At 37.7% G+C, this 144,179-nt stretch overlaps 8 protein-coding genes across 11 annotated transcripts in view; 5 read left to right on the forward strand and 3 right to left on the reverse strand.

The window, feature by feature from the left end:
* The first annotated feature begins 18,052 nt into the window (after positions 1-18,052).
* Positions 18,053-20,903, forward strand: LOC125266132 (protein FAM163B). The gene is made up of 3 exons (XM_048186591.1): positions 18,053-18,249; positions 19,914-20,029; positions 20,112-20,903. Exons 2-3 carry the CDS (start codon positions 19,937-19,939, stop codon positions 20,562-20,564), a joined length of 546 nt encoding a protein of 181 aa, XP_048042548.1. The 5' UTR covers positions 18,053-18,249; positions 19,914-19,936; the 3' UTR covers positions 20,565-20,903.
* Positions 20,904-23,561: 2,658 nt separating this feature from the next.
* adamtsl2 (ADAMTS-like 2) lies at positions 23,562-54,539 on the reverse strand. The gene is made up of 19 exons (XM_048189339.1): positions 54,419-54,539; positions 51,155-51,257; positions 50,677-50,819; positions 49,783-49,858; positions 49,452-49,554; positions 49,223-49,368; positions 49,003-49,126; positions 48,818-48,898; positions 46,590-46,765; positions 45,821-46,142; positions 35,956-36,310; positions 32,064-32,164; positions 31,829-31,955; positions 28,987-29,200; positions 28,611-28,766; positions 27,080-27,250; positions 26,823-26,999; positions 25,098-25,242; positions 23,562-24,460 (listed from the first exon to the last, which is right to left on the reverse strand). Exons 2-19 carry the CDS (start codon positions 51,254-51,256, stop codon positions 24,339-24,341), a joined length of 2,841 nt encoding a protein of 946 aa, XP_048045296.1. The 5' UTR covers position 51,257; positions 54,419-54,539; the 3' UTR covers positions 23,562-24,338.
* Positions 54,540-64,458: 9,919 nt separating this feature from the next.
* On the forward strand, positions 64,459-69,152 carry mymk (myomaker, myoblast fusion factor). Of its 3 annotated transcripts, none has more exons than XM_048189342.1 (6): positions 64,459-64,822; positions 65,780-65,894; positions 66,112-66,260; positions 66,764-66,880; positions 66,998-67,175; positions 68,528-68,640. In XM_048189342.1, exons 1-5 carry the CDS (start codon positions 64,688-64,690, stop codon positions 67,142-67,144), a joined length of 663 nt encoding a protein of 220 aa, XP_048045299.1. In that variant the 5' UTR covers positions 64,459-64,687; the 3' UTR covers positions 67,145-67,175; positions 68,528-68,640. The 3 variants fall into 3 exon arrangements, with proteins under 3 accessions (XP_048045299.1, XP_048045298.1, XP_048045297.1); XM_048189340.1 differs by having other exon boundaries at positions 64,461-64,822; positions 66,998-67,138; positions 68,528-69,152; XM_048189341.1 differs by having other exon boundaries at positions 66,998-68,644.
* A 17,055-nt stretch (positions 69,153-86,207) lies between these two features.
* Positions 86,208-97,729, reverse strand: LOC125267572 (tetratricopeptide repeat protein 16). Its single transcript, XM_048189343.1, has 13 exons — positions 97,448-97,729; positions 97,238-97,305; positions 97,059-97,149; positions 96,835-96,978; positions 95,301-95,401; positions 94,311-94,440; positions 94,010-94,224; positions 91,165-91,442; positions 90,835-90,976; positions 90,573-90,738; positions 87,978-88,114; positions 87,672-87,816; positions 86,208-87,174 (listed from the first exon to the last, which is right to left on the reverse strand). The coding sequence occupies exons 1-13, from the start codon at positions 97,472-97,474 to the stop codon at positions 87,019-87,021; spliced, it is 1,800 nt and encodes a 599-aa protein (XP_048045300.1). The 5' UTR covers positions 97,475-97,729; the 3' UTR covers positions 86,208-87,018.
* A 136-nt stretch (positions 97,730-97,865) lies between these two features.
* slc2a8 (solute carrier family 2 member 8) lies at positions 97,866-108,411 on the forward strand. The gene is made up of 10 exons (XM_048189344.1): positions 97,866-98,150; positions 98,558-98,720; positions 98,945-99,151; positions 99,735-99,834; positions 100,621-100,832; positions 103,615-103,764; positions 103,844-103,952; positions 104,052-104,228; positions 107,237-107,382; positions 107,468-108,411. Exons 1-10 carry the CDS (start codon positions 98,065-98,067, stop codon positions 107,612-107,614), a joined length of 1,497 nt encoding a protein of 498 aa, XP_048045301.1. The 5' UTR covers positions 97,866-98,064; the 3' UTR covers positions 107,615-108,411.
* Positions 108,412-111,185: 2,774 nt separating this feature from the next.
* Positions 111,186-115,828, forward strand: lcn15 (lipocalin 15). Of its 2 annotated transcripts, none has more exons than XM_048189345.1 (7): positions 111,186-111,360; positions 113,392-113,531; positions 113,678-113,754; positions 114,187-114,297; positions 114,392-114,493; positions 114,774-114,798; positions 115,656-115,828. In XM_048189345.1, the coding sequence occupies exons 1-7, from the start codon at positions 111,259-111,261 to the stop codon at positions 115,798-115,800; spliced, it is 702 nt and encodes a 233-aa protein (XP_048045302.1). In that variant the 5' UTR covers positions 111,186-111,258; the 3' UTR covers positions 115,801-115,828. The 2 variants fall into 2 exon arrangements, with proteins under 2 accessions (XP_048045302.1, XP_048045303.1); XM_048189346.1 differs by having other exon boundaries at positions 111,188-111,360; positions 115,496-115,828.
* Positions 115,829-123,841: 8,013 nt separating this feature from the next.
* Positions 123,842-126,394, reverse strand: nrarpb (NOTCH regulated ankyrin repeat protein b). The gene is made up of 2 exons (XM_048189348.1): positions 126,254-126,394; positions 123,842-126,167 (listed from the first exon to the last, which is right to left on the reverse strand). The coding sequence occupies exon 2, from the start codon at positions 125,900-125,902 to the stop codon at positions 125,567-125,569; it is 336 nt and encodes a 111-aa protein (XP_048045305.1). The 5' UTR covers positions 125,903-126,167; positions 126,254-126,394; the 3' UTR covers positions 123,842-125,566.
* Positions 126,395-138,294: 11,900 nt separating this feature from the next.
* Positions 138,295-144,179, forward strand: part of jak2b (Janus kinase 2b) — a 44,271-nt gene continuing 38,386 nt past the window's right edge. The window contains exon 1 of the mRNA XM_048189349.1: positions 138,295-138,936. The gene's annotated coding sequence lies outside the window, so the exon portion shown is untranslated. The remainder of the gene's footprint in view (positions 138,937-144,179) is intronic.

A 144,179-nucleotide genomic window follows, 5' to 3' on the forward strand; every position in this document is an offset into this window, starting at 1 on the left:
GATCTTGTTAATCTCGTAAACACTTGAAATCAACTGCAAATTAATTAATTAATCTGAATGAATCAGTTATGTCTTTATTGTTGTAGCTTTCTGTGAATTATTGAATAAACTACTGAGCTTTTATTATAGTTTCACCTTTCAGCCTGTTGTTCTTGCCCTTTTTTAAACGTGCTAGACACCAGACCTTGACTGAATAGCTAAAAGAGATTTATAATGCATAGTCAAACAAAAAAGAGCTAAAACACTTAGAGTGAGCCCATTTTTCACAAAATGCCTTTGAAATAAATATGGTTATAGTGAGTGTTCAACAGGTAAGAATTCTGGCCTACAGTCATTTGGGAGGGAGTTACTTTCCATTCTCTGTAAGTCCCACTAGATTTTAAGCAACAACACCTCTGAAATAAGATGAGGTCACTCCATGTTTCATTCTTCCTCAGACAAGCCATTTGAGAACAAAATTTGGGGCACATAGAAGTTGTGTGGTTTATCAAAGGGCATGTTACACACTGCAATCTGACTCTATTGTCTTTTGGCAAAGCAGGATCACCGGGCATAGATCGTGTAGACAAAGAGACTTCCACCGGACCTCCATCCTTTAGTAAACCAGTGAGATTGGGTTTCCCTGACTTCACTCCACCCTCTGATAATGTAGACAGAAGAGACAGAAGCTGATTTTTAGCTACAGCTACACAAGTCTCATTTATGGGTAATGTGTTCTCATGAGCAAAGATGTCAAATATCAAATCATGCACTTCATTTAGATGAATGCAAATGCTAATGGTCAGCTTCCTCTGTGTATTAGACCTCCTTGACTGCTCTTGAGGAGTCAGTAGCTGAATTTTCTCCTATTGTTAGTGGTTGAAGCACTGCACCCTACTGGAGAACAGCTTGTCCGTACACAAACAGCTAAACATTTTGGGTGAGGAAATGCACCTCCATGTGCTGTTAATACACTGGGATAGGCTTTCTGACTCAGTCAGCTACTTTCTAAAACCATACAACTTTTTACAGTAGATGCCATGTACCACATTCATCATGTTGTTTTGTCATTGGCCTATTTACACTTGGCCACTTCATGCATTTTTGCTGATCAAATAGCTATGCGATTGTGAAAAGACAGTGTTAATGCCCTCTGAAACCCATTTGAGACAGATTGCAGTCCCATCGCAAAAAACATTTCAAGAGGTGGTTTGAGGTGCATTTGCAGACGCAAATGGACAAGTGTCAATACTGCCATCAATTCATCGGCCTGTTTTATGAATACTATGTATTTGGACATGATACACTGTAAAAATTTATTTTCATGATTTGTTATCACAACATTTTTTCTTTTGTCAAATCAACTTCAATAATTAATGTGGTTCAGATAACAATATTTTGAGTTTCTATTGATTAAACCAATTGCCTTCACTGTATTAACTCAATTTTTTTTAATTTCAATGAACTTTTTTAAGTTAAATCAACAATTCTTGTTTACAGTGTACTCTTTTTACATACTATATGGATAAGGGGAGTATGAATATTTGAATGCAGCGGAATATTCGTATCATCTCAGTCTAATCTTTATGATTGGTCCAAAGGAGACTTCTTATTTACGTGCATCCAGTGCTTGTTCATGTTCATTACCAGTAATCTTGTGCTTTGTTCATGCATAGCTTTTAAAAGGTCATTTACAGGTAATGTTTCAACTTCTTACCCTGGAATATTGCTTGCAAATTACAATTATTATCTTTCTTTCTTTTTTTTCTTTTTTTTTTTAAAAAATCTTTAAGTTTTTCTTTTTGATGGTAAAGATCAGTAACACTGTTTTACAGTGACTTTGTTACACATTTTTTATTAACAATAAATTACACATAATTACATGCTATTACCCCCACACCAAACCTTAATTCTATCCAAGTAGTAATTACATGTTAATTAATATTACTCAGTACTTAAATGTATAATTAGACACCTTAAAATAAAGTTTAACCATTTCTTCTGTATGCGGAGATTAATTCTAGTTCTAAAATGATAACTGAGAATCACAAATCACAATCAGCAGAAACAACATTTTCTTGTAAGAGAATAAAAAAAGGATGAGATTACTTTGTAAAGTTATTTTGTTAAGCAACATTGTGAGCAAAGCTGCGTGCTGATGAACACGCTTGAATTATGCAATTGTGTTGGATGTTTTGGTCTGACTTGTTTTATCTATAATTGTCCCTATCTGAACATCTGAACCCTCTTCACATTAGATAAGTGCAAAATCAGGAACAAGATACTGCACAGTCAGTCATTCAGAGATATACTGGTCTATACGTGATTCCAAATCAAGTAGGCTACCTGAAGCTACTAAAAAAAAATACTGTTTTTGTACACCCTGTTTCCTTTATTCAGTTTAGAAGACAGAAAATGCAAGTCATGACTCAGTGAGATTTCTCCGCCACGCCTCATTACAAGAGCAGAGGGCAGCCTGATCAGAGCCTCAGGGTGTAACGTGCGCCTGGCGTCTGCTGCCAGCGCTATCATCTCTGATTAGACTACACAGAGTTCACTGCCACTTGCAGACGGTGATTGCGGTTAAGTCTTCACGTTTACAAACACAAATAGCCTAAAGGAGTCTGATCTGCACCTGCTCTTCTCTTTACACAAGGCAAACACTTGCAGGATGACTGAAGGTTGGAGAGTTCAGGAGATACGGATGAATAGAGAAAGTATCAAAAAGGAGGGGTGCTGTCCATTCATTAAATACACCTGGTTAAATGTGCAATGACTGAGTGACTATTGAGTTTTATTCTGCAGTTGTGGAATGTATTTGAAAAAGAACAGATGAAAAAAGAACAAAGATTTGGCTTTTATTAAGCTTTTTAATCATTATAAAATGTTACGCAATTAAGCTTTCATTATATTTTTAATTAAATATAAATACCTGTATTTATTCATTCATCCACTCCAAAAATCCAGCTACAGGGCTACACATGGGGTTAGGATACAATGAATAAGAAAAATTTAAGATTCTAAATCACTAATTAAATTAAAATATTATTATATTCACAAACACAATGATCCATTTAACAGTCTAATGTTCTGAACTCCAATAGCTGTGATTGTCACTTAGTTTGTTGCTTAAATTTAGTTTCTTATGACTGTGTTTGGTGTTTTTGCAGAGCCAACGATGCTTGAACAGATCTCACCACGCTGATGGTGGTTATGGGCCCCTGCTATCTGAAATCAATTCTCTAATCTTCTTTGAAGGCACAGTAACAATTACTTTAGCTCTGTTTTCACATGCCTCAGAAGCAACTGTCACTTTAGCTTTAACTGTTCAGTAAATGTCAAACGACATCTGTTAGATCTGCTGCACTGTAATCCTGAAGTTTTAAGGACTGAAGTTTTAAGATTTTTTAAAACTCAGACCAGACCATTTTATGATTAAATTGCAAAAAGGCCTAAATTTAAGCCATAAGTCGAAAGACTAATTTGACAAATTTGGTCAGAGAGGATTTTGAAAATATGACTATCATGCAGTTTTTACACTGACTTTTAGATTGGCTCTCAATGTTATGTCATAAAATGGAAAATACACTCAGGACATTCTGCAAAATATCCTGTTTTGAAGAAAATTATACGTTTGGAATGACATGAGGGTGATTATAGGTGAACTAATTCTTTTTTTGATTCATAACAGGCACAATCCAGTAAAACAGTATAACTGTTAATCTGGAAAAAATATCAAATAAAGAAGTTTCATCTCTGATTTTCTATATGAATTATTGCTGACAATGTCGAACAAAATAAAAGCATAATATTAGACACAAAACAACTGAGATTTCTCAAAGAACATTTTATATTTAAGGGGGTCTGAATCCAGGCAGCTCTTTTTTGATATTACACATGAATGCACCCTCATAAGGAGGAAGGAAGACAAAAACATAAGATACTTATTGACTACTCTTAATTAAACACATGGCTATAGGTTTGGGTTGGGTTGCTTTCCAATGGACTGGTTACTAACTGCTCCACTCCTTTTGTTTATTCAAGAAGACCTTTTTCAGCAACAATGCTCTTCTGATTTTCTTCATCACATTTCATTACAAGCATTCTTATATTCCTCTGTCTGGTCCAGCAGTAATCAATCTTCTTATATTGGTAACACTTTACAATAAGGTTCATTAGTTAACATTAGTTAAGTACATTCGTTAACATGAACAAATAATGAACAGCACTTATACAGCATTTATTAATCTTTGTTATTGTTAATTTCAACATTTACTTATACATTCTTAAAATCTTGTTAACATTAGTTAATGCACTGTGAACTAACATGAACAAACAATGAACAACTGTATTTTCATTAGCTAACATTAACAAAGATTAGTAAATACAGTAACAAATGTATTGCTCATGGTTAGTTCATGTTAGTTACATTAACTAATCTTTAACTAATGAACCTTATTGTAAAGTGTTACCCTTATATTTAACTTAGGTGTATGTATGTCTTGTTTTACTCAGATTTTATTTGTTATATTTAAAGTCCAGCAGACAAACCTCCAAGGATACTGAGGAATGTTAAATAGTTTATTTGTATTTTCTACATTACTGCATTTAAAGTGAAATTCAAAGATAATGCTAAGACCAGTGTAAACCAAGATAAAAATTGTATTATCATAAAAAAATATATATTTATGTATGTATGTTTATTTATGTTTTGTGCTCATTCAAAATGTAATTGTTTAATAATTTAATTATTTATGCTTTTTGTCATTTCATAAAATATAGAAAATTGTGTTACACTTAATAAATCAAAGGAACCCACATGCATTAAGCATCTCATGGCATGTGTAGTGATTTGAGACCAACCTTTTACTTTTCATGTATAATCTGCTGCACTGGGACAGGACAACAGCTAACTAACTAACTAACTAACTAATTGAGCACTTCCACTTTCAGAAGTAATTGTTTGGCCCTTTCATTAAGAGCTTAATCATTCTCACCCTGAAACCAAACCAAACCCATCAGTGTCTTTTAAAAATATCCCTAAAGGTTTGGAGTCATTAAACATATGTCTTATGTTTCATTTTAATCATCTTATACCCAACACCACACAAAAGCTCAATATTTCCTTCTAAAGCATATCTGGTCTCATAGAGCAATGAGCAGATGAAGTAAAACTAATGCAGAAGAAAGACAAAGAGCTCTGGACCTGTGGAGAGATGTGCTTAAGAATCAGAACAATAGCGAGAGAATGAAAGAAGCTGCTGTCATGATGGAGGCAGGAGTTGTGAATGGTGCTCCTGCTGTAATGAGGGATTAGGAAGGGATTATGATTCTTTATTACGATATTTCTTATCCTTGTTAGACGGCCTCTAATGTCAGTGGATCGATTTCCCTCTTACTCACTGCCAGAGAAAAGAGAGAACATTTTGATAACTGCAAAGAAAAAGTTTTATAAAAACATTTTTCTTTTCTGACAGTCTGTTTTGGATTTGCTAAATATGTCTTTAAGAATATGATAAATAATATTGCAGAATTATAGATATTTGTTAATAGTGAGAAGTGAAAAAAAAAATCTATTTGAAAAATACAAAAGTATTCAAGATGAACTCTCTGAAAACAATATTGTATGCAGTGCTTTTCAGATAAATTAATATTTTTTAAAGGAATAGTATACTAAAAAAGAACATTAAGTCATTCATCATTCATCAACAGAATAACACCCATACTCCCACCGCTGAGGCTGAGCTGTACCTGGCCTCTGTACTGTTTAATGAGGAAGTAGAAAAGGTTATTCCCCAAAGCCTCCCATCACAGCCAGTCCTGCCCGACTCTAAATCTTCTGCATCTCTGCTGGTCCCGCCCAGCTCAAAGTCTCCTGCATTGCCAATGGTCCCGCCAAGCTCCAAGTCTCCTTTGTTGCTGATTGTCCTACCAGCCTCCCTCTCCTTCCTCTTCTATCTACAACAGCCAGTTCTTCAGCCCCGCTTCTGCTGGCCCCCTTCAGTTCCTCCCTAATTTATATAACAGAGTCAAAGACATATCAAATGAAACATAGGGACTCAAAATGTACAAATCTTTTTGTAATCTGTTCATTTACAATAACTGTCTGAACAAAACAATTCACCATTGTGTGCTTATTGACTGCCCATGGATGGTCCTCAGGGAAATCAAACCACATATTTGGAGTGGGTACTGGTGAATTGTGGATCTTCATTCACTGTCTGCACAGCAGAAGACATCACCAGCCCCACTCCACATCCACAGCCCAGCCAGCCACCAACCAAGCTCCCTAAGGATAGGATGCCTGAGCCCACCGCAGACACAGAGCCAGAGCCCATCGTAATTAACCCTCTGGAGTCTGAGGCTGATTTGGGGCCTGGAGAAGTTTTGACATGCCCTGACATTTGTGCTTTTTTCATTTGTTCATAAACACATTAATGACACAAGTGTCATTACACTGTATTTAACACAAACTAGGCTACAATAATATGTAAGGAACATGTATGTACATGTTTTTGTTTTTGAAGGAATAATGTTTATGCGTGGTTATTGAAAAAACAAAAAACTTAAGTCACTGAAATAAGGCCAAAAAAAGTATATTAAATCTGTGTTCATAAGACTTCTGGGTATTGGAGGTATTGGACTAGAGTTTTTGCTTCAGAATTATGTAAAAATTATGCTGCCTACTCCTTCATATAAAACAATATATTGATTTATTTTTTGTAAGTCACTTTTTGTCAAGAAACACAGTATGCGTGGAGGCGTGAATGATCATGAATAATGGGCCATTTACACCTGAGAAGACAAAAGAATCAAATAATAATGACCTGAAATGACTTGCATATTAATGAGGCCTTTCAGTCAGATAGGGTGTGGAAAAAACCCTCTGTAATCATGTCTCAGTTCAATTTAAAATAATGGTATTCTATTATATTCTTTAAAATATAATGTATTTCTGTGATGCAAAGTGTCTGAACAATTATGTTACCTCTGTGGCATTTCATATAGGCTTTTAGCTTAAAGCATGCACATTTGGAGAAATATTGATGGATTCTTATATGTTTATGTCAAATTTCTATACAGAGGAGTAATATTTATTCTATATTTATTCTATATATCATCACTATGAGTGCTGGATACAATTCATACTTGCAGCCGGAGGGCGCTCTGTACACCTTTAGGCCACAAATCCATATAAAGAAGAAGAAGAACCAGGAACTAACTGCATGTCTTCTAGAGTTCGCTAACCATGGCTTTAACATCCAGATAAACACTTTTCAAGACAATAAATACACGATTGAGACGATGAATGCGTGTATTACTCTGAATTTGCGTCTGAATAGCGCTGGCTCCGTGGGCGTGGCCGCATTAGCAGATAATGAGCTGAATCACTGACTTCTGACATGGCTCTCTTTTCATACAGATTACATAAACACAAAATGTTTGTTTTCGATTTGACTTGCACGATTTAAAACCTGACATTTCAACGTTTCTTTAGACATAAGTTTAATTTTTTTGTCATTCGTATTCACTAAGTTACAGTTCATTTTCTGAGAACTATCAGATTGGACTTTGTTCAGAGGGAGACGAGAGATCACGCATCATGTTAGTTTTCTTTATTTTACAAACAAGCACATTTTGTTTTTACTCTGAGTGTACACAAATGAAAGAAGATATTCAACAGATTAAAATGGTGTATAACTCTTAATTGTATGTGCAACATTGACGGAGTATTTTGAGTCTCTTTCACACTGGTAAGAAAAAAAATGCAGTGGTATCGCCGGCGATACCCTCAGACCTCAGAGTGTTAATAGAAGTTATTCCCCAAAGCCTCCCGCCGCGGCTGGTCTTGCCCTGCTCCTGCGTCTCTGCTGGTCCTGCCCAGCTCCAAGTCTCTTGTTGCTGATTGTCCCACCAGCCTCCCTCTTCTGCCTCCTCTATCTATGACAGCCAGTTCTTCGTCCCACCTCCGCTGGCCCCTTTCAGTTCCTCGGCTTCTCCTCTGTTTGTTCCACTCTGCTGCATTGATCTGCCTTGGGTCTTCTGGTCTCCAGCTCCGCCTTGGCATTGGATCCCCTGACTCTGCCTCAGGCTGCCGAGCCCGTAACTCCACCTCAGTTCATCGACGAGTTGGCTCCACCTTGGCTCCTCGCCCTCTCAGCTTCACCTGAGACCATCATCCTTATGCCTCCACCGGGCTCCCTTGTCCCTCTGCCTTCACCTTGGTCAGTTGTCTGCCTACGCCACAGACTTCAAGGCCTTTGGCTGTGCCTCGTCTTCCCACCCCTTTGGCTATGTCAGGCTCCACCTTCCTACTGCATAGACAGTGTTTTTGAATGAATCTCTTGAATGAATGATTCAATGACAAATATTTTTTTAACAGTCACTTGTCGCCACCTACTGGTGAAACTAAGTGATTGATGCAGTTGCTTTTTGAAGCTCCATGTTACTTTCAAAAGGTGATTTGTTCTATTTGTATCTCTACCGTAGTTGCCATGATGACTTGTTTATATCTAAACTATACATTTTTATCCCAGTACTTAATAATTTGAATATTTGTAACAGAAATAACCATACTGTGATGTTGAAAAGACTGTTTGTGAAGCTTTGCATACCTATACATGATAACTGCTTTCTCTGGATCAGCGGCAGCATGAACACAGGTTTGAATCAAAGACTGTTTGAATGTTCTGGTGTGATTTCATCAAAGGTTTAATAGGTACAGGCAAATCATCATCATTTAGGAATAAGATTGTGTCGATGTTTGAATCAAGATTGCAGACTTTTAATGATTCGTTGTGAGTGCAACTCTATACAGATATGGATGTATACATTTTTATTTTTCATTTAGTTTCTTCTTTTATTTTTTTTATTATGATATACAATTGTAATTATTTGATATCTAAATCTAAATCTTGATTTGTGGGAAAGTTTTATGAGCTTTTTTTGCTTTAAGGCCTTTTTAAAGGTCAACAATTACACTTATTTTCTTTTGATTCCTTCTTTTATAACTTTTACTTTTTAGTATAACATGAATTGTAGGAAAGCACATTATATAAGCTCTTTTAAATTATTGCTTTAAGGTTTTTTGTTATTTTAAAGGTGCTCTAAGTGATCCTGGGTGGATGTAACTTCCTGTTGACGTTCGAAGTGTTGTCAAACAAAACAGAGGCTAGCTAGACCCTCCCTCCTCCTCCTCCTCCTCCTCCCCCTCCCCTCCGTGCTTCCTGAAACAGTCATGAACGCGCATTTAAAATCATTCTTGTCAGTTATTGGCTGGAGCATGTTTATTATGTTTTGTGGTCCAGGCTGCACCAGTTTGTTTTTATTGCCATTTTCGGAGCTTGTGGCGACTACAGAGACCGCGTTTTTTTACAGTGTGTTCAGGGGGCAGGCAGCTAGCGGATAGTGAGGAGATGTTTGCTGTATGTGACAAGAAATGTTTTGGCCTAAAAACGCGTGACATCACTTTTAATAAGGCAAGATACTGATTGAGAATAGAGGTTTTTGCAATACAATTTCCATATTTATGTTGATTTACAGATTGTGTGCTCAGTGTGTGTGATGGTAAAATGGGGGGTTTTACAGACATCTGGATGAGACCGCATGGTCTGCTGGTATATTTACTGATCTGTTCACTCTTATCTCAGCCAAAATGACACACACAGAGGAAGAGTGGTGCCTAGGAGCAGGACAAGCCATTCAGTCCTTTAAGTCAATATTTACCTCACACAACACAAGCAAATTCTAGAGGTGCTAACTTCACATCCAATCATTATCACTTATACTTGTTTTTGTCCTCCATCAGAGTCATAACAATTGTATTTGGGTTCATTTCTGCAGATAAAACTCTGATCATTCTCTGTACATTCTGATCAGCCAGGAAGGGTCCAAAACAGTCCAAAATCACTGAGGAAATAGATTTACCCTTCAGGGACAGTTATGATTTACTGCAGATGGAGTCTGCTGGTAGTTTGCATGTGTTTGCATAAGGGGACGGGTGAAAGGGATAGTGCGAATGATCAACTGTTAAGATAGTGTGAGCTGCCTGCCAGGACGCATAGTAATAACAGATACGGCGTATGGCAAGAGATGAGGGAGGAGTCCCTTGAGCACCCACTATTTCTCACCTCAGGCAGGCCTTGAGACCTGTTCTTACATGCTAGCTGAGTTAAGGCTGCGGGGGGCTTAGGGCAGGTTGGGACAGATCCTCACTAGTGCTCCATATTGCTCTTAATGGTAATGCACGTCTCTCTGGCTCAGAGAGTTTACATCATCTTCTCTGATGTATTGAGTTAGAAGTTGGTGTTTGACACTTTTCTTCCAACAGTGCAATGACATAAAGTGATATTTATACCCTATAGATATTTAGGGAATTTAGGGATATTTAGGGTATTTCAAACGTATGTAGGCCTACAGTGTTTGATTTGGTTAAATATTTAAGGAAAGGATATATAATACAATTGCATACTTTTCAAAATTTTAGGGTCAGTAAGGAATGAATACCTTTTTAAATGAATACTTTTATTCAGCAAATATGCATTAAATTAATAAAAAGTGACAGTAGACTTTTACATTGTTTCAAAAAACAAAAACAAAATTCTATTTCAAATAAATGCTGTTCTTTTGAACTTTCTGTTCATTAAAGGATCCTGATGTGGGGATAGGAGATATGGATTTATGGAGAGTGGCGCCATCATCTGGTGTGAAATCATGCGGCAATCACCAGTGAATAGCACTAACCTAAATGCAGGCTAAGTTCTTTGCAATTAAAGGTGATATTAACTCTATGACCGTAAATACACATCAGACTGGAACAAACTGGATCATGTATGATTGTGAGACTTTCATGTACTTTGCATGTGCCCAGGGTTTACATACAAGTCAGTATAAGCATTCTTTTGAAAGGACCAGCATTGGAAGCGGCTGCAAGTGGCTTCCTTCTTCATTTTAGTGATAAAGTTAGGAGTTTTGTTTTTAAGTGAAGTTCACAACGTAATTACGGGAGGAGTGAACCCATCTAATCTTTCAATTAGTGAAATTCAAACATAATTTTAAGAGGACGGAACCCTAATCTTTCAATTAACGACCAGAGCATATAAGCAGCTACTCACCCTGCTCTGGCATCAGTTGTTTCGATATTCCTCCACCTCCACCAACTCCACCACATAATTTAGGCATCTCATCTATCGTACTCCTCATCCAGGCACTAGTAGTTGCTGGGGGGTATATCCAAGCTCGAGTTGAAGCTGCTTCCTCTAGCCCCTCCACAGCAGACAGCAAGCCAAATATACTTAACCTTAACCTTGTCTACATAGCCTGTGCACAACACTTCATCTTAAGAGATTTTGGTCAAATGATAGAAAAACCTGAGTGCCCACATATCTACAATAAACTTTATAACCTGTAAGTTGATGAAAACTTAATACATTACTGCCTCAGATAAACACTACTGCCTCAAATGCGGCCATTCTAATGACAGACAAAACGTGCAAGTCTTCAACAGTCGCTAGTATTACTTTGTAACTCCATTTGAGCTTGATTTTGGTAAAATGTTAATAATATGATGACACATGCAAGTGACCATATATAAAGCCGAAAATCAGGAAAGAACATGGATTTACAGTGCCTGCCGTGTGCCTCCTTTTGCTGGAGCAAGGAGAGCGCTCCCTCAAGGACCACACAAAGGAAAAATGCCTGGCATGCCTCACCCACTATCCGGACCGGTCGCTCAGAGTATTTTTCTACACCAGCCTCGATCAGCGAGTCGTCCAAGGCACACCTGCCTGTGGACGGTCCTCGGAGAAATTTCTCCACAAATCTGGAGTGGGTGATGGTGAACTGTGGATCTTCATTCACTGTCTGCACTGCAGAAGAAGACATCACCAGCCCCACTCCAGATCCTGAGTTTTCATAATCATGCTGTCTAATCAGCATCTTGATATGCCACACCTGTGAGGTGGATAGAAAATATTTGAGAGGAATAGGCCTTTTGTGTACATAGAACAAGTCTTAGATCTTTGAGTTCAGCTCATGAAAAATGGGGGCAAAAACAAAAGTGTTGCGTTTATAATTTTGTTCAGTGTATGTGAACAGCAGGGTGCAATATCACAGAATAACATATTGAACTCAAATGTGAAGGGTTTTCTTCAAAACCCTTCTGACTTATTCTGTGAAACATAAAAGCTGGATAATGTAGTGGTCACTGTTTTCAATCAGACTAAACAATTCATTGAAAAGAGCCGACTCAAAAGAATGTTTTGTTCATGAATCAGACGTAAGTACTTCTGTCATGAACTCTCATAACTGTATCAAGAACTGAAGATTTTGAGTGAATAACTTAAATTGTGGTTCCTTACACAAAACTATCATGGCAGAAGAAGGGCAGGAGTCATATGGACTATTTTTATGGTGCTTTTGTGTCCTTTTGGGTGCTTCATAAAGCCTCATAAAAACCACTAGGAATAAAGAGTCCACGAATCAGAAGAGAGAAAGAGAAATACTGGAGCTTGTAACCCAGTTTCCCAAGAAGACAGAGCTCAGTCCTCTTTTATCCTTAACTTGACCATTTGATGTGACTAAACCACACTCAAACTGACCAAAGAGCGATGTCAATATTTAATCTGATATTAGATATAATAATAATAATATGATGTTATGGGTCTAGGCTAACAGTATCTGAATCAGGATGTCATTTACAGAAACTGCTCCTGACATACTGAGCGTTAACAGATCTTTGAAGTACTGTGGTTGATGGATGATCTAGTATGAGACAGAAAGCCATGAGTGCTTTTTCAGCAAATGATTCTATACCTGCTGCATTTCAGAAGCGATAAATAAAAGATTGCTCTTACGCTCCTTACAGATATGAAATGCTTCAGTAAATTGTCCCTCATGTGGAATAATGGTAAAGGTGTGCTCAGTATCACCCTCTTTCCTCTCTTCTCCTTTCTGAACAACTCAGTATCACTGCTATAGGGCTAATGCACCTGTTTTCAGTCTCCTAATGTTTAGAAGACTTACGAGTTACATTTATGGGCGGATAAAGCAAAGAACATTATGTATTTTTTTAAAATCTAAAATTATGTTAAATAATTTATATATTTTTTGTGCTTTTTGCCTTTTTTTGTACAGGACAATTTCGCAGAAATCACCACTTTGTTGCCTGGGTGTTCAGTGGTTTCCAGGGCATTATTATCTGGTTGTTAAGATATTTGAGTGTTACACTAAAAATATTAGAAACTTTTAACAGAAAAAAACTGATGCAAAAATGCTACAGTAAAATGTAAATTGATTAACTGTATTTTACTTTACCATATGGTAAAAAATGTTTTTAGACAAAACAATGTAATTTTATCTCTAAATAGTGGACATAATAATAATAATAATAATTAATTGCAAACACTTTAAAAAAATGACCGTGATTTTAACGGTAAAAGACTGTAAAAATGCTATGGTGAAAAATAGTTAATTGGATTACAGAAAGTTTCTGTACTATATCAGTGAACTGTAATAGATCTAATGGTACAATAATGTAATTTTACAGTAAAATGCCTTTAAATTTACAGTTTTTGGAAGTGAAAAATAAGTCATTGTATAATTTACAGTAAAAAAACATAAATTGACATTCCCACAATTCCCTGCGACACTTCACATTTGATGTATTTTTGTTGAAATAACTCTTTTTCTTCTTAGTTTTTCTTAGTTTTTTCTAATCAGTTACGTACATTAGGGTTTTATGTTACATCTAATGTTATTAAATTAATGTTTATTGCATTTTTAAAATTTCATGTGTTACCATGATGGTGTTTAGTGTTTGTGTGAATGGCACTGTGTGCACCTTCTATATATTAGTATCGTACTTCTCAGCTTGTGGAAAAGATGTTGTGATGAACTTGATTCATCATGTGACTCTCATCACCACTGTGTTTGGTGGTTGTCAGTGAATAACAAAGGTAAAAAACAGATACTAGAATTTCAATAGGTTGGTAAATTAACATTATATCAGTTAATGAAATACAGTTTTTTACCGTAAATTTAACAGATTTTTTTTACAGTGTGTAAAATAAACAGTTATGAACCATAATTATTACAATATGAACATTTTAATTATATGGTTTGAACTACTGTAAAATAGACAGTAACCTAAGTGCTGTACCATAAAACCTAAAATGTTGCTAGGGTATTTTTTACGGTAAAGTTCTGGTAACCACGGCTGCCGTTTTTTTACCGTAAAATTTTATGAGGATTTTTTTTTTATTTCTTTTTTTTACAGAGAACAATGCAAGATTATGAAAAACATAAAGTGTATAATATAGAGGGACCAAAATGACATGCTGTAATGAAACATAAGTGTATGTTTACAGTCAAATTTTTGCAACTACCACTGTCAGGTTTTTTTAACCATAAATTAAATTTCACTTCAGTTAAACTTTAACCCTCTTCAAATACATATGAAGTTAATTAAGGTCTTCAGGGTTACAGGCTGATTTAAGGATGATTCAGGATGAAAGTAAATTCTGCAGGACCGTGGCTGCCCAGGACGGAAGTTAAATGGCCTTTCTGTATGGGCTTTAATCAGTGCTAAATAATTCAACACCTTACCATTTATTACAGCCCCACAGTATTAACTGGGTTGCCCTAAGATTATGATTAGGCTCAAGATTTAAATCATAATCTAATAATTTTGCAATTCTAAACAGATTTAATCTCAACTCTAAAAAGTGTCTGTCTGCAGACATGGCATATTACTTTCAGTGTGGCCGGAGGTCGCTTCTTCTTCAGTGCACTTCAAGCTCTGTCTCTCACACAGAAAAGTGACAAGCCTGCCTTGTTCCTCATCAAATATACATGCACTTTGTCTTCTAACACATTTGCATAGTGAAGCTGCAAAAATACCTTTCTCTGTCCATTTGTGTTCTTGTGGGGCAGTCAAAATGAGTGGACCGCATAATCCCCATCCCACAGAATTTGCTCAGCTGCCAGAGCAAATGACATTGCTCAGTTTTTCCAAGAAAGCACATCATGTTTCAAAATTCTCTTGCTGTCTTTTTTTTCCTTAAGGATGTCCTGAAGCTCAGTAAGCATGAAATGATTTAATGAAATGTTTCAGTCATCAAACACAGATCCTTACAACGTTTTTTCTCCTTTTTCCATCTCAAAGATGATGTCAGCATTTTATTAATGACAATGAAAATAATGTCAAGAATTAGAAAAATGCCACATACTCACAATCACACAGCTGTTATGAACATGACAGAATCTAAATACAGAATATATTATCTTCACTGTCTTTGTTTACATGACTGAAATGTATTAACTACCACTGGTTTCCTATATGAAGCCCTTGACAAACCTATAGAGAAAATGCATTTTTCAACAGCATCATTATCTCACTGCATCTTTCCACATTTCATGTAAGTTGAGTCACATTCTGACTGTGTGTTCCTCTGAGCTGTTTGGTCAGTATGACAAGCTGATTTATTTAACTGTAGCCATATGAGCCTCCCTCTGGCTCATATGACTACAGTTAATTAAATCAACTTGTCATGTATTGAAGAACAAGCATTTGACAGCACTGAGACTGAGAAACTGACAAAATAAAATATTAAAAGTCCTTCTGAAGTGATGTGATGTGTTTATGTAAAAAAAATATACATATTTAACAAGTTATGAAGTAAAATATCTAGCTTCCCCCAGACCACCTTACGAAAAAAACGGAACTGGTGTCGCGTCGGTTAAGCTTTTTCCGTAAGTTGAATAGGGAAGGCGTAGGACGTAGCGTAAGCGTTTTGAACTGCAAGAGTTTTACACTTTCTTTGTAAGTTGAATACAGAAGGCGGTCTGGCGGAAGCTAGATATTTTACTTCATAACTTGTTAAATATGGATATTTTTGTACACAAACACATCGCTTCACTTCAGAAGGCCTTTATTAACCCCCCAGAGCCGTGTGGAGTATAGATGGAAGTGGATGGAGGCACTTTCTTCAGCTCAGACTTATGACCCCTGTTCACTGACATTATAAAGTTCGGATGCGTCAGGATATTTATTACATTAGGATATCTCCGAATGTGTTCATCAGAAAGAAGAAAGTCATATACACCTAGAATGGCTTGAGGGTGAGTAAAGCTTGGGCTAATTTTCATTTGAAAGTTAACTAATTCTTTAACCCTTAAATGCATAACTGCTTCACCAATCATTCTTACATATTCGGGTCTTTATCGACCCGGATCTGTATCTAATAAGGATGGATCTCTAACTGTCGTGATAATATAAAACTCCTCTGATATTAGAGTAACAATTACAGAAGAATAAAATAAATTATATTTTGTTACCTTTTGGAGCTTGAAAGGGTTCAGTTTGAGCAGATGTTTTATGCCATCATCACTGTCCTCGTCAGAGCGCATTTCCCAGTTAATTCAGCAAATAATAGGCTAGTTTTATGTTTGAGGTCGCGAATGGGCTCATATTCGCGACCTCAAACATATTCTCAAAACTATATAATTTTCAACATCTTCAAAATCAATATTTCGATTGCTAACAGCTTCACCAGATCCATCCAGTGACAGTTACAGTTATATTTAATTGCGTTCAGTACTTCGCTGTAGTAAATCGCTGAGCCATTTCATGTTTTGCTTATTCTTTTGTTTTTTTGTCTGAATGGATCGTCACTTCATCATTGTGTATCAGACATTGACACCTTGTGGAATAAAGGTGAATTGCACTTATTCCGTCATCTAAGATTCAATTATTGTTGTGCAGAAAAAAATATATGTACACTTATACACACCTCAGGTCCATAGCGACCCTATACAATTTTTACAAAAATGAATACAAAAATTGGCATTCTTTTATAATTTTATGATTTTTTTTTTTCTTGTTACATTCTTTATAATGAATTGATTGAGGAATACCAAAAAGGTTAATGTCTAACTTTAAAAAATGAACAAGGAGGAGGGTAGTGAATGATGTCCCGGGTCACTAAAGACCCGAGGTATGCATTTAAGGGTTAAGCCAAAGAATGGAGTTTCAGAGACAAAAAATGACAGCATCACCAATGTATTATGCTTCTGATCAATCTGTTAACTATTTTTGTCTCATTTGCAATATCATCAGATTTTGCCTTTACATAGACTGATTTGTCATCATGCAACAATATAATTTCCATGTCTTTAAATACATGTGTCTATACAAACTTATATTCATGCAATCAGTTTTGTCCAACCTTTCACTCCAAATATTCCAGTGCATGGAAAGGCGCGGATGCTCCAGTGGGAATTCTGAGAGCAGCTTTTGAAAGAGGAAAAAGAAGAGAGGGAAAAGAGAAAAATAACCTTGCCTTATACACTGCATCTTTACTTATGAATTTATCATGACCATGTCCGTACAATACACTGGAATCTCAGCCTCCTTTAATATTTGAAGGCTGAATAATTCATATACTAAAATATGGTTTTCTTCACTCTCCAACTATCTCCTCTTAGCAGCACTCAGTGGTCCAACAGGAGGAAAGTCAGCGGCAGGAAAGAGTTTAAAGTGGGACTAAAAGTCAGTGAATGTTTGAGAGTGTGTGTTTGACAGAAAGAAAGAGGAAGTACAAGTACATTTTAACAAATAATTAGGTCACTTGCAACTTAAAAATATTAATGAAAAATTAATAAACTGTCATCTACATGTTTCACACTTTGCATCTGGAAGACAACTTGAGGAGCTAGAATCACAAGAATATGAGAACATGAGATGCCATACTACACATTCTCTTTCAAAACTAGCAGAACATATCTTAAGCAGGCATCAGAATAAAATAATAGGCCTATACTATAAATCTCAAAAGTAGTACAGATCTTTAGACCACTAATAGCCTAATTATTCTCAATCCAGTCTGCCGCTGTAGTCCAAATTCATATTTGAAAGTAGCGATATTTACCTGATAGGCCTACAAAACACGTACTTTAAATATGGATTTAGTCAATATCAGTGAAAACGCGTACTAGGCTTCAACTATAGCCTATGAGTGAATGATCGTGTGATCAGTGGGGAGAGGTTGACACACACTGAGATGTGGGACGTGACTCCAGCGGACGCTCTTCTCCTCACAGCTCTCAGAAAGTCATCCACTATGTTCAGTGATCTTTTTGTCTGATCTATTTATTATAGAAAGTTAATTCCGTCTGGAGATGTGACCTCGTAAAAGCGATTTTGTAGGTAGTGTGTGGGTAAATTCGCCGGATGCGTTGGACGAGTGCCATATGTTCTGTAGATACCATAATGTGAGTATACAATACATCTTCTGAGTTAATGCAGTTTAAGTTCTATTTAAATGACATTTATATTTTTAAAATGTAATAATTAGCAGCCTATGTTAATAATATGCTCATTATGGGTCGCTTGTATGATTATTCTCACAGTATCGATCAGAAAATCAAAAGATTATTTATTTACAGGAAATGGAATTTAGTTCACATTTAATGGGCTACTTTGAATTGATAAATGAATTGAGTTCATAAATTATTGCACTTTGGATAAAGTTGTCACTATATTTCTTCTGTTAATTCTGAATATTGATATAGAGTATACAAAATTCATTCAGCTTTATTTGTTGTCAGACCTGAGGAACAGATCTTCGCGTTAATGTTACAGTAAAGTTAAATATTCCTAAATCACCTTAGACATCGTGTGTTGTTGGTTGTTAACTGATGATGACCTTTAGATTTGGTTATGTAAAGCTTTGCCAGTGATTTGTGCAAATGGGTGACTAGTTTATTTGGGCTTGAATGAGTCTCTGGCCTGAGGCGAGTCCAAATATGACATGAAATCTAAAAGTCTTATTGAGGGGCCCTTTCTGATTCACTTGTGTCTAGTTGCACCTTCATTTGCATTTCACATAGACAGAGACAGGATTATTTGTAACGCTAAACAAACAAACACTGACTAATCTGTGTTCTAATTATGACTAAATAACCTGAGCTTTGTAAATGTCTTTGGTCTGTTACATGCTGTCATTCCTTAGACATGCTGTTGAAATTGTGCAAATGTGCTATTTTTGGAAAAATCATTTAATGCATCTTCGATCAGTTTGTTATTACACTGCTGTAGCATGTGTTTGGATATTTTCCATATTTACTGAATTCATAATCAAAGAGCATGAAATAGGCATCAGATGTACATGTAATTTCAATAATAGCAATGATTTAATTGGGAGTATGCAATAGAATTGATTTAATTGAGAGTATGCAACAGACTCATGAGTAGTATAGACCAATATGTGCTGATATTTGACTACTGTGAGATTGTGAGATTTTTTTTTCTGTTTAAATAATGTTAGTTAATATATATATATATATATATATATATAGAGAGAGAGAGAGAGAGAGAGAGGTTGGTAAGATCTTTTTGAGTTCTCTTATGCTCACCAGGACTGCATTTATTTGATCAAAAATACAGTAAAAACAGCAATATTGTGAATTATTATTACAATTTCAAATAAATGTTTTCTATTTTAATATATTTTAAAATATAATGAATCCCTGTGATGGCAAAGCTGTATTTTCAGCAGACATTACTTGAGTCTTCAGTGACATGATCCTTCAGAAATCATTCTAATATAACTCAATAAGCATTTCTTACTATTCTCAATGATGAAATCAGTTGTGCTGCTTAATATTTTTGAGGAAACCGTGATACATTTTTCCAGATGAAAAGAATAGTATTTAAATTAGAAATCTTTTGCTAAATTAAAATTTTGAAAGGTAGTGTATTTTGGCCATAAAAAAAAAAAATCAGTTGACCACTAATCCTGTATAAACATGTCCAGTAGCTTACTTATGTACTGTATATATCTGTCAGTCTTTGCAATATGCAAGGCGGTATTTTTTTGCATCCAAAACATCAATTTTCTTTGTGTCTCTGTTTTTTGTCTTTATGGCATGCCCAGTTTGTTGATGGAGAGGATTTCGAATGACAGCCGGCACAGTGGTCATCACAGGTGGAATTTTAGCTGCAGTCATCTTGCTAACTATTGTCACAGTTTTGTGTTACTGTAGGCTGCAGGTAATCCTCCTCTACTGCTTGTCTCATAAGTACCGCCCTCTTCTCTTACATACTGAGTGTGACGTCTCACTCTGCCCATTAGTATTACTGCTGTAAAAGAGAAGAGTCGGAGGAGGGGGAGGAGGAGGCAGACGTTGCTAAGGCATCGCCAAGTCCACCACGCCAACCGAGTCCACCTGAGAGTCCACTGAGTCTTCAACATTTCCCTGAATACGCGTCCTCCAATCAGCTGCTAATGACTGCAGAGCCTTTTGAGCCCAATGGACCAGTCAGCTATCCTCAGTACACCCCGCGCATGCCCTACAGGCCGCCCCGCTCGTACACTTTCTGCCCCTCCTGCTCGGGCTATCTGCCGCTGTACATGAGCCCCCAGGAGGGGCTGCGCAATGGAGGTGGCAGGATCAGCTACAGGACTCTGCAGCAGGAGGAATTAGACCTGCCAATGGATACGCCCAGCTTCCACAAACTCAACCTCATCCGCTCCGTCACCATGCAGGAAGTGCTGACTCATCACAGCGTCAGCACGGATGTGTAGCACCTCGTATTCACCTGAAATATTGTGTGATTCACATTTGTAATGCTGCTTTCTGTACCCAGTGCTCCATTTTATTCATTTTATTTAATTAATTCCAAAATATCTACTTTTGATTGATTGATTGATTGATCAGGATAGTCATCTGCACTGTAAGAAAAAAAAATCCGTAGGTAAACGGAAAAGGCAATTATCTGCAAGGACATTATATAAGTTTACTGACATTTCCTTAAAAGGGATAGTTCACCCAAAAATGAAAATTTGATGTTTATCTGCTTACCTCCAGGGCATCTAAGATGTAGATGACTTTGTTTCTTCAGTAGAACACAAATTATGATTCTTAACTCCAACCGTTGCTGTCAGTCGTATAATGCATGTCAGTTTTTACAAAATCTATGAGAGTCAAAAAAACATGCACAGACAAATCCAAATTAAACCCTGCGGCTCGTGACGACACTTTGATGTCCTAAGACACGAAACGATCGGTTTGTGTAAGAAACTGAACAGTATTTATATATCCTTTTTTACCTCTAATACACCACTATGTCCAACTGCCTTGAGCGCGCGCGCATGGCATCCGGTGCGTGAGGTGTGTGCGCGCTCTGGCGTAGTTTACGCATGCGCCGGAAGTGATCTCTCTCGCGTATACATCACTCATTGTTTACACAGTGCACAAACATTGTAGGTACGATGGCTAATCAAAATGGTACTTACTTGCGCTTATCCGGATTGTTCAAACCGACTTAAAACTAAAAGATTACATTCGCTCGTGCAAACTCATTCGGGAGTGGTGACTTACCCAACTTCTGAGCCTGCTCGCCTGAAGTTATGGTTGATTGCTCTTCAGCTGGATATCAACACATCCCATTAACATACAAAAGTTGTTGAGGGTCTGCAGCGATCATTTTTCCCCTGATGATTTTACATACCCAGGAGAGGATCACGTACGACTTAAACCATCAGCTGTGCTTATGGTTTTTCCACATCCAACTGAGGTATGTGAACAAGATCTTTGTATGTGCCTTTTTTATTTGTAAACTGCCTTTACGAAAAGTAACAAAATAAAATGAAGTTTTGTAATAAAACCATGTTTTTTTGTGGTTTACTTCCAACTGTTGTACTACAGGCACCATGTTTAAACTACGCCAGAGCGCGCACACACCTCACGCACCGGATGCCGTGCAAGGCAGTTGGACATAGTGGTGTATTAGAGGTAAAAAATGATATAAATACTGTTTGGTTTCTCACTCAAACCGATAGTTTCATGTCTTAGGACATCAATGTGTCGTCACGAGCCGCAGGGTTTAATTTGGATTTGTCTGTGCATGTTTTTTTTACTCTCATAGATTTTGTTACCATTGACATGCGTTATATGACTGACAGACTGCAATGGTTGGAGTTAAAAATCATCATTTGTGTTCTACTGAAGAAACAAAGTTACCTACATCTTGGATTCTCTGGGGGTAAGCAGATAAACATCAAATTTTCATTTTTGGGTGAACTATCCCTTTAACCCCTATAAGAAAAGGTTCTATATAGAACCTTAAAGGGTTCTGTTTGGCGAGAACCTTTTTGGTATAAAGGATTCTTTAACATTGAGTCAAGAACCCTAGGGTTCTATATAGAACCCCACTGAACCTTTTTTTCTAAGAGTGTAAAACACAATACAATGCGATGCATTATTCAAAATGTGGGTAAAACACCTGTGAAAAATAAATACCGATTTATTAATAAATGTATTATTTATTAACTCCTATTAACACAGTACATTGTGTCCTATTTTTACAGACTTTTCTTAGACTGTGTAATAAAAGCATTTGCTTTATTATTCATACGTTCACTCTTCATATGTAACTAATAGGGCTTTTTATTGGCATGAGAACTGGAGAGTAAAATTTTGATATCTTTGATATTGTTTCACATTATTTGTCTCTCACAGATATTTACTGCTGTAATGAAATAGACGATTAAAAGATATATTAGGTTGGTGTGATTTGGTATGATAAAACTAAAAATGGTGAGGATGTACAGTATATTTAAGTTGTGAAATGATGATATCACCTGCTGTCATAGTTTTACATGTAGGATTGTGAATATGTGTGTCTGTTTGTGTAATCCATTTAATTGACTGACTTTATAATTGTCTGCATTCTTATCTTTAGTGCCACTCACTTTGCATTGATTTTGATCCAAAAGAACTCTGAAGTCACCAGAAAAATGATCTGTTATTGTCTTTTAACTTTTCATTTGTTAATAAATGCAAGATTTGTTAATATTAACAGTAGTTGTGTGAGGTTTTGATGAGCAGGTTTTGAGCTCTCATAATGTGATGAACATATTTAACTACACATTGCTGGCCAGCAGGTGGCATCAGTTCTTGTGCAGAAAAAAGGTTCTATCCATACTTTGGTCAATTAAAAACATTAAATGAGACAAAGTGTGTGTGTGTTTGTGTTATGTATGTTGGGATTTTTGCAGATGAATGTTACTGAATTACTACTGTTTTTCACTCCCAAAAACTGCTGAAATGTTTTGTATTCTTAATGAACTTAGTTTTTACACCAAGGTTATTTTGATAATTAAAACTAAAACCACAAAAAAATAATTACTTGAAATAAAAATAAAGTAATGATTTTAAAAATAAACATTAACTGAAATAATATATTATATTATAATATATATATACTGTATATATATATATATATATATATATAGTTTAAGTTGAAGTACTAAAATAACCAAAACTAAATAAACTAAAACTTAATACAACTAAAGATGTATTTTAAAAGTAAAAATGACAAAAACACAACAAAATTACAAAACAGAAACAGAAAATATAAAAATAAAATATAATTCAAAGTATAAACAAAAACTATAATGGTATATCAATAATACTAAAATAGCACTCATTTACATCTTATTAATGTAAATTATTCTATAAATAATTTGATTATTTTAAAACCTATATTAAAAATAACAAAAAACACAGCATTTCCTTGGAGTATAATATTTATTATTTAATATTCGGAGAGGTACACAACTGTTTTTCTATAAGAAAGTCAAATTTGATTGTCTTTTGTACTTGAGGTAAGGTAGTATACAATATATGAGGTTTATTGTGTCTTAATGAAACAATATATGAATCAGATACATTTTCAACTATAGCACGTTCAAGTGTCAGGACTCACTCAATGACAAGGATAAAATGACTTGGCTATGTCAAGTTCTGTTAAATCCATTGTCAATTCAAATCAAATGATACAAAAATGAATTAATCGGATACATACATATGAGAGAACCCAATAAAACTACTGCTGTAACCAATAAATTAACATAAGCCTAGGTCTAGCAATAGTTAAACTGGATAAAAGTAGACAGTAGAGCGTAGGAGCCAGCAGTGGCTTGAGGGTCAGCCTGTGTTTGGATGTACAGTACTAAATCAGCCATCTTCAGCCAGAGGTAACATTCAGTATCGACCTCTGCCACTGCCAGAAAATAAATGTCCAATAAAACCTGACGAATAATAAATACTTTTATGACATGCAATATAATCCTCTGAGCATTAATCAAATAATTTAATATTTCCTTACTGTATCCCACAAACACAGGACATTGTCATAAAGTAGGTATCATTTTGTAATACTGGCAGTAATGAAGTTTTTATGGAGCTAGTTTAAGCTATAACCAAATACTGATTCTAAGTTCCCTTGCTGCAATCCTAAAACAAGTACAATGCAGATGGCATGAAGAGATGAAAACCTGAGCGCTGGAGAGTAGCTAGGAAGCTTGAAGATTACGGCAAGAATGGCAACAGGCCTTGCTGTAATACCAGTGACTGCACAAATTCACCTTCAGAGCCAGCGAGCAGTTGGTGGTGGGACGATCCTGGCAGTTTTCATCTGGAGAAGCAATAAAGTAGTTACAATGCATGTTATTTATGATTTCTTTGGACCTATAGCACATTTTTGGCTATTAAAATGGTTTGGCTATTTTTTAAGTGCATATTTAAGGATTAGTTCACCCCCAAATTAAAAATCTGTCATCATTTATCACTTTCATGTCATTCCAAACCTGCATAACATTATAAATATAATGAATTGCAATAACGAGGAACAAAAAAATGGCACACTAGTGACATATGACACCAATTGAACATTTTATATATATTTAATTATATATTGTATTTTAATATATTTTAAAATATAATTTATGCCTGTGATGGCAAAGCTGAATTTTCAGCATCATTACTCCAGTCTTCAGTGTCACATGATCCTTCAGAAATCATTCTATTTCTTCTTATTAGCAAAGTTGAAAACAGTTGTGCTGCTTAATATTTTGTGGAAACTGTGATGCATTTTTTCAGGATTCTTTGATAAATAGAAAGAATTTATTTGAAATACAAATCTTTTGTAACATTTTAATTGTCTTTACAGTCAACTTTGACCCCATATTCAATATACATTCATATTTAACTGGAAAAATAACAGCATCAAGTTTTAGAACAATGTGAAATTTAGCATGAACTGTTTAGCATACCTGGAGGTTCGGTGGGACAGGGCTGGAGTGCACATGTCTGTTTGTTAACAGGTTTGGTCAAAGGGTCACATCCACGAACAAGCTCTCTTCCCTGGTAACACTTCACATCTCTCATTCTCACACCAACACCACAAGTCTTGGTGCACTGAGAAACAGTTGAGTACAAGCAAGAGAAAAGAACAGTGAATAAGACTCGAACTTGGGAGCCTTCATTGGAGAAGAAAGACTTGATAAGAAAATTGCTGTTTTTTAAAACCTAGTTAACATCTTGGTTAGTACTGTAACCCTGGTTCCCTAAAGCCGGGGACACACCTAACGATTCGCTGAAACATTCTAAGACTGAACTGAACACACATACCGATTGTTTCCTTGGACTGGAGCCAATTTATATACTCACACATGGAATTTGAACACCGACTGTAATCGCAGACTGAACGCAACTGGCTCTGACTGGACGCGTTTGAGCGCGATCAATCATAAGTATCAATTTACATTCATAATCGGCCTTACAATCGTTAAGTGTGTGCGCGGCTTAAGAAAGATGGCACGTTAGAATGTTTGGGAACTCTTCTGCGTGATTGCATCTGAAGCCATTGTGGAATCACTTCAATCTAATTGGCAAAACATCATCCCATGATGCATGACGGCGTACCACGGAAGCTATAAATGATACCCTGAGCAAACATCGCCAGCTTCTGTTTAGCTGAAAAAAGTAGTCACAGGCATGCCCAAAGTATGGAAGGCGATGCAGTGTCTCATTCTTTTCTCAGGGAACCAGACTTACAGTCGTAACCAAGACATTCCCTTTCAAGGGAAATCAACGCTGCGTCAGAATGTTGATGCTATGGAAACGTTCATACCCAATACGTCATAGTGACAAATGCCTGTCCCAGTGTAAATCATGGCGAGCACAAGCTTAGAACATAAACACCTGAGATCCTGGCATGGAATCCAAATCCAGACTGTAGAATCTGATAAATGCTGAGAGGACCAGCCTGCCGCATCACACACTTCCTGGAGGAAAACACCTGACAACAAAGCCTTACTTCTTATTGAATGGGCTCTCAGATGACGGCTCTCAGATTCGCTCTCAGTCTCGCTGAGGGTGGGCGTGAGAAATTACACTCTGCTTCTGTTGTTGCCTGGGAGAGGAGCTCGTACTGGGCTCCTTAGCAGCAGCCCCAGGACCTGGGTCCGGCGAGGGATAACTTTTGAAACACCGCCACCTGTTTCTTTGCCTCTTGAAATCTCTTGATCCTTAAGCAGGTTTAGCCTAGTATGCAGTATCGCCATTGTGTGCAGACATGCTCCAGCCTGACCCGCCATCACGTAATCTTTGCCCACTAAGGAGGATGTCTTTCTACAGGACTTGGTGGGGATTGTCAGGGCCTAAAGGGACGATACAGACTCCTGGGAGAGATAGCTTGCAAGTGTCTTTTCAGTTAGAAGGAGACAGAATGACGCAGAGAGCTTACTGAAGGCACAGAAGCTGATGATGTTTCGCCAATGAGATTGGAGTGATTTCACAATTCACACGTACCTCAGACGCAATCACGCAGAAGCGTTCCCTTACCGTCAGCATTGTGACGCAGAGTTGAGTAACTCACTTAGTTTACTGTAAATGCCTACATGGCCAGCTGTACTTTCTGCTACTAGTTATACTAGTTATATTTGATAGTTTTTCAATCTGCCATCATAAATTGAATACACTTTTAAATGTTTCACCTCAGACCATGGTGTTGTGTACCACTTGAAGCAAGGCCTTTCAAAGCAGGTGTCCTCATCTACTGGTTGCTTACTGCTGTCACATTCCTCATCATCATGGATCTGGACCTTTCCACCTGTGATTCCGACACACAGCACTGTCCTTCTCTTCACACCGCGCCCGCAAGTTGTGTTGCACTGGGAGCCAGAAGACAATGATTACTGGAGAAATATTAAAAACATTGTTTTTTTTTCCACAGCAAAAGCATAATCCTCACCCTCTCCCAGTCTTGAGCCAGCCAATGTGGAGGGCATTCATTGTCTCCACAGGGGTGAATGGCCAAAGGTTTGTTTTCAGGTGGGCATTGAGACTCAGGTACCACTCGTCCCTCTGGTGTTTTGCAGTACACATGCCGAACCGTTTTTCCATGCCCACAGATGCCTGAACACTGAGTAAAAATGAAATATGAACATTTTTAAAATATAGTTAGATAGTTCACACAAAAATAACATTTCTGTCATCATTTACTCACACTCATGTCATTCTAATCATTTTATTATTTGGAGAAAATATCTTAGTGTTTTTTTGTTTGTTTTTGCCCATACAATGGAAGTACAATTGGCTTCAGTGTTGTTTGTTTTCCAAAATTCTTCAAATTATCTTCCTTTGGAGTTCCGCAGAAGAAATAAAAATGGGTTTGAAATGACATGAAGCTTTGTAAATGATGACAGAATTTGAACAATCCCTTTAAGTTATGTGGAGCAGGATTTTGGACCAATGAGATTCATGATTTGGATGGTGTAAGCTCCACTCACATTACTGTTAATGAGCATAAAGTTAAACTCTTAAAGGTGCTCTAAGCGATCATGGGTGGAGTAACTTCCTGTTGACGTTCGAAGTGTTGTCAAACAAAACAGAGGCTAGCTAGACCCTCCCTCCTCCTCCTCCTCCCCCTCCCCTCCGTGCTTCCTGAAACAGTCATGAACGTGCATTTAAAATCATTCTTGTCGGTTATTGGCTGGAGCATGTTTATTATGTTTTCTGGTCCAGGCTGCACCAGTTTGTTTTTATTGCCGTTTCGGAGCTTGTGGCGACTACAGAGACCGCGTTTTTTACAGTGTGTTAAGGGGACAGGCAGCTAGCGGATAGTGAGGAGATGTTTGCTGTATGTGACAAAAAATTTTTTGGCCTAAAAACGCATGACATCTCTTAGAGCACCTTTAAGTTAAGTTAAGCTCAAATTTCTCAGCAGTTGCTGTCGCTCATCACCTCCAATCGCCAACTCTCTAGAAAATGAATGACTTTCTGTCACTGTACTGCTTCAAATCAATGTCAGTTTGAATGCCCCTTGTTACTCTATGGACCCTTTTCATATTTCACATTTCATCATAGTTGGGTAAAATTCTATAGCAGGGGACAGAAACTACAACAAATCTAATTTTGCATTCCCATTTGTCTCAATTGCAAAAGAAAAAATCCACAATAGCATTTCTATGAGCTTCCAAAATAGGAAAAAAATATTGAGAGATGGTCAGAAGAGGGAAAGATGTTAAATTTGTTGTCACTGTATTAAACACTACAGTAGTTTGATGCCAAGGTAATAAAACACAAAGTATAGTGTTATAAGTGTACATCATTTTTTAAAATGAAAATATAAAAAAACTTCGCTAGATTTACAATGTTAATAACGGCGGAAATGTGACATCACAATCTGATTCATCAATGTACTTGATTAAAACACAGTGTTAAATATTTTTTAAACTGTCAAACATAATGAGTGTGCATTTCAATTCTTGAGAGTGTCTCACCGGTCCCCACTCAGACACTGTCCACTGGCGCTCGCATGGAGGGCCGGTGCAGTTTTTGGTAGACACTGGGCGAGTTGTCTCATCACATGCATGATTCTCATCTGAGCATCTGACCTCTCGAGTAACCAGACTCTTGCGACCGCATTTAGCTGGGCACTGCAAAACAAACAGGTATTCTAGTTTGATAACACTGACATTGTCCACTCCAAACATTTCAGTTTTCAGTTTGCTACTCATATAAATTGATCTTGTTTAAATGATTTTTAGGAATTTTTACTGGCCAAGACAAAAATACTGATTAATAATTTATTTATTCACTTATTTACAGTGTATGGAGGCAATAATGGAGGATTAAGTAAAAGAGCTCTTAACCTACCTCAGACCACTCAGCTACTTCCCACTGAGGGCCACAAGTAGGGCTTTTACATGCCCGACGCTCTGGGGGGCGCTCTAGCTGTGCCTCTGTACAGAGGTCACTGTACACTGAGCTGTCTAGGCCGGGAGCCAGCATCTTCCAGCACCGCACAAGGCGAAACTGGAAACCTTCTCCACAGGTCCGAGAACACTCACTCCAGCTGCTTGCCTCCCATCTAGACATAAAGAGCACAGTAAGAGTTTTGGGTCAAGTAACACTTTTTAGGAGACATAATAAAATTGCAATTAGTATGACATAAGAGTGAGTAAACGATGACAGAATTTTTTTTTTTTTTTGGGTGGGGGGGGTTGTGTTGTTTTCTTTCCTTTTCTTGTCTTTGCTACAGAGCCGCGCACTTGACATGAGGAAAAAAGACAAGATATTGTGAACACAAATTACAGGATTAGTTCACTTTGAAATGAAAATTACTCCAGGACTCAAGCCATCCTAGGCGTATACAGTACAGTCCAAAAGTTTGGAACCACTAAGATTTTTAATGTTTTTAAAAGAAGTTTCGTCTGCTCACCAAGGCTACATTTATTTAATTAAAAATACAGTAAAAAACAGTAATATTGTGAAATATTATTACAATTTAAAATAACTGTGTACTATTTAAATATATTTGACAAAGTAATTTATTCCTGTGATGGCAAAGCTGAATTTTCAGCATCGTTACTCCAGTCTTCAGTGTCACATGATCCTTCAGAAATCATTCTAATATGCTGATCTGCTGCTCAAGAAACATTTAATGTGTACAATTGTACAAAATATTTGTGTACAATATTTTTTTTCAGGATTATTTGATGAATAGAAAGTTCAAAAGAACAGTGTTTATCTGAAATCTAATCTTTTGTAACATTATAAATGTCTTTACTGCCACTTTTGATTGATTTAATGCATCCTTGCTGAATAAAAGTATTCATTTCTTTAATTTCTTTTCAAAAAAATAAAAATAAAAAATCTTACTGACCCCAAACTTTTGAACGGTAGTGTATAATGCTACAGAAGCTTTGTATTTCAGATAAATGCTGTTCTTTTGAACTTTCTATTCATCAAGGAATCCTGAAAAAAAAAGTACACAACTGTTTTCAACATTGAAAATAATCATAAATGTTTCTTGAGCAGCAAATCAGCATATTAGAATGATTTCTGAAGGATCATGTGACACTGAAGACTGGAGTAACGATGCTGAAAATTCAGCTTTGCATCACAGGAATAAATTTGTCAAAAAAAAAATATTTCACAATATTACTGTTTTTTACTGTATTTTTAATTAAATAAATGTAGCCTTGGTGAGCAGACGAAACTTCTTTTAAAAACATTAAAAATCTTAGTGGTTCCAAACTTTTGGACTGTACTGTATGACTCTCTTCTTTCTGATGAACATAATCGAAGTTATATTAATAAATATCCTGACACATCCAAGTTTTATAATGCAGTGAACGGGACCAACGAGTATGAAGATCAAGAAAGTGCATCCATCCAAAGCAAAACGTACTCCACACGGCTCCGGGGGGTTAATAAAGGCCTTCTGAAGCGAAGCGATGCATTTTTTTAAGAAAAATATCCATATTTAACAAGTTATAAAGTAAAATATATAGCTTCCGCCAGACCACCTTCCGTATTCAACTTACAAAGTGTAATGCCTCTTGCAGTTCAAAACGCTTACGCTATGTCCTACACCTTCTGAATTCAACTTCTGAAAAAAGCTTTCTTCCTAAGTTGTCTGGCAGAAGCTAAATATTTTACTTTATAAATATGGTTTTTCTTACACAAATAAATAACTCCTATTGTGTTCATCAGAAAGAAGAAAGTCATAGTCACCTAGGATGGTTTGAGGGTGAGTAAATCTTGGGGTAATTTTCATTTTAAAGTGAACTAATCCTTTAAGATTTTGTTCCCATGACTTATTCATTTGTTCCCTCTTTTTAGGTAAAAGGTGGCCACTTTGTACCAATTTGCTTCCTCATTTTAGTTAAATTATGGCCACGATTTACTAAATTAAATACTAAATTAAGAACAAATTAATACAATGTAGCAAAGATTTGCCTAAAAATAAATTAATCAAATATGGTCACAATTAAACTAAAACGAGGGAACAAATGAATAAAACGTGGCCATTGATTAACAAATACTTAAAGGGGTTCTACACCCAAAAATGTCAATTCTGTCATACTTCACACACATTCATGTTGTTCCAGACTTTGGTTAGTCTTTCAAACACAAAGATATTTTTAATGAAACCTGAGAGGTTTCTGTCCCTTCTTTGAAAGTCTGGGTAACCAAAACTTACAAGATCCATAAGCTCATAAAGGAATCATAAAATGAATCCATACATATAATCCATTACATGTAAAAACACATACATAGAGCACATCACATATGGCAAACGTGCGTGCATCACATGTGTGCGTCACTCTGGAACAAATCTCATTGATTCTTGTGCATGACACAAGATGTATGTGTCGATCATTGCTTAGATGTAAATTAAAGGCTAAATTAAATCTGTTCATCATATACAGTGATTGAATCTCTTGACAAAACTTGAATTAAACAGCTTGATTCATATGGATTCATTTTACAACAGCTTTATGACCTTTTTTTTACCTGGACAGAAACCTCTCAGGTTTCATTAAATCTTCATTTGCGTTTTGTAGATTTACCAACGTCTTATGGGTTTGGAATGACATAAGGGTGAATGAATGATGACAGAATTTTCATTTTTGGTTGATCTATCCCTCACGTCATGTGCGGCGCTCCGTACTTTCCCCCTGCATTTCTGTGACAACTGCAGCATGCGCACCTGGGCTGGCATTCTCTGCCAATGCAGAAATCATGAACTGGCTCTGGTCGAGTCAAAGCATCACAATAAACATCATCCACCTCAATGCCATCATACCGCACACACATGGCAAGTGATTTCGACACACCTGTTTGAGAAAGAGCATTGTATAAAACAAACTTCCCAACATAAAAATGGTTATCAGGAATAGTTATGTGTGGATGTTTGTGGCCACCGAGTATAATGCCTTGATTACCTATTGAGCATGTCATACTGCAAGGCTCCTGTGAGGACAACTTCCAACGGTACATGTCAGCCGCGCTCAGTTTGTTCTTCTGAAGGAGCCTTTGGTTATTTCTGCGATAAATAAAACAGCATCTCAGGCTAGGCCACGGTTCAGCCACCTGCACTGTATATTAGGCAGAGCATTCACTTTTGTTGATGCCGAGACACCAACTGACACTCCAGTCATAAAACCACTAACATTTTTACCATTCCTGGTCACACTCATTACCTTAATGTCAAGGCTGGAAAACAGTGCATTCCCTCAACTAGACAGGAGCCAATAAAATTTGTTCCTCATGATAAATTCCTGGGATTTATCTGATGCGACAAGCGTAGTCTGTACCCGAGTGATCTATGTCACTTTTTTCCACAAATAACAAAATATCTTGAATTATGTTTCTCAGAAAGTCCATCATCCTTACATTCAGCCTTCTTTTCTTCTCCCCACCTGGAATCTTTCTTTTCTTCTTCAGATACGAGTAAGGGCATTTCATGAGATGTTCTTTATGATCTCTGGCAGAGGGGCTGGTAAAGCAGTGTTTGGACACGGCGGAGGGAACCCAGCATGAATTATAAATATGATGGAATGCAATCCCGCCAGCCTCTGCTTGGCCGTCTCCTCTCGGCACTCTTTGAATGTCTCCAAGAACGTTAACAAAAAACCAAGCCAGAGCTTGAGTCTGCAGCACATTCCATTCACCCATGAGCAGGGCTGTCCCACACAAGCCTAGGACCTTACATTCGAAATTGCCAAAAGAGCCAACTGACAAAGATGCCCGCTGCTTCATTGTATGGAAGACCTTGGAATTGTCTTGAGATTTCTAGCATCATGCTCGACCAGCTACTGAGCTGATTAAAGATTGAGATTTAGCTGTTGTTAGCTTTGCACAATGTAGAGTTTGAACAGTACATTCAAGTTGTGCCATCCCTTGACAATCGTGAAGTCAGAATTGGAGCTTTGATGATTCATCCTGCACTACACAGAATTTTGTCAAATGCCAATCAAATGCCTTCTAAATTGATAATTCCCCTCCCGTTAACACAACTGACTAGCAAGTAGCAAATCATCCTTCATGTCTGTTATGTAACTAAAGACTATTGGCTATTAAAATAAATAAATAAATATTATAATAATTATTAGAATTATTAAAATATTATAGAAAATAATTATTATAAAATTATAAAACACTGATCAAACTGTACTGTACTGTTCAAACGTTTGGGGTCCGTAAGATTTTTTAGTATTATTTGAAAGAAATACCAAATAATTAACATCAAAGTAAAGACATTTATAAAGATTCTATTTAAAAAGAAAATCTGTTTCTAAACTTTATAATATGAAAAATATACCACGGTTTCCAGAAAAATATTAAGCAACACACCGTTTTCAGTTTTGATAATAATAAGAAATATTTCTTGAGTATTTCAAATCAACATATTCGAATGATTACAGGAGGATCATGTGACGCTGAAAACTGGAATAATGGCTGCTGGAAATTCAGCTTTGCCATCACAGGAACAAATTACATTTTAAAATACATTGTGTGCTGAATTAGTAGGCAAGTTGATTTTCTGATAATATTTTTTTTTTCCCAATAACATATTACCAATTCCAAACCACATCAATCTTGATAACTGCTATTAAATTTGTATTTAATCATTTATAAGTGATATATAATTGTTCGTGAAGGCTGGAAGTTAAAAACGCCTTATATTCCAGTGTGCATAATTATTAGACAGGTTTTCTTTTACAGATAAAATGAGCAAAAAAAGAGATTTAACTCAGACTGAAAAGTCAAAAATTATTAAATGCCTATGAGAAGGATGCAATACTAATGCAATACTAGAAATTGCAAAGTTAAGGCATGACCATTGGACAGCAAAACGCTCCTTGGGTCAGAAGGGTCAGACAAAAACAGGTGGAGAAAAAAAGACACGTTAGCCAAAACAGAATTAAGAATTAAGGTGAAGAATTAAGTGTGAAACCATCAGGAACCCTTTAGTCTCCAGCGCCTCTAGGTTAGGTAAAGAATCCTAAAAAATGACCCACACTTAATATGAATCACATACTGAAGTATAGTAAAATACATGAATACTGTTTTTTTATAGGCTTTATAGACAGACAGATTGAGAGTGACTCTTGAAGGACCAACACCACATCCTCTTGTACCACTGTTTGAAGAATTTATCTTACAGAATCTGGCAGTAAGGTGTTGGAGTTAATTTTTAGTTCATCTTGGTTTCACACTTAATTCTTCACCTTAATTCTTAATTCTTCTGCAGTTAACATGTGTCTTTTCTTCTCCACCAGTTTTTGTCTGTCCCTGCTGACCCAATGAGTGTTTTGCTGTCCAATGATCATGCCTTAAAGGTGCAATATGTAAGATTTCTGTCCGCTAGAGGTCGCTAGAGGCCTATTCAAAACAAAGGCGTAGCTTGATGACGCCAAGTTTGAGCACGGAATCTTCTGGTCTTCACTTCACAGCTGGTGCAAAAGAATAGGGATAGGACTCGGGAAGAAATCATGTTCATAGATGCAATTATTAACCTTATTGTAGTATGAAGCAGAGCAGGACCGAGTGTTGTGGGAGCTGAACGAGGCCGCTGGAGCGATTGCGCAAGACACGCCTCACGAGCAGTGGAACTTTTATTATGCCTCAGTTGCCGGTGCCGCTTCCGCTTTTCCGGTCATGAGTATGAGGTAACGCAGCTCTGTTTATCATATTAGATACATTTGAGAGTGTTGAAAATTATAACGTTACTCTGAGCGTTCGCTCGGCAGCTGCTGTGAGACACTTGTTTGAGACACACTGCAGTAAGAAAGATCGATTTTAGAATATCATATTAAATACTGGATGGCTTGTGTTGATAAATGGCATGCAATTAATTTTAAAACGTATTGTATGATGGAGAAAATTCTATATTACGGTTACTAACAATAAAGCTGCATCTGATTATGCTATGTTAGCTACTTGTCAAAAATGGTGCTTTTCTATGAGGCATGGTAAAGCATGGTACTCGCAAAAAAAATCAAGAAAATTAGATTTAAACAATATAACTAAACGTGTTGAGCTATGTAACCAAACAGTTGTTCCCTTGCCTATTAAAACATGTAATATATTAAAGCGTCTTTGGTGTTTCCATGGTTTCTACAAAATAAAACCGGAAACCGAGGGTAACGCGGGTAACGCGGGTATGACACAATTGACAGGCGACTCCTCACACGTCCCGGAGCCTTGGTTAAAATTGCAATTTTCTCACAATTTACAAATAGTTGGAAACATTTGGGATATTATAAGTACTCAAGTGAAAAAAATATAAAACACTGGCCTAGTGGTTTTTGGATATTTTAGTGCAAAAATTTTACATATTGCACCTTTAACTTTGCAATTTCTTTTGCATTAGTATTGCATTCTTCTCATAGGAATTTAATAATTTTTGACTTTTCAGTCTGAGTAAAATCTCTTTTTTAGCTCATTTTATTTGTAAAAGAAAACCTGCCTAATAATTATGTACACCTGAATATAAGGCGTTTTTCACTTCCAGCCTTTATGAACAATTATATATCACTTATAAATGATTAAATACAAAATTAAAAGTAGTTATTAAAATTGATGTGGTTTGGAATTGGTAATATGTGCTTGAAAAAAAATATGATTAGAAAATCAACTTATACCTAATAATTCTGCTCGCGGTGTAAAATAAAAATAGAAAACAGTTATTTTAAATGGCAAAATATTTCACAAAAATACTGTGTTTACTGTATTATTGACAAAATAAATGCAATCTGTCTTATGCAAGTGTCTTATGCTCATTAGCCCTAAAGCTTTGAACCATAGTATACAGTACATAACCATATTTACCTGGTGCGATTGCTGCGATTGCGTAAAATGGTAGTAAGAGTTCTGTTTGGGAGCAGGAAGTCCCCTGTGTCATTTCGTCGGTGCCCGAGGGTGAACTCAAGCAGTGAGCCATTAAGACCCGCACGCTCAAGACTGCTGTAGTCTAACTCCAGTGGGCCTGCTTCCGAGGACAGGCCATCTCTATGAGTAAGAAGCTGATTGGTTGAGATGTTTGCAAGAACACCATCTGAGCCAACTCGTTCTCCCAGCAGCACTCTCCAGATGAGATTTTCAGAGTTTGTCATGTCCTCTGCAGGTCTGCTGACTGGTACAACACCAGGGGCTCCTACTTCACTGGGCCAGCTGCAATTCCACTCTTTTAAAACAAGAAGAAGGATGGATTCATTTTAATTAAAGGCTAAATTAATTTAGCTTGAAGGCTCAACCTGTTACACCTGGTACAACTAAACAATAGATCCAAAAAAACGTGGTCAGTGCCAACCCAAAATACAAGTCTGGGTTTTAAACGGATCACTGCATATATTACTGTATTCAATAACAACTAATTTAAGAGGATCATTGCCAATTTCAAAAGATTTAGTTTAAGTTTTATTTGTGAATGCTCTATATAGAAAGGAAATTCAAAGAGTAGAGTGGTATCAAAGACTATAATGCAAGACAGGGGCACAACCTACATCAGGACACCCAACCTCATTTATAATTATCAATGTCAAACCAACAGCAAACACAAATGTCCATCATTCTCATTTTAGCAAAGGGAAATGTCAGGTCTCTCTGAATTTTTCACCCTCTCCAACTAATCTTTGTTGCGGGTTATGCATTATAAAGGACACCATAGGGCCGGCAGAAAGAGGCCTTTTAACTCACTGATGATTGTGCAGTGAACCATGCACCCTTTCTGTCTAGTCTATCCTCCAGATATAGTGAAAACATCACTCCTGTGCACGAATCTTAAGAGGTGAGGCTGATGGGTCATTTTAAAGATTTTTTTTACTAAAAACATCACAATAATCTTTATTTGGGGTTAATTTGTGCAACAGGTAGGGTATGACGGGGGAAGATGCCTCCTCCTGCATTTACTGTTAAATTGTACTTATTAGATGTTTTTCGCATTTCGTAAAGAGAGAGAATGATTGAGTACAGAAAGGCCTTAAAAACTGCTAGATCTGCCTATTTTTCAAATCTTTTAGAAGAAAATAAACACAACCCTAGGTATTTATTTGATACAGTGGCAAAATTAACAAGAAATAAAGCTTCAACTTCTGATGTTTCCAAACAGCACAGCAGTAATGACTTTATGAACTTCTTTACTTGCAAGATTGACAATATTAGAGAGAAAATTATAACCACGCAACTGTCTACTACAGTACCACGTCAGAGATTGCATTGTAGTATCCCTGAGGAAATTCAATTAATTCACTGCTTTAGGAGAGGAAGAATTGTCTAAACTTGTTAACTCATCAAAATCAACAACATGTATGTTAGACCCTTTTTGTATGTTAGAGTTTTAAGCTGGCTATTATTAAACCTCTTATTAAAAAAACACAACTTGATCCTAGAGAATTAGTCAATTACAGGCCAATCTCAAATCTCACTTTTCTGTCAAAAATACTAGAAAAGGCAGTATCACCACAACTATGTTCCTTTTTAGAAAGAAATCCTGAGACTGCTCTCATTAGATGATTTGCTCTTATCATTAGATTGTGGTTGTATCTCTCTATTAGTGTTACTGGATCTTAGTGCTGCATTTGACACTATCGATCACAACATTCTTTAAAACAGACTCGAAAATTATGTTGGCATTAGTGGAATTGCATTGTCATAGTTCAAATCATACTTATCTGACCGTTATCAGTTTGTAGTAGTAAAAGAAGAGATGTCATATCGATCACAAGTTCAATATGGAGTACCGCAAGGCTCAGTACTAGGACCGTTGCTTTTCACTCAGTACATGCTACCCTTGGGAGATACCATTAGGAAGCGCGGTGTTAGTTTTCACTGTTACGCTGATGATACTAAGCTCTATATTTCTTCAAAACTTACCGAAACGTACCAATTCACAAACTTAACAGAATGCATAGCTGATTTAAAAAATTGGATGACCAGTAATTTCCTACTTCTAAATTCAGAAAAAACAGAGATTCTAATTTTTGAACCAAAAACTACTTCACGCAATAACCTAGAATACTGTCTAACACTTGATGGCTGCTCTGTTAAGTCTTCGTCGTCAGTTAGGAACCTGGGTGTGCTCTTTGATACCAATCTTTCATTTGAAGGCCATGTTTCTAGCATCTGTAAAACTGCATTCTTCCATCTTAAAAATATATCTAAACTACGACATATGCTATCAATGACAAATGCAGACAGTTAGTTCATGCATTCATGACCTCAAGGCTAGATTACTGTAACACTCTACTGGGTTGTTGTTCTGCTCACTGGATAAATAAACTACAGCTTGTACAAAATGCAGCAGTTAGAGTTCTTACTAGAACTAGGAAGTATGACCATATTAGCCCAGTTCTGTCAACACTGTATTGGCTCACTATTAAACATCATATAGATTTTAAAATCCTGCTAATTACTTACAAAGCACTAAATGGTTTAGCTCCCCAGTACATGAGTGAGCTCTTAATGCAATATAGTCCTTCACGTCTATTGCGATCTCAGAATTCAGGCCAGCTGATAATACCTAGAATATCAAAATCAACCGCAGGCGGTAGGTCCTTCTCCTATTTGGCACCTAAACTCTGGAACAATCTTCCTAGCATTGTTTGGGAAGCAGACACACTCTGTCAGTTTAAATCTAGACTAAAAACGCATCTCTTTAACCTGGCATACACATAACACATTATCAATTTATATTTTCATATCCGTTAAAGGATTGTTAGGCTGCATAAATTAGGTCAGCCGGAACCGGGAACACTTCCTATAACACCAGATGTACTCATTACATCAGAAAAAGAATGGCATCTACGCTAATATTAGTCTCTCTGTTTATCCTGAGGTTTACCATAGTCAACCGGATCCGGGCCGTATCCAGGTGAGATCGAGGACCTGCGCCTTGACATGACCACAACGTAGCTCTGAAGTATCAGCAGAGATTGAGTCAACTAGATCATCCACTGTGAAGGCCTAATTGACATGACAGCCAGTGGCACAGTTCCTCAACAAACCGTCCATACCGGTGTGATGAATACGATCCTCAACTGGATGGAACTGGAATAAATACTTTGAATGTTGCGATCCCATCGAACTTATGATAGCTACCTGAATCGTAACAAAGCACTGTTTGACAGAGGAGAACTGGCCCCCTGACTAAGCCGGGTTTCTCCCAAGGTTTTTTCTCCATTTTAACACCTGTTTGCGACCTGATGTCACCTGTTGGAGTTTGGGTTCCTTGCCGCTGTCGCCTTTGGCTTGCTTAGTTGGGGACACTTGACATTTGATATTCAACAGTGTTTTGATCTGCCTGCATTGACACCATTTTCTTTAAGAGCTGCTGTGCAGCCAAAATTATATACCAGTTATCACTGTAAAGCTGCTTTGACACAATCTGCATTGTAAAAAGCGCTATATAAATAAAGGTGACTTGATTGATTTAGAGTATTTAATGTATTTAGAGATGAGCTCAGGATGATTATACATATTGTCTCAGGTTACAACTGCACATGTGAAATCAGTCCAATGTCATGGCGAGAAGTCATCCCATAGTGTGTGACGTCATGACTAGGAAGTTATAAAGCGCACCTAAACCAAACAATGTCAGCTTCTGATTGGCAGAAGCGAGTCGATCACGGGCATACAGGAAGTATGGCAGGGCGACACAGCATCTTGTTTCATTCTCAGAGAACCCTGGATACATTCTTAACCTGAGATGTTTGCTTTTGAGGGAACTTGCGCTGTGTTGGAAGTAGCAACACTATGGGAACAAGATTACCCACTCCGCCATACTGACAAGTGCCTGTATAGTGTGAATCCTGCCAGCACTTCGGACATGAGACATGAGCACCTGGGGTGTGGAGTCCAAGTCCAGGGGCCAGTTGTTCAAATTATAATGGATTATTCTGAACCCATCAGAAGTGTGGATATACACACATATTTTTATTTTACTTTTTATTAGTGTTAAAGTAATAAATTTAAGTAGGAATTAGAAGTGCTTTGGAATGCACAGCATTATTCAATGTGTTGACGTAATTTCAACTGAAACAGGAAGACGGGGCAGGCAATATCGAACAGCTCTGCCTCTTTTTTTAAAAATAGCCAATAGCATTTCATTTATCAGCTCAGCCAGAGCCGGTAAAGCTATAGTTGCCCTCTAATCTCTAACTGTTTCTCCTCCTAATCTCTTCTGTATCACTTTAAAATACAGCATTCTGTGCAGGATTCAAAAGGGGCCCGATGCGTTTTGTGGTCTGTGCTGACTCACGCATATGATCCGCTATGTCTCTGGACCGGAGCAGACTGTGCTTGCGCTGCGGTGGTTCACAAGACACTAATGCAAAAACTGACATCATTCACGTCAGTGGAAAGCATATTTACACAGTCTGAATCGTTCCCTATCCTCTATATAGTGCACTATGTGCCATTCACCATATAGAAACTAGTAAATGTGTGAACAAATGAAGTCTGCACATCTGCTTATAGTGTAGGAGGGGGCAGGAGTGCACATCTGCTTATAGTGTAGGAGGGGGCAGGACTTCAGATTCTAAAGAGCATTTGATTGGACAGAAGATTTGATGAGAAGCTGAAGTCCGCAGTGATGTCATGAAAATCCATGATCCATTTTAACAGAAGTGAGAGACTGTAAGTTTTGAATGCTTATATCTCCTAAATGTGAATTTTGTCATTGTTTTGGAGCACACCAGTTTATTCATAACCTTAAGGCTAACATATTCATACTTAAAGCTAAAAAACGTACATTTTGATTTCAGGGGGACTTAAAACTCTTTGAAATACTGGCCCGAGGTTGTAAAATCATACAAATGTGTACGCAGAGGACCAGCCCACCACATCACATACATCTTGTAGTGAAACTTCTGACCAGAGAGTTTTAGAGGCCGCCATACTCCTAGTAGAGTGTGCACTGACAGCCATAGGTGAGGTCTGACTGCACGCCTCATACGCAAGAGAGATAGCTTCGAATATCCACCTGTTTATTGTCTGTTTGGTTGACGAACCAAAGTAGACAAACAGCTAATTGGATTTCCTCCACAGGGCAGCTCTGTGGACATAAGCATCCAGTGCTCTGGACACAACAGATTCAGCTTCTCCTGGTCTGACATCTGATATGGAGGAGGAGAAAAGGCTTGCAAGATTATAGATCATGCAACATTGGTTGGAACCTTAGGCATGTAATCCGGTCTAGGGTGCAAAAAGGCTTTAACCATGCTGGGAGCAAGCTCTAAACATGAAGGGGGACCGACAGAGCCTGAACATCTCCTATTCTCTTAAGAGATGAGATAGCCAAGAGGAAGACTTTTTCTAAGACTCAAAGGCTGGAAGAGTGCCGTGGCAAGACCTTATCCCAAGCCGGAACCTTTGCATGGCTTGCAGGCCTCAGCCCCAAAGCATCATGAAGGAAATTATTTACCAGTGAGTTTCTCCCCAATGATTCACCACCCAAAGGTGCGTGGTAAGCAGCTATGGCTGGCACATAGACCTTCAGAGTGGAGGGGGAATGCCCAGCAGAAAATCTGTCCTGAAGGAACTCCAGCACTGTACCAATTGGGCAGTTAACTGGATCCAACTGGCGATTCCTGCACAATGAAGTGAAAAGTCTCCACTTCAAGGCATAAAGTTTCCTTGGGTTAGGAAACTTTGGTTGAGAGACCAGCAGAATTCAGGAGTTGGTCCCCCTTAGGGGCCAAACCCATAGTTTCCACATATCCGGGAGGGGATGAAGCAGTGTGCCACCTGCCTGGGACAGGAGGTCCTTCCTGATGGGAATCTCTTTTGGAGAGCCACAGAGGAGAAAGGTTAAGTCTGCAAACCATACTTGGGCTGGCCAGAACAGGGCTACAAGAAGTAGACTGATGACGTCCTGGCAAACTCTTTCTAGAACTCCTAGGAGCAGAGAGCTGGATGCATGAGGGACAACCAGGGCAGACAGTGTGTCATTTCTTGAGATGCAAATAAGTCCACTTCTGCCTGGCTGAACACCCTCCAAATCAACTCCACCACCTTTAGGAGCACTTTCCATTCCCCGGGCCTCAGCCTCAGCAGGATGTCTGCTCCCTGATTTAAGTGCCCAGGGATATACACTGCTCTCAGCGAGAGCAGCTTGCCCTGGGCCCACAAGAGGTAAAGCAGGCATGACTGCAGACCCCCTGATGGTTAATGTAGGAGACCGATGTGTTGTCTGTCCGGACAAGCACATGATGGCCCCTCAGGTCTGGGAGGAAGTGTTTCAAAGATACAAAGACAGCCATCATCTCCAGGCAATTTATGTGCCATGAAAGATGATGACTTCTCCACAGATCCTGTGTTAAGCAACCCTCCAGGATCACTCCCTAGCCTGTGAGGGAAGCATATAAGCATCCTGAGACAAATCGGTGCCAATAACATAGGACCTTGGGACAAGAACCAAGGCTTCTTCCACATCACCAAGGTACGAAAACACTTGCGCGTAACCTTGATCATGCGGAACGGGTTGCCCCTCAGGGAAAACCCCTTGGTCTTGAGCCACCACTGCACAGGCCTAATGTACAGCAGGCCAAAAGATATCACGTTGAACGCAGCTGCCATCAGACCTAACAGTCTCTGAAACTGTCTTACAGTGAGTGACTGGCCTAGCTTTACCTTGTTTATGGCTGCCAGGGTCGACATGATATGAGCAGAAGACAGAATTGCCTGCATCATCTTCGAATCCTATACCCAGGGGCTGGGAGACACACCCAGAAAAGTGGTCCTCTGTAATGGAGAAAGCACACTCTTCTTGGCATTCAGCTTTAACCCCCACATCCTTCATATAGATGAAGACGACATCTCGATGCCAAACTGCCATATGCTCTGATTGAGCCAGAATCAACCAATCATCAATATAATCGGGTATGCGGATGCCCTGGAAAGGAAGAATCTGAGACTGGTAAGCTTCACAAATAAGCAAACCCGAGGAATATCCTGTGCTGTGGAAGGATGGATACATGGAAGTATACATCCTTGAGGTCTATCGTGATTCGTGATGAACCAGTTCTCAGATCTGATGAACATGCACTTGCCTGACCTGCTGCCATGTATGCCTTACCCACTAAGGGTATTTGCCGAATTTGTTCTGCATGGCCTGGTGGGTAATGTCGGGCCCTTGAGGGACAATGCCGTTTTGGGGGAGAGATAGCTTGCAAGCATCTGCTCCACCTTAAAGTCCCTGTAAAGTCATTTTAAAGTATGTGTTCTGAGTTTGTCACACCGCAGAAAAATGTGTTATTAACCACCCAGCCAAATTTAAATGATTAAAAAAATCTGCAAGTAAATGAAATAAGTTATCAAAATCTCGAAAAAATAGGCAGCGCTCTCTGCTCTCAAACGCTGGGGGCGTGTCCGCTGTCGGCGCTGAAACCACACCCACTCGCGAGAGCTGCTGTCTCAAGTTACTTGTCTAATGAGTCAATCAAACATACTGATGCATATAAAAAGAATCATTTTTAGAGGGTTGCAAATTTTAGTAGAGTTACTGTGGACTACCTTCATAAGCAAACTCAGCAACTTACACTCATTGGTGGGCACGAACTGCCGACTGTTGTCGAGTCGACAAATGACGGCGCCGCGAGACGAGAGGATGAAGGCCAGGGCGGGAGAGACTCTGTCCGGCCCCATATATCATCGGTTATCGGTGGGACGGTAGGAAGGCCGAGGCGGGAGGGGGGCCGAGGTCTGTTCAGTCACATTGACCAAAAACAGCGGATTATCTGTGAATCCCAGCTGTCTGATGAAAGTTTGTAAAATTATCCGGTGTAGAACGATCACTTTAGAATCCTTCATATCATTGTTTTAGGAAATTTAAATAAGGAGACCAAGCATATTGTATATTAAAACAACCATGTAATATGCATTTGCGTGACGAAGGCATTACTAGCTAAATGTGCAAAGGGCTGTATAACTGTAATGACACTCGAGATTGAGCGAGTGAACCGCTGTAGAGTTAGAGGAGGTGCCACGCTCGGTGCGTCATCGACAGTTATATAGTGTTAGGGGAGGGGCTATGCTCGGGGGTCCAAGTGCGTCATCAGACCCCCGTTTTAGCTCCGCCCAAAAAATCCTGAGCAGAGACTTGGTGAAAAACTGTTTAACGCTCTAACTTCACAATTAAGCATTACACAATTCACAGACTTTGTAATGTGTTTCAGCAATACATTTGTAACATTTATAAAGTGTTTAGAAAGAATTCTCAGAATTGACTTTACAGGGACTTTAAGCATCGCCCTATACCTACTTTTTCAACCCCATAATCGATGATTAGTTGGAGACATGTGGGCTGAAGACAAGGGCAGAGAATGGTTTCCTCCACAATCTTGACACCTCATTGTGGAGATCAGGAAAAAACGTCAGGCCCCGACGTTGAGGTTGCACTTTGCTAGGCAGGAAGCTCTCATCAATTTGCTTTGAGGATGAGCGCCCTGCCTCTCAGCTAGCCAGTCGATGTTTAACTAAGCACGAGTGACAACCTCCAGAAGCTCCTCATATGCAGAAGAGTGAGGTGACGAGTCTTCAAACTCTCCTGCCTTAATGATGGGTACATCCACCTCCTAAAAGCTGCAGCCTTCACTCAGGGTGGAGAAACGTGAGCGTCCTTCCGACACCTGAGAGAAGGCACTAGAATTATTGGGTGAGGGCAGAGAAAAGGTAGCGCCCATCTCTAATCTCTCCGATAGATCCATCTGCGTGCTGTGGCCATCTGCGTAAGACATACAGTTCACACAGAGCACTTGCTGAAGGCACAAAAGCTGACATTGTTTGGTCCGTGTGCAAAGTAGCTTCCTGGTCGTGAAGTCACATGCCCCGGGATGATGTCCCACCATGCCATTGGACTGATTTTACATGTGCTTCAAGACGCAAAATGTTTCCACGTTATGTTCCCATAGCGTTGCTACTTCCGACGCAGCGTGAATTCCTTCAAAAGGGAATTTTTTATATTTTTAAAGGGAAATAATGTAAACATTTGCTAATTAATTTATATCACAAAACTGAAAATCACACGCGTCTTACCCCATAACATTTTATTGATTTATTTAAAAAACTAAAAGTGTCATTCATGTAAAATACCAAATCAAATATTCCATGTAAATACATTTTGATAATTTAGTTGATGAATTGAATAAGACATTTGACGCATAGTAAGTTTTAGTATTTTTTAAAAAAAAAAAAAATTAACACATTTTCTAAAAAAGCATGCATTAAAATCATCAAAAGTGACAGTAAAACTTTTATGATGCTACAAAAAGATTTCTATGCTGTTTTTTTTTTTCTTTTTTTCTATTCATCAAAACATCCAGACAAAAATGTATCACAGTTTCTACAAAAACATTAAGCTGTTTTCAACATCAGTAATAATAAGCATAATAAGAATTCAGATTGGATGATACTGTTCAATTCTAATAGGTTATGATGAATAATGAAGATAATAAAATAATAAAATATTCTAAAATATATAAGAAAATAATTACAAAATAAAAACTCCATATAATAGTAACAACATATCACTTAACTTTTCACTTTAAGATGAAAGGTTTTTTTTTTTTTCTAAATAAATTAATGTGTCCACAAATCCCTCATTAACAAATAGACAAACACATTTAATACAATCTCAGATTTGATTCCTCATTAAAGTAAGAAATGTATAGACAAATATGGAGTAAATTAATATATTTACCTGTATACTGGACTGGTGTGTTGGCATCCTGCTCACAATCAATGTTAGCTGTCTTGTACACTTCATTGGTTTCCTGGCCAGGCTTTTGTCCTTCCACAGCTCTGGGCCCAGTGGTCTGTACCTGGTTCCCCTCCATCTCAGGAACTGCCTTATCATACATGCTCTCATTATGATGTAAAACACTCCCAATTTCTACAGAAACCAGACTGGATCCTCCTTGAGGGCCTGTGTAAATGGGGGGCTGGGAGACAGAAGCCATAGAGTCCCTCATCACCGTGTACTCATAAGTAATGTAAGGATTAGGGCCATTTTGGTTCCAGACCTTTAAGGGAACAGACAGAGCAAACATGTCCAACAAATAAGAGACGATTAATACAACTATGTTATGATAATATCCCATTTTACACTTTCAGGAAACAATATATAAATATTCTGGACTAACTGCTGTTCTGTTGCACAGAATCATGCTCTTTTCTGTAATAAAAGGGTACTGCGGTTAAAAAAAAAAAAATAAATGGTCATAATGTCCAAAGACATTTCTGAATACAGAATTTCTCTTTTTGAAATATTGCATCATCCCACAATCATCCCATAAACCCATATTAAAGTGAAATAGTAATTCCTCCTGGGACAATGTATCAGAATATTACCATTTATGCAGAGTGAACCATTAGACCTTTGGCCTGCACAAAGTCGAAGCCATTGTTAGCCAGCCAGTGAGATTACCCATGAGCCCTTGGCGGCGAAGGGAGGACCACGGCTACAGTACCAGAACATTGATGGGCTGATCGATGGGCCCTTTAGCCACGATGTACTCGATCCCCGTCTCATACACATCTGTAGGCCGCCGGTATTTGAAAACGGTCCCTGCTGCATGGAAGTTCTGAGGGGTGTCCACTTTATATGCACCGTTGAAGAAAAAGTTCCCTGCTTGGTCAGTCACAGCTGGAAAATAACAAGGGTGAACTGTGATGGCAAAATCAGATCATTCCATTGACTTTCTCATTCAATCTTGTTCAGCAAAATGAATGAATCTTTATTCAAGTAATTTTGTTCATTGGAATGAAGTTAAATACAAAGTTCTGTCATGAAACTCTAGATGGCGCAGGCTAATAGGCCCTTAACTCAACCTGCTTGCAATCACATCATTCTCTATAGAGCACAGCTGTTTGGTTCCTGCTATAACAGAAGCCAATGAGGTCATGTGCGCAACCTTCAAATACTTGGTCAGCATTTGCGTAGCATTGTACAAGCAAGCTTTCAGAAACGCTCCACCTTACCCAGCTCTACTTGTATAGATCTGCTACAGGTAATTCATGTAAACTATATTGTGCACCAGCAGCATGTCTTACTTGCTCACAGCAGCGTGTTGTGTATGTATTGGCAGTAGCAAGTCTCGTACTCAGGCACTCTGAGAGTTGTCATGACAGAAAATGTTACATATTCTATATATACACTGCTCAAAAAAATTAAAGGAACACTTTGGAAACACATCATCTCAATGGGGAAAAATATCATGCTGGATATCTATACTGATATGGACTGGGTAATGTGTTAAGAACGAAAGGATGCCACATTGTTTGATGGAAATGAAAATGATCAACCTACAGAGTACTGATTACAAAGACACCCCGAAAATCGAAGTGAAAAATGATGCAGAAGACTAGTCCATTTTGCTGAAATTTCATTGCAGCAACTCAAAATGGTACTCAGTAGTTTGTATGGCCCCCACGTGCTTGTATGCATGCCTGACAATGAGATGGGGCCCTCAGGTCACCCTCATGAAGTCAGTTTCTGATTGTTTGGTCAGAGACATTCACACCAGTGGCCTGCTGGAGGTCATTTTGTAGGGCTCTGGCAGTGCTCATCCTGTTCCTCCTTGCACAAAGGAGCAGATACCGTCCTGCTGATGGATTAAGGACCTTCTACAGCCCTGTCCAGCTCTCCTAGAGTAACTCCCTATCTCCTGGAATCTCCTCCATGCTCCTGAGACTGTGCTGGGAGACACAGCAAACCTTCTGGCAATGGCACAAATTAATGTGCCATCCTGAAGGAGTTGGACTGCCTGTGCAACATCTGTATGGTCCAGGTTTCGCCTCATGCTACCAGTAGTGACACTGACCCTTGCCAGTCAGTCAGAAAAGATGAGTAGGGAAAAAAATGTCAGTGGCCTCCACCTGTAAAACCATTCCTGTTTTGGGGGTCGTCTCATTGTTGCCCATCTAGTGCACCTGTTGTCAATTTTATTAACACCAAAGCAGCTGAAACTGATTAACAACCTCCTCTGCTACTTAACTGACCAGATCAATATCCCAGGAGTTTAACTGACTTGATCTCTATTCTATGAAAGCGTTCCTTTAATTTTTTTGAGCAGTGTATATATATATATATATATATATATATATATATATATATTGTATATGCACATAAAATCTATCCAGCATTGAAAATAAAGTTTATTAACTGTGATTGTGCGATGGGCATTTTGCTTTGTGCCAATCCCACACCACAAACACACAAAATAAAAAAAATGCTTGTTCTAAAACTTAGATTTCCTTGTAAGTTCAGAAAGGGCTATTATGAATAAATTACTAGGGTAATTATTTCTCTTAAGAGATTTGCATCATGGAAAACCTGGGCTTTCACTTGACATTGTAGATGAAGTATGAAGTATTTATCATACTTTGAAAGTCCAGCACACAGTTGAGCATGCAAGCCATTCAAAGAGCCTGTCCCAATACCAAACGTATTTCCAGTATTTGGCCCAAGCATTTCAGTGAGCGTGAAGACCGCAAGTGTGTGTAGAACTTTTGATTACCCTTTGGGACACACTTGTAAAAATGCAAGTAAAGTAGCTCACATAGCTTTATTTACACATTTTGTATACTTTGCACTTCAAAATGAACTTATAAATGTCTGTTCATGTAACAGACAACATACAGAAAACATAATTCACATGCTATACCACTCTGAATGATTCACAGTACAGTTTCTCACCCAGGATATCTGCAGACTTCTTCCTCTCTATAATCTGGATGTCCCATGATCCTTCTGGGATTTGTGTTATGAAAGAATAGCCTTCAAAGAAAGAGTTCACTTAATTAGGATTCTAGTTCCTTGATGAGTTTACTCAGAACCATTGAATAGGAATGCCATTCTACAAAACACTGAACTGACATTACCTAGACTAGAAGCCCCACGGCGAAAGTTCCCAGTAATACGACTGCAGCTGCTCCCATCTCCCTGACAGACACCGCACTTATCCAGGGTGTTGGGGGAGAAGAGTACACCATCGCATCCAATGGGCTGCAAAGTTACACATCAGTAAATAAGTTAAGATCACATGCATGAGAAAAGAAATATAAGAATAAATCATAGCCATATACAGTATAAGCCTCTTACTTCACATCTCCCATCGACACACACACCCCTGTAGTTGCTGTATTTGCAAGACGTTCCATCCCGTGCAGGTACCATAAGCTGCCTTTGACCATCAGAGGTGGTGCAGTGCAGGTCACATGGATTACTGGAGATATGAACGTAGTCATCTACAGGAATATAAACAGGGTTCATTGTTTCAACGTAAATGATACCTTCACAGCACTGCTTCGTTAATTAAAACAGTTAATACCAGGATAGAGAGGTTTCCAGTGGTAATTTTTTCCATTGTAAACCTGAGAGTTGAATGACCAGCACTGCTCTTCTCTGAAGCTCCTTCCTGTAGAAGGACATTCCTGTAATTCACAGAAATACAGTCAGTTGAAAACAACTGAATATTGTTTTTGGTTGCCACTGCACAATAGGCAACCTTAAAACTGACCAAAAAGAGCAAATTATGCATTTACAGTAAGCCTCGGGTGAAAGTGGAACATGAGGCTCGCTGTCAAGTTAGGCATCTGGGATGCATTTCTGTGCACTGTGTATGTGTGTGAGGAAAGGAAAGACAGATACTGTGAGCTGACCTTTACATTGCAGAGATGATACTTTTTTGCATTGCCTGTGCACGTCATGTTGTCTTTACCAGTTGTTGTTTTCTTTCTTTGAAAGAAAGATATATTGTTTTAGTTTAGTAGCAGTTGAAAACAACAGGACATTTTTTACACTCAAAGTTTTTTCCTTTTTACTGGTGCCTAATAAAAAATAAAATGATTTATGTTTAAGGATTAGAAATGGTACCAGGAAATAGTAGAAAAGTGCAACAAAAGCATTGAATTTCAGCAGGCTAACTTGTAGAAGCCCATTTTCGATGTATAAGAAAAAAAAATCATGTTTTGGTAAATCATAATCATGTTATAATTATGTTATAATTATGACAAAAAGTGTTAATTTTGAGTTACAAAGTTATAATTAAGAGATAAAAGTTTGAAAGCATGAGATACTAAGTCAAAATTATGAGACAAGTTAAAAATGATGTCAATGAATTGAATAAAGTCAAATTTTTTATGTCATAATTATGACTTAGTATGACATAGTATGACTATTTATCTCATAATTATGACTAGGACTTAGAATCTCATAATTAATATCTCATAATTTAAACTTTTTAATTATGACTTGGCTTTTATGTCATAATTATGACTTAGTATCTCATAGTTTTGACTAACTTTTTATGATTTAGCAAAGCATGACTTTCTTTTTCTTATGTGGTGGAAATGGGCTTCCATACTAACTAGCTAACAAGTTTATGTATTTCATAGGTGGGGCAGCGGCAGGGAAACCCTGTGCAAATGTTCTTCCCATTATATTTATCTCACCGTTAAATATTACCAGCTTTAAATACAGTAACTAATTTTTTTTTTTTATAATAGATGTCTAGGTATTATAAAATGTAATATGATAAGTTGTTGTTCAATTACCTTTGTTTTAGACAGTGTCTCTCCTGTGACATGACGCCTCCTCCACAGGTACGTGTGCAAGCGGTCCATTTTGTCCATTCTCCCCACCAGTATGTGATCACCTCCAGCCCGTCCTCTAGACTGTTAGAGGCAACACCCTCTTCCTTTGGAAAATAAAGAGTTCATTTAGAAAATGAACATTGGAGACCAACATCTGCTGCGAGCAGACTATAACATGTCTTATATTTGTAATATTTGAAATAGGGTATAACAAATAAAACTGCAAAAATAGTGATGTTTATGATAAAAACAAAAGAAAAAAAATGGGATAAGTAAGGTTTGTGTGGGGTGTGTTTCCAATGGGTAAGTAAGGAGTGTGTGTTTGTGTGTGTTTTACAAAAATATGAAAATTTGGTGCTCTGATGGCTTTTGATTTATCATCTTGGGTTTTGATTTATCATCACATTGCATAAAAATTAACAACTTAGAACATTAAAACCTGTCCTCTGCTTGAGAGATTGCCCAGAGATAGAGCCAGCGTTGCAAGACCAAGCAGCACCAGACTGCTCTCCGCATACTGGGCCCTTGACCAGATCCCCATCCTGTAAGACATGAATATTTGGAGGAAAAAAAATTGAATAGCCTCCAAAACATAGGTTTAAATAGTTCTCTACAGATCTAAAAACAAAGGAGTTTGTTTCAGTTCACATCTGCTATATGTTCTGAGGATATCTTTGAGTAGATGACCGTGAGAGTATATAGATCATTTAGTGCCCTAGGCAAATAGATAATACATGACAAAAAGTTCTATGTGTGTGTGGTGCAGGTATTCCCTACGTTGTGGATACCAAATGATAGGTATGCAAGGATAGTAAAAAACATTTTGTTTTTTGTTTTATGTAAAAAGATGTAGAATGTTTTTTCTATAAGGGTTAGAGTTAGGGGATAGAATATAAAGTATGTACATTATAAAAATCATTATGTCTATGGAGAGTATTTTTGTCATATAGCCCACCCCTATTTAGGTGAATCAAAGACGCTACAGATAGCTTTTTTTTTTTGCACTCAAAATCCACTTGGCTTAAAAATAATAGCACACATGCCCTTTCAGTATGCATAAGCATGATGGCATTTCTGTGGCAAGAACACTTGAAATGCAATGAAAGGATGTATAGCTTGTATTCAAGTGTCCAGTGATGCAACAACGTACACACTTCACTGCATTTAGATTTTTAAGAAGACCATAACAGTGAGCAAAAATCACCAATCACACAAACTTCTCCAGTTCTCCTCCATCTCATGACTTCTCATCAGACCTGCACCTCCAATTAGGTATAGGCTCCTTAAAGTAAGCAAACAGATCATCTCACTCTGTTTGCAGTCTGGCTTTTCCTGGCACTAAATATTGGTGACAGGTGTCTTAAACTACCCACTGGAGCACCTGGAGTTCATTATCCACCCCAGACACAGCTGGAGCACCGCCAGCTCGCCAAACACTCGTCTCCCACAGACCACGCGGCGAGGCTGCGACGGCCGAGACAGACCTTCCTCTTCTGTGCTTCCCAGGCCACGAAAGAGAGTAAACACAGGCTAACCCCCTTCCCCCCTCCCCTGGGGCCTCCGCTCAAGGGAAGAAGGGTGTTTTTCTTTCCCTGGCAGCAGACAGACAGCAGGGCCATTCCCCATTTGGGGGGGCAAGCCCTGTCTGTGAGCTGGAAGCAGACTCATCCTTCTCTGGAAGAGCTTCTGGTCACAGGGACCAGACGCAAGGATTCCTCAGTTTTCAGCAGCCTTCAAGTGTAAAATCAATGTTGCAGCTTTCTATCAAACAGGTGAAAGCTACAAACTCACAGCAGGTCAAGCATGTGAGTGCTGAGAGACCAGCAGCAAGTGTTGTGACACATTTATGCAGATGAAACTGAAATATTGAGAGCGGTACATTTACATTTATGCATTTGGCAGATTTTATCTAGAGGGATTTCAACCTATGGAATTAATCCCTCTCCTATTTTTATACACATTTTTGTGACTCAACCTGAATTTATGGAATAACAGATATTTCAGGACATATAAGTTTGATTTCTTTATCTACCTAATTTTTTAACATGGACGAAAGCTATTTCCTGTGAATGTGAGAGAGATTTTTGATTTGTTGGTATATATATATATATATATATATATATATATATATATATATATATATATAAATTAGGCTACTAGAAGTATAACAGTAAACGGTAAAAAGTGCAGTAAACTGTAAAAATATTTGTGCTACATTATGTGTTTATAATTTACAGTCATAAATTCAATTAACATGATAACAAATACACTCAAAAACTCAATTTCTCTTGTTTCATAAAAACACATCTGGTGTTATCTTTCATCTCATTAATCAACTGTAGTGAAAATAACCTTGTAAGACTTCAAGGGTTAGTTCACCCAAAAATGAAATTTCTGTCATTAAGTTCTCACCTACTTGTCGTTCAACACCCACAAGACCTTCCTTCATATTCAGAACCAACAGATCCATATTGTGGATCAGATACCCTAGGATTTCATCAAAAATATCTTAATTTGTGTTCCGAAGATAAAAGGTCTTATGGTTTTGGAACGACATGAGGGTGAGTAATTAATGACAGAAATTTCATTTTTGGGTGAACTAACCATTTCAGTATAAGGGTTCATCTTGTTGAAAACATTTTTTCAACAAGTTTCAACAAGATTGTTTTGTACGTTGTAAACTATTTTTTTCTCAGCAGAAGCTGAGAATACACATGAAAATCATTTCAACTCTAACCGATATTTCATGTTCATATATTTATTTATTTAGCAAGTAGCCTAAACAAAATAATGTACAGTCAGCTGGCCATTATTGCAAATTAGTAAAAAGGTGAAACAGAAAACGTACTTTTGAATTATTGAGCTTACTTACGGAGCCCTGCACACACACAATAATATAGATATTAAGAGTTTGTTCCTCCATTTTGGTTAAACCATGGCCACCTTGCACTAATTACTTCACTCATTTTAATTTAGTTACATCATGGGAAATATTTCTTAATTCACGGCCATGATATCTCAGTACTTTTTAGGGCTCTATCTTTCCCATTCATTTGCTTTGGATGCTGTCCACTCTTGAGCTGCACACTGATTTCTTGTGGTTCCCCTCATCTATTCATCATCCATGGTGATTTATTTATGTGAGTAGCTATTTTCAAGTCTAATATCAAATTCATTTCCATCTTGCTTTACACATTATCAAAACCACACATTAATTTTCTAGGGATTTTTCAACTGGATGCTTCAAAACATGACAGACTCATCAGAGCTAAATATTTTAACTTAAGTAGACTTTTCAATAACAAATAGCTTACAAGAGCTAAAGCACAATTTTCATGAATTTATTACAGAATTGATCATACAAAAAGAACAATTTTCTACTTTGGACTTAAAGTAAGCCTCAGCTGTTCTCTGCAGCTGGACCCAAAAACAGAAAACAGTGCCACAGTACTATCACATGATATAAATATTTTTTTACTGAGTGACCATTACTTTCACTTTATTTCACTGTCATCCAGCTCTTTGCATCAGCAGAGCAGTCACCACTGTTTGTTTGGGTTTGTGGAACAAGTGTCTAGTCTGCTTGGCTTCCCATGCACTTTCCCAAAACATTCAGCACTATTCAGCAAAATGGACACACACAGAGAGAGAGAGAGAGAGAGAGAGAGAGAGAGTCAGTCACACAATAAATATTTGCCCTTACCTGCAGTCCAGGGGCAGTGTTGGAGCTGAGTGCTGCTTGGACAGTGTGGGTGGTGCTGGTGGTGGTTTCTAATGGTGTGTTCTGAGGATGTGCCTTGTAAAGAGGGTAAGGTGTGCTCCTGCATCCCTCCTCTCCTCCTTCCTCTCCTCCTCCCTCCCCCTTTCTTTCCTTCAGTCCCAGCAGGAAGAGAGTGGCAGAGTTTGGGAACGCCTACGTGAAAACACTTTCCCGGCTGGTGCCAAGCTCATGGGCTGCCGCTGCTGTGTGGTGGAGCGGAGCCACAGTGCCATAGACTCAGCCAAGCTGCTGTCTACTGGTCTCCACTTGCAGACAGACAGAGAGGAAGTTGTCGTTTCCCACAGAGAACCCCCCACTCCCCCCCTCCCCCCCCACACACACACACACCCCGTACCCCTCCTCATCACATCAGTCCATTCATCCTCCCCACACACACTTTATCTATTCCAGATCTTCCTCTCAACCTCTCCTGCTGTACAGTAAGTCTGTCTTGTGTGCCAAATCACTACAGAGAGACCCATCAATATCACAGGCCATAATGTAAGAGCACTTAATGGGAATCCTGATAATTATGACAACAATGAGTACAATGACAAAGATGGAGATTGGTGTCTCTGAAAAGAAAATCAAATGGTGACTGAGCAAACTAATGAAAAAAGAGAGTTCAAAATAAAAACACTGCAAAAACTGTATTTTTGTCTCTTTTTAGTAATTAACATTTCTCTTTTTTCAGGTTTTTTCATGTCACTGTTTTGTTTTTTTGTTCATTGTAATACCAAGTTCTGTAATGAAACTCTATATGGCACAGACTGGGTCCTTAAAGGTGCCCTAGATTCAAAATTTGAATTTACCTTGGCATAGTTGAATAACAAGAGTTCAGTACATGGAAAAGACTTCCGGAAAACACGCGGATCTCAACATAACACCGACTGTTACGTAACAGTCGGGGTGTACGCCCCCAATATTTGCATATGCCAGCCCATGTTCCCAACATTATGAAAGGCATTAGACAAGGGCAGCCAGTAACGTCTGGATCTGCACAGGTGAATCAACAGACTAGGTAAGCAAGAACAACAGCGAAAATGGCAGATGGAGCAATAATATCTGACACGATCCATGATAGCATGATATTTTTAGTGATATTTGTAAATTGTCTATCTAAATGTTTCGTTAGCATGTTGCTAATGTTAAATGAGGTTAAAGTTACCATCGTTTCTTACTGAATTCACGGAGACAAGAGCCGTCGCTATTTTCATTTTTAAACACTTGCAGTCTGTATAATTCATAAACACAACTTCATTCTTTATAAATCTCTCCAACAGTGTAGCATTAGCCGTTAGCCACGGAGCACAGCCTCAAACTCATAGAGAATCAAATATAAACATCAAAATAAATACTTTACTCACATAATTCGAAGCATGCATACAGCATGCATACAGCATGCATGACGAACATCTTGTAAAGATCCATTTGAGGGTTATATTAGCTGTGTGAACTTTGTAAATGTGCTGTAATATAATCGAGAGCTCGTGTGGCAGGGAGCACGCGAATTAAAGGGGCGGCGCACTGAAAAAATCAGTGCATAGTTAATGATGCCCCAAAATAGGCAGTTAAAAAAATTTATTTAAAAAAATCTATGGGGTATTTTGAGCTGAAACTTCACAGACACATTCAGGGGACACCTTAGACTTATATTACATCTTGTGAAAAAAGCATTCTTGGGCACCTTTAAAGGGTTAGTTCACCCAAAAATGACATTTCTGTCATTAATTACTCACCCTCATGTCGTTCCACACTCGTAAGACCTTTGTTCATCTTCGGAACACAAATTAAGGTATTTTTGATGAAATCCGAGGGTATCTGAACCACACAAAGCCAGCAATGTCATTGCACTTTTTGAGGTCCAGAAAAGTAGAGAAAACATGGTTAAAATATACAACGTGACTAAATTAGTTCAACTTTAATGTTATGAAGCGACAAGAATACTTTTTGTGCACAAAAACAAAACAAAAATAATGACTTTATTTAACAATTTGAACCGTCATACGTAGTGAACGCTGACTTATTATTGGCCGGATCCTGTGTCAGCATCACATGTATGCGTCGTGGTGCTCACGTGTTCAGCCTCGGCCAATAATGAGTCAGCGCTCGGACGTAAACACGGAAGCCTGCATTGAGTTCACTATGTATGACAACGGCTCAAATTGTTGAATAAAGTCGTTATTTTTGTTTTTGCACACAAAAAGTATTCTCGTCACTTTATAATATTACGATTGAACCACTTTAGTCATGTTGTTTATTTTAACCATGTTTTTACTACTTTTCTGGACCTCAAAATGTGCAATGACGAGCAGCAGCAATAATCAACAGCAGCATTAATATCAGCAGCAGCGTGGCAGATCTATTCTTCCAAGACCAAATACATTAACATTGTCATATCCATTACCATGCTAAACTCTTCTGAGAGCTGTCATTATAAAATTTTAACACACACATGTTGGGTTTCCATGTTTTATGGGGACTTTCCATAGACATAATGATTTTTATACTGTACAATTTGCATGTTCTAACCAGTAAACCTACCCCTATAAGCTGTTTTCCTCATGGGGACCTAAATGTCCCCACAAGATAAAGCATTTCTTGTATTACTATCCCATATTACTATTCCCACAACATAGGGAATATATATATATATATATATATATATATATATATATATATATATATATATAATTGGAAAACAAAACAAAAATATTGACAAACAAAGTGATTTTTGCAGTGTAATAAAAGACTCCAAGACTAAGAGGAAGAGAGATGGATAGAATGGATGGAGAAAAAGACTTGGGCAGCAGAGGCAGATAGTTGAGACCACCATGCCTGTGCAGTGTGACGTGTACATTTATAGACCACATGTTCTCTCAGTTGCCTGTCTGTCTGCTCTGTACATTAGGGACGGTTCGCTACACTTATAGCTCAATCAAACACTCCTCTCAACCACAGATTTGTATGGTGATAGACATACTTCAGGAGATTTGCACAGTCTGGAAGTCTGGAGGAATGGTTGCTTTTTAAACGCCTAAAATTACAAGGCAGAAAACACAGGGAAAATTTGTGTGTGACAGAGAAGGAGAGAGATCCTTCAATATTCCTAAGGCAAATGGCTGTGTAGGAAAAATGCTCTTGTCATAAACACACAAGAAAATAGAAGTTTTCCTTCATTCTAAACTGGGGATGGAAACCCAGGTGTATTTTGTGGAAAAAAAAAAGTTGGGAATGAATAGGCAAAAATAATTCTCTCTAACTAGCTGTCTAATGTACCACACATGAATGCATTCACTACATTCATAGTCCAAACAAATGTTCTTCTCACACGAAAGGCATGTTATTAGAGCCTAGAGCAGGGTCTGTTGGAACAATGAATCAGCTCTGCTATGCTAACTGATTGTAAGCTACACAGATATGAGGAAATAAGCAGACTTGCATTTTAAAGTGCAAGTGATCACTATCTTTGAACAGTTTGTTGATGTTATAAAGGAAACATATTTTGGTATAGTCAACCTAAATATCCTAATGCACACTCCTGGTCTGTTTTTGAATTATTCATGGTTATTGATTATTATTGGTTACTCCAAAGGGGAAAAAAGGTTTGTCTTTGTAATCTTTAATAAAAATTAAAGAAACTTGAAAAATATGCCCTTCCTCTGAAACCCCTGTTGTCACTTAGGCCACACAGATTATTTGGTTAATGTTAACCAAAAGCTAAATACACTTAGCTGTTTAGGCATTGTTTTCGGTCTGGCTCCATTCTGGTATGTGATTTTAAACATGTTTTGTGCAAACCCTTTTACAAACAGAATGTTTTGTAGTTTCAATGTAATGTTTTGAAAGTCAAAGAGTTATTACATACATTTTCTAATTTTCTGAGAATAAACATGGTATGATATTTTAATTTCAATTAAAATATGTAAAATTCTATTTATTTGTTTATTTAATATTATATTACATATTTTATGTGAACCTTTAAAATGTAATGATGTTGAAATCACCTCAGTTTGGGACTTATGTTTGATATGGATAATGTTTCAGAACTGTTGAGACATCATTAAAAGAAACACTTCCTTTATTGTATCTCCTGATAGTTAATAATTATCTTTTTTCAGGCACTCATTTCAAAGATAACATACAGACTTTTTGTCACAGATCCCTTGTCTCCCTGGACTACATTTCCCATGGTCCTCCTGTTCTCCACACCTGCACTCACTTCCCTCGTCATCTCCCCTTCTTCATGGATCACCTGCACCTGGACTCTATTATCAGCACTCCCTTTATATTGCACTCACTCCCTTCACTCCTTGTCCGTTCTCTGTTCAGTTTTGTGTATGTTTGGTGAATCCTGCCTGTGTTATTTGAAGTAAAGTGTCTATTACTGTGGAAATCCGTATCTGCCTCATCTCTCTACCAGCATACCGTAACAGAAGAACGGACCAATACTGACTGGATTTCCACAAAAAAGGAATGGATACTTTCCTCTGCTCCCTGGCTCCAGCTTCTCCCATGCCTCCCACTTCCATGACAGCCGGAGATCGTCTCATCGGGCTCCTACAGGTTGGTCGTTCACTGGAGAGGTATGTGGAGGAGTGCGTTGAGCTTGCTTTTCTGACTGACTGGTCAGACGCTAATTTGATCGCCCTGTTTCTGGATGGACTGGACGACAACACCATCCGTTTTGATGAAACTGATTATTGTTTCTCCTTAAGCGACACTATCAATTTAATTTTGTGGTTAAATGGCTCCAAATTCCTAGTTGAAAAGGTTCAGGATGAGTGTTTGTTTCGTCCCGTCCGTCCAGAAACACGGTTGGCCGGGCCAGTTAGTCAGCCTCCGTCTGCCTCCGCATACCCCTCCAGTGGACTCCCTGACTGTTCTACGCTGGACCCGCACTCCTCCGCAGGGTCCAGAAAGCGGAGGAGGAGGAAAAAAGCTGCCCCAGTTTGTCATGAACCTGCCGCTCCAGCCCTCACCAAGGAGGCTCCAGCCTCACACGAGCCGCCATGTGATGCGGTCTGGCTTATAGACTTTTGGTCCGAGCCCATTTCTCCAGTCTCCACCGAGCCAGTATCTCCTGACCTCTCCGAGCCAGCAGCGCCAGTCTCCGCCGAGCCAGCAGCGCCAGTCTCCGCCGAGCCAGTATCCCCAGTCTCAGCCGCCGAGCCCTCAGCTCCAGCCGCCGCCGAGCCAGCCGCTCCAGCCGCCGCCGAGCTAGCCGCTCCAGCCTGTCACGAGCCCGCTCCAACCACAAACTTTGAACTGTTTATCTCCTCGCTGGTCTCCAGCCCAAAAACTGTGTTCCCTCCCTGCCTCCCTCTCCCACCTCCTCCCATTTGTCTCCACACGTCACCTCTACCTCAAGCTCCTCCGTCCAGTACTCCACCTCGGTCCTATGTTCCATTACCCCCACCTTGGCTCCAACCTCCCTCGTCTCCACCATGGCTTATCAGTCCACCAGCTTCACCAGTCTCCATCCTTCCTCCGGTCAAACATTGGTCATTCATCAGCCTGCCCTCACCTCTGGACTTCACTCCTCCGTATTCACTCCGTCCCTCCGTCCCTCAGTTCTGTTGGCTTCTTCACTCCCTCCTGTTCTCCCTTTGTTGTCTGTCGTCCTGCTTCCACTGCGGCCTTCTGGAGCCCCGCCTACGCCTCGGTCGGCAGAGCCACCGGTATCGCCATGGTCCGCCGGACCTTCAGCGTTGCCTGGACTCCATGCCTTTTCAGCAGCCCAAGACTCCTGACCCGCCGTGGCTGTCCGCTGAGCCTGGCCCGCCATGGCTGCCCTTGGTCCCTGACCCTCCATGGCTGCCCTCGGCCCCTGACCCTCCATGGTTCTTGGACCCGCCCTGGAGACCTCCACTCCAGTCTGCTCCTCCCCCTGCACCGGCATGAGGTCTCCAGGGCGCCCACCCCCCCCCCTCCCAGTTGTTCCATCTATGGCGCGAGGACGCGCCTACCGGGAGGGGGGGGGTAATGTCACAGATCCCTTGTCTCCCTGGACTACATTTCCCATGGTCCTCCTGTTCTCCACACCTGCACTCACTTCCCTCGTCATCTCCCCTTCTTCACGGATCACCTGCACCTGGACTCTATTATCAGCACTCCCTTTATATTGCACGCACTCCCTTCACTCCTCGTCCGTTCTCTGTTTAGTTTTATGTATGTTTGGTGTATCCTGCCTGTGTTATTTGAAGTAAAGTGTCTATTACTGTGGAAATCCGTATCTGCCTCATCTCTCTACCAGCATACCGTAACACTTTTAAGTCAACAAAGTTTAATCCATCCAAAAATACTCATGCCTTGGACCAGAGAATCTCAGCTAGGGATCCAGATGAGAGTGCAGAAGATTTCAACAACTGTGTCAATATAACAATCCAGCTTATGAGTTTGTGTCAGAATTTCACTGAATGCGCTCAAAGAATTATGGAACCTAAAAAGAGTTGAGAACACCTGCCTTTGAAAGTTAAAGTATACTTAAAATTATACTTGATGTAGTAAGTATACTAATATCAGTAATGTTATAACATCATTTTCAACACACTCAAATGTATCTAATATGATAAAAAGAGCTGCATTACCTCATACTCATGAAAAGCGGAAGCGGCGTCAGTGACTGTGTCATAATAAAAGTTGCGCAATCGCTCCAGCGGCCCCGTTCAGCTCCCACAACACTCGGTCCTGCTCTGCTTCATATTACAGTAACATTAATAATCGCATCCATGAACATGATTTCTTCCCGAGTCCTATCCCAATTCTTTTTCACCAGCTGTGAAGTGAAGACCACATGTCCCAAGATTCTGCGCTCAAACTTGGCGTCATCAAGCTACGCCTTTGTTTTGAATAGGCCTCTAGCGACCTCTAGTGGACAGGAATCTTACATAGTGCACCTTTACTTATAGCACATTTATTCGTTTATGAAAGTACACTTTGAAGTATACTCTCAGTAAACTACTAATTTAGTAGTTTTATACCGCAAGTACTTGTGAGTTTTCTTTAAGTGAACTTATCATATTTCTATTTATATATTATTTTTGCACTTTAAATATACTACTATGTTCCTATTTAGGTATTAATTTTTATAGTTGAAATATACCTTTAACTGTACTTTAAGTAGATCTGAAGTAAATTCCTATGTATACTACCAGTGGACTATATAAATATAAAGTATATTTCTGAGAAGTACATAAAATTAGTATACTTTCTTATTTTTAGTTTAACCCTTAAATGCATACCTCGGGTCTTTAGTGACCCGGGACGTTATTCACTACCCTCCTCCTCATTCATTTTTTAAAAATAGACATCAACCTTCTTGGTATTCCTCAATCAATTCATTATAAAGAATATAACAAGAAGAAAATCATAAAATTATAAAAGAATGCGTATTTTTGTATTCATTTTTTGTAAAAATTGTATAGGGTCGCAAACAACCCGAGGTATGTATGAGTGTACGTGTATTTTTTCTGCACAACAATAATTGAATCTTAGATGACGGAATAAGTGCAATTCACCTTTATTCCACAAGGTGGAAATGTCTGATACACAATGCTGAAGTGACGACTCATTTAGACAGAAAACGAAATAATAAGAAAAACATGAAATGGCTCAGCGATTTACTGCAGAACAAGTACTGAACGCAATCAAATATGACTGTAACTGTTACAGGATGAATCTGGTGAAGCTGTTAGCGATCGAAATATTGATTTTGAAGATGTTGAAAATTATATAGTTTTGAGAATACATTTGAGATCGCGAATGGGCTCATTTCGTGACCTCAAACATAAAACTAGCCCATTATTTGCTGAATTTACTGGGAAATGAGCTCTGACGGGGACAGTGATGATGGCATAAAACATCTGCTCAAACTGAGCCCTTTCAAGTTCCAAAAGGTAACAAAATATGATTTATTTCATTCTTCTGTAATTGTTACTCTAATATCAGAGGAGTTTTATATTATCGCGACAGGTAGAGATCCTTCCGTGTTAGATATAGATTCGGGTCAATAAAGACCCGAATATGTAAGAATGATTGGCGAAACAGTCATGCATTTAAGGGTTAAAAGAGGTATACTAATGGCACAATTGAATACACTTCTTTTTTCTTTGTAAGGGTATTAAAGGTGCAGTGTGTAAATTTTAGCGGCATCTAGCGGTGAGGTTGTGAATTGCTCAGTCCACTGCTCACTCCTCCCTTTCAAAGCACATAGAGAAGCTATTTGGCCAACACGGGACAAAGATGTCGTCATCTGAGACAGAAGAGAGTAGCCAATCAAGCAATGAGGTTTCCTCTTACTTCTAACAAAGAACAGTCTGTGCTTCTAATAAACCAGACGACAACTACTACTACTACTTCTTCTTATTCTTCTTGCATATTCAATGTAGCGACAATGCAAGGTGCCTCTAAAAACACCAACGAAAAAGAAAAACAACAACATATTGATGAAATGCGCTCCATTTTGCCTATTTAGGGCTACTATAGAAACATGCTGACGCAAAATGGCGCCTTAACATTTAAGGGGACCCCCGGTGTATGTAGATAGAAATGGCTCATTCTAAGGTAATAAAAACACAACGGTTCATTATGTAAGGTCTTTATACACCACTGAAAACATAGTTATGTATATTATATTGCATTTCTGTAAATAGATCCTCCTAAAATTTACACATTGCACCTTACACCCTACAACAAATTTGACTTTGCAAGGCCAAATTCAGCAACAGTGCTACACAAAAATGTGGCCACAACGAGATGGACGAGTGAAAGCAATGATGTTGCACTTTCAGCATGTGACCCCAAATGTGACTCCTCATTCCAGGACAGTGACTGGTCAAGAAAGAGGACTCTTCTGGAAGTATCTGAGGTTTGCAATCTCTCTGGTGTCTTGGAGAATCACGTTACAGAGTCACTTAGAGAATGTCGGGCGTGAGGAGCGCTCAGCACACTGCACCCTTTGTGTTCCTCTCGCAGGTGCAACAGCTGAGAGAAGAACAGCTGTGAGTGACCAGCCACAAAGTCCATAGCAAGACTCTCCCTCGTGCTCAAAATAACAAAATAAGGAGTTTCCTAACTGTTGTGGACTGTGTGAAGTCTTATTTAGAAAGTCGTTAAAGCCACATCAAAAAAGCCACAGGATACAGAAGGGTAGTCCCGTGGTGCTGCAAGAACACAAGCATTTACAGTTCATCTTGCTGCCATTTAATGTGCTAAATTTCAATAACTCTAGTTTAAATTAGAGAAACGTAACTAAATCACATCTGTTTCCTATTGATTTAGAGTGAACAAGTTTTTATGTCTTTTCTGCCATTTACGCTGAACTAAATGGTTGCTGATGCAGATCATCTGATGCTTGGAGGAGTTTTTGACTTTTGGAATGTAAATATGGACCTTTTAGATAAAATGTTTCAGGAGCATAAAATAATAGATTTCAAAGATATAAAAGACATATTTTGACCACATGAAATGTGACCAGTACAAAGTGAGAATTTGTTCTTGGGTTCCCCTTATTCATTTAATAGGTACATCTGGTATGGGTCTACGCAAGACTCACTGGTCTCAAACACAAACATCTTAAGCCTACACCTTACCATAACCATTCACATTTTTCTGCCCTCAGAACCACATTCACGTCAAACACAGATTTGCAATGACGCATACAGGTGCTTTCGCGAGGCCAATGTCAATAACCCAGAAGAGACAGCTGTTTCTATAGCCACTGCTGAGGATCGATTCACCCATGAGAAGCTCAATGTCTGAGACTCAACACATTGCCGTCCAGACTGACCAGTATAAGAAAAATACATTTCAAAGAATTCTCTGTACGCCCAATGGCGCGCTAGAAATTTTTTTATGCCTGGTAAAACCTTGACTCAGCATTGACTCTGTGATTGCGGTTCCATAGATTGTGAAGTACCATAAATGGCTTCACTTTTGTCCCGCTGCTGTTGTTCTACAATCCCAAACATGTGTGACAGAAGCGTGCCATGTGATTGCAGGCCTCTCCCAGTCTTCACGCAGACAGCTGCTGTTCTGATGACAGTGCGCATACAGACCTCTCTGAGCCATTTAAACTTTAAAGATCCTCCAGAGGAGGTTGTGAGTGTGTGAGAATCACTTCTTTACTCTCTCAGCCGCTTCTCCAAAAGATCTGGTGGTTTGAAACAACCCTGTTTTCCACAAACCCTAAGGCCTTTTATTTGGGTCACAATGGGAGCGTTTATCGCCAAGATGTTGCTGCCCACCATCAGCAGTTTGGTGTTCCTGCCTGCAGCCAGTGTGGCCGCCAAGAGGGGCTTCCACATGGAGGCCATGGTCTATTTCTTCACAATGTTCTTCACAGCGGTAAGAGAATGGGTGCTTTTATAGATGTGTACTAAAAAATAGCATTATATTTATTCAATATACAATATACCCTAATATACAGAACTGAGAGATTTCAGTATCTTTTCAGCTTGTGTATCGGTCATTTGTAATGATATACTTATGCTACAGGGGCCCTTCACACAGAACATGGTCTTATGTTCAAAAACATCAGATGTAGCACAACAACATGGTAGAAAATTGGTAGAAATTTTTTTTAAAAACTAGAACTTATTTTTCTTAAAGTGGTGCTTGTGTGTGACACTAAAAAAAGCTGTGAGACGTGGCTAACTTTACATAGAAAAACAATATAAAAATGCAAAAAACCCAACATAAAAAAGACAGGTATGATATTTTCATTTCAATTAAAGCAAAATTTAGGTTTTTTTTTTTTTTTTTTTACTCTGACATGCCATCTTAACAAGGTGCAGTTCAACAATTAAACAGGAAAAACAATTAAAAAGGATAAAAAGGATCATATATATATATATATATATATATATATATATATATATATATATATATATATATATATATATATATATATATATATATATACATACACACACATAAAAAAACATGGAAAGTTTCATGTAATCTATTTTAGAGCCTTTTAAATTAAGCAGATACCTATCTATCAAGGTGACTTAGCAGTCATGTGTTTTCTCCACCTGATATCACTTGATGGAGTTTGGGTTCCTTGCCGCTGTCGCCTTTGGCTTGCTTAGTTGGGGACACTTGACATTTGATATTCAATAGTATTCTTGACATTTATTCAACAGTGCTTCTGATCTGCCTGCATTGACACTATTATTTAAGAGCTGCTGTGCAGCCAAATTATGTACCAGTTATCAATGTAAAGCTGCTTTGACACAATCTGCATTGTAAAAAGCGCTATATAAATAAAGGTGACTTGACTTGACTTGACTCTGTTCTCAGATATACCATGCATGTGACGGTCCGGGCTTGTCCATTCTCTGTTTCATGAAGTATGAGATTCTGGAGTACTTCAGCGTGTATGGCACAGCTATCTCCATGTGGGTCACACTATTAGGTGAGCAAATAATGGTAGCATCTCCATTTCCTAATCTAGAGCAAATCTCAATGTTTTGTAAAGGTATAAATCTATTTATAATAAAATACACATGCACTCCCATGGGTCAAACAAATTGATTTAAAATATTATTTTTTCGTGAGCAGTGAGACAAGTGTTTACATCTTGCATTCCGGTGTGTCATGTAAAGAATATGTGTCCATTTGCTCTCATGCAGCACTGGGAGATTTCGATGAACCCAAGCGCTCTTCGCTCACCATGTTTGGTGTGTTGACTGCGGCTGTAAGGATCTACCAGGACCGCTTGGGCTACGGCATCTACTCCGGCCCAATTGGAACAGCTGTTTTCATGATAACAGTCAAATGGGTGAGTCTGAGACACATCAGATGCAGTTCTTACAATAACGCATTTGACAAGCTATGTCTACATTAATCCACATGCATTTGAAAATGGCAATACTTTATCTTTAGCAACACTGTGCAAGTGAATAGAACATAGCTGGCACATGCCGGAATAATAGGTGTAATGTGCGTCACATGACTTAATGTGTCATCATTTTCAAATACTTGTTTTCACAATCCACAGTTCAATGCGAAAACAATGTTTTCAAATGTATTCACACTGAAGAGCGTCTTTAAAAAAGCAGTTTTTACAGAACAAAAACACCATCTCAGTGTGGACAGAAGCAAAAAACAGAGAAAAATATGTTTTTTAATGTATTAGATTCATGTAGTCGTAAGAGCGGAGCTGAAATAAGCTTGATGAGGAATTGTATTTTGCTCATATTGACAACATGGAAACTCAAGATTTTATTATCTACCGCAAATGCATTCACAAGGTTTTACAATATTGTTTTTTCATTGTTCCAGTTACAAAAAATGAAGGAAAAGAAAGGCCTTTATCCAGACAAAAGTGTTTATACTCAACAAGTGGGGCCAGGGTTCTGCTTCGGTGCTCTTGCTTTGATGCTTCGCTTCTATTTTGAGGTAAAAATATGATGCAGCTCTTAAACAGCTACTGCAACTGGAGGAACACATTACACAATTTGTTAGAAAAGCATGTTTGCGTAACTGCGGTAATGACTTGCTCATTTACTCCTGCAGGAGTGGGACTACGCTTATGTCCACAGTTTCTACCATGTGTCACTGGCTGTGTCCTTCATTCTGCTGCTGCCCAAGAAGAACCGCTATGCTGGGACAGGACGCAATGCAGCCAAACTTAACTGCTACACCCTCTGCTGCTGTGTATGATGCATCTTTTTATCTGAGCGAAGCTGTAGAGGTGCTTTCCTCACCCTGAAAGCTTCTTTAAGATGACAAACAGTCTCATAGTGAGCATTTAAAGGGATTGTTCACTCAAAAATAAGAATTCATGTCATTATTTGTCCCTCACATCATTCCAAATCCGTATAACTTTCTTCTGTGGAACACAAAAGGTGAAATTTAGAGTGTTGTTCATAACACAACTTCAGTTAGAGTGAATGGAGATTCGATCTGTTGAACTTGAAAAAGGGCATAATAAGGACTATATAAGTAGCATAAAGTGGTTCATAAAATATGTTATATTCCAAGTCTTCTGAAGTCGCTTTATGCGAGAAACAGGCCATGAAAGTCGCCATTCACCAAGTCTTCATATCCACCCTAGTTCTTCACGGTGAATTCACGAGAGCTCAACAATGCCCGGTTTAAGAAAAACCTTCTTTTGAGTCAGATCTTTTCAGTGAATCAGTTGATTCAGTGCACAAAATTGGTCTGAATAATTCTGCCAGGAATTCAGGAATATCAACAGACTGGAGGAGGAAAATATCAGTGTATAATGACTTAAATTTCTACATGTATCTGACTGCGTCCTTCAGTACTATAAACCACGCTGCTGCAATTACACCTACTGCTACAAGTTACGCCCCCTGCAACAAAACAGCCAATTAGGGAAAGTGATCAGAGCCAATGCCCTGATAGTTACTGATGTCATCATTAGTACCGATCTTCTTCTACTACACTTTTCTCTGTCTTTTATCTTCACTATTGCCACCAAGTGATAAGACATGCCTATCGTATTAAGGCAGGAACACACCAAGCCGAAGGTCGGCCGTCGAGCAGTTTTTGTTTGTCGGCCGACTCAGTTTTCTCAGTGTGTTCTGTACTGTTGGCTGAAGTTGGTCCTCGTCTGCTTTTTTTCGGCCGATTCGACATGTTGAATCGGCATCAGAGCTCATCGGTCCGTCTGGCCATCTGATCATTCTGACTGGCTGTTCAGCTACTGCCACCTGCTGGTACGGAAAGGCATTTCATCTTACATAGGCGCAGAACGGACGTGCTACTTGGCCGTCGGGTGTCGAGCGTCGGTTTGGTGTGTCAGGGCAATTTTGGACCCAGACGCTGAGCCAACTCCGCAGTCTGCTTTGGTCACCACTAGTACGTCGGCGTCGGCTTGGTGTGTTCCTGCCTTTACAATAGAATAGGTCACAGATGGCAGAACTCATCCTGTTTGTTTTCACAGAAGAAAGTTATACAGGTTTGGAACAACATGAGGGAGATTAAATGATAACAGAATTGTCATTTTTAAGTGAATTATACCTTTAATTTCCCAGAAAGTGTCCCTCATGTTAATCACACTCCTTTTCTCAATGGCAGACATCACAACCTCAGATGAAGGAAAAAGCACGGACTATCTGGACTACTTCTCAAAAACCCTGGATGCGGACCTGTGGTCCTGGCCTGCCGTTACACAAATCCCGGCCACGCACCATGTAATGCAAGAAACTGTGTCTGTTAACAGCACCCTGAAAGTGAGGACAGTTATACGACCTCCCAGCAGGCCAAGTATGCCTTGGACAACTTATTCATAGGGAGAGCATGATGCCCTGATAGTCAAAATCACTGAAAAGATACTGAAACATATGTTTAAAGACTAAAGCAAGATAAAGACTGTGACAGTGAAGACTATCCCTATGACAAGGAGAGTTCATCTGAAAAGAAAAGACCAAGACTAAAACTGGATTTGACTCCTCAAATCCAGCTGGAAAGTTTATGAGTCACAAAAAAACAGCAGACACATAATCTATCCAAAAAGAATAAACTGTCTTTCAAAGGTTCCTCAGTAGGGACCACTTGTCTATGTACATTTAAGAGACTATAAAAGAGGTCATTTAATTCTTTATATTCATCTGTTTGTGCCAGACAGGTCAGACATCATCTGGGTACAACTAAACTCTAAACTTAACATATAAAGAAGGTTTGATATACAATATAATAATATATATATATATATATATATATATATATATATATATATATATATATATATATATATATATATGTGTGTGTGTGTGTGTGTGTGTGTATTATATTATATTATATTATATTATATATATATATATATATATATATCGGTGGATGGTTTTTAGAATTTGTTTTTATGTAAATATATTTATTTATTACACTGTTTAATTTAACTGTATCTATTGTTGTTTTTCATATTTTTCTCATTTTTAAATAAAAGTTTTTTCATTATTTATTGTAGTATTTATTTTGAATAAGTCTGTTTGTGTACATTCAAGGAAAATTAACTGTTATATTACAAGGCTGAAGAAAGAAAAATCTTGTGGCTGTCTTAAAACTTCATTGAATTTCAGACTTCAGTCCATTTAAGTCAGTCCATCTGCACGCTCCTAACACTCTCCAAAAATTACAAACACACACGGCATGTTTTAGACAAAACAGTCTCCCAGCAAACGTGAATGAAATTTTGGTCTGCAAAGACTTCTTTGACTAGAGGCCAGGCCACCAGCTCCTGTGCCCAGTGAAAGGTGTTTTTGTCTGGGGGGGAAGCTGGCAACTCGTGACTCTCCTGGCTGTCTGTCCTAATCTGCCAAAAAGAGTAACCTTACACTTTTATTACACCAGTGTGAAGCACTTTTGGGCTTCTTTATGACCACTGTCTGTTTAAAACCACTTTGTTCGTGGTCTCGGCCCCCCCACACACACTGTCTGAGGGAAACTCCACCAAGCCCCACCACCGCAAGGTTCATTCGAAAGCAAACGTATCTAGATTGCTGGTTGGCAAGATGAAATTCACAGTCTGCCATGGCCCTCTTCCACTTCTCAGCCTCTTTTTTTGTTTTTCAGGTAATGTATTTAAACCAAGAAGATCAACTATCTATTCCTTCTATCTCAGACACCTTTTTTGATGTTTACTCTCGAGCTTAGTGCACTTCTTAAAAACTATTCAATGTTTAATTTAGGTTACTTATTATTAATAAAGACAGGAATATTCTCCTCGAAAGACCTTAGTGTTTATTGTGATGTCTTTTAAAATATCTATGTCTATAATCTTTTCTGTTATGGAGAAAAAAACAAAACAAACAAACAAAAAACAGAAAAATAAATAAAACCCACAATAATTTCTCCAGTCAGTAAAGCTAGCCAGTATGTGTTCTTCACATCGACACTGGTTTTAAACAAAAATTTGCTTTTAGACAAACTGAACAGAAGAGGTTTAAAGCAGAAACGTCTCAGGTTACGTATGTAACCATAGTTACATCGTTCCCTGTTCTCAGGGAACTATGATTACATACGTAACCTGAGACGTTCCCTTTCGAAGGGAACTTCAACTCTTTGGGGAACGATATACCCATGCCGCCATGCTTAAGGAGAGTGCATGCCAAAAGATGGCTACACAAACGTCAAGCAGTTTCTAATGAAACGCCAGATAGCAACTTACCCTCGGGTCACACAAAGGCTGTCAGTGACAGCATTCCCTACGGCCAACAGCCCAAGCTGAGCCTCAAAGAGACCTTCCGTAGAAAGCCTACCAAGGCCGCTAAAAGCATCTGGGGCCAACTTTTCAGAAGAAAAGTGGTCCCTTAAAGGGAATGTGGCCAGGGAATCGAAAGGAGCCCCGGCCAGTCACTAGAGGGGAACGAAGTCACCCCCAATGCCACCAGGGAGGCCGACCTGGTCTGATGAAGGACAAACTTAGTCTTGGCCAACCCTGTCTGAATACAGAATCTCAATAATGCATTCTTCAGAGAAGAGAGCAAGTAAGAGCGGCTGCGAGAGGGGCAGTAAGCAACTCAAACCCATGCGTAGAGATGGGTATCCTGGAGAGCAGAACTCAGCTAAGTGCTATAAACCCTCGTATGGAGGGGAGCATAATCCGCTCACCCATCTCACTCTCGCTTCTTCCTCCTCCCGTCTGTCTGGGCTCAGATACAAATCTGAACGGCTAGGGGTTTTTCTGTGCCCTCCTGATCTCAAACGCGGAGATCGGGAAGGAATGGAAAGTTTATGGGAGCTGCAGCGTTCATGGACAGAAAGGAACCGCTTGTTGAGCCATCCGCGCGCGGCCCCTTTCTTAACGCGCTCTCATGGCAGCCGCAGCCTGCCAGCACCAGCAACTCCGCATACACAGCAGCCAGAGGAGTGCTCGCTGCCGGACGCGATGACGTCAAACACGGACGTCATCGTCATCCAACAACTCATCCTCATCAGCCCCCGGGGGAGCTGAGAGAGAATACAACTTTCTCAAACTTCCCAACGAGCTCACCTGCAAGCTTCATGATTGCAGCCGCCGTTTTGCCTCAGCACAAACGGGACCAGAATCACCAGGCACAGATGCGGACACCTCTTCCCTCGAGAAGAGTGCCAAGTGAGAACGAAGCGTCCCGAAAGGGAGACGCTCACAGTAAACAACAGACAAACACACAAACAGCGCCCTCAAGCACTGTCTATGCGCGTTCCTCTCCAGACAGAAAACGCCCAGAAATGTGTATATCAAGTGTCACACTCTCTTGAACGTTTGTAAGACATAATATAGATACACTTACCGAAGTCGATACAATCGCGATCAGACAGAACAGTTCCGAAAGACAGTTCCTGGTTCTCTAGGCGCTCCTTATATACTTCCGGGTCGCGCTATGATGATGTCATAGGCTGTCGCCGGCCAATATGATTGGAGTTTTTTGATACCTGGCTTTTAAACATCAGCTCACATGTGAGACGTTCCCCAAAGCGTGATTGAACGCAGAGTTGAAGTTCCCTTCGAAAGTGAACCATGATTTTCATTTAGACCAATATAAAAATGCACTGTACATAAATGATATGGTTGTTTCACTTTTTTCAGAGTGTTTATTTCCAGCAAACCGCAAGAAGTAACAAAATGTATGTGCAAGCACACAAACACATCTTTTGACGTAGCTGGTCACAGAAAGAAAAATCTTTTAACACGCCATCACAATATGTGATCAAACAATATTGATAGGTTAAAATGTTTAATTTATTAGAGAATTAATGAAACCTACAGTATTGAAACTCAAAGGTTTCATAAAACATCTTGGTTCCCGGTTCCCTGAGAACGGGAACAAGACAGTGTGTCATGGAGATGATGCTATGGGAACATGAAGCATGTGTCTGAAGCATATGTGTGTTACAAACAAATCTTGATTGGCTATCCCAGTCAGGTGACGTCACAGGTGCTGGCAGGGTATATAAAAGCACCTAGAGAGAACATCATCAACTTCATATCACCTGAAGGAAAGTGTACAGGCATGCCAGAGGTATGGCAACATGACAAAGTTCTGCTTCTCAGGGAACTGCATATACATACTTAAAGGGAGACTCAGTAGTATTTCAAATACATTGTTTGGAAGTTAGTCGGGCCGATACCAACAACAAACGTCTAACCAATCAACATTAGGGGGCATATGACGATCGAAGAGAGAGGTGGAGCAAGAAGGAGATTTGAAAATAAGAAAAAAAAAACTGAAATGGGACACAATACAAAAGAGCTCAAAAGAATATCACTGGAATGAAGGTTTATGCCTGGGCAAGCACTTTAGGACCCGCGTTTACATTAGAAAAGCTTTCCAGTGCTGGAGAGAGCAAAGTGGGAAGGCCTGAAAACAGATGCGGAGGCTGCTTTGATCCCGCTACTCACATGAGTTGTAAGATTGAAAATATCCAAAGATATTTTGAAATGAACAAAGACATTTGCTTTACTGTTTCAACCCCCTCTCTCTTGCTACAAAGGCCATTTGGAAGGCACAAAGGTGCTGATAGTGATCAAGCCAAAATGTATGTACATTGGGGGTATACAAATGGTCGCACCTTTAGTACAGTGGGGGAAGTTTTAATCTTCTGATTGGTCAGTTTGAATGTCTCACATTTGGGTTTCAGTCACATGGTCAAAGAAGGGATAAAAGAAGATTGTAACTATTGCTCTGGGTTCTCTTTGGATTCTTGGCTTTTTCTTGGGCATTCTCTGGCCCTCTCTCTTGGTGCATGCTGGGAGTGTTTGGGTGTGTGAGGGTTCTCACGAGGGGAGGGTGATTGTGTGTTTGTTGCTTATCTTTTCTAAACTTTTTCAATCTTTCATTTAAGTTATTTTTTTTGTAGTGATAGTAGTATATTTTTTTGAGGATCAGGTTGGGAGCGGGATGGCGTCCCTTACGCCATGTGTTTCCCTTCGGCATGGAATTAGGTGTGTGACGGCAAACTGGGTGAATGTGGAGGAAGTGTGTTATCAAAACATCTCATCTGCTTCGCGAATGAATAAAGCAGTGGTTGTGTTTGTAAAAGAAGAGAGCCAAGTGAATCGTCTTATAAGCAGTGGAATAGTGGTAAGTGGAGACTTTATTACTGTTTCGCCTTTGGATGCACCAACTGTTAAGGTAACTATTTCAAATGTGCCGTCTTTCATCCAAAGTAATGAGATATGGGAAGTTAGCTAGCGCAATTAAAACAGTTCCTCTTGGATGAAAACATGAAGCGCTCAATTTTATTTTCTGAAAGTGTGAATATTTTAAAGATAGAAGAAATTGTTAAAGGAAGATTATTATGAACTAAAATTGAATATAAAGGAATAATATTTGTATTTGTTAATGTTTATGCTCCGAACAATGTGTTTTATGGAATTAAGGAAGGTTACTGAAAAATATGATGATGATGTTTGTCTAATATTAGGAGGTTATTGTAATTGTACAACAGACTTCATTGTTGACCGAAATGGGGAAGAGCCGCATAATAAATCAAGTGATGCATTAAAAAAAATTATAAATTAATTTCAATTAATAGATGTATGGAGAACAAGAAATGAATGAATAAAGCAGTATACATGGGTAAAAGTAGTTGATAACAGAATTACTGGAGCGAGATTGGATAGGTTTTATTTTTAAAAAAAAATATGGAACAATAAGGTGATGAATACTTTTATTAGACCTAATGGTTTTTCAGACCATCATATGGTCATATTAGATGTTAATTTGAAGAAGACATTTAAATCTAATTATTACTGGATTTTTAATGTAAAGTTATTACAGGATGTCTCTTTTTGTGAAAAATGTAAATTGTTCTGGAATATTTGGAAATTGAAGAAAAATTCTTTTGAAAACCTAAGCCAATGGTGGGATGTGGGAAAGGTTAATATAAAAATGTTTTGTCAAAATTACGCTTTCCACTCATCAAATATGTTGAAAGCACAGTGAAAGCTTTACAAAGTGACATTGAGTTTGTAGAAAAACAAGCTGTAAATAATAATGAAGATGTACAGTGTATTGGGTTAAAGAAGAAAAGACAAGAACTGAGTTTATTTCTACATGAACAAGCAAAAGGAGCACTGATAAGATCAAGATACTGTTCCATTAAAGATATGGATGCTCCAAGTACATTCTTTTTTAACCTTGAAAGAAAGCATGTTCAACAAAAAATGATGTGCCATCTTTGTCGTTCGGATGGATCAGTTACATCAGATCCTACAGAAATGAGGAGATTGGCAGGAGACTTTTATAAACAATTATATAGAGCTGAGAGTTGTGACATGGACTGTACTGAGGACTTACTTAAAGAGTTACCTCAGCTTGGAAAAAACAAAAAAAACAAAAAATGTAGATGATTTAGTCACTTTTCAAGAGTTCACAGAGGCTATGAGCCAAGGCAAATCACCTGGAATTGATGGATTACCGGTGGAATTTTATCAACAATTTTGGGACCTAATAGGACCCGATTTATATAAAGTAATTCTAGAATGCATCAAAGGTAATTCACTTCCAATAAGTTTTGTCATTACCTCCAAAAAAGGGAGACCTTGGACTGTTAAAAAACTGAAGACCTGTATCGCTTTTGGGTCTGGACTATAAAATCTTTTCAAAGTGTTTAGCAAATAGACTCAAACACTGTTTAGATTTGCTGATCCAAAATGATCAAATATATTGCATTCCTAAGAGAGCTATTATACAGTAGATAGACTTTTTTCATTGAGAGATATAATTGATTTTAATCAGAATAATAAGAATGATTTGGGAGTGTTGTTGTTAGATCAAGAAAAAGCATTTGATCGTGTGGATCATATCTATTTAAAGTGTTAAAGAGTTATGGTTTTGGTGATGGTTTTATTTCATATATTCGGTTGTTGTATTCTAATGTTTATGTGATGGTGAAAGTGGGGGGTGGTTTAAGTGCTCCAATTCCTGTGACAAGAGGTATAAGGCAAGGTTTTCCAATTTCAGGACAATTATATAGCCTAATAATTGAAACTTTAGTTGAGGAGGAATTTAAAAGGAACCATAATTCCTCAGGTTAATGGTCATTCTAAGGTCGTTTTATCAGCCTATGCAGATGACATTACTGTTTTTATTACAGGACAAAAAGACATTGACATTTTAACAAAAACTATTGAACTATACAAAAAAGCCTCTTCTGCCAAGGTTAATTGGACAAAACGCAAAGGATTTATAATTGGTAATTCTGAAAACAACTTCCAGAAGGGGTTGCAATGGAAAAAAGATGGACTAAAAATTTTAGGAGTTTTTTTAGGAAATGAACAATTTCAAAAGAAAAACTGGGAGGGTTTGATAGAAAAGGTGTCTGCCCGATTGTCGAAGTGGAGATGGCTAATACCACAATTGTCATATCGAGGAAGAGTTCTGGTAGTAAACAATCTGGCTGCTTCTACTTTGTGGCATAGGACTATGGTCATGGAGCCACCAGAGGTGTTGATCTCCAATATACAAAGGACAATAGTACATTTTTTTTGGAATGGACTGCATTGGACTCACGCTGCAGTATTATACTCATCAGTACAGGAAGGCAGCCAAGGACTTGTGGATGTGAGAAATAGAATTTGTGCTTTTAGGCTACAGGCTGCACAGATATTTCTCTATGATAAAGATGTGTTATGGGGAAAAACTGCAAGTGCAATCATGAGGAGAGTTGGTGGCTTTGGACTTGATAAACAATTATTCTTAATGAAGCTTGAGGAGATGAACTTGTCTGAGCTCACTGGTTTTTATAGAGCTATGTTACAAACATGGAAAACTGTTCTAAGAACAGAGCAGAATGTGGACAATCAAGAACATTGGGCACTGGAGCAACCACTTTTCTTTAATCCAATGATTCAAACCAGATTGCTGTCTTCTCTGACTGTACAACAATGTTTATTGAGGAATGGAATTGAATAAATTGAATAAAGCTAGATCATTTATTGAACGAAGAAGGGTGGAAATCGCTTGATGAACTTAAAGAGGCAATGAGCTTGAGATCTGCTCGTCTTGTGTCAAATTTAAAAGAAGAAATTTACAATGCATTGCCAAGTGGAAACAGGACATTTATTGCACAAAGACATGGAAATATTCAGGAAATGGCAAATGATATGGATTTTCCAGAACTGGCTGTTACTCCAGCATTAAAGGAGGTGGAAGAAGAAGTGGTGGATACAATGTTGTACTCTAGGACTCCACAGTGTTGTTCTTTTAAGAGCATTACAAAGAAAGTAATGTACAATATTACAGTAAAAATGATCCATCAAGATTCATTGAGAAAACAAAAAGTCTCAAAGTGGCCAGATTTGTTGAGCCCAGATTTCCTGATAAGAGACAGGTAGAGAGCCCTATATAAACCTCCTGTGGAGAAACGTACTGGCGATCTACAGTGGAGGATAATTTATGGGGCAATAGCTACAGACGGACATGTGGCACACCTGAATACAGCTGTAAAGGGTGATTGTAGATTCTGTGGAGAAAAAGAAGATTTAGAGCATTTGTTTTTAAAGTGTGAAAGATTAAAAGGTATCTTTAAATTGCTTAGGAGCTAGTTTAGGAAATTTGATGAGAAATTTTCTGATGAGGTGTTTATTGGAGGAATAAAGTATACATTTTCAAAAAGGAAAAAAAATGCAATACAATATTGTCACACTATAGCAATGCTCTCCCACATATTTTGCTATTGTAACTGTGCTTATTTCCGTCATTGGTATAAGTTGCAGTGGGTGGTAATAGACAAGAAATGTACAGTTTTCTACCATGTTGCTGATAACGTTTCTTTAGTCGCTCGGCAAACCTTACAGCCTGAACCCCTGTAGTAGGTGTTCCACCCTTACAGAGTACACTGGATTTTGATTGTCTGGAGCTGCTGTGCTGTTTGCAACAAACAACGAACACTTTGTATTTACTCTTGTGTACTGTACGTTCATTTTTTGTGTTTCATTGTCGTTCGCTCATCAACTGCGCTTTATTTTTCGCGAAGCATTTTGTTGCGCGTCAGCTGTGATAAACATACATCCACTCGCATTGCGTGTGTAACAGTGGCCAGATAGTGAGAGTTTTGCTGTTAAACTACTGCACGCTGATGGCCACTAGAGAATGCAGTGTTTAGCATCATTGTTAACGCACTCACCTCGCATGCCAGCTGTGATGGGGCCGGGGTTTGAGACCGGCTTGGAGCAGGGTGGTTAGGATTGGAGTGTGACTTTTGGAGGTGGAGCAATGAAGAGAGAGGTGGGTTTGTTTGGGTCAACAATATCAACAATGTCCAACAGCATTGTTCAAATTCTACTTAGAGCACCTTTAAACAAGACTGCGGCATGGAGTTGATGCTATGGGAAAGTAATACACACTATGCCATACCTCTAAACTCCCGCCACCGGGAATAACAGACAGATAAAGGTGCGGGAACCGAGCAGCGAACTGCCCATTTTTCCTTTTTCTGTCCATATGAAATATGAAGGATACTGAAACTGCCTCTATACCCAGTTCACTGGAGTGCAGCAGATGACCAAGTGGAACACGACAGCGTGAAATGCCCAATCCCTTCATTTATGTGCCACCAGGGAGGCACATCAATATCAACTCCATACTCCTAGTACTGAAACAGGCAACAGATGAAAAAGTGATATAAAATTTTTGTCATATTCACTTCACTATTGCATCGCCCATCCTGCACTAAGAAGAGCAGCAGGTAGACAAGTGGAATTCAATAGCGTTAGAGCCCAAACTCTACACCTGCAACACCTAATACACAGGGGAAGCATGTCCATATTATCTCCACAGTGCAAGCTTCTGGAGAAACAAATAAGGAAGTGAATGTAACAATCACTGTACAGTCTAGCTTTACTGCTAAGTAGACATCAAGGGTGGAACAGAAAAAAGGGCAGGATGCTAACAGCGGAAAAGTGTGAAGCCAAAAGAGGCTTTCTTTGCCTTTTGGCTGAGATGACTTCCCTTAGATCCTCCTTCTGCTTCTTGCGAGATCCCCTTTAAAAAAATCCAGGTGAGAGCAGAGCCTCGAGGGCTGACCAAACATGCTCCAAGAATGATCTCAGAAACTCATGAGAATCATCAGGCGTTTTAAATGACCTGGCGTGGTACACCTAAATGTGCTAGACATTGTTTTCTTTCTCCTAACCACACACACAAAATCTTATGCACAGACAGACAAACGGATTCCTGAAGTCAAAGAAGCTGATAACATTCTCACTAAGCACCCTTATATACACTTCCAGCATGTCTGTGATGTCACCTGACTGCGGTAGCCAATCAAGATTGGCATGTAACACACATGCTTCAGACACTGGCCCATGTGGAGTGTTCCTATCGTCAACTCCATGATGCAATGTTCCACTTCAAATAGAGAACTAATATCATGAAAATGGGTTGTTTACACAGCAGACGAGGTCTCCTAGAGGCATTAGGTCTTGTGTGACTACATCAGTCAAAGTGTCCTGGAGACGGATATAAGTTTGTTTACATACTGTATAGATACAAATGATGACAAACAAAACAGCATGTAACAATCCTATGTAGACTTGAATTCAGAAAGCTTTGGACCATGGCTCCTGAAAGATCTCCACAAAATCTTCCTAGCTACCCTGGTATAGTGTTTCTCAACCCTGTTCCTGGAAGACCCCTAACAATGAACATTTTGAAAGTCTCCTTTGTCTGACACACCCATTTCAGGTCCTTGAGTTTCCTATGATGAGCTGATAAGTTGAATCAGGTGTTTTTGAATAGGGATAAACACAAGACACACACCCGCCTGCTCTTTCCAAGTTGATCCAAGGATCTTAATTAGCTGGTTTATATATGCTTGATAAGAGTTAATAATGATAATTTCCTCAACAACTAGCCCACCTATGCAGTACACTTCGACTACAGAACTATTCAAAGTTAATTGTTTCTCATGTGGATGTCTGTAAAAATAAATTTGCATGGCACCTCAGTGATAAAACTCATACATTTAGATGGCAATTTATTCACAAGTTTAGTGATCCTACGTACCCGGGAACGTGCTGCTCATGTAGTCGCATGATTGTCTACTGTAAATAAAATGTCATATGCTTGGAATTATACAAATAAATTCATATTTAATTTAATAATAGGTAAATGATATCCTATTTATTATGTGATTATTTAAATCTCGTTTAAAAATAGGAAGATAGACATGAATGAAATGGTTTTTCTCAAAATTATCATGATCAAAATGTAATGTTAAAAATATGGAAATGAGCGGAAATGCAGCCTCTAGAAAATACCTTATGTAAATACCTTATATCCCTATGAGAAATTATTACAGTCCGAATAGGGCTTAAGGTTATGTTTGTAATGGAATACTACAAGACTGCTAACGTCTCAGTTACGACTGTAACCTTGGTTTCCTGAAGAGGGAACGAGACGCTGCACCGAAGACGCTGTGGGAATTCTCTGCATCATTGCGTCATGACGCACATGTGAAATCAGTCCAATGGTGTGACGAGCATCAGAGGCAGGAGACGTCACGTCCAGAAAACTATAAAGCATGCCCAAAGAGTGCAGTGTTAGCTTCTAAATGTCTGATGTAAGTTGCTGACAAGCACTCAGGAAGTATGGCAGGCCGACGCAGTGTCTCGTTCCCTCTTCAGGGAACAGGGCGACGCAGTGTCTTGTTCCCTCTTCAGGGAAGCAAGGTTACAGTAGTAACCAAGACATTCCCTTTCAAGAGAACTCGCGATGCGTCGAAGACGCTGAGAGAACGCTTATACTCACGCCGCCATATTGACAAGTGTCTAGTGTGAAATTATAAAAGCACAAGGACAAGAGCACCCAAGCCTCTGGTGTAGAGCTCAAGTTCAGTTCATAGAACCTCACCAATTGTGTACGGTTGTAACGATCGGCCCTATAGGTCGATTTTACATTGATTAAAATGGGGTCAGATTAAACTGTGCGAGAGGTTATGAGTGTTTAAAAAGAGGAGACAGACAACAGAAATGAATAAATAAAGTGTATTTACAATTTCCACATGGAACTTAAAACAACACAATAAAACTAGAAAAACTTAGGCTGTTTAAAAGCAGGGAGTCCATTTACACCATACCCTAAAACAGTCCTTAAGAGTCCTAGTAGAGTGCTGATAAAGTCCCAATGTGAAAGTGTCCACCGGTGTATATACAAAGTCCATGGAAGTGTTAATCCAAGTGAAGGTGATGTGAATTGCTGGAAAGGCAAGTCCATAAAATGCAACTCCACAGTCCAGCTGATTTGTGATCACGTTTATAATGAGGGGGTGATTGTTTGTCATGCTGCCTCCTTTATACTGGCTTACTTCCTGGTTCCTGTCATGTGATCAGTCACATGACAGGCAGACCCATACACATTTAAAGACATACACACATTAAAAAAAGTAAGAGGAATAAAATGGCTAAGACAACATGTAACCCAATTAAAACTCAAATATACATAAAACCATCATGTTATATATATATATATATATATATATATATATATATATATATATATATATATATATATATATATATATATATATATTGAGTGGATAAAACATGTGTCTTGTATGACAGTGTCACACGGTGAGGACCAGCCTGCCGCATCACAAACATCTTGAAGCAAAACTCCTGACAAGAGAGCTTTAGAGGCAGCCATACTCCTAGTAGAGTGGCCCCGGACTGACATGGGGAAAGTTGTCCCGTAGCCTCAACTATCCACTTGCTCATCTTCTGCTTAGTTGCTGGGGACCCTTTGCTAGGAGACCCAAAACAGTGCAGATCTGTGAACATAAGCATCTAATGCACAAACTGGGCACAGCAGATTATTACATTCCTGGTCTGGATCCCTGAAGGGAGGAGGACAGAAGGCTAGCAGCACAATAGATCTAGCCACATTAGTGTGGACCTTTGGAATGTACCCTGGCCTAGGTTGAAGGACCACCTTTACCATGCTGGGTGCAAATTCCAAGCACAAAGGGGCAACCGAAAGAGCTTGCAGATCTCCTATCCTATCCTAGCTTGCACTTGACAGGCCTTGGAGCACCAAAGCCAAGTCTCAAGCCGGCACCCTAGTGCTTACTGCAGGCCTCAGCCTCAAAGTGTCACGGAGAAAATGTGTGACCAATGGGTCTCTTCCTACAGACATTCTACCCAAAGGCATGTGATAAGCATTTATGGCTGCCACATAAACCTTTAAAGTGGATGGAGATAACCCTGCAGTGAATTGCTCTTGCAGGAACTCCAGCACTGTACCAACAGGGTAGTTAACTTGGTCCAGTAGATGACCACTGCACCAAGAAATGTAGACTCACCACTTCAGGGCATACAATTTCTTCATGGAGGGAGCTCTGGAGTGGAGGATGGTCTCAACAACCTCAGTTGAGAGACCAGAATCTATGAGCTCAGAGGCCAAGCCCATAGTTTCCATAGTTCTGGGCAGGGGTGAAGTACTGATAATTTTCAGGCCTGGAAAGTATGGAAAAGGCAACAGAAATGCGGCTACTTGATTTGCGTTCAGTTCATTCATAGAATTTACACTCATTGACTTTACAAACTCATTCTGTAGTGATTTTAGAGGTTTGTATATAATATTGTGGGTTCCCCTGGCTCACTGGTTCCAATGCAGTTTGGAAATTTATGGAATTTGATTTATGTAATTTCCAGGTCTGGAAAAGTGTGGGGAAAAGAAAACAGCATGGAAAAATATTTGTTTCAAGACTATTTCCCCTATCTTTTGAACTTCACTAAACAAATGTGCGTGTGCCACTCAAATCAGCAACAGATAAAGGAGCAAACATGTAGACGATGTAGACCTAAAATGTATATGTATCTTTGATTATCTTGACAGAGAGCAGGTTTGTTTCTCAGAGACGGAGCGCAGCTATTTGATTTGTGATCATGCCGTGCTAATTCCATTCATACACGTATCATATTGTGTGTGTATATATATATATGTATCATGCTATATGATCCCCTGGCTCACCTGTTATCCAGCAAACACGATGAGTGACTGTTTTAGTTTCAGCCGAATATTATTCAACAGAATTATTCGTTATCCATTTTCCGTTTTGAAGCCATTATCCGTGCCTTTCCAAATAAGGTATTCAGCTTAAGGCACACCCCTAGTAGGTCCCTCCTGACCGGAATCTCCTAAGGAGAGCTGTCAAGGAGAGACACAAGATCCGAAAACCATACTCTGCCCGGACACCGCGGGGCTGTCAAGATGAGACAGACATTGTTTTGGAACTCTCGGGAGCAGTGCAATCAGAGGAAATGCATACAGACATAGCCTCTGCCATGTCTGAACCATAGCATCCAGTCTGAGAGAAGCTGGATGTGTGAGGGAGAACCAAAGTGGACAGTGAGACGTCTCTCGAGACACAAACAGATCCACTTGAGTCTCCATTCCCTCAGCGCCTGCCTTGACAGGATGTCTGCTCCCTGGTTTTGGCACCCAGGGATATAAGCTGTCCTGATTGAAAGCAGCTTCCCCCGGGACCCACAGGAGGATTTGGTGCGCCAGTTTGCAAAGTGGACACTAGCGCAAATCCCACTGGTAGGCGACCACCGATGTGTTGTCTGAGCGGACGAGCACATTGTGGCCCCTGAGGTCTGGGAGGAAGTTCTTCAGAGCCAGAAAGACAGCCATCATTTCCAGACAGTTGATGTGCCAGGAAAGATGGTGTCCCCTCCACAGACCTTGAGTTGAGCGACCCTCTAGGATCGCTCCCTATCCAGTGAGAGAAGCTTCTGTCATTAGCATCTTGGAACGACAAGGAGCTCCCAGCAAGGGGCCTTGGCATAGGAACCAGGGTTTCTTCCAGATTACCAAGGCACATAAACATCGTCGTGTGACCTTGATCATGCGAAAAGGATTGCCCCTCGGGGAAAACCCCCTGGTCCTGAGCCACCACTGTAAGGGTCTCAAGAACAGCAGGCCAAACGGTATCACATTGGATCCTGAAGCCATCAGACCCAACAGTCTCTGAAACTGTTTCACAGTGAATGACTGGCCTAGCTTTATTCGGTTTACCGCTGACAGGATTGACTTGATACATGCAGGGGACAGATGTGCCTGCATCGTAGTCGAATCCCATACCACGCATAGAAAGTGGTCCTCTGAGCTGGAGAAATTACACTCTTTTTGGCGTTCAACCCTAATCTTTCCACACCGATGCATTCTTGCTGACTGTGCATGCTCCGCAGTGCATGCTCCGCTCCCAAACAAACAATGCAATGATTGTGTGTATCCCCAACCGATCTGTGTCCGGGCCGATTACCGAGCTTGGAGCCCTCTCCCGGACAGCACGCCAAATACGTTTATCAATTAATTTACCTGACTTATTTGTAAGTGTGAACTCTTGAAATATAGCGCTTACTGATGACACAGAAGGTAGCGCTGCACTTTTTGGCATGCTTTATAGTTTTCTGGTTGAGACGTCACCCACTGATTTCACATGTGCTTCATGATGCAATTATGCAGAGTGTTCCCACAGCATCTTCAATGCAGCGCGAGTTCCCCTGAAAGGGAAGTGCATACTGCACAATATACACAATGTTTTCAGTGCATACTGTTTCACATACTATTTTTTAAAAGTATTCCAGTTACATTGCTTGTTTAATTCAGATTGTGTATATTTAGACTAATTTTGTGTGCAGTCCAATCAAGCAATAAATAATGTGTTAAGAAGGAGATGTTATTGTGGCTATATCACTTCTGGTACATTCATAACAGTTAAAATGTAAGGTCAAATTTAGTACATTGTATTGTGGGATGCAGAACTCCACACTGTGTCTTGTAGTTGTATACACGAAAATAGGTCAGACACACTTTTCATAGCAACCCACACTCTGAAAAGTAATTCAGGGGACCTGTTACCACAACTTATATAAATGCATGGTTGCAAGTTAAAAATTCTAATTTATTGTTTTAATTAAACTTTTAAGTTGCAAACATTATTTTGTAGAGTTCTGTTGACACAATAATGTTGATCATTAAATCAACTTAATATCATCTGTAATTTAAACTCAAATTTATGTGTTAATTGGCTTTTTTAAATTAGGTTGTAGTAAATACAAAGTTCTGGCATGAAACTCTAATGGGCAAGCTAATAGGTCCTTTAACACAACCTGCTAATTATCGCATCATTATCTATAGGTCACAGATGATTTGTTCCTGCTGTATTAGTAGCCAATGAGCTTGCATGCTTAATCTTTAAAAACATGAGTTGTCATCATTGCTTAGCAGCGCAGCGTGCTTCAGAAACCTTCCACCTTCCCCAGCTCCACCTGTATAGATCTGCTACGGTTGTTCATGTACTCTATATTGTACAGCAGCAGCATGTCTTACTTGCTCACAGCAGCGTGTCGTGTATGTATTGGCGGTAGCAAGTCCCATACTTGCTCTGCAGCAGCAGCAGCAATAATCAACAGCAGCAGCAGCAGCAGCGTAGCAGATCTATTCCGCCAAGACCAAATATATCTACATTGTCATATCCATTACCATGCAAACACTCCGAGAGTTGTCATGACAGAACTTAATGAAATTCATGATAACTTTGTGATAACTTCGGAAATTAGTCAGTGGATTTCTAGTTCACAGCATGCTTTGCATAGGACTGGAATAAATGTTGAAATTAAGTGTTCATTTATTTGTTTTTAGTGAAGGGAAAGACCTGTTAGTGTTTAATACTATGTATAACATTTAAAAGAGTTTCTGTAATGTTGAAGTTTTTGTGGTTACCATTATGCTGAAGAGTAGATACATGAAGGTAAACACAACATTGACTCTATAAGCAATGACTGCACTAATGCCAGTGACAATATCTTACTTGTTCATTAAATATGCATGTTAAATAAGTTATGTTAGCATGTGCTATGATAGCTGTTGATTTGATCTAGAAATAGATTAGATTGGTTCCAGGGCTACAACTGATAGTTGGAGCGACAATTTTTTCAGTAATCAACTTAAAAAATTGTGTTTATGCTACAAATTATTTAGTTCCTCTAACTCAGTGTAGTTTGTTGGTTGAACTTAAGTTCACTAAGTTACTAACTCAAAAAATTGGTGCAAACTGTTGCGTTATTTTTGTTGTTGTTTATTTTTGTTGTTGTTGTCATTATTTTTTTGAGTGCATTGTATTCAACTGTGTATCATTAAGCTCCATCGTTTGGTCTGTATTTAAATCCTCTGTTCAGTTCAGCTCTTTTTCTGGTGTCTTCAGTGTTAAAGGTTGGTTTATGTTACTTCTGTGTAGTTCTTGTGTGCCAGAGTGTTTTTGTTTTATTTAGTTTATTTAGTTTAAATATGTCTTTACTACCTTTATGGGCCTTGAAATTGATTATGACATTGCTGTCATAATCAATTTCAATGCTCTTGAATTTCATCAAAAATATCTTAATTTGTGTTCCGAAGATGAACAAAGGTCTTACGGGCTTGGAACGACATGAAGGTGAATAATTAATGACAGAAATGTCATGTTTAGGTGAACTTACCATTTAATAAAGTAAGACTGTTGAAAATAGATCCTAGTAGTGTATATATAGTACTAGTAGTATATATCCTATTCCAAACACACACCTTGTGATGCGCCTTTCATACACTGTAATCCTACATATTTACAAATATCCTCACACTGCCATGAAGGATATGCCTTAAACCTCTTTCATTTTGACAATTTTAAAACTGCAATAAGGATTAAACCACAGACATTTATTTTATAAATATATTTGTTTTACTTCATGTCATCTACAAAGATAAGCTGTAAGTCTAGTAAAGATTTTAAATCACCACACAGCTGAGAGAATGCCCTTTTCACAGACTACATAACTGTAGACTGGACTGAATGGTCAATTACAGAAATTAAAGGCTTTATTTCATGTATGTTTTCTTTTTGCACAAGGACAATAAATGTCAGAAAATGACGTCTGATTGTTCCATTATTACCATGCCAAAAATCTCGGGCTGTCTTCTCTAGGGGCTGAAAACATGTGTTTCACTATTAGCAAGGGAGTGTAAATGTCTGTGATAAAAGTCTGGGATCAGCTGCCAGTGGTGTTTTTATACTGTTCTCTCTCTCGCTTTCTTCTCTCACTCACTTTCTCAGCTGTTTCCCCAGCTGCTGAGGACCTCTGAGCAGCAACAGCTGCTACGAACAAAACAACTCCCACTGCATTACAGCAAGGGATTGACTAAATAAAATGTTATGCCAAAATAATCTCTAACCTAAAAGGAAATATCACACATGATTGATATCGTTCCAAACCTGTATGCGTTTCTCTCTTTCTTTTGTGGAACACAAAAGAAGACATTTGGGAAAAAAAAAAAAATGTCCATATAGTGAAAGTCAATAGGGTCCAATTATGTTTGGACTTGAATGTTCCTCAAAACATTTTTGTTTACTTTGTTTGGTTCTCCACATAAGAAATAAAGTCATACAAGTTATGAATGACATGACGGTGATTAAATGATGACTGAATTTTCATGTTTGAGTAAACTATTCCTTTAAGTTTTCACTTTAGTAAACCCAAAGTATTATGGGAGTGACAGATTACCCAGTAACCAGAATAGCTGAGAATGATTAATTCCAATAAGTCTTCAACAATTGAGCCCAAAGCCCCCAAATTTCCTCCACACATATGGCCGTTGCTGAGTGTTAGGCTCCTCACGTACAGAGTGGATCGGGGCCAAACGTGGCCCGTCATAGTGCAGGGGCTGCCTCTGCTGCAGAGCTCTTTTCACAGATTCATTCATCTGACAACATAAACAGAAGAAATTAATGTCACAGGTTAACAGATTTAGCTTTTCTGAGAAAACTCACACATTTAACTGAGAATGATAGAATAAAAATGAAAGAAATATTTATCACAGCCAATCACAGCCAATTCTAACTGTGCTATGATTATAATAAAGTTTTCTGTGATACCAAATTAGCACATTGGAATCATTTTTTGATGAGGTAATAGTTTTTCTAAGTAAACCAGAGAAATGGGGCTTTACCTCCACAGGTAAAGACTAAATTATAAAACAGTCTTTTTTTAAATATTAATAATTCATATTAGTAATTTTGAACAATTAAATACTACTTTGGGTAATAAAAAAACATAAAAATGTTTTACTGATTCCAAACAATTCATTGGTAATGTCTGTATAGTTTAAGCGATAATGTATCACTGTAATGGTCAGCATTTACGTCAGCACCAACAAGTAAATGCAATCACATTTTATGTGTAGATCTACCAAAGGTGTACCTGTTTTGTCTTGAATAGCTTGCTGTCCAGCTCTACTGGAGCGACATGTGGCTTTATCTTCTGCTCTGGACAATCCTCAGCCTGTAACTTCTGTGAGGATGTTTGTGATTGGCCGTCATCTTTGGCAAGGGCCATCCTGCCAACTCTAGCAGAAGAAATGGTGCTCTTCAAACTAAAAACTGATTCCTAGCATCAAACCCACATTCACACAAACTACCATAAAATCTTCTGAGGATATGAGAACCCAGACATCTCTATAATCAATAAAAACTATAAACCTCAGTAAGTTCAAGCAATTCTACAAACCTTGACACCTTGGATGCTGCTATTTTGAAAGCTTGAATCTTTGCGACCAGCAGGGTTTTGACTGACTGTGCAGTGGCACAGGACATAATATCAGTCAAGGAGCATCCTGGGAGCAGACTCAACAGCAAAGGCACCACCTAAACCGAGATTTAAGAATAATAATCTCAATTTAAAGATTGTCTTTTTTACATCTAAAACAACTAAACAAGGTTTTTTGCACACTTGCTATTCTTCAAGTCATTATTTTCAAGCCCAGTTTGAAAATTTGTGATAAAATATTTCACACAAAATATTTCATTAGTAACAAAAACAGCCAATAACTGTATTTTTAAAGTCACCATGAAATCAAAATGGACAATACTTATTTTTTTTTATGGAATTTTTCTGTATTTATAATAAATTATTTATTTGTGCTCAAAATTCTTGTGCCATTATAATATTTAATCAAACTTCCCCTACACAGCAATAGCAAACCACATGATCCAATCAATTCCTGACGGATAAAATCAAATCTGTCCTACATTTTTTCTTGTTTGAGAAGCCGTTTCACTCAGATATAAGTCACATTAAACTATCGCAACTTTCATGCAACTCATTCCATTTCATGTCGAATTTAAAAAAGAGCAATTTATTATTTATTTATAGTGTTCACCTATTATATTTATTATAAACATTCTGCATAAAATCTTTTTTTTGTAATTTTTTTTTTACTTTAGTTCTGTCTTACCTTCACGCTGGTGACTTCTCAGGAAAATGCTGTAATAACTTTAAATGCGAACTAAATGTCAACAGTAAGACTAATAATTTTAACGTATTTACACAGTCGGGTTCGTTTGGTAATGTTATTTATTATTTCCATTCTGTAACTGCTTAGGGTTTCCGCTAGCAATGTAGACTTGTATCCTTGAATTGCTGTCAGAGTTTTATCACAACGATTGTGTGTCCACACAAATCTGTTAGCCTATTTGGAATATCAAGAATATTGTCTTTAAAAACATCTTTATTTTTAGAAATTGGTATGATAACGGCATTGTTCTTGTGAGATTTATTTACGAGTAATGGACACCTGAAAGTAGCACATCCACATAAAATTCCCCAAATAATTAATGGTGTGAAGATTTTAGATCATTTACATCATACCAGTTTAAACTGAACTGGTGCAATATAATAATTTGTAAGAAATAGAAAATACAAAATGAAAGTATAGAATATGTGTTCATTTAATGTTATTCCCGGGAGAAATAATTTGATTTCATTCATTTAATGCGACTATAACAATGAGTGCTGTTGTAAATATACTATTGTAAATAGTGCTGCAATAAAGAGATGATAACGATGTTTTTTTTTTTTACTATGGTTAAAATGCCATGTACAGGAGTCAGTTTTTACAACATTAACAGTCTTCATGTAGAAATATATAAAACATTTTTTTTTTTTACTTATGTATGTCATGTTTATCTAAATAAAACTGAAAAAATAAGACTTTTTGATATTTAAAAAGAATAAGTTTATGTTGATCTTCATTGTACATACAGGCACTGAAATAAGTAGTACATTAAACATTGAATGAAAAGTATTTTGTTGCACGTAAATGTCGGAAATGTGTGTTTATTTCACAAATACATCTAAATAGCTTAAAGGATTAGTTCACTTTCAAATAAAATTTTCCTGATAATTTACTCACCCCCATGTCATCCAAGATGTTCATGTCTTTCTTTCTACAGTCGAAAACAAATTAAGGTTTTTGATTAAAACATTCCAGGATTATTCTCCTTATAGTGGACTTCAATGGCCTCCAAGCGGTTGAAGGTCAAAATTACAGTTTCAGTGCAGCTTCAAAGGGCTTTAAACGATACCAGACGAGGAATAAGGGTCTTATCTAGCCAAAAATGGAACTGGCGCTGCGTTCGTTCCGTAAGTAGAATAGGGAAGGCATAGGACATACAGCGTAAGCTTTTTGAAGAATACGAAAGTGCGATTTTGGCGGAAGCACTTGGATATAAGCATATACATTTTTTTCGAAAATGATCGATCATTTCACTAGATGAAACCCTTATTCCTTGTCTGGTATCATTTAAAGCCCTTTGAAGCTGCACTGAAAATGTAATTTTGACCTTCAACCGTTTGGAGGCCATTGAAGTCCACTATAAGAAGAATAATCCTGGAATGTTTTTATCAAAAACCTTAATTTCTTTTTGACTGAAGAAAGAAGGACATGATCTTGGATGACATGGGGGTGAGTAAATTATCAGGAAAATTTTATTTGAAAGTGAACTAATCGTTTAATCTGCAATAAAGACAGCAAAGTTTGCAAGTTACTAAGGGCAGCAGAAAGTATGGTTTCAATAGCAATTGCACTTCATTCGAGCGGCGCTAGTGTTCCACTATGCTGACGGAAGTGAGGATCCACTGCTTCGGAAGCTGTGTGACATCATGTGAAAAGGGCCTAATCTGGTCCACCAGCTAGACCAGCACTATACCAGCTCTAACCAACATAAACCAGCCTAGACCAACATGGATTTCATGCAGGTTTATGCTGTATTGATAAGTAGGGAACATCCACCATAGTTTGGGACAAAGAGACGATAGACTTGCCTGGTCATTGGTGGGCTCTAAGATAAGAACACTGATGGCATCCTTCTTGGCCTCTTCCATTTTGGCCACTTTGCTATAAGCTTTTGCTCGATTCTCATAGTACTGAACTACACCAGGGTTGTACCGTATTGCAACAGAAAACTTGTCTGCTGCTTCCTGGTACTTCCTGGAACAAATCATAGAAATCAAATTTCTAAAACAATATCAAGAGGCATAAAATAAAGAAATATGTTTTCAATTTCACATTTAACACTATACCTACTTGTCATTATAGCTGTGCAGACCCATTGTGTTGTGAATAACAGCAAGTCGTAGCCAGATAGTTGTGTTGTCCGGGTCCATCTCCTCTGCTTGCTGATAGTCAGCCAGTGCAAAGGTCCAATCACAAAGCTTAAAAAAACAATCTGGAGGAAAAAGGAGACAGATTTTATCTGGATAATACAAATTCTGCCCTGTAACTTTAAGCAAAGTAAAACAAGCAAGCATTCAAGAATTGCCATTTCAATAACCTCCTCTCTGAATATTTTTCTGAGATTTTTCTATGCCACTCTCAGCCCAACACCCGTTAACCTCTTTAACCGTCAGTCCACACCTCCTCTGTTGATGAACAGCTCACTTGCGTCTCTCTGTTTCTCTATGGCCTTGTTAAGCAGCATGATGGCTTCGCTGTGCAGACCGCGGGAGAAGCACTGAATTGCAAAATCATTGTATGTGAGCACCAGTTGTGTCTGAGCATCTTCCTCTAAATCCTCTGAGTTGTCTTGCATGTGTTTCTGAGAAGGATCTTCTTCAACTCCACAGAATTCAGCAGCAAGAACTAAATCCTCAATGGCAGCAGTGAAGTCTCTCAGGCGCCGATAAAGAATCCCCCTTTGAGCAGGCAGAAAATATGTGCACTTTAAAACCATTTACATTATTACATTATTATTTAATATATTTAGTTTGTCTTTTTATTTTATTAAAAGCATTTACAAAGCATCTACTAACAATATGGTTCTAATGTGTATCACTGCTGAAAAGACTAGTTAGCTCTTAAAATAGTGGGTATTGGTGGTAAACTTTATTTGAATAACATCTTTCAAACATTATAGCACAAAGTGTGTCACAGGACATAGCATTAATAATACAGTATATACAACAATAAATAATAAATTGAAACATTAGAAAACACAAGAAAATATAAATTTTGTAATAATAAGTTCTTTAACCTGTTAGCCAGCACCCCCACTTTTGGAAAATTGACATAAATGTATGACAGTCCATCAATATTTCTCCAAATGTGCATGCTTTTAAGCTAAAAGCCCAAAGGGATGTTATTTTGTGGAGTTTTTTCATGATGATCGTACAGAGTTTTTTTCTTAATGGCTGAAGGTGACGCTCATATTTCAATGAAAAGGTAACGACTCCGTTTCTCATATTCATAACTCCCGACACATATTAACAAATAACGGTCACTATACGATGTAAATAAAGATTAAAAATTGAAGCTCGAGTCTTAGATCTTTTTAATGATGTATAGTTTGTCAAGGTAATTACATTAAATCTAACAGTAAATTTGAGCTAATTTAAACAAAGAAGCTTCGGTGCGTCAGCGCACCAGTGCAGGTTAACAGGTTAAATATGCAGATGACACAGCCATCCTGGCTCAATAATGCTAAGAAAAAGAAGATGAGGTTGGACAGACAAGTGTTTACAGATAGCTGTAAGTCTCTGTTGACATGTAAATGCCTAATACTCCACCATTTCGACCTTCTCGCTTTTAATGGTGATGGATTGGTGTTTTGGAGAAGCTAAAAAGCAGTAAGAAAATGATTTTTACGCCATGGGCAAAAAGCCTAGCAACATGCTCCATATCCTCTTTTTGCCCATGGTGTAATAATAATTTTCTTACTGCTTTTTACTTTTCTATTTTTTCTTAGCATTATTGAGCCAGTTCTTCTGAATGGTGCCATTTCTTTCCACCTCCAACTTATCCAATTGTGTTACTTTATTTATGGTTCGTAAAGCATATACAACAATCATACATGACTCAGACCACCCACTTCACCAGTACTTCACCCTCCCTCTTTCTTCAGCCAATGGTGTGTTATGCTCTGTCTGTCTGTCTGTCTATCTGTCTATTTATGCTGGTTTAGTGTTGGTGGTGGAACACTAAGTACTGCCAAAGTCCCTTTAAAGGTGCCATCAAATGTTTTTTTACAAGATGTAATATAAGTCTAAGGTGTCCCCTGAATGTGTCTGTGAAGTTTCAGCTCAAAATACCCCATAGATTTTTTTTTAAATAAATTTTTTTAACTGCCTATTTTGGGGCATAATTAGAAATGTGCCGATTCAGGTTGCGGTCCCTTTAAATCACACGCTCTTCAGCTGTGCACATCCAGACGTTCTGCCCTTGTGTAATGCCTCGATCATGGGCTGGCATATGCAAATATTGGGGGCGTACATATTAATGATCCCGACTGTTACGTAACAGTCGGTGTTATGTTGAGATTCGCCTGTTCTTCTGAGGTCTTTTAAACAAATGAGATTTATATAAGAAGGAGGAAACAATGGAGTTTGAGACTCACTGTATGTCATTTCCATGTACTGAACTCTTGTTATTTGACTATGCCAAGATAAATAAAATTTTTAATTCTAGGGCACCTTTAAGACAAGTCATTTCACTCGGCGGCCACCTTTGAAACGCCTCTCGGGCATTCAAGTGCCGCTCCTATTTCTTTGAATGGGGAAACATCAAATTCTCCAAAGCTGTTTGCCAAGCTTTCAATTAAATTTCATATTTGAAATCACCAATGAAATCTGACGACAACTGTCTCATAAATTTTGTTTCTAAAAGCTCGAATCATGACAAAAAAAAAACTATTTTTCAGGCTGGATCAAGCTAATGCACTTGTGCAGTCCTAAGTGTGCGTCTCTTGTGTTTCATTTCGGAGGAACGCTTCTGACTGTTTCTATAGGAACCGGAGCTTCTAACAGCCACTGCAGTAATGGGATGACTTTAACAATCGGCGATTGGCTCTTATTTAGAAGGCAGGACTTATTCATATTGCGTGTTGCACGTTCTCCCATAAAGTACAAGTGGCGCATCTTGTGTTATTCTATAGTCTCTGATACTGCCCAGAAGAATTTTTTTTGGACATGGTACCATAGTAATACCACTTTCTGGGGGGTACATGTATCATACTACTACCATGGCTATCAATGCAGACAAAGTTTGAAGAAGCTATAGCTATATAGCTTAAATAGCTAAAATATTCTTAATATATTTGCATCATTTGATGACTTCTGGTTTTTGATTTTTGACTGGTAATATATGTATTTTGCATAAAAAAGCAACATTTAAAAAAAATCATTGTAACAGAAAATGTATATAAAACCAGAAAATCTTTAGTTCAATCCTTCAGCAAGCTGTAATACGCAGCTCTTCAAAGCCTTACCTAAAGAGGTAGTACTGCGCTTTACTGGGGTTATACTCCAGAGCACTGTTTATTTTCCTCAGCGCATCTGAAAGCTCTCCCTTCAATGCCTTATCAACAGCTGCCTGATGGGAATGCTCCGCTGCCTCCTTTAGCCTCTTCAACAGTGCAAGTGCAACTGGACAGCATGGTTTCAGCCTGAGTGCTGACTTCAAGTCATGATAGCACAAAGTCATCTGAGGAGACAAATAGCCCTCTTACCTGTTTATTACAGTCACTTGAAGGGAAATGTTTTTCTGTAGGCTGTGAATGATGGTCTGACCTGATTGAGCTGGTGGTGAAGGCGTGCTCTCAGAATGAGGAGGTCAGCTGACTGGCCATCCGTCTCCAGCCAGTTACTGACCAACCGAAGACACTCAGAGTAGCGGCCCAGAGCAGTCAGACATGCCAAGCTATGAATATATAAACAAAAAAGCAAACATGATGGAAAATTATGATCTCATGCTATCCACTGTGGCCCAAAACAGTGTTTAGACACTTTTGAAGACTTACGTCACACTTAAAAATGTCTGAATTGCATTGCATTAGATCTAAAAGATCAAATCAAGTGTCATCAGCAAAAAAAAATTAAATTACTTAATGCATTTGTCTAGCCATTTGTGCAATGACTTTTAAGTCTTTCGTACTGTTGAGGGTAATTTTGACACTGTTTAGACTTCAACACTTAATGCTTAATAAAACTGTTAAATGTTACTGGTGGAAACTGATGTAAGATCAATTGATAAGATCCAAATACCTTCTGTCTTCATTTTGAACAATATGTCTATTGTTTTAAAATGTAAAAAATAAATTATTTAATTATTTTTTATGAAAAGTCTGTTTAAGGTCTCCTTAGCTATATTTTAAACTACATTTCTTAATAATAAATTAAACTTTGATATTTTGTTAGATAATGCAAATACATTCACATATTTTTAAATGTGACTTAAATGTGCAAATACATTTCGGTTCATCTTTTAAACAATAATATACCAGTAATATGTTTAATTATGTTATTATGCTGTTACCCAATAATTATGAATGTGCCTAATGCACATACATATGATAGAAAATTTAAAGAAGCAATAGCACTCAATGTAAACAGCTGAACCTTAGGTGATAGTAAGGTGAAGAAAGAGCTTGTAGCGCCACCTGGTGGTATTTTATGCTTTGCTTGCTATAAGGTTATTTCAGCTTGTTCAGACACATGCAGACTTCAAGTCTCTTTGAAGGGCACTTCAATTATCAAATATCTGGTAAAATATACAATGACCTTCTCATGTGATAAGGCCGGAAGTAGGGTTTGAGTTCTGCAGCTTTTGTGAAAGACTCCAGCGCCTCCAGAAACTTCCCCAAATCAAAAAGACACTGGCCCTGCAAGGACAGTTAAAACACACATATAATTGGGCATTAACAATGTTTGTGGCAAAGGACTGTTGTGATGGTGGCTTTAAATTTCTGCAAATTTTATCTATTTATTAATTTGTTTGCATGGAAAATGCATTTCAACTATGCATACACATATTGATAAAATTCAAATGGGCATGGAGTAAAAAAAAAAAAAAAAGTCTTTACTCTAATGGCATTTTTACATTTCAAAACGAAACAGAAATATAGCTGCAAGCAGCAATTATCGGGGTTCAAGCATTTTAAGGCCTTTAAACACTGGGGTTCAAGATTTTACATTTTATTTAGTAAGCATGTAACCACTTAAATTATAAAAGAAAAAGACCATTTATAGCATACAGGCAATTTACCATTGAAAATATGTGGTTTTTAAAGCTTTTTAAGAGTTCTTGCCAAAAACCTTGGACTAGTTCACCAAAGCTGTTTTTTGAAATAATCTCCAATATTTAACGAACGATTTGATGGAAAGTGGCGGTCCTAGAGGCAAAGTTGCTCAGAGTGAGGGGTTCTACCATGTGGTACGAATGTCGTGGGCGTACGCGAAAAATTGTGCGATACACAAAAACGTGAAGGCGCTCCCCAGTGGCCGATTTCTTTAGAATTTCTCACAGGCCTCTAGGGCCATGAGTCAAACGCCCAGCAAGTTTCGTTCCGGTTGGCCTCCGTTAACCTTGTCTGATAGCTGCTCAAAATTCAGTGGCCGATGGCAGACATGTTTTTTGAGGTGCGTCAATGTTGTCATAGACAATAGTGGCCCCTAGGACGAAGACGCTACAAGGCAATTTTCAAGTCTCTCGGACTAACAGTGAAGTAGTTATAGCCGTTTTCATGTTTTTTTTCCTGTTATAGCACCACCAAGTGGCTAGTCGCCGCATCCTTTTTCACACGACCACAGAATGAGCTCTTACATAGGTGTGCTGAGTTTGGTGAAAATATCTCATTCCTCTCACGAGTTATAGCCATTTTAGTTTTTGCCGTTTTAGTAACTATTGACAATCAGACTCTGGAGAATCTCGCTTCACTGGTTTGGTTCCGATCGGGTCAAAAACCTAGGACTAGTTTGCAAAAGTAGGATTTTCAAAAAATCCAAAATACCCGGAAATTTCACCAGGGCAACCAGCGAAGCCTTGAGCCACACTTGAGCCTAGGCCTAACAGTTCAGGAGTTATGAGCCATTTCATACTTTTGACCTCTGTAGCGCCCCCATCAGGCCGATCGGGGCGAGCCTTGATGACGTTGTAGGCTGTATGAGTACTACCAGTCTCTACGACTTTAAATTTAACAGTTACAATAGGGTTTCAGCACTATGTGCTTGAACCCCTAAAAATGGGTCCACAGATTGTAATATTCATAACTCCTAATCTGATTTCTATTATCTGTGAATAAATAAATTCTTGTACCTGTAGGTAGTATATGAAGGCGAGTCGTTGAGGGTAGGCCTCAGTCTCTGGTTGCAGACTGCAGGCGTGTTTGTAATCTAGCGCTGCAGACTGGAAGTCACACAGCTGAAGATACGCTTCTGCTCGCTGGACATAAAACTGAGTCTGCAGTTAGAAAATATAAAATGTGATTGATGTCCAGGGCCAAATAATTATGGAGTACCAATCCATAATACAGTCTTTACCTGGTGTGACTGGAGCAGTATGGTCTTTGAGAAACAGGACACAGCCTTGTCAAACTGAGACTGTGACATGGCACCAACACCTGCTTCATAACTAGACATGTAGGCATATGTAAGTATGCCTGTCAGTAAGACTATATCATATTGTTTATTAAAAAAAAATAAAAAATCTGTTCACTTACTGTTTATCAGCCTTTTCTTTTATTATGAGCTGCCCATACATATCTGTTTTCTTTTTCATTTCTGAGGTCTGAAAATATATAGATTTTTGTATACAAAATCAGACATGACCAGGAAGTATTCCTCCTTGTGCAGCATGAGTACAATATTATTTAATCTCTCTTTTTCTCTCACACACAGCAAATGTTGCACACACATTTAAAAATACAAACCTTAGCGCAGTCATCAGGTGGATTCATATTGACAACACGTAAAAGACGTAAAAGTTTATAAAATCACTTAAAGAAAATAAAAATCCTATAGAGGCCTCACGTTTGTTTCCCACAACCAAAGCAAATCGACAAACCCTGCAGTCCCTCACACCAAAAAGCACTTCTGAAAACATTTAGTAACTATGGGAACAATTGAATGGCAAAAGAAAAGAAACGGTAGCATGTAGATTTTTTTCCTAAACAATAAATAATTTAAAATGTAATTTAGTGCAAAGTGAGAAATGTATAAAATTATAACGTATAATCAATATATACTTTTGTGTGAAAGGATCTTTTTGACAATATAAGGCAAAATAAAAGCTCCGGACTCTTATTTTGAAATCAATGGACGTATGTTTATAATTGTCACATGCATCAGCTGACAATAATGACACTAGTTTTACTGAGAATAGCAGTTTTACCCGGGATGCCGAAACGCAAAGGCTTTGATAACGTTACATCACTGGCTGAACTTGTTCATGTGTTGTCACTTGTAAAGTATGACATAAAATTTGTCCGTGGCGATCATCTATGAACTTGATTAGCCTGCTTGATTATCATTTGTAAGAGGAGACACGATGGATCATGATGAGGAGACCAGACCACTGTTGGTCAATGATGAACAAACAGAAGAGGACAGATCCGAGCAGGACTCCTACCTGGAGTAAGTGTCACTGTATTGTCTTCAGGGGTTTTTCCTCTTACAAAAAACAAAAGTTACGTGAAGATCTCATGTGACAACGATGGTTATCACGGTGCTTCAAAGAACACCATGGTTTATATCCTCAAATAAATATAATACTACTCAATTACAGATAGTTGCCACTTTAAATGGTTATTCACTCAGTAATCTGTTCAAAGTTCATGAGGAAATATTCAAATATTGTCATACCAGAAATAAGTCTGCAATGACTTTCCACAAAGGAACCAGTTTGTGGAAAGTCATTGCAGACTTATTTCTGGAATGACAATGTTTTTACCACACCGGTAAACATAAACCTGTTCAACAAGGATATGAAACTTACTGAATGTTTATTGTTTCTTAAATCATTTTAATGTTTCTCTCAACAGTAAAGTTAAAAATGGGAAGTTATACATGGCCACATTCGCAGCAGTTCTGGGACCCCTGAGTTTTGGGTTTGTGCTGGGCTACAGCTCTCCTGCCATACCTGAACTCTGCAGAATCCAAGACCCGAGACTGCAGCTCAACAGAGATGAGGCTTCATGGTTTGGGGTATGTGAAAGCAATGTGTTTTTTTTTAATTATTATTATTATCAACTACAATGTGGCTGTACAGTAAAGGAAATGTCATTTTCAGTTCCCAGAACTTACATTTTCATTGTAGTGTCAGTGTGTTTAAAGAAGAACCATAATCGAAATGTAGTTGTCAGTGTATTGACATTTGATTGTCAAAAATGGGTTCAGATGTTTTAACATTATATTTTTGTGTCTTATAGTCTGTGGTGACCATTGGTGCGGCTCTTGGGGGTCTTCTGGGAGGATGGATTGTGGAGAAGATTGGACGAAAGTTGAGCCTTATGTTCTGTGCAATACCATTCATCTTTGGGTTTACCATCATTATTGCTGCTCAGAACCACTGGATGTTATATGTGGGCAGAGTTCTCACTGGTCTGGCCAGTGGAGTGACTTCACTTGTTGTACCAGTAAGAATACCTTATTTATTGCCATACAGAGTATAATAATTATAATAATAAATGTATTGATTAAATTAGTATTATTATAAAACATTAGTATAATTAGTATTATATTCATCATCATTATAGACTGTAACAGTCAGTTAACGAAAGTAAAAATCCTATTCATTTTCCCCATTAGAATTTAGCGATAAATACCTTACCTAATTTACCTATTCTGCAAAGAAATCTCCACCAATCAGAGCAAAGGAGCAAACCACTCCCATGAAGCCTGCAAATGATGTAATAGAGAGAATATTCCTATGCTCTCAGACTGCTTGAATGTTTGAATGCATTTTTAGCAATAGATGCTTCTGTATACAATCAACAGCTTTAAATAAATTGTTTCCTTATAGTTTCCTTAAATAAATAGTTTTATATTTCTCCATCGATTTTAATTCTATAATGTCATTCACAGTGCTTCATGGGATTGTAGATCTTTCCCTCATTAAAGCCATTCAACTTTTTGTCCAATTTTCAATTTTTGATTTTTTTCAATTAAGATCAATAGCACATTATCCATCTGACTTGTTTTTTCTCTCTGTTTCTGCAGCTTTACATCTCTGAAATGGCTCATGAGCGTGTTAGGGGAACTTTGGGATCCTGTGTGCAACTCATGGTTGTGATAGGCATTATGGGAGCCTATTTAGCAGGTATTGGCTCTCATTTAAGTCTTGTGACTGAATTACTTGAGTGCCTTTGAGAGTAATAGTTAGCTGTTACTCCAGTTAGCTGTATGAGATGATTGTTAATGTTTAATCAGAAGACACATTTGAACCTTTTTCACTGACCTCAGCGAGATCTTGCACATATATGCCTGGTTTTATGGAGAAGGCTTAATCCTAGTCCCAGACTAAAATGCATGCAAGTCAATTGTACTAATTTATCTTAAAATATGTCAGTGCCATTGTTTTGTCACAAGATGCACACCAGTAATGTTTTTTAAGGCATGTTTATAAAAGCTACTTAAATGGCCTAGTCTAAGCCCTGTCTTTGAAACTGCACTCCAATACTTCATTTGTTCTTTGAAATTTGCTTAGATGTGTGTGAATGCCATCCGAATTTCTTCTGGCAAGAATCCTTGTGGAATGACTCTAATGCTTTTCAGTATTGCATTAATGGAATAGGTCAGGAGTTAGCTCAGGAATGTCCCTCTTCAACATACACAGAGCCTGCATTGTACACGGCTCTATCTGAGCTGTGTTTACATGAAGAGTATGAAAACCTGACACATACTGTGTGATAGACAGTAGTAGTATATAACTATTATATACTATATAACGATACTGTGTGACATACAGTAGTAGTATATAACTTAAAAGTATCTCCAGTAAATTAAGGTGTGATTTATATGATGAAATGAGGGTGAGTAAATGATGACAGAATAGTAATTTTTGAGTGAAGTACCGCTATAAGTAATGCAAAATTAATTTTATCAGGTTTGTTCTTGGACTGGCAATGGTTAGCAATCACATCCTCTATCCCTCCCGCACTAATGTTGGTGTTTATGTGCTTCATGCCGGAGACGCCACGGTTCCTGCTCTCCCAAGGGAAAAGAAGAGAGGCAGAGGAGGCCCTGCGCTTTCTCAGGGGTCCTGATGCCCCTGCAGAGTGGGAGTGTGCGAGAATAGAAGAGGCCTACAAAAATGAAGTTAGAAATCACAAATTTCTCATTTCACATCTCAAACAACAAATGTTGAGCTGCTTTCAATACTAAAATCAACATGAATTGCCATTTTACCTTTTATAATGTGACTGTAATGTGAAAAAAATATATATATATTTTTTTGAGTGAACTGGAAATTCATTGACAAAAAATGTTGGGCAACTTAAAGGGCCTGTTTACACTTGGTCACTTCATGCATTTTAACAGATCAGATAGCTATCTGATTTGTTAAAACGGTTTCATTTACACGTGGCCACATAAATGTGTCTCCATAAAAAGAATATAAATCCGTTCTTCAATTCCAACGCTATATGCAAAGTTCATAGCAAAGAAAGCAACAGATATGTGCCACATCAAGACCCAATAGGAGAAAGAGTGGCAACAGCACTGGTAAAAAAAGATGATTGTGTGTTGAGCATCTGCAACTTATTTTCAGTTTTGTTTGCGTGTTGGCTTGCTGAAGAGATACTCAGCTACTCATCTGTGACAATGCATTTTAGCGCTGTCATATCGGGCTATAACGTCATATTTTTTAACATTTTGGGAGGAACAATATTTGCATATGTGGTTTCAACAACCAGGTGCATTTACACTTGTCCAGTTTAATCTGGAATGCATCTCAGAACACCTCCTGAAGTCTCGAAAGCGTTTCTGAGGGCATTTATACCTGGTCTTTTCACAATGGCATAGCTATCTGATCAGAGAAAACCCATGAAGTGACCAGGTGTAAACATGCCCAAAGAGTTAGTTCACCCAAAAATGAAAATTCTGTAATTTACTCACCCTCATGTTTTAAATTAAGATATGAGGGTGTTTAAATTTAATTTAGGCTTTAATTCAAATATATATAAATGCGTCAATGTGTATTAATATACAGTACATTGATCTAAGGCACATACAAAGAGCACATCAAATATGGTTTCATTAAAAGTATTTAAAGGTGCAATATGTAAGATTTTTGCAGTAAAATATCCAAAAACCACTAGGCCAGTGTTATATATTTTGTTCACTTGAGCACTTACAATATCCCAAAGGTTTCCAACTATTTGTAAATCGTGAGAAAATTGCAATTTTAACCAAGGCTCCGGGACGTGTGAGGAGTCGCCTGTCAATTGCATCATACCCGCGTTAACCCTCGGTTTCTGGTTTTATTTTGTAGAAACCATGGAAACACCAAAGAAGCTTTAATATATTACACATTTGAATAGACAAGGGAACAACTGTTTTGATATATTTATAGACAGAAAACTAATTATTGTTATATAGCTCAACACGTTTAGTCTTATTGTTTAAATCTAAATTTCTTGATTTTTTTTTTTTTTTTTTTTTTTTTTTTTTTTTTGCGAGTACCATGCTTTACCATGCCTCAAAACACTATTTTGTCAAGTAGCTAACATAGCATAATCAGATGCAGCTTTATTTTTAGTAACAGTAATACACAATTTTCTCCATCATAAAATACATTTTAAAATTAATTGCATGGCATTTATCAACACAAGCCATCCAGCATTTAATATGTTATTCTAAAATCGATCTAGCTTACTGCAGTGTGTCTCAAACAAGTGTCTCACAGCAGCCACCAAGCAAATGCACAGAGTAATGTTATAACATCATTTTCAACACTCTCAAATGTATCTAATATGAAAAACAGAGCTGCATTACCTCATACTTATGACCGGAAAAGCGGAAGCAGTGCCGGCGACTGTGGCATAATAAAAGTTCCGCTGCTCGTGAGGCGTGTGTTGCGCAATCGCTCCAGCGGCCTCGTTCAGCTCCCACAACACTCGGTCCTGCTCTGCTTCATACTACAGTAACATTAAAAATAATCGCATCCATGAACATGATTTATTCCCGAGTCCGATCCCTATTCTTTTGCACCGACCGTTGAGGTGAAAACCACATGTCCCAAGATTCCGCGCTCAAACGTGGCGTCATCAAACTATGCCTTTGTTTTGAATAGGCCTCTAGCGACCTCTAGCGGACAGAAATCCTACATACTGCACCTTTAATTTGTGTTCCGGAGAGGAGTGAAAGTATTGTGGGTATGAAACTACACGATGGCATATCATTATATAGAGTAATTAATGACCAAATTTTTTGGGGTGAACTATACCAAAGTCCCTTTAAGACAAGTCATTTCACTCGGCGGCCATCTTTGAAATGCCTCTTAGGCATTCTGGGCATCATGCAGCTCCAAAGCTGTTTGCCAAGCTTTCAATTAAATTTCATATTTGAAATCACCAATGAAATCTGACAACAACTGTCTCATAATTTTTTTTCCAAACGCTCGAATCATGACAAAAAAACCTGTATTTTTATGCTGGATCAAGCTAAAGCGCATGCACAGATCTAAATGCACGTCTCTTGTGCCTCATTTCGGAGGAAATCTTTTTTCTATAGAAACTGGTGATTCTAACGGCCGCTGCAGTGACACAATGACTTTACCAGATGGCGATTGGCTCTTATTTAGAAGGCGGGACTTATTCCGCCATATTGTGCGTTACACTTTCTCCCATTCAAAACAATACGAGTGACACGACTTGTGTTATTCTATAGTCTTTGACTATACCTTTAATTTTATTCAATATGAACTGATTGAATCATTAAATATGGGTGTTACCAACCAGAATTGAAGTTTCATTTTATCTTTGATTTTAAGTTTATTTTACTTTTCCATAGCTTTTTTTTTTTTTTTAATTAATAAATAAATAAAATTCTTTGTACAGCTGTATATAAGTCGCTAAGATTGATATTTAATTGATTACAGGAGCAAAGCTTCAGTCTGGCGGATCTGAAGGACCCTGGTGTCTATAAGCCTTTAGGTGTAGGCATTATGATGATGCTCCTCCAGCAATTTACTGGCATTAATGCCATCATGTTTTATGCAGAGACGATCTTCGAGCAGGCCCATTTCAAAGTGAGTGTTTTTGATGAAGCTCAAAAATCTTCATTCTACTGTTAATGCACACTGTAATGTTCTTTATTGTCTGCCACAGAGCAGCGATGTGGCCACTGTTATTGTTGCAGCCACACAGGTGGTCTTCACTGCAGTTGCTGCTGTTATCATGGACAAGGCTGGGAGGAAAGTTCTTCTCATCTTTTCTGGTAGAAGCATCTTTTATGGAATAATCTATTTGCACTGTTTTTGAAAAGAAAGAAAAATTCTTTAAAATTGATTATCTTCTATTTTGGGTCCCCCACAAGGTGTTACCATGTGTGTTAGTGAAGCAGTGTTTGGAGTGTATTTCAAGTTGACTGTGATGAAGCACAATAACTCCTCACTGACGAGTTTACTAACAGACGCCCAGGGTCCTCTGGCGGAGCAGCCCCCGACAGACCTGGCCTGGCTGGCTGTGGGAAGCATGGGCCTTTTTATTACAGGTTAGAAGAAATGTATTTCACTGAAACTTACCATAGAACAAGAATTATTCTGCAGATGTATTAAGATTTGCTGCTGTATGTGGTCAAGATAAAATGATTAGATTATTCTAGGCTAATACTCCATACATAGTGAGGAAGTTATTCGCAGTTTGTTTGTTTGTATGTGCAGTGGGGTGTAAAGATTCACTTGTTTTCTCGATGCATTGATTTCAAATCCTGCCAATGCATATGCATCAATCGTGAATCATGGATTTTTGAATCATGAATCATTTGTTTCTGTCAAAAATTTAATTAAAATGCAAAAAAAAAAAAAAAAATCAAATGAATTGCAGTATATACCTGAATGATGCATTTACTTAACCAAAAAAATTGTGTGGAATGTTGGACACTTCATGGACTCAACTGTTGCAGCTTTCTTTGCGTAGCCAGTGGGGAGGGACTATCAGACTTTTTATCAAACAGTTGCAGGATGACAAAATAACCTTATATAATTCATACACCAGAGGTTCTCAACTCTGGCCATCTAGGTCCACTTCCCTGGAGAGTTTAGCTCCAAACATTAGCTGTGTTCAAAATCACCCGCTATATCCTCATTCCGTATTCCCTACATTTCTCAACTAATAAAGTCCACTTGAAGGAGTGAATGAAAACAAGTGAGTGAATTTGGACACTGAGTGTGGCAGAAGGGCGAGATGGTCCTCACTGCAGAACTAATTAATTTAATTAATCCAGATCCATCCAGATCCAACTCCTCTCACTTTGCATATTCCTAAACCTACCCGTCTCCACCACCTGATCCTTAAACATACCCATCTCCTCCCCCTGGATCTGGATCTAACACCTACCACTTTACATATTCCTAAACCTACCCATCTCCACCCCCTGATCCTTAAACCTACCCATCTCCACCCCCTGGCTCTGGATCCAACTCCTCCCACTTTACATATTCCTAAACCTACCCATCTCCACCCCCTGATCCTTAAACCTACCCATCTCCACCCCCTGGCTCTGGATCCAACTCCTCCCACTTTACATATTCCTAAACCTACCCATCTCCACCCCTGATCCTTAAACCTACCCATCTCCACCCCCTGGATCTGGATCCAACTCCTCCCACTTTACATATCCCTAAACCTACCCGTCTCCATCCCCTGATCCCTAAGGCCCAATCCCAATTCTATTTTATACCCCTTCCCATTACCCCTACGCCTACCCCTTCCCCTTGCCCCTTGAAACAGAGTGTCAAGGGGTAGGGCTAAAAATATTCCCCTAAGAAATGGGACACCACTACTAGACCGTTACACGTCATCACACGTTTTGCTGTGTATTTCGATTTCAAGAAATGCTGCTCGTTTTCTGCACGAAAACGTATGAGCCTGCGTGTTTCCTCAGGAGTCCCTGGTTGATACAGAACATACAATACTGATGAATAAGCACGCAAACTGAATGCACTTTTTGAGTATATCATGTAACGTACACGTATTTATGGACGTAACCACAACAAAACAATACATTAATCAGGCATGCGGCAAAAAGACAAGTTAGCTGCCACCAGATTTGAATTTATGTTGTCAAATCAACGCGGGTTTCAATAAAATATAAAAAAATATGTTGTGGAACTATCATAAAGGAAAAAACATTAGCGAACTTTTTTCATAGCGATTTTAACAAATCTTTTTTCAGAGAACTTCATCTAATAACACACCCAAAAACCTAATTTCCCTAACTTTCATTATTTTTGTTCCTGCTATTGATAGTATAATACTATCATCTTTTTTTTTATTACCAAAAATCATAAACTTTGTTTTCTTTAGATTTAATGACAACCTATTAACGTCAAACCATTCCTTTACTTTAACCATTTCTTGTTCCATACTAATTACCAATTCATCTCCATCCCCTGGATCTGGATCCAACTCCTCCCACTTTACATATCCCTAAACCTACCCATCTCCATCCCCTAGATCTGGATCCAACTCCTCCCACTTAACATATCCCTATAACTACCCATCTTCACCCCCTGGATCTGGAACCTGGATCTCGTGTTCTGCAGTGAGGAGCTACTGGGAAGGGCTTTCGCTTTTGCATAGTTTGTGCTTGCTGTTTAATAATCATTTGAAACTCAGCAAACTGGCAGCTCCACTAGTAATGAAAAGATTTATATTGGAAACTAGCATGTACAGTATAAACCTTAATTAAGCAATTTAATAATCAATTAAAAAATAATTTATACCTGTATAATATTATGCTGTACCCACATTGGACCAGCAGTTTTGAAAATTGATGGATGGATGATTCAGCTGTGGGCGTATCTTCTGGCAAGACATGGGAATTAATTCGGCACAACCCTCACAATGCATTATGGGTATTCTTTAGACGTTGAGTGTACATCAGTTGTACACTCCTTATTTTCATGCATTATGGGATTCAGTAAGTGCACTCGATAACATCCACTATGGTTTGTGGACACCACTACAAATGGCTGTCCCCTCAAATAGTGCCCTATTTCAGAGTATGGGGGTGATTTCGGACACAGCCAGTGATTAAACTCACCTGACTATAACTTTCTAGTAATCCTGAGGACCTTGATTGGCTTGTTCTTAATCTTATGAATGCACTTATGAAAAAACACCTATGAATTGTTAATAGAATTGATTCACGGGCTGCCCAAAGATTCACAACCCTAATGTTCTGTTTAGGAATGGGTTCATCTAAAGCCTTTGATAAAATAATAGACTTGTGGACTTTCTGTCCATCTAAATAATGAGTATCAATTATTTTACAGATGTAGACTGTAAATTGAGAAAAAAAAAAAAAAAGCAAAATATACAGTGATATCTAGTTTTCTTGCTACTTCATGCCTCAAAGAAAAATTATTTCTCAAAACGTTTATGTAGCTATACTTGCGATGTTGTCCATTTCATATTTTTGGTGAAATATGTGTAAGACGAGTGAGTGAACAGACTGTAGTTAGTCTGACTATATGTTACATACTGTATGTTAACCAGGTTTTGCTCTCGGTTGGGGTCCTACTCCTTGGTTGGTGATGTCCGAGATCTTTCCCACGCGAGTGAGGGGATTAGGCAGTGCTCTGTGTGTGCTTACCAACTGGACCTGTGCCTTCATTGTCACCAAGACCTTCCACAACCTTATGGTGAGCTGACTGTTATATATTTTCCCCATAAACGTTTTAGGTTTAATGAACAGGTCCGATACTGAATCAATAATGTTTCTTTCAGGATGCCATAACTAGTGCAGGGACATTCTGGATGTTCTCAGGACTGTGTGCTCTCAATGTCATCTTCACTGCTGTGTTTGTCCCTGAGACTAAAGGCAAAACTTTGGAGGAGATTCAAGCTCGTTTTAAAGGGACTTATCAGCGCTAGACAATTTTTCTCAGTGCCAACATCAAAATATTGAAGAAACAAGTTGCACTGACATGTTAGAAACATCTAATGTTTTAAAATAATGAAAATGTTTACAGATCGAAAATGTGTATTTGACACTTTTCTGTTCTCTTAATGTGATTTGTCATTGAATTAGCGTGATAGATAGTGGCTGATGTTTCAGTGTTCAAGAATTTTTAACATGACTCATCATACTGTTACTATGGGTACACCCTTAAACATCATGACTTTACATTGTGTTTATTTTTGAGCTTCTTTGCAAGTCACATGATGGATGTTTTTTTAGAAAGGTCTCTCAATATATTGTGCATGAACAACTATTCGTTTGACGCAGAGTTTTTAAGCTTTTTTCCATTAGTTTTCATTGCATTTCCTCTGTATCAAGATAGTAGCTCATGTTACGTTTTAAAATTAGTATGTGCGTGGCTCACATTCTAATTTAAAATGTAACTCAACTACTATTTGATCTGATTTGATCAATCTCAAAAATATTTCTGAAATGTTGAGTATAACTTGAAACTCATTTTTATATTCTGTAGATATATTGTTAGAAAAGTAAAATAAGAATTTAATTACCTGCACTGGTGACCTACATAATTTTTTTTTCTGACCTCACTTTTTCATTTTATTTGGTGTATAACAAAGAAATTGAACCAAGTGCGATAATACTAATTAATACTAATTCCTTTAATATACATGGTTACTGAAGAACTCTTTGTTGTTTGCTTCATTCATGAGGTGAGCAAAATTAAACCAAACTCTCAAAAGTGAAGATGTATTGCTTTGGAATGTGGTGCTGAATGATCACAGTATTACACACTGTACTTTAATAATATCAAGGATGAATAATAACATGCCAAATTATGTGATATGCCAAAAAAAAATTTTTTTTTTTATTAAAAAAGGAATTTTGTAAAATGTTATTTCTATAATTCTGATGATTCAGATAAAATGAGCAGCCTCAACATTCTTTGTCAAATGACTTTTTTCCCCTAATAAATCACTTTTATTATTTTTGCCATCTGGTACTAGATAGTGGTTATAAGCAGTTGGGGGTAACTTGAGTTATGTAATCAGATTACTTTTTTTTTTTTTTTTTTTAATTGCTGAAGTATAAGTGTTGAACTTTCTTCTCCTGTGTCCTACTCTTCTGCAATCCAGAAATGGCAACACAGCTGAAAGGTATTTTTGGGGGCCCAGGTGAAAAAATATATTTCTATAATGTACTTAAAGTGCTCTATATTCGTGCACTAATTTTGTACTTAATATACTAAAAAAAATTCTCTTTAGTACTTCTTAAAATAATCTTAAGAACATCTAAGTGTACTCAACTGTGCTATTTTGAGACACCAAGAAATATGAACTAAAATGTGCTTTTAATATACTATCTCTGTATTTAAAAAAATATATTTAGTTACCACTTGTAGTACACTATGGGTTCAAATGTACTATAAGTAGTATCTAAATACATTTTTTAAATACAGAGATAGTATATTAAAAGCACATTTAAGTTCATATTTCTTGGTGTCTCAAAATAGCACAGTTGAGTACACTTAGATGTTCTTAAGATTATTTTAAGAAGTACTAAAAATATTTTTTTAGTATATTAAGTACAAAATTAGTTCACAAAAATAGAGCACTTTAAGTACATTATAGAAATGTACTTTTTTTTCACCTGGGGGATGCGCCCTCTACTTTACAGCCGTGAATTTGCATTTCCTTCAGCCTGAGACTTATTCATTTAACTTTTGGTGTGGAAGAGCCTTTAGATTTCAACTGTGGATATCTGCAGGTCAGAGTAATCAAAGCAATGGGGTGTCCCGAAAGCTCTTTCTTTACAATTGGTTAATTTCAAGCTACCTTTCGCAAGATGTCCTCACTGCAGCCTGTATTGCGATGACATACTGGATTTATGCTGCTTTCACATGCTAGCGGAAATTTCCTACTTCCCTACTTTCGGAAGTTGTGATTACAAGCGCCTCACATTCAAGTGCCTTGTTGTCGGAAAGAACAGGAACCGTGGAGGACACCAGATTTATTCTTGCCTGTTAATTGGAGAAATCTTATTAAAGCCAAAATTATATTTAGCGTCCCATTCACCAACCATACATTCACCATGCTATCTATAGTCAGCTTGCTGATGATTCTGGAATTTACGTTAATTCCGATAGCTAAGGAGGCAGCATAAAATCCAATGCGTAGTGGATGTGTGATTTTTCCCAAACCAGGTTAAGGTGTAGGGTAGATTTAGGGGTTAGTATTTGTTGTAGCATTGTGTAGGCAATTATCACTGTGATTGACGTAAGTAATGAAATCATTTGAATCGGCTGCTGGTCGTAGTTTATGCTGAACTGGTTTTGGGGGGAAAAAATAATTTGTCAACTACATATTGGATTTAATCCAGTATGTAATCACACAACAGGCTGCAGCAAGGACAGTCTTGCCTGTTAGGGTGTGGGGTTGGGTTTGGGGATTAGTTTCTGTTGTAGCATTGTGTATCTTTCAGAACCATAACCATTTAAAAATGCAAACTGCTGTCCATTAATGTAAAGAACTAGTAGTAGCACAAAAGTAGCTGTAATTAACAAGATTACCCAAAACTATATAGACATAGAGTAATTCAACATTAAATTTCAATTTGTTTATTTCTTTATTTATTCTAACATATTGCAGTTCCTGTTTGACATTTAATGTATTGTGATGTTGTTCATTAATGAGTCATCATGGTTTGTGTGGTCTTATGATTTTATTAACAAAGTTCAGGAGGAGCACGTTCAGATAATCTACCCAATTAGCAAGAGTGAAGGCCTATATATAGCTGACTTACCTCTGTCCTACGACAGTTTTCCACCACCCCAACTCCTCACTCCTCTGTTCATATCCCAAACAGGGATTTGGGGGAGTACTCTGGGTTCAGACAAAATTCCAAGTTCGGAGCCCTCCCTTCGTGCATCACGCCAAATATGCATATACTCAGATTAAAATCTGATTAAATGTAAGAGTGAACTTGTGAAATTACTAGCGGCTTACAGCTGTTGTTTTTATTTTTTAAAGTATGTGCATAAAGTTGCACTGCCTGAGAAGTAGCCCATCAGAGAGGTATTAATGGGTATTAAGAGATCTCTGTTTAATTCAAGTCTTTGTGCATCAGTGTACACAAGAGTAATGTAGAGATTGATGTCGTAATGTTTGTGTGGACCAGTGTAAGTCAAAGTCCAGGGTCATCTTACACCCACAGTCTGTTCCTGTAGAACAACATTGAAAGCAGAGTTGTCCAAAGATTGTTTAAAAAAAGCATTATGTTGAAAGTGCCGTGTTTGCAATGTCCTCATATGTTTCTGTTTATGTCTAATCCTCAGTATAATACCTACACGATTCTGTTCTATCAGATTCTCTAACATACAAAAATTCTTGCCGTTTTAAAAGTCTGCATTGCTGGTCTGCAGTTAACTGGAAAATGACGGTACACATGCATTGTGTATTAGGGGCTGGCCTCCTGTCTTTCACAAACATTGCCTTGCTGTTGGCAAATATAAACCCAAGAGTTTCCCCAATGCTTCTCTGATATGTCATTAGTTTTGCGTTCTTTCCTTTTTCCATCCAGAGTTGTTTGAACTTTCAGCATGACTCTGGAATTAGCACTTTTGCTTTGCATGTTTTTGGGGACGCATGGTTTCAACAAACAGTATCCTATTGAACCTCAGCCCAACTTTGATCTGGAGAAAGTAAGTATGATTTTTCAATTGTTTGGGTTGGGTTAGTAGTTTAAGCATTGAATGCATGTTTCTCATTTAATAGCAGAGACATTTCAAATTAATCTATGTTCACAGCATTACATTTGTTGCAAAGAGGCCAAACTGCAGTGGGATATCAAGTGTCACATATCACAATATGTACTTAAAGCATGGATCATGGTTCATCAGCTTACACTGTCAGAAAAAAATGTGCAAGAATTGTACCTTTAGGGTTACAGCAGCTTGTCACTGGGGCAGTACCCTTAAAAGGACAACTTTGTACCTTATTTACCCCTAAACTGTGTATTTTAGTACCTTAGAGTAGCAATATCTATGGTACTGCCCCAGTGACAAGCTGTTGTAATGCTATGGTATTTGCACTTTTATTGAGTGTACATTTATTTATATACAAGAATGAAAATCAACGGTTTTGATGTATATTGAATAGATGCAGTGATGTGAAAATGTATTCATAATTCCTGCTTTAATTGGTGATACGAGTTACTTAACATTACAGTTTTTTACAACCGCTAGGACACATTTCTCGATACTTAAGTCACTGTTTCAAAAGTCTTCACACTAGTTCGTCAAACCAACTTGGCACAGCAGTTAATTTCACATTTAAAATGCACTAAAACTACCAAAACACTTCATACATGTCTCAAATCAAGTCATTCTGCCATAACACTGGCAAAGGTTTTCATCCAACAAACACACTATGTCAATCATTAAACACAGTCCTAAAAACACTAACATCAGGTAGCATGATGCATGATAATGATTTATTTTGTAAAAGTTCTTTACAAAACAAGAATGACACTCTCTACTGCTTATAATTCACTGCAGTATCTTTTACATAGCCCATGTTTACATTACAGTAAAAAATTATTACCAAGTTTTCCCCTTTTGAATGGATGGTAATGAAACTGAAAGACTAACGCTTGTGTATGTGTTCATTTACATCTAATTGCTTTGATAGTATTTGATGTTTTAGATTCAGAATATATTTCAATATGGTATTACTGTAGAAATGTTGCTGTCTTCTGTCTTATTCATTTTTGTGTTGTGCTAGGTTTTCAACTTAAAGGATTAGTTCACTTTCAAATAAAATTTTCCTGATAATTTACTCACCCCCATGTCGGTCATTTTTTTTTTTTTTAAATGTAAATGTATATGCTTTATATAAACAAATGATCGCCTTCCAAGTGGTTCAGCCAAAACCGCACTTTCGTATTCTTAAAAAAAAAAAAAAAAAAACTTACGGAACGAACGCAGCGCCAGTTCCATTTTTCCGTAAGTAGAATAGGGAAGGTGTAGGACATACAGCGAAAGCTTTCTGAAGAATACGAAAGTGCGGAACCACTTAGAAGGCAATCATTTGTTTATATAAAGCATATAAATTTACATTTTTTTCGAAAATAACTGATCGTTTCGCTAGATAAGACCCTTATTCTTCGTCTGGTATCGTTTAAAGCCCTTTGAAGCTGCACTGAAACTGTAATTTTGACCTTCAACCGTTTGGAGGCCATTGAAGTCCACTATAAGGAGAATAATCCTGGAATGTTTCCTCAAAAACCTTAATTTCTTTTCATCTGAAGAAAGAAGGACATGGACTTCTTGGATGACATGGGGGTGAGTAAATTATCAGGAAAATGTTATTTGAAAGTGAACTAATCCTTTAAGTTTAACAGTTTTGAAAAGATGTAAGCATGTGCAAATTGGCCTGTATAGTACATAGGTACATGAGACCATACAATAAGGTCTCATTACCCAAACCATCACATCTTTCAAGAAGCACCTGAAGACTCACCTACCTTCAGGTTTGACAGAACATCTAAGTGTACTCAACTGTGCTATTTTGAGACCATGAATATGAACTAAAATGTGCTTTTAACACACTATCTCTGTATTTAAAAAAAAAAAATGTATTTAGTTACCACTTGTAGTACACTTGAACCCATCTTTCATACAGCAAACTTTTACTTCCTTTTTACCAAAATTTTTACTTCCTTTTACTGTCAGTTTTCAGGTGAATGGTACCGTATTGGACTTGCAGATGAGTCAGAGCTGTTTGCGAAGTACAAAAACCACATAAAGCTTTCTAAAGGTCTTCTGGTACCAGATACCAATGGAAATGTGAACCTGACCATGTGGACCATGAGGTGCATAATTTGACAAGATGTTGTTTCATATTTACATTATCACACCATCTCGAATAACAAAGGGAAAACATATTGTGATGGGGAAATGAGGTTAAACATAACATTTGAGCTCTGCGTTAATGATCTGTATATATTTGAACTAACAGACCATATGGATGCTCCGTCATTGTTTATTCATACGAGAAGACAGATGTTCCTGGAGAGTTCACTTACTTTAGCCAAAGTAAGCTATCATTTCCTCTTTCAAACATCTTTGTGCTCATTTCTTATCACGTGATGTCATGATTCACACACAGAACACCAGTAACTCTCAAAAACTTTTGAATGCATTTAAATCAATTTATTAATAATTATTATACAGCATATTGAGAATATAGTGCAAAATTGTTACCTTACAAATTTTTACCTTACAAAATATATCTACCTTATTAAACCCTTAAAAAGTTTTGTTGATATAAATTAATGTTTTTAGGTTGATTCAGTTATATTAAATAATATTTTAATTAAATATAGGTTAGCATTTTTTCAATATATTTAGCTTCACTCTGTATACTTTTCAAACTTTATATACTTCAATTTTAGTATGCACTTCAACTACACATGCATCACATCCCTTAATTTAAAATTAACATGATATATCTGACCTTTTGTTAAGGGCACAAGATAACAAAAGACGTCACGATAGTGGAGACCAATTACACTGATTATAGTTTGGTCCTTAAATACAAGAACATGGACAAAGAGTACACTCAAGTAGCTCTTTATGGTAAGTCTAAACTGATGATGTAAAAGATATATCACATATGCTGTCTTGGACATATTGATGAAGCATGCTAATTTGTCAGAAACATTGCTCCTAGGACGGTCATCCATACTAAGACCCGATCTAATTGAGAAATTCAGATCTTTTGCTTTATCTCTGGGCTTTTCTGAGGAGGCCATTATCGCCCCAAAAGATCTTGGTAAGTTTGCATGTGATATAATAAACATAAACTGTTTATGTCAGACTGCCACACTGCAAAAAAACAGGAATAAGCTGCACTGAGGCTAATGTTTAATATTTAGGTGACCTTAAATAGGGCCTCTAAAGTTTGCTGAATCAACAAAACACCACACACACACAGAACAAACATGTCACTCTTAACAGGAATCATTCTCAGATGTTGATCTACGTTTTTACGTTTTACAATTATACATAAATATGCTGATTTGTAATGCATTTTTAATGTTTTTTTTTTTTAGATCCCTGCCCTATCCTAGAACCAAGGTATGGATTTACCACTTCCTCATATAAATAAGAGGCTGGGGCTTGTTGTCTGTATATGCCTACAAAAAGCAAAACATTCTACCGTTAGTGCTCAAGAAATAACATACAGTTAATTTACAGTATGTTGTCACACTAGACTGGGTAAACCTGTGTAATACTGATTGAGATTTTACAATGACTCTTATTATAACATCCTTACACCAGTAGGTGGCGACAAGTGACCGTCTTTATGAGTGAGTCAGTGAACCAATGATTCGTTCAAAACATACTGATTCATTGAACGAAACGGTTGATTCTGATTTGGATGTGTTTGGTAGTTGGAAGTATTCTCGTTGGCTGAGCAAAAACAGACAAAGTATTGTGTATAAAATGTAAGTTACTCAATATTAACTTCTTGTTTATTGTATAAATGCAATATCACACTGGGAATCATGCTGGTCTGAATATCAGCATGTGGGCTATGGCTAAATTGAAGTAATGACAACATGTTTTGAAATTGATGTTTAAAACCAACATACAACACGTTTGCGTAGCTGGTGTTTCAAAACCTTATCGCTACAAGCACTTGTGACAACTAGCCCCAGTCTCCCTGTTGCTGAAATACATGGGACTATAATGTGACGTTGTTGATGTAAAACCCATGAAAAGCCTTGTTTTATCAAATCTAAAATATACACCACTGTTCACTCACCTGCAGGAATACAGCAGAATTCAGAGAGGACAAATCTGCACAAACTGTTAATCAATCAGTCTTTGCCACTGAGAATCTTTCCAAAGTGTGATTGATTGGACAGGATGTTTTTATCAGTAACACACTCGAACTCTATAACTAATTGTATACTTTCACCATCTTTCAGCCAGCCGTGGAGTCAGACCTTGGGTTACATATACTCAGTTTTGTTACACATTTGGGGAACAGTGTTTGTTTTAACGCAAACAATCATTGGAGAAATGCAACACTATAACATTGTCAATGTAACGCAATTCATGCTACAATTGTAAAACCAGCAGGTGGCGCTGTTGTATTCATCCAGCATCACTGTTAACCTCTAATAATGTAGTGTTCCACCTGACACTGATGTTTACAAACAGGCAGTGCTACTGATAATGGACATGTATTAGTGTGGTTGCTTGCTTAATGTTTACAGAACATTTGTGTCAAATCATTGTGATAATTTTACAATTCCACTGTATTTCTTTTTTTTTTCTTTTTTTTTTTTGCAATTAAATAAAACAAATAGGCTCATTCTTAATGGTCATGATTCAATATGTTACAAAACAAATAAATAGGCTACATTTATGTGTGTGTGTGTGTGTGTGTGTGTGTGTGTGTGTGTGTGTATATATATATATATATATATATATATATATATATATATATATATATATATATATATATATATATATATATATATATATACACACACACAACCATTCAAAAAATTTTTTAATGTTTTTGAAAGTCTTATTCTCAAAGAGGCTGCATTAATTTGAATACAACAGTAATATTGTAAAAAATAACTATTTTAATGTAATTTATTCCTGTGATGCCATTACAGTGTTCAGTGTTGCATGATCCTTCAGAAATCATTCTAATATGCTGATGATTTGGTGCTAACATTTTGTATTATATGTTGTGCATTCTATATATATATATATATATATATATATATATATATATATATATATATATATATATATATATATATATATATATATATATATATATATATATATATATATATATATGGTCATGGTTCCATATGTTATATATATTCTAATTTTTAAAAAAATGGTTATGTTGGTTATGATTATGTAAACATTGTGTCAAATCATATTGCAGCCAATGAATCAGTCATTCAATTAGTAAATTAATCAATCAATCAATTAACTAGTTCCTGAAAAGCATTCCTCTACTATCATCACTTGTCAGCGACAAATGATGCGTGGCTTAGTTTGGGCCTTTGTCTGTCACCATATACCCCTCTTTGGGGTCCTCCGTCCCTTTCTACTCCTTCCTCCCCTTTACATGTCCCTCCCCCACTCCACTTTCACCCAATTACCCCCCTCCCTCCCCATCAGACTGCTCCCCCACCCCTTTTACGGAGTGCCATTATGCTGCGGTGGGTGAAGGGAAGAGGGGGATAACAATGAAGATAAAGAAAGCATGCGGTTAGAGGCTTGTGAATGGCTCCATTCAGCAAAGCCAGCCAAACAGAAAAGCAGCTCTGCTCTCCCAAACCCAGAAGTTTCTTTTAGTACAACTGGGTCTTTATCCTCTGTAATTAGGTGCTAGCATATACATACATGCATACATACAGGTGCAAGCAAGCACACTTACTGTAGCACGTACGTACAGAAAGCCATACAGTATATCAGTAAATGGTCAATGTCACAGGGTGACAGATGGTAATTTAACCTCATTATTAACGATAATGCTGTCATTTAATATCTGACACCACTATTATGGAGCAAAACACAAATTAGACCTGAACTGAAAAAGTTCTGTAACATCTCAAAACTGCATTTCTAGGTTAAAATGCATTGGTGCCAACGCATCATCTTTGACATCCAATGATATATATGATTTTAAGCATGCTTTCACATATGTTTTTCTCACCCAAACAGGTGTAAGGAATGTATATTTGATTAACTCTGCAAAACAAACTCTAATTACACATGTTTCTGTGGTTTAAAGTAACTTAAATGAAACATTTTTGTCTGCGGTGCCATTCATGAAATCCATCGCTTTGCTCATGGCCCCTCCGCCTGTTACCTCACAGATGTGTAACCCCGTCTGAGTGTGTCTGTGCTTATTAATCAAAACGAAACACTCACACACACACACACACTCTGGGCCGAACTGTGTGTCAGTATTTGGAGAAAGGAGGCTCCATATGGGCACTCCTGCATCTCTTTTCTGTGTTGGCAGCCAGGCAGATGTCACATGGTCTAACAGGTCAACCTGCACAGACATAAGACGAATAGCTGTGCAGTACAGACTGCATGGGGCCCCTCAGCCGTCTGCCAGCAGAGTCCCCCAGTTCACCCCACTCACTCCCCACACACACACACACACACACACTGATATTTCATGCTAGTTTTGTTATATATTACCACTCCCTAGTTTATATGTTTATTAATATTAATGCAATTTGCAATATATATATATTTATTTATTTATAAGGTAAAATTGTTTTTGCTCTTGTTCCTACATATAAAAGGCAAACAAGGTCTTGGAGCAAAATTATTTTATTTTATACTGGAATGGTAATATGCAGTAGTGGCCAAAAGTGATGTCTGGAGGAGATATTTGCTTTTAATGACCCTACAAGTTTGATTAAACCATAAAAATATTTGGGGATATTTTTTAATATTTTAAATATGAAGGAAGAACAAAACACTTAACTTGATATTTATCTGACAAAATTATTTGGCAAAAAATGGCAAATACAGCTACAGGTTTTATTTTATTATGCAAAAAAAATGCATAGAAAAACAAAAAGGTCACAGGACAAAGTATTAACTGCAACAAAATCAGTTATTATTATTTCATTGTTTTTTTTTTTTTTTTCATGTGTTCATAATTTCTTTGTATGACCATCTGGCCAAAATTATATTGGCACAATTTGGCATGTTTCATTGCATTATCACAAATAAAACAATTGACTCCAAGCACAACTATGCAATATGCTTAAAAAATCTTTAACACATTTTTTTATAATATTTGAATAAAGGGTGGCCACTACTGTATATATTGCATATATAATGGAAGGGTATTTAGACATGTACGCTTACATAGATAAAAATGTAGAATATCAGAAATAAGAAATAATCAAACCAAATGGAATTTATTTTACAAAAAGAAATGTTACATTTTAAACTATAAAATATAAAACAAAAGATAATTTTGTAGCTATTTATGGCAGTTGACATGAAAAGATGGCCTTTGGTATGCTATACTCAATCTAAATTATTTTATTTTCGCTGATAATAAGCCTGCATAATAATTAGTAATTATTATGCATGCACTTTTTATGACCTCATATTAATTGATTTACTACATGGAATATTTGCACTTTTAATTCCTCAAGAATAAATAAAAATTAAAATCAACTAATAAATTAAAAACTAGTAAAATAAACCAGAGAATATTATATTATATTAACATTTATTTATTTATAATATTATATATTACCTCTCTCTTATTTTTACTCTAAGGTGCTGCTTAGACAACACAGTTTTCTACGGAGCCCTGCACGTAACATACAGGGAAAAAAAGTAAATCGTGCGCACATTTTACTCATTCGTTCCCTCGATTTGCTAAATCGTGCACGCGTTTTATAAATCGAGCGGACTAATTAGTAAATCATGCAGTCGATTTAGCAAATCGAGGGAACGACTTAGTAAATCATGCGCACAATTTATAAATCGAGGGAACGACTTAGTAAATCATGCGCACGATATATAAATCAAGGGAACGAATTTGTAAAGCGTGTGCACGATTTAGGAAATTGAGGGAAAGAATTAGTAAATCACGCAGACGATTTAGCAAATCGAGGGAACGACTTAGTAAATCATGCACACGATTTATAAATTGAGGGAAAGACTTAGTAAATCATGCACACGATTTATAAATCGAGGGAACGAATTTGTAAAGCGTGTGCACGATTTAGGAAATTGAGGGAAAGAATTAGTAAATCATGCAGACGATTTAGCAAATCGAGGGAACGACTTAGTAAATCATGCGCACAATTTATAAATCGAGGGAACGACTTAGTAAATCATGCGCACGATTTATAAATCAAGGGAACGAATTTGTAAAGCGTGTGCACGATTTAGGAAATTGAGGGAAAGAATTAGTAGCCTAAATCACGCAGACGATTTAGCAAATCGAGGGAACGACTTAGTAAATCATGCACACGATTTATAAATTGAGGGAAAGACTTAGTAAATCATGCACACGATTTATAAATCGAGGGAACGAATTTGTAAAGCGTGTGCACGATTTAGGAAATTGAGGGAAAGAATTAGTAAATCATGCAGACGATTTAGCAAATCGAGGGAACGACTTAGTAAATCATGCGCACAATTTATAAATCGAGGGAACGACTTAGTAAATCATGCGCACGATTTATAAATCAAGGGAACGAATTTGTAAAGCGTGTGCACGATTTAGGAAATTGAGGGAAAGAATTAGTAGCCTAAATCACGCAGACGATTTAGCAAATCGAGGGAACGACTTAGTAAATCATGCACACGATTTATAAATTGAGGGAAAGACTTAGTAAATCATGCACACGATTTATAAATCGAGGGAACGAATTTGTAAAGCGTGTGCACGATTTAGGAAATTGAGGGAAAGAATTAGTAAATCATGCAGACGATTTAGCAAATCGAGGGAACGACTTAGTAAATCATGCGCACAATTTATAAATCGAGGGAACGACTTAGTAAATCATGCGCACGATTTATAAATCAAGGGAACGAATTTGTAAAGCGTGTGCACGATTTAGGAAATTGAGGGAAAGAATTAGTAAATCACGCAGACGATTTAGCAAATCGAGGGAACGACTTAGTAAATCATGCACACGATTTATAAATTGAGGGAAAGACTTAGTAAATCATGCACACGATTTATAAATCGAGGGAACGAATTTGTAAAGCGTGTGCACGATTTAGGAAATTGAGGGAAAGAATTAGTAAATCATGCAGACGATTTAGCAAATCGAGGGAACGACTTAGTAAATCATGCACACGATTTATAAATTGAGGGAAAGACTTAGTAAATCATGCACACGATTTATAAATCGAGGGAACGAATTTGTAAAGCGTGTGCACGATTTAGGAAATTGAGGGAAAGAATTAGTAAATCATGCAGACGATTTAGCAAATCGAGGGAACGACTTAGTAAATCATGCGCACGATTTATAAATCGAGGGAACGACTTAGTAATGCGTGTGCAAGATTTAACCTACTATTTTTTACCTGCATGTCATGTGCGAGGCTCCGTAGTTTTCAACTAAAAACTGAAAACTTTTATGTGTTTTGGACGTTCATTTAAACAGCAACTGTGTTTGGGGGCCTACAAACGCGAACTAAAAACTAAAACAAGTTTTTAAAAACAATAGGCTACCGTTATTGTCTCTGTGTAAACTACAAAAATGTGAATTTGTGAAAACGGTGAGGTCACACGCATGCATATTATGGGTTCAGTTTATAGACGTGTAGTGTTTCTTTACAAAGTGACATCGCCAACTACTGGCTTGGCATAAATAATACAGCGGTTTTAGTCGTTTTCGCTGGTCCTTGTGAATGGGTATCGTTTTGTCAGAACATGTTCATAGTTAATTTAACAAGCTACACCTGCAGTTACACCTGTTTGACTTCATATATCTGTATGCCATATATCTATATGCCACTTTCTTTGATGTTCTGACCCATTATCAAATGCAATAAAACCTCTGTTTATGAAACACCGCTGCTTATGTACTATACAATTCAAGCATACAGTCTAAAAATACACACAATTGCACATCGAAGCCGACACGCATGCGAGTGCATACACATAAACACCCAGCTTTCTCAGGCCTGAAGTGTTGGATGCGGGTTACTTTACACACCTTTGAACATCCCTTTTCAGGGCATGGTGTGAAATGGATTTGAATGAGAAAGAGGAGGTCAGGAGAGGAGGTGTAGAGGCTAGGGGAGGGGAAGGACGAAGGGAACAGGGTGGGAAACTGACAGGAGGGAAGAAGAAAAGGAGGTAGACGGATTTTCCATTTGTAAAAAAAAAAAAAAAAAACAGGGCCACTGGTTATTGAGTTGCATGAGAAGGATCTCCCTTTCTCTTTCTGTTCTCTCCAGCCTTCTCCCTTGCTTGTCCCCTCTCTCATTACCATAGCAGCTGCAGAGCTGTGCGTGTGTGTGTTAGTGTGTGTAAAGGGAGGGGGTCCGGGTCGGGCAGTGTGACTTAGGCAGGGGCTCCCGTCAATGGTGGGCCGTCTGGGGAATGAATAGAGGCGCACAGAGTTGAACTGGACGAACAAAAGAGAAGAGGAGAGAAGAATGGGCGAGTGAATGGGGCGGCTTGTCACTGCGAGCTAGAGCACACAAAATGGAGTGAAATAGTGAAAGAAAGTTAAAAGGAGCAGAGGGCATGCAAGGATTGGCCTGGCCACCTGTCTCTCTCGCTATCTGTCTTTTGCCCCTTCTGTCAATGGAGGGACTAAAAGTTGGAGGCATGAGAGAGTGATTTGGGCAGAAAAATGCAATGTAAGCAGTATGTGTAAGAGTGAACCACAAGTGAACTACTTGTTTTACTATTTCATAAACAACTGATGCAATACAAGAACATGTGTGATGCAATTTTAGTGTGCTAATAAAGTTCTTCTCTTCTGTGATTTAATCAGAACTCACAAAATAATTGTTCTATCGCTCAGCTCACAGAATGTTGAATATAACAATATAAAAAAAATTGCAAGTGGTTGTATTGTTACCCTTAAGTATCCTTAGACGATGCTGGCAAGAGCTCCTGAATTGATATACCAAATGTAAACATGTTGTTTTTCTACTCAGTGTAGTGAAGGAAGCACTTGTGGCAATTATAACATCCTTACCCATACTCCACTAACCAGTAATTAGGATACACTGATACAAAAAGAGCAGCTTTAACAGTATTTAGTAACAATCCTCTGCTCTTTAGGTTGCTAGCATGATTGGTCTTGGCAACGCGTTACATTTAACATTAGCTGTACGTATAATGGCGGTAATTCCTTCAGCTGATATCACACTGTAGCCTATAGTAGCCATCTATGGAAATGCTACCGAGACACAGACATGTACAAATGTGTAACGTATTTGCTGAATTGACATTTTCAGAGTTCAAGTTCGAGATAAAGCTGAAACTGTGCCTTTTATAACTGTTTCAAATGTGGGAGATAAGTGCAAACAAAGAAACTGCATATTGCAAATGACTGGTGGACATGTGTTTTCCCTTGGGAAAAACAACTTTAGCTTATTTTTGAAAAAAAGTTCTTATTACAGAAATAATACTTTAAAAGAATATACTTAAGTGCCAACTTAATGTAATGTTTTTGGGCACTTAATTGCATGTTATTTACAATTAAATGAAATGTAAATTTATATTAAATTTATACTGAGTGCAAGTAGCTGAATTTTAGATTGCTTTTTGACCCACTTAAATAGTACGTAATTACTTATATTGTCTTTGAAATATGGTTACTGTTGAATGTATTGACAGGCATTTATGGTAAACTGAAATATGTTTTCATGTTATTACTATTGAAACTTATATATCATGCATTTTAATATATTTTCAATTACACATTTGTAATTATGAAGTTGTGACTTACATTTAAAATATATTAACTAAATATAACATCAAATAACATAGTCAACATCAAAATAAGTGTACTTTAAAACATGACAAAAGGTTATTAAAACATAATGATTTCAAATGTAGCCTACTTTAAATTAAAACTTAATGTTTATTATTACAACGTGCAATTTTTAAAAGTTTACTTAACATAGTCATGAAGGTGTACTCTCTTTAAAGAACAGTGGCCTTTAGTTTCATTAATATTATCTGCAAGATGCATTTTTTAAAAATATACTGAGATTAAGTAGTGCACATGCAGTACAGTTAAACACATCTTTTTCACATGGTTGGTATTAATGTAGACTTGTTTTAACTAGTTAATTTCTTTGCAGCCAAACTGGTGTTTACTGAGGAGCTAAATGCTAATACATGCTACAGCTACCATCTGCTCAAGGCTATATGCATATAGAACCTGTTTCTCTGTAAATTATGGGCCAGTGTAATACTAATATCTATAAAGACATTTGTTTGCACTAACTGCATTCCTATATGTGCTTCACTGTTCATTTGTCACAACGCTTGTGTTTCTTGGAAATACTGAGCAGCCCTATGGCTACCTGAGGAACAGGAAGAGGCAGAGGCTGAATCAAGAAACAATAACATTGACTGAGTCATGCACAAGTCTATGCATTACACCATTAATCTTCTTAAAACCACAGAATTTAATATCTAAAATGCCTTTGTACAAAACGTACAAAATACAGCAAGTAATATATTTAAAATATGACCACTTACATCATTCGAAACATAAACAAACAGCTAAACAGATATAAAAACACAACAAAAAAAAACAATTCACAAAGACAAATCATTATGAGAGGCCTTCTCTTTGATGAAAATAATATCTCAAAAGTTGGTCCAAAAAATCACAGTCATCTGACTTTTATCTCAATCAAAGTTACTTTTACTTTTATGTCATAAATGTTATGGCATTATCAAGTAAAGACTTGTGCATTGTGCAACTTCTTGTTGCACTGGTTTTACCATGTAGCATCCCCCTTAAAAAGAGGAGGATGGGACTTCAGATAGGAAGTGCTCCAAGATTTTTTTTTCTGGACACTTTACTTGTATGTTCTTCCATTGTGTCAAAAGTTGTTATAGTCTAGAATATGTCTGACAATACTTATGGAGGGACATTCAAGCAGAGTGTGTTACATAATTATACATACAGTAATTCAATTCATTGGCATATAAATGCCTTTGATAAGAATGAGTGAAAACCACCCTGGAGCTTCCATACAATAAGAATTGTTTTTCCATTTAGAAAAATAGTATCTTTAAAAGTTGGCTTGACACCAACAACTCAAAAAACAGCCATCAGTGCAATATTTAAAACATTCTCAAGTATAAGTGATGCATATTTTCATACTGGCTTTGAAGCGTTCCAGAAGTCACAAGACATTTAAACCTTACCACATCTTGCCTGAGTTGACAAGGGGTATAAGAAGACAAGGCCGACGTGCTTTAGGACACAGTGCAGTCTATATACACTGATCTATGGATTTGCTCAACCTCTGAATTACAAAACAGTAAAGTGTGGCTTGAAAAAAAAAAAAAAAAAGTTTAGTGTCAGAAACTCCATAACAAAGTACTGATTATGACACAACAGTGCCAAAATGCAATCATATTTGGTAGCGTCTGGGCTAGAAAGTGTTTGCGTGAATATTTCAGTTCAAGAGGTGAGAGATCCTGAATGGTGAATAGATAGATAATACTAAACTTGATGACCGACATTGCAATGTCACCATTATAATGCATTACAGTTGAGGTATCAGACATCAGTTTAGGCAATACGCAGAGAGAATGTGTACATAATGTTATTCTATACAGGAATATTTATATCAGTCTAGTCAGTGTGCGAATTATTCATGGGGGGCGGGATTTCTGAAGGAATGTCTGTCAATAATTTTCTGTTGGTCTCATGTATTTTGTAGCTAAATGTCAAATTAATTAACGATGTGTTTAAAACAAAACAAACATTTATAAACCAAACTTATCCTTTGGAGGGGTTCAAGCCTTAACTAAGGATTCAGACCCCCCCATAATTCGCACACTGAGTCTTGTCATCCTGTAGGAAGTTTTAGCTTTCTTACTTTGATCCAACTGTTCAATTTTTTTTTTTTTTTTTCAAAATAAATCTATAAATAACACAGTGATCATTTTCATCATGCATCAAAAGTTGGCAAACCATATCCATGACATTGTACCAACCCAACATTATCAAAAATAGCCTTTTGGATTTGAATCATGTGCCTACCGATATTAAATCAATTTCCTAAACACATTACATCACACATTTACTTTGGCACAAAGGGGTCAAATATATGATAGGCTTAAAGGTACAGCGTCAGATTTTCTTTGATTGCCTCAGAGCGCGCTTGATGAGTACTTCGCCCTTGTAATGAGGTAAAGAACGATGTCTTGATGTCCACCAAATGCTGCTATGTGCAGAGCACTCCATCCATCTCTGTTGGCCAGGCGGATGTCAGCACCAAACTTCACCAGTAGCTTTACTAACTCCAAGTTGCCATCGATCACGGACTGATGCAGCGCCGTCTGTCCCTCTGGTCCGAAAGAGTTCACGTTAAATTCACAGTTTGTCATGTTTTGCAAGAGAGAATGAAGTTCCTTAGTATTGCCCTTCCTGAGCGCTTCCTGAAACACTCTTTGACGCGCAGAGCAAGTCATGTCCGCCTGACTCATGATTTCAACAGGTAGACGACTGCAGCCCTTCGCTTCTGTTTCTGAGAGAAGATAACGAGCCAGGTCTTCCTCCAAACTCCGAAACAACTGAGCGAACGTTAACCGGTTCAGTAAATTCAACGAACAAGCTCCAAGGTATTCGCAAATCCCACAGTTTATGTGTTCCGCCTTAAACGCACGATATTATTAAGAAAAACAAAAATGTCATACGGTCCTTAAAACAGGAGCTGGGAATTTCAGTAGTCCATACTGCATGTGGTGCTTCCTAATAGAAAATGTATTAACTGTTATTTAATTTATGCAACATTTTAGCGGAAAACAATATCACGATCAATATAATAAGGGCTTTACCTAGGTGGTTCCCACGAGCGTGTGTTGAATGGCCTCCAGCTCCGCGCGCTGTGTTCTGACTGTATCCTCCGTTGTAGCTGACAGACTAGATTCCTCCTATTTTGGCTCATTTGAATAACAATTGCCCGTCATGAAGTTCGTCTTTTAGGGGCGGAGACTGTGTTCATGTCTGCTTTTTAGCAGAATGCGGTGCAATGTTCCTTACCAATATAGCCTACACAAAGGGGAAATACAGGGGGAAATATGCTAAAAGACTTCTTTGTGATTTGATCGTTTTCAAGTGACATTATGCTATAGCAACTGCACAATGTAAAATCAACATATATTTTGCAGGTGAAATAAAATAAATAAATAGTCAACTTTAATGTCTTTGCTTCAAATTGCTGTCTAAAATTTTAAAGTAAAATCATTTTATTGCTCTTTTTTAACCACTTTGAATGAAAAACATGGTGGAGGTGGTCCATAATCCCACCCAGTGTCACAGATCTTCACATTGCTAAACATTTGTCTATCAACAATCCATTTGTTAAGGATATATCAACAAATGGGTGAACAACCCAGCCCAGCACTACTTCACAGTTCTGTGGGTGAAAATGCCTTGTGGATGCCAGAGATCAGAGGAGAATGGCCAGACTGGTTCGAGCTGATAGAAAAGTAACAGTAACTCAAATAACATTACAACCAAGGTCTGCAGAATAGCATCTCTGAACGCACAACACATCGAACCTTGAAGCAGATGAGCTACAGCAGCAGAAGACCACACCGGGTGCCACTCCTGTCAGCTAAGAACAGGAAACTGTGGCTACAATTCACACAGATTCACCAAAACTCTACAAGAGAAGATTGAAAAAAACATTGCCTGATCTGATGAGTCGTGATTTCTGCTGTGACATTCAGATGTTATGATCAGAATTTGCCATAAACAGCATGAAAGCATGGATCCATCAGGGTTCAGGCTGGTGGTGGTGTAATGGTGTTGGGAATATTTTCTTACATGTGTGACTATATATTTTCCAGGTGAAATAAAATAAATAGTCAGCTTTAATGTCTTTGCTTCAAATTGCTGTCTAAAATTTTAAAGTAAAATCATTTTATTGCTCTTTTTTTAACCAATTTGAATGAAAAACATGGTAGAGTTCATGGGTTCATAGTGGATTCATAATCCCACCCAGTGTCACAGATCTTCAACACTGCTAAACATTTGTCTATCAACAATCCATTTGTTAAGGATATATCAACAAATGGGTGAACAACCCTGCCCAGCACTTCTTCTGGCAGCAGTCAGGTTCTCATTCTCAGTGGTGAAACAGTGTCCTAAGCAAGGCACCATGGGAACTAGGCTACTGCATGCTGTTTTTGTATCACCCAGTAGCCACAGTTTGGCACAGAAACTTTTCTAACTTTTTGAGGTATGACAAGCATTTGCTTCATTAGTGACATGTTCTAGTAACAAATTAAGTTAAAGATAACTTAACATAAGAGCATGTGAAATTTAAATTGATAATTAGGTAGCTGTTTTTGTTTTCACATTTATAAAAGCAATTCATTTTAAGCTGGACGAAAGGGTAAAAAACAAACAAAAGATTATCTGATTGTTTACAATTGGTCGAGCACCACCTGAACAAATTATGTATGTTTTGCATTGAGAAACAAGGCTGGAACTTGTCTTTATATTCAACATGTGAAAACATCATTTCAAGCATCTCTCAACTCTCAAACCTGACTTAACTTGTCTGTAGGTACTGTGGTTTTGTTGAATTTGTCTTGTACTGTTCTTTGCCAGTTCAATAGTTCCTCATTCAAATGCCTTACAATCTTTGGCAGTGTAACAGGATCTCAATGGCTGAACTGCAGTGACGTTTCTATAGGGAGGGTGGGTCATTCAGGATCCAATTTTAAACCACGTGCTCTAGGACCGTGGGAAAGAGTTGAGCCTTTCTTCCCAGCATAGGCGTATACACAGATAGAAAGTCAGAGAGAGAGAGAGAGAGAGAGAGAGCGAGAGAGAGAAGGTAGATATTTCAAAACAGTTGCCTGTGGAAAGTTGGCATGGTGTTCAGGTTCTAAAAACTGAACCAAGTGATTAATTCTTTTGGTTATAGAGTAATCTGTTACCAAACAAAACTGCACGTATTTATGAAAAGGTTAACTTAACTGAACTTTTAAGGTAAAAAGAAAATGGTAACACTTTATTTTAGTGCCCTTAGCAATAACTATAAATTATGAATAATTACATGCAACTAACCCTGAACCAAGCCCTATTCCTAACCCTATATAGTACATGTAGTTTATTAATATTACTCAGTAATTAATTACAATATAACAAGGACACCTACATTTTTATACAATGCATTTCTAAAACTGCCTTGTGAGGGTTTTTTAATTGTGAATCCTTAACAGGTCCTTGTTATGCGGGGTCATTTGTAGTGCCCTTGACTAGGGCACTTAACCCCATGTTGCCTCAGGACTCTGCCCATGCAATTAGCGTGCTGTACTTTTATGCTGACCTATTTATTTTGCATGGGAAATTTAGTAATGGGTGTCTCACTTTTCATAATTTAAGTCTTTAAGTGTGCCTTTAAGATCATAGCCTCTACACCAGGTATGATTTTTGAATGTTTTTTAAAAGAAGTTGGGCCTACTTATGCTGACCATGGCTGCATTTATTTAATCAGAATACAATGAAAACAATAATATTGTGAAATATTATTACAATTTAAAATAACTACCTATACACATAAAATCATATTTATATATATATATATAGAATGGTCTGAAAAAGAGAAAATACACAGTGAGCCGCAGTTCTGTGGGTGAAAATGCCTTGTGGATGCCAGAGGTCAGAGGAGAATGGCCAGACTGGTTCAAGCTGATAGAAAAGTAACAGTAACTCAAATAACGTTACAACCAAAGTCTGCAAAAGAGCATCCCTGAACACACAACACATCGAACCGTGAACCTTCTGCAGCTACAGCAGCAGAAGACCACACCGGGTGCCACTCCTGTCAGCTAAGAACAGGAAACTGTGGCTACAATTCACACAGATTCACCAAGATTGCAAAAAAACATTGCCTGTGGTCTGATGAGTCTTGATTTCTGCTGTGACATTCAGATGTTATGATCAGAATTTGGCATAAACAACATGAAAGAATGGATCCATCCTGCCCTGTTAATCAGGGTTAAAGGGATAGTTCACCCAAAAATGAAAATTTGATTTTTATCTGCTTACCCCCAGCGCATCCAAGATGTAGGTGACTTTTTTTCTTCAGTAGAACACAAATGATGATTTTTAACTGCAACCGTTGCCATCTGTCAATCAAATAATGGGAGTGAATGGAAACTCGATCAATAAGAGTCGAAAAAACTTGCATAGACAAATTCAAATTAAACCCTGCGGCTCGTGACGACACATTGATGTCCTAAGACACGAAACGATTGGTTTGTGCTTGAAACCGAACAGTATTTATATAATTTTTTACCTCTAATACACCACTATGTCCAGCACTCGCTTAGTGAGGTCTGATCGCGCTCTGACAACGACAGTGATGTCTCGCGCTTATACTTCAATGAGCGCTAGACATCACTGCCGTTGTCAGAGAGCGATCAGACCTCACTAACCGAGTGCTGAACGCAGTTGGACATAGTGGTGTATTAAGAGGTAAAAAATGATATAAATACTGTTCGGTTTCTCGCACAAACCGATCGGTTCGTGTCTTAAGACATCAATGTGTCGTCACGAGCCGCAGGGTTTAATTTGAATTTGTCTATGCAAGTTTTTTCGACTCTTATTGATCGAGTTCCCATTCACTCCCATTATTTGACTGACAGACGGCATCGGTTGCAGTTAAAAATCATCATTTGTGTTCTACTGAAGAAACAAAGACATCTTGGATGGCCTGGGGGTAAGCAGATAAACATCAAATTTTCATTTTTGGGTGAACTATCCCTTTAAGGCTGGTGGTGGTGTAATGGTGTTGGGAATATTTTCTTGGCACACTTTTGGCCCCTTTGTACCATTAGAGCATCATTTAAACACCATAGCCTACCTGTGTATTGTAGCTGACCATGTACATCATTTTATGACCACAGTGAACCCATCAACTAATGGCTACTTCCAGCAGGATAACACGCCATGTCACAAAGTTCAAATCATCTCAAACTGGTTTCTTGAACATGACAATAAGTTCACTATGCTCAAATGTCCTCCACAGTCACCAGATCTCAATCCAGTAGAGCACTTTTTTGATGTGGTGGAATGGGAAATTCGCATCAAATGTACAGCCGTGTGTGATGCTATCATGTCAATATGGAGCAAAATCTCTGAGGAATGTTTCCAGTAACTTGTTGAATCTAAAACACAAAGAATTAAGGCAGTTCGGAAGGCAAAAGCGTAACTATATATATATTAAAACGTTGTTTATTACTGTGATAGCAAAGCTGAATTGTCAGCAGCCATTACTCCAGTCTTCATTGTCACAAAAATTGTGCCTTGGTAGCAGTAATACACACCTTAGAGAAGTAATATGTACCCTTAAGGTATTACTCTGAACTGTTAAGGGGAAATAAGGTTGTACAAAGTTACTCCAGTGACGCAAGCTGTTATAACCCTAAAGGTACAATTTTTTTTTTTTTTAAAGAGTGTTTAGAAATCATTCTAATATGCTGATTTGGTGCTCAAGAAACATTTCTTATTATTATCAATATTGAAAACAGTTGTGCTGCTTAATATTTTTGTGAAAACCATGATACATTTTTTTAGTCATTCTTTCAGGATTTCTGGATTAATAGAAAGTTCAAAAGCGCAGCAGAAATAGATATTGATGAGAACAAAAGGTCCACAATTGCCATAGACACCAGTCAAGTATACAGTTTTGCAGTCGTTAAAACATTTGACTGCTGAATTCACCAAAATCAGATATTACAGGGAGCACACGTGTAATAAACATACAAATCTGTGGACACTCTGTGATCCATAAGAGTAGACTTCATGACATTTGCAAGCTAAAGCATTTGTTTAAGTGGAAACAGGGCCTGTAAATCTGTTGGTTTGTAGCGTCAGACAGTAGGAATGTCCTGTTTGTCTTGGTGTGTATTTGTTCACTGTACTTTGTGTTATTCTTGCAAGGCTGGCATTTGTGCGGTTGTGTGTGTGTGTGTGTGTGTGTGTGTGTGTGAGTCTGTACTGGTCTGTGTGTTTGATGTGTACCTTTGTGTGGGAACCAAGCTGCTTCCTGCCCTTGAACCACAACAGCTGTAGGGCAGGAGCTCCACTTGCTCAACCTCATAAGTTCAGACATGAGAGAGAGAGAGAGAGAGAGAGAGAGATGCCTATAGAGAGCTTAACACATGGTTAAGACAAAGATTAGATATTTTGCAATATCTTTATATAGATTTTAGTAAACTCAAGCTTATAGATATAGTAAACTCAGGCTTTTCCTTTACATCATGGACATGCCAACAAAATTGTCCGTCCAAACATTTAATTTTTGTGTATTATCCTTCAGAAAATCAGCATTAATGCAGGAAAGTGACTTAAAGTCAAACATATAACAGTAGCAGCAGGCCTTGCAAATTGTGTCTGAAGGAATACTTGGCCTTTCTGAAGTTTTACCTCTTCGGCACAGCCCACCCTCCTCCAAGTGAACGCTTTCCTGTTCCCGTCCCACTCTCAGCCTCTCTGTTTGTGACGGATATCCCCAGGAAAAGGCAACACTGATCATGATGTCAGACGCTGCACTGCAGTAACCCTCATGACTTGAATCTAATACCCAGCCTTGAGTAGTGCTGAATAAAAGATGGACAAATATTCTTTAGGACCGCCTAATGAGTTTAAGGATGTGAAAGTTTTCTTCTTGTAAATCTACTCCTCTGTAGTGTATTAAATAAATAAAGTTCATATAGATCAGGCATTTCTGTAGATTTTGGTTTTAATACAGTTATTTTGCAACATAGTACACAGTGAGGTAATCAATATCAGTCAATATCTCTTTCCAAAGACTTATGAAGCTGACTCGCTGTTACAGAGGAAACTGGCTCCCTCTAGTGACTGAACACTCAAAGTAACAGTCTCGCATTATGTTGGTATTTAGGCTACGCGAAAATTCATTCTGCAATTATTGTTGAAAGCTATTTTCACTTATCAGGTCTTTGGACGGATTGGGATCATTAGTTAAAAGAATAAAACTCATGGCCACTTTATTAGGTACACATGTTCAACTAGCCTATCTAATCAGCCAATCACATGGCAGCAACTCAATGCATAGGCAGACATGCTCAAGGCGATCTGCTGAAGTTCAATCTGAGCATCAGAATGGGGAAGAAAGGTGATTTAAGTGACTTTGAATGTGGCATTGTTCTTGGTGGTGGCAGAAACACACACACACACACACACACACACACACACACACACACATATATATATATATATATATATATATATATATATATATATATATGTGTGTGTGTGTGTGTGTGTGTGTGTGTATATAAAATCAGCCAATCACATGCAACTCAATGCATTTAGGCATGTACAGATGGTCAAGACGCACAACCATCTCTAGGGTTTACAGAGAATGGTCAAAAAAAAAAAATTCTTGGCCCACTTTTGGCCCCTTTGCACCAATTGACTATCGCTTGCACCAATTGACTATCGTTTAAACACCATAGCCTACCTGAGTATTGCAACTGACCATGTCCATCCCTTTATGACCACAGTGAACCCATCTTCTAATGGCTACTTCCAGCAGGATATCACATCATATCACAAAGCTCAGATCATATAAAATGGGTTTCTTGAACATGACAATGAGTTCACTATACTCAAATAACCTCCACAGTCACCAGATCTCAATCTAGTAGAGCACCTTTGGGATGTGGTGGAACAGGAGATTTGCTTCATGGATGTGCAGCCAACAAATCTGAAGCAACTGTGTGATGCTATCATGTCATTGTGGGACAAAATCTCTAAGGAATGTTTCCAGCAACTTGTTGAATCTAAAACACAAATAATTAAGGCAGTTCTGGAAGCAAACAAGGTGTAACCTGGAAGCCCGTTTCCGCCACAGTAAAGTAAAAAAAATGATTCTTTAAGTCATAATATTGAGAAACTTTCTCATAATAATGACTTACTATGTCATAATAATGAGAAACTTTCTCGTAATTATGACTTGGTATCTCATAATAATGAGAAACTTTCTCATAACAATGAGAAAATTTATCGTAATAATGACTTAGTTTCTCATAATAACGAGAAACTTTCTCGTAATAATGAGAAACTTTCTCGTAATTATGACAGTATCTCATAATAATGAGAAACTTCTACGCATGCGCAGAGCAGCGGAGCAGAAGAGCGTGGCACGCTAGCGACATCCGCTGGTCAAAGTCAGAGCCAAAGAGAGAGATATGGCTCTGGTCAAAGTCTCGTAAATGCGAGAACAGCAAACATGGCACGATATGCAAGACAGTTGTTTTCGTTAAAGTAATCTACAAAGTGCAGTCTATCTATAGTATCATTAAATAATATAAGTTATTACAAATTATCAGTATCTTCTCGTGCGCATGGAAAAGTATGCGCACGAGAAGGTGGAAAGCAAAGTGGTTTCCGTGGTAACGGAGGAAACTGCTGCATGAACGCGACGGCTTACAACGGTTTACAGATTAACGAAGGAATATGGCATTTATTCGTTAAGTTTAAGTGCATCGTCTTCATAAAATGTGTGGGTTTATGTGTAAACTTTAACACGTATTTCGCGGATGAGTCTAGGCTATTTGATGTGCAGGTTTGCCTAGACATAGGCGCTAGAAAGCCTTTCTAATATAAACCGGGTCCTAAAGCACCTGGCCAGTCATAAACCTTCATTCCAGCGATATTCCTACAGAAAACACCTTTTAAAGGTGATAGAGAGGATTTTTTCGTCGACTGAGAATCCAAAGACTGTTACTGAGTTTTTGAAATGAGCGCATGCGTAAGAACAGCCCCCCTCCTTCACAGCTCATTTCAAAGGAACACCTCCCAAAACTCGTGCACGAGTACACGAGTGTTTACCACCGGCATTCGCTGTGTCGTGTTTTTTGGATTCATTATGTCGGACTCATCGCAGGTAACTCATAATCTGCAGTTGTTATTCCTGTCTCCTTACAAAAACATTGCATGCAGCGCCTGTGGAGTGTGGAAAGTTACTGGAGAGCGCAGCCGCGCTCGTCTCTCACAAGGAACGTCACGGCAGTGATTGACAAGCCAGAGGGCCAATCGTTTACGCGATTGGCTGATGTTTTTAAGGCCCTACCTCGTGCACAGATTATGTATATTAATATTATTACTTTCAGTGCACCTAATAAATAGTCTTTTATCAGTTAGTAAAGACAGTTTCAAGTAATATTGCAAAAATGTATAAAACAAAACATCCTCTTTAGCACCTTTAAGATGTTTATGACTCATTAGAATGTATGCAAAAGACAGCTTTCCAGGTAAAGCGTTCAACAGAGTTGGATATGTAGGTGTGTCGTGTGCTGTTTTAAATCCATGGATCACCACTCTGTGTTTCTGCTTGTTCATACACAAAAATACAAATTAATGTTACAAATGAATAAACGACGATATCCCGTCTCATATAGGCTACTGATAATTTATCAATAATGTTATACGATATTATAGATTAGAGTTCTCGCATTTGACCAGCGGATGTCGCTAGCGTGTAACTGCTCTGCTGCTCTGCGCATGCGTAGAAGTTTCTCATTATTACGAGAAAGTTTCTCATTATTATGAGATACTAAGTCATTATTACGAGAAAGTTTTTCATTATTATGAGAAACTAAGTCATAATTACGAGAAGGTTTGAGATACTAAGTCATTATTATGAGAAACTTTCTCAATATAATGAGATACTAAATCATAATTATGAGAAACTTTCTCATTATTATGAGAAACAGAATTATATTTTTTTACTCAATTGTGGCGGAAATGGGCTTCCATAGGTAAACTGTTCAAATTTCAGTGCATTATCAAAAAAATATTTAACTGAAAGAAATTATGCCTTTTGACTTGTATTTTGAACAGTACATTTAGTATTTTCTATCATATAAAACTTAATCTTTCTTTTAGTAATATGTTTTGCATGTAGTTGCAAGTGTTTAAGCTATCTTTCTTAAAAATAAATGCCCTTAGTTTGAAATTGTATTTATCTATTTAATCTAACATTTTTAAGTTAATTTTTTAACTGACTAAATAAATAAAGAATAATAATGATAATATTTATAATCAATCCTAAATTGTGAATTGCTTAAGCCTTAATACAATGTTTTTACAGGCTAAGTCGCTGTTGTGCCTCTGCTTAGGCTCTGAATTATCATTTCACTGATCATATCTTACAACCTATTTAGAGAAATTATAGGCCTGTTTCACAGACAGGGCTTAGATTAAGCCAGGAGTAGGCTTTAGTTCATTAAGGACATTTAAGTAGCCTTTATCCACAAGTTTCATACGCCCCATGAGGCTTTGCGTCAAACGTGGGAGCGTCTTCCGGTTCGAAGTAAGCAAGCTGGACGTGACGCTCATTCATTCAACAGTTGACAGTAATTCAAGATTTAACGATCCAAACTTGCGAACGTTTGTTTTTTACTTAAAAGTTTAAGATTCCAGCATCAATATTTGAACAATGTTTTACAATAAAAAATGTTACAGTAATAGTAATGTATTAATTTATGTCAGGAGTGCACATCAATCATGCTAAATCTAACTAATATTTATACTGACATAAAAAGAAAACACATACCTATTCAGTTGCGCCTGCTTCCATTTATTTACGATCACAAGAATGCACAAAACAACTCCAAGGCTTTTAAATCCAAAGGCTTACACATTTAGAAATATATTGATAACATACCCTATGTTTACATCACTTTTCTGAGCATTTCTATTGATTTTCCTCTAAATTATGCGATGATTGCAATCCGAGGACGTTTGCGCGATCTCTGTCTATCTATCCTGATCCTTTCAGCCAAAGCAACAGAGGGAGCTCATGAGAAGACAACAGTTATGAGTTATACGAGTTAACCGGAGTGTGTGAATCTGTGAAAGATATGCATTTGTCAGGAATAAACAGGCACAGGGAAGAGACAGATAAAACATTAAACCAAATAAATACACGATTATAATCATATAAGAATTGTCTTCGTTCCTCAAGCAGTCTGTATTTATCGCAATGGTTAACATAAGTAGCCTTTAGCATCGTATGACAGTGGAAACGCGACTGGCTCTGGCACGCACGACACGTTAGGAGTAAAATATAACATTATATGGCTTTGGTGCATCAGTGACAGGTGAAGTACAGACAGCGGGTTGTTCATGTATTGCAGGGTCAGGATGCTCTAGTCATGCAGCAGCACTTTTGTGGAAGGTCAGTAAAGTAAAGGGCAATTAAGGGCACGAAAACTGTTTATTGTATTGTGATATTATTAACTAATAAATGTACTAAACTGAGATGTTGTCCCTGAGCGCCGTAACGACATCTCTCATAAAGATTTGAAACTTTGCAAAGTAAACTATGATCCAAAAAACACTTAGCCTCTTCGCTAATTAGCACACTAAATACCATTGGTATGCTACTTCCGCCGCCTTACCGGAAGTTGTACCCACGTTCTCTTTTACAGTAGCGCCCCGCGGAAACAGGTGGATAAATGTGACTTAGAAAGAGAGAGAAAAAAACATTTCAGGTGTGCATCTTGAGACAAAACAATGGCACTGACTAGATACGTCAATGCAAGTTGCTTTCAGTTAAGACAGCTCAAACTTGCATTTTAGTCTGGGACTAGGCTTAAAGGGTTCGTTTACCCAAAAATGAAAATAATGTCATTTATTACTCACCCTCATGTTGTTCTACACCCGTAAGACCTTAGTTCAGCAAAGCCTGCATAGCCAGCAATGGTACTCTCAAGATCCATAAAGGTACTAAAACATATTTAAATCAGTTTATGTGAGTACAGTGGTTCAGCCTTAATATTATAAAGCACTCCGATCCACTGATTTGATTCGTAAAGCTCTGAAGCTTAAAGAAGCAGTGTTATGAAATCAACCATCAATAGATATTGTTAAAAAGTCATTATTTTGTTTTTTTGGCACACAAAAAAAATTCTCATCGCTTTATAATATTAAGGTAGAACCAATGTACTCACATGAACTGATTTTATGTTTTTAGTACCTTTATGGATCTTGAGAGAGGAGGTACCATTGCTGTCTATGCAGTCCTCACTGACCCATCGGATTTCATCAAAAATATCTTAATTTGTGTTCCGAAGATGAACGAAGGTCTTAGGGGTGTAGAACGACATGAGGGTGAGTAATAAATGACATTATTTCATTTTCGGGTGAACTAACCCTTTAAGCCTTGTCTGTGAAACTATAATAGTTTTAAAAATATATTTAAATAATTTTAATAATTTTTGATATTTTTTTAAATTGAGCAAAGTTCCCCTTGTTTATTAGCTCAAGTATCCAAGTCAAAATCTGCAGCTGATTCATCACACTGTTTGGTGTTTGGGTAAATGGATTTGTTTGACATTTTGATTAATTGAAAAGAGGAAAAAAACTCAAAAATGGCTCTACAAGCACAATATTAGTTTGAATAAGCAGTGGAGCATGTGTATAGCAAACATACTTTGCTTTCACCTAAAACCAAACTAAAAGGTCAAACAGAGAGTGTCCATATGAAGGACAAGTTCACCATCCTAACTTTCACTTCCTTGCTATTATTTAACCAAGCCAAAAACATGCATTTCAAAATGACCAAATATAAAATGCACGAATAATCTAAAGGATCAGTGCTGCAAGGGTCTATATAGGCTAGTTAATAAGTGATTGTAATCTGATGAAGGTAATACAGCAAAGGGTCAGTGAATCACTCTTCTGTTAAACACTGGTTGTGTTTTAAAACCTTTAAGCATTTCTGGGCGTCATAGGGAGATTTTTGGGGAATTATAAGCGAATGAACCTATGCTGTTCAAACATGCTGTCTAGGTAGGCAGCACACTAGGTATTGAGACACGTCCAGCGTGTCAACTGCAGTACGCACAAGGCACCACCTGCATATGAGACACTGAGACAGCACAGGAACATACAGACTGCGTGCTGGAAATTAAAACTGGTCTTCGTTTTGCCCTTTTTGAAAGGATAGACAAAACAACGGTCGTTTAAAGATAAACAGATGTGGTTTGTTAATGCATGACCTGCTGATAGGCTTGACTGTCATGTCGGGTAAGTTAGCATTCTCGCTAGCTGTCACACCACTGGTGATCTTAAGACATGCGTCCATAACATATCTATCAGGTGGCTTTATTTAAGAACATATATCGTCTCTGTGGTCGTATTGAGTTGAGACAGCATGCTAAGTGCGAAGCTCCTGTGGTCATGTTTTGTAAATAAGAGAAGCAGCACATGCTAACGCGAAGCTAGCCGTCTAAACTTGACCCCAAACATCTTAGCGAGCTGTGCTACAAGAAGTCAAATGTTACGACAACTAACGGGATGGTCGATTCTCACCTAAGTGACACTGAGAGACAAAAATATTTGGAGTAAAAGAAGCAGCATGGATTGAATGACTGTTTCGCTCGGATATTTGAAGTTTCAAGTGCGTTGATCATCACGCGAGTTGGCTAGCAGTGTCGCTAGCTCAGCAACCCTAAACAAACAAGTAAGTATTTCTTTTTACAATAATAGTTTTTCTTGTGCAAATGTGGTTTTTGCTTTAAAATACTCTGTCTTGTGTATTGCACCCTGTGAGGCCATATGTTAATGTTGTAGATTGGATTCAATACATGCTGTCATGTATAATTCATATTTTTATGTAACTGTACAGCCAGTTTGGCACACTGGTAATCTGTCGACTCTGATAGTTGATAAATTAACGGAGTAACGTTACACGAGTCTGTAACCTGAAGGAAATCTCAGCTGCGCTCATTTCACCTATTTTCATGCATAAATCATATACAGGTGTTTCTTCAACTATAAGCACTTCTGGAAAATAAATATCTCAAACTCACTTTTCACACTCTCACTTGTTTATTTAACTTGTCCAGCTGTAGAAAAAAAATCCACCACAGTCCACATGAGAATTCGGTCTTTTATTTCCACCATGAAAGTCATTTTTCGTAACATTATGATCATATATTATGTTTAATGGTATTGTGTGTTGGAAATTACATTTTCAACATTTTTTTAAAGTAATAAAATTACCGTTGCTTTTTGTTTAGTAAGGCTAAATTCATAATTCATAGCTAGGCTTTTAACTTGTTTACTTTTCACATATTTGCATAATATAGCTTTATTGAAAGTTACACACAATAAAAAATATTCTGTTCATAAGTGATTTACAATAAGGTTGCATTTGTTAACATTAGTTAACTACATTTGTTACAATGTAACTAACAATGAAAAATACTTCTAATGCACATATTACGCTTAGTTATGTTATTTCAACATTTACTACATTCTTGAAAAGGTGTATTTGTTAATATTCTTTAATGGACATGAGCTATAAACTAACCATGAACAGTTGTATTTTTAATAAACTAATGTTAACTAAGGTTAATACAAACTATAACAAATGCATTGCTCGTTAGTTAATGCATTAACTCATTTTAACTATTGGGACCTTACTGTAAAGTATTAACATGATATTTATCTTGATTTTTGTTAGTTTACATCAGACATCATGTTTCATATTTTATCTCAAGCTCTTTACATACAAGGTGTCTCCTTGATAAACAAGTACACTAACATTTGATGAAATGTAAAATGTGATATTATGATTTAAGGCAAGACACCAATAAGGTAAAAAAAATAACTAATAGTTATCACATTAGTTCCCCAGTACATTTAAGACTATTGTTTTGTAATGCAAGTTTTCTAAAAATGTAATGTTTTAATATCATTGTCTAATTAAATATGCACTAATGTACATACATTTCCAGAACATAAATCTGAGCATTAGATAAAGCCATGTTGAAAACTTGTTCATTCTTGTTTCTTTTTCGTTGACATATAAGAGTTATAGTTGTTGTTTTTTACAGAGGGGATTTTGGTTATCGCTTTTTATCACTCAGAAAATATCAAATCAGAAAACACTGTCAACAGCCAACAGAATGAAATGGTCTATAAATCACACAAATTATATATTAACAAAGAAATCCCTCTGTAAAAACTTTTGTAATTTAGATGTAAGGTTAGGTGCATGCATGTAAGTGCTACTGATGTTCTCATGTTGAGAAAACAGCCTTTAAAGTATTGTAATTGAAATCTACAGATACAATAATTAAGTGTGATAAACTAAACACTTAAATGTGTATTTTTTATGTTTTCTTTCCACTAGTCTGAAAGAAGACATGTTATGCTCCCAAATCTCAAAATTTATTATAGTGTCTTGCTTAAATGTAATTTTTTGTTTTCTAATAGATTTTCATAGTCCAAGATTCAAAGTCTGTATCTTGAAGGTATCAAAAACGCATGATGAAGGCATGGTAAAAAGTTTTTATGTGTTTTAATGTGACCTTCATTGTTCAAAATGACTAAAGTTTAAGTCTGTTTTGGTAAAACTCTTTTATAAAACATTTTAATAAAAAAATCAAACCCTGTGACACAAAAGTGCCTGTAGTTGAAGAAACGCCCATGTTTCTTTAAAAGGAACTCTTATGAACTTCTGTCAGCTCAAAACTTCCCTTTCATCTTGACCATGTAATAGTTTTCACATCGCAACATGGTCATGATAGGAATAAAGCACGTGTTGTGGTTAGGCAGCAGAAATGGAAGGTGATGTTTCATTATTTTTTTTTTAAACAATCTCCCCCGCAGGAAGTCGAGTGCACTCACTTCTGTCTTCTGCAGAAAATCATCCTGTTAAAGGCCTTTGCTCCTTCAAAGAGTTTCTGTTCTCTACATCCTCTGTTCAATATTAGAGCTGACGTAGAATTAACTTATTTCATGATAAGTTTTCTGAATATGCATGCATGGGCTTTTCAGTCTGTCAGACTTGTTTTGTGGTTGAGTTGTGCTGTTTATATGTAAGATGTCTCTATATTGATTTAATTCAAATGCTAGATAAGATACAAGAGCTTGAAACTCAAAAGTGCATTCAAAAGTCCACAAAGAGCATTATTTGAAAACCATCCTGGAAAAATGATTCGTTCTGGACTTTTGCAACACGTTACCATCCATGTTTACACATCAGTGACAGGTATTGGGTGATCAGAAACTTTACCCACGTCATTTCAGTCTGACATTTTTCCTACTGTTTTGTGAACCTGTCACAGCGTGAATACAGAGTTTGTATTGATGCTGTTGTTTGAAAGATGACTGATTTGTTGAATCATTTATGAAGGCTGTTATTAAAAGAGACACCATAAAGCCCTCTTATTTTTCTTCAACCTTCACAGTACGAATGAGTTGTTGCAGCGCCTGTATCCCAGAGAGAATTGCTAAATATAGAAAGGGCACAAGGGGAATCTGAATGCTTGCAACAGTGCAAACAATATGAGTCAGTTATTAATAAATAAACGTGTAGTTCAATAACACAATCCAATAATCAATAATCACAGTGTAGGTTAAAGTCAATGTCTGTGCTGTTCGTCAAAAAGCTTTCTAAACTCTACCCTCTGACTTTGGTCAATCGCTCAAGGCCTTATTGTAAAACTGTAGGCTTTTACAGTAAAAGTCAAGGCTTTTCAAATTTCCTAATCTTCTAATGGCCTTTGTGTTCTGTTTTTTTATTTTTTATTTTTTTATGTTGCCATAGCAAACAGCAGCAATGATGACTGTCCCATCTTTGCTATTATTGCAGTTCCTTTTTTGCTGTGCTTCATATGGTATTGGAAAAAAGTTTTTGCCTTTTTAAAAATGGCAAAGGCCTCTAAAGTCATCAACCTTGCTAGTAAACACTTCTCAAAAGCTGATGGATTTGATTCTAATGACAAAAGTCAAAGATAGTAAGAACAACTTTGGCTTTATACTTTCGTAAGTATAAAGCCAAAGTTTCGAAATTCAGCTTGGATTTATGGCAGTGGTTTTGTGGCAGTATTTATCCACAAAATCGTGACAAATAATGTAATATTAGGGTGAGGTTGATGATAGGGGTGGGGGAAAAATCAATTCACATATGAATTGTGATTCTGTCTTCTACTGATTCAAACCTTACTTCGAACCTTACTTGATGACAACAGTTCCTATGTCAATATCTTAAAGCTGCACTATGTAACTTTTTTGTGTTCAAAATTTACAAAATTTATATAATGAGCAGAACATAATGAATCCATTTTTCAAACTGTGTTTTTGTCTTATCCTAAACCACTATGGTATAATAAGTGTTTATATTCAGACTATTTTAAACCGGTCGTGTCGCCACCACTGTGGAGTCGCCCACTACCTCTATTTACATGACTCGTCATAGACATAAAGAGAGAGTAGATCCGGCTATAATGTTCTTCCGCAAGATGCATGCAGTTTTGTTTATTAACCGCTAGAGCACCAAACGTTACACTAAATTATATAGCTTGTTGGTCTAACTTAATAAAATTATGTCACCTGTTTCCACACAGTTGAACTGATTTATTTGAACTTAAATTAGGTTAATTGTACTGATGAGTAAAATCCATCCTAATTTAATGAGATAATGGCAATTTCATTTGATGTATTCTGTGAATTTTTCCTGAACATAATTCAAGGGATAGTTCACCCAAAAATTAAAATTCTGTCATTTACTCACCCTCAAGTAGTTCCAAACCTGTATGAATTTCTTTGTTCTGCTGAACACAAAGGAAGATATTCGGAATAATGTCAGTAACCAAGCCGATCTCGTCCCCCCATTAACTACCATAGTATTTGTTTTTCCTACTATGGAAGTAAATGGGGGATGAGATCTGTTTGATTACTGGCATTCTTCCAAATATCTTCCTTTGTGTTCAGCAGAACAAAGAAATTCATACAGGTTTGGAACTACTTGAGGGTGAGGGTTTCATTTTTGGGTGAACTATATCCCTTTCACTCTTGTTGATCAAACCAGTGCTGTTGCTGTTCAGACTGGTGTCCTTGTGCAGAGTTCCATGAGTTTTATGCGTTTTTAAGAAAATGGAAAGATCTGTAAAAGTTTAAGTGTTTTAATGTTTAGTTATTTTGAACATTTAAAAAAGTTTGTAGAATATAAAATGATGGGATTTTTTTTTGGTTACCATTGTGTTGAAGTGCTGAGCTTGTGCTTTGGTTATGAGCAGCTGTCATACACACACATACATGTTCCATGATTGTTTGATTGAGAGGGGTAGAACTGATAACCATACAGTATATAGACTGTGTAAATTATGTGCTGGTCCTCAAACTAATTTATTTTATTTATTTCCATAAAAACTAATAGCCAATGTAACACTTGTTCACATGATGAAGTGTAATGTTCGTAGCATGCAAGTAATGATCATTTAAAAAAAAAAAAATCTCATCACTGGCATTTGCACAGTTACAGCTCATTGAGAACAGCATTTATTTCACTTAGCCACCCACAGCCCAACCACAAGGTCTACACTTCAGCATAATGGTAACCTCAAAAATCGACATGACATAAACTCTTTTAAATGTCAAATATAACTGAATAACAAACTTTAACAGGTCTTTCCCTTTACTAAAAAACACATTAAACAGCACTTAATTTCAGCATTTACTCTCCTGATCTATGCATGGTTTGCCCTGTCAGATGCTCTGACAGATACTTGTGCTGTTTAATGCCTTTGAGATGTGGTGTTTTCCTCAGGGCATAACTTATATTTCACAGGTATTTTCTCGATCTGTAATTGTTGAAAGGTCATGCAAATATATTCTGTTTTGCTGTCAGGAGTCGATGAGCCTTATGCAAGCGAGTCTCCGATAAGCTTCACAGACTTCAGTAAACGAGTCAAA

This window comes from Megalobrama amblycephala, linkage group LG4, assembly GCF_018812025.1.
Source record: "Megalobrama amblycephala isolate DHTTF-2021 linkage group LG4, ASM1881202v1, whole genome shotgun sequence".
Taxonomy (NCBI): domain Eukaryota; kingdom Metazoa; phylum Chordata; class Actinopteri; order Cypriniformes; family Xenocyprididae; genus Megalobrama; species Megalobrama amblycephala.

Bases quoted from the DNA above. Each gene is read 5' to 3' on its own strand.
- LOC125266132 (XM_048186591.1), top strand. From the start codon at position 19,937: ATGACAGCCGGCACAGTGGTCATCACAGGTGGAATTTTAGCTGCAGTC. The intron at 20,030-20,111 runs GTAATCCTCCTC...TCTGCCCATTAG, and splicing joins TGTGTTACTGTAGGCTGCAG to TATTACTGCTGTAAAAGAGA.
- adamtsl2 (XM_048189339.1), bottom strand. From the start codon at position 51,256: ATGGGGATCTGGTCAAGGGCCCAGTATGCGGAGAGCAGTCTGGTGCTG. The intron at 46,143-46,589 runs GTACTGTAGCCG...GTTCCCTTAAAG, and splicing joins ATCAGCCCATCAATGTTCTG to GTCTGGAACCAAAATGGCCC. The intron at 28,767-28,986 runs GTAGGTTAAGAG...TTTGTTTTGCAG, and splicing joins AAGTAGCTGAGTGGTCTGAG to TGCCCAGCTAAATGCGGTCG.
- mymk (XM_048189340.1), top strand. From the start codon at position 64,688: ATGGGAGCGTTTATCGCCAAGATGTTGCTGCCCACCATCAGCAGTTTG. The intron at 64,823-65,779 runs GTAAGAGAATGG...CTCTGTTCTCAG, and splicing joins TCACAATGTTCTTCACAGCG to ATATACCATGCATGTGACGG. The intron at 67,139-68,527 runs GTATGATGCATC...TCTCAATGGCAG, and splicing joins GCTACACCCTCTGCTGCTGT to ACATCACAACCTCAGATGAA.
- LOC125267572 (XM_048189343.1), bottom strand. From the start codon at position 97,474: ATGAATCCACCTGATGACTGCGCTAAG. The intron at 91,443-94,009 runs GTAAGGCTTTGA...GCCTGCTCAAAG, and splicing joins GCGCAGTACTACCTCTTTAG to GGGGATTCTTTATCGGCGCC. The intron at 90,739-90,834 runs GTAGGTATAGTG...GATTTGTTCCAG, and splicing joins CTGCACAGCTATAATGACAA to GAAGTACCAGGAAGCAGCAG.
- slc2a8 (XM_048189344.1), top strand. From the start codon at position 98,065: ATGGATCATGATGAGGAGACCAGACCACTGTTGGTCAATGATGAACAA. The intron at 99,152-99,734 runs GTAAGAATACCT...CTGTTTCTGCAG, and splicing joins TGACTTCACTTGTTGTACCA to CTTTACATCTCTGAAATGGC. The intron at 107,383-107,467 runs GTGAGCTGACTG...TGTTTCTTTCAG, and splicing joins AGACCTTCCACAACCTTATG to GATGCCATAACTAGTGCAGG.
- lcn15 (XM_048189345.1), top strand. From the start codon at position 111,259: ATGACTCTGGAATTAGCACTTTTGCTTTGCATGTTTTTGGGGACGCAT. The intron at 113,755-114,186 runs GTAAGCTATCAT...CCTTTTGTTAAG, and splicing joins GTTCACTTACTTTAGCCAAA to GGCACAAGATAACAAAAGAC. The intron at 114,799-115,655 runs GTATGGATTTAC...ACCATCTTTCAG, and splicing joins TGCCCTATCCTAGAACCAAG to CCAGCCGTGGAGTCAGACCT.
- nrarpb (XM_048189348.1), bottom strand. From the start codon at position 125,902: ATGAGTCAGGCGGACATGACTTGCTCTGCGCGTCAAAGAGTGTTTCAG.